This window comes from Budorcas taxicolor, chromosome 25 (assembly GCF_023091745.1).
Source record: "Budorcas taxicolor isolate Tak-1 chromosome 25, Takin1.1, whole genome shotgun sequence".
Classification (NCBI taxonomy): domain Eukaryota; kingdom Metazoa; phylum Chordata; class Mammalia; order Artiodactyla; family Bovidae; genus Budorcas; species Budorcas taxicolor.
The window spans coordinates 29585998-29730176 of NC_068934.1; the positions used below are offsets into that span (position 1 = coordinate 29585998).

Below are 144179 nucleotides of genomic sequence, written 5' to 3' on the forward strand. Positions count from 1 at the left end.
TCCAGCAACAAAGACCCTGAACAGCCAATAAGTAAATAAATAAAAGTTATTAAAAATATAGCTAGTTTGACATGCTGGTTATATTTTTCTGCTGCTGCTGCTAAGTCGCTTCAGTCGTGTCCGACTCTGTGCGACCCCATAGACGAGAGCCCACCAGGCTCCGCCATCCCTGGGATTCTCCAGGCAAGAACACTGGAGTGGGTTGCCATTTCCTTCTCTAACACGCATTAAAGTACGAATGACTTTAAGCCAATGATCATCATCCATCCATCACCTTACAAGCAGCTCCGAGTGCTCCCATGGGCCCAGAGCCGTGGTTCTCAGTGCAGTCCCCAGGTTGGCAGCATCAGCACCGCCTGAGAACTTCTTAGAAATCTTAATTCTCAGGTCCTACCACAGACCTCCTGCATCACAGGCTCGTGGGTGGGGCTCAGTAAGGTCTTTTTTCACACCCTCCAGGTGATTCTGATGCTGCTAAAGTTCAGGAACTGTTGCAGGAAGGGGGACCCCTTCCAGGGCCCGAAACCGGGCTCTTGTCTAACACTCAGAAATGAATTGTCCAAGGAGACACGTGTGCTGACAAAGCAAGAGATTTTATTGGGAAAAGGCACCTGGGTGGAGAGCAGTAGGGTAAGGGAACCCAGGAGAACTACTCTGTCAAATGGCTTGCAGTCTCGGGTTTTATGGTGATGGGATTAGTTTCCGGGTTGTCCTTAGCCAATCATTCTGACTCACAGTCCTTCCTGGCGGTGCACACCTTGTTCAGCCAAGATGAATTCCAGAGAGGATTCTGGGAGGTGGTCAGACAGGTAGTGTCTCCTTTTGACCTTTCCTGAACTCTTCTGGTTGGTGGAGGCTTATCAGTTCCCAATTCCTTTCCAGGACCTCCTGTCATAAAACAACTCATGCAAATGGTTACTATGGTGCCTGGCCAGGGTGGGCGGTTTCAATCAGTGTGCTTCCCCTAACAGAACCATTGCACTGGAGTGTGGGACCCCTCAGGAACGTCCTGGTTGAGTCCCCTTTGCCCCCGTATCCTGGATCCTCATGGTGTCCCCAGGACCGCAGAGCCTAGGAAATCCCTGGTTGAAGCACCATGTACATATTAACTCATTAGTTAGAAAAGACCGGAAGTGTGGTATGAAAGAACAGCTGCGTCAAGGAAAACACCTTACCTTGAAACTTATACATTAGGATACAAAGAGCCAATGCTAGCTCAGAACTCAGAAGTGATCGGGGATTCCCAGCAAAGCAGGTACCTCCGCGTTGCTTAGAGCAGCTCTGTCCAACAGAACTCTCGGCAGTGATGGAAATGTTCACCACCCACTGTAGGCTGGGAGACAGTTCTCCATGGGTCTTGCATTTCTGCACATTTGAAAGCAGAGGCACTGAATGCCTTTTTTTTCTGGACGCTTTTCAAGGGCATTTATATAGCCAACAGCTTTGGAAGGAAAAGGTAGTGTCTTCCTCCAGAGCAAAGGACTTCGTGCTTCCTGCCTGTTAGAAAAGATCCAGGTCTCCTGAACTCAGAGTTCTAGTCCTATGTGGTGACCCACTGCTTGTCCATATAAGCATGTATCTCCGGCTCTCTTCACATTGCCCTGTGGGAACTGGAACTCGGGAAACCAGAGAAAGAAAATGCTGATACTCTGACTGCTGATACTGCTATAAATAATTAAGTCCTTATCTCAAATCCTGAATTCTCATGTCTTCTGCTGGCATCCACGGAACTGGCAGATTAACTTCTTAGCTTGCAACTAGGGCAAGAGGTGAGATTTCTTGAATTTCTTGACACATTGAATGACATGTGGCTATTAAAAGCTGGAAATGTTTCTAGTGTGACTAAGAAACTAAATTTTTAGTTTTAAATTTTTCCTAGTTTTATTAGATATAATTGAAAAATATAATTGTATATATATAAAGCATAGAAGAATTAATGCTTTTGAACTGTGGTGTTGGAGAAGACTCTTGAGAGTCCCTTGGACTGTAAGGAGATCCAACCAGTCCATCCTAAAGGAGATCAGCCCTAGGATTTCTTTGGAAGGAATGACGCTAAAGCTGAAACTCCAGTACTTTGGCCACCTCATGCAAAGAGTTGACTCATTGGAAAAGACTCTGATGCTGGGAGGGATTGGGGGCAGGAGGAGAAGGGGATGACTGAGGATGACATGGCTGGATGGCATCACTGACTCGATGGACATGAGTCTGAGTGAACTCCGGGAGATGGAGATGAACAGGGAGGCCTGGCGTGCTGCAATTCATGGGGTCGCAAAGAGTTGGACATGATTGAGCAACTGAACTGATCTGAACTGAAAGCATAGAAAGTGATGATTTGATCCATTGTGAAATGATTGCCACAATCAAGCTAATTAACATATATTTATTTAGCTCACATAGTCGGGGCTTCCCAGGTGGCACTAGTGGTAAAGAATTCACCTGCCAATACAGGAGAAGAAGGAGACTCGGGTTCAATCTGTGGCGCAATGAGATCCCCTGGAGAAGGAAACGGCAGCCTACTTTAGTAGTCTTGCCTTGGAAAAGTCCATGGGGTTGTAAAGAGTTGGACACAACTGAACAACTGAACACAGAGTCACATGAGGCTAGGGACTACCTTACTGGGCCATCTTGCTTAGAATGTTCAAGCATCAACTGGCGTGGCCATTGGTCAAGGATACTATTGAGAGAGTTTCTACACTGAGAGTAAGTTAGTTGAAACTTAGGTGATCTCTAAGTTAAACTCAACATTTAAAACACTAAGATCATGGCATCTGGTCCCATCATTTCATGGCAAATAGATGGGGAACCAGTGGAAACAGTGACAGACTTTATTTTCTTGAGTTCCAAAATGACTGCAGATGGTGACTGCAGCCATGAAATTAAAAGTTGCTCGCTCCTTGGAAGAAAAGCTATGACCAACCTAGACAGCATGTTAAAAAGCAGAGACATTACTTTGCCAACAAAGGTCCATCTAGCCAAAGCTATAGTTTTTCCAGTAGTCATATATGGATGTGAGAGTTGGACCATAAAGAAAGCTGAGTGCCAAAGAATTGATGATTTTGAACTGTGGTGTTAGAAAAGACTCTTGAGAGTCCCTTGGACTGCAAGGAGATCCAACCAGTCTATGGTAAAGGAAATTAGTCTTAAATTTTCATTGGAAGAACTGTTGTTGAAACTGAAACTCCAATACTTTGGAAGAGGCTTGGAGGCTAGAGGGAACGTCCCTGGTGGCTCAGATGGTAAAGAATTTGCCTGCAATGCAGGAGACCCGGATTTGATCCCTGGGTCAGGAAGATCCCCTGGAGAAGGAAATGGCAATCCATTACAGTACTCTTGCCTAGGAAATTCTGTGGACAGAAGAGCCTGGCAGGCTACAGTTCATGGGGTTACAAGAGTGGGACACGACTTAGCAACTAAACTTATCACCATGACACCTTAAACTTGGAGGCTAGAGAGACAGAAAATATGGCCGGAGAAGACGAGCAGACCAGGGGCCCTTAAAGAATTTTCTCAGCTCAGATTCCCCTTTCCCTGAGCCTGAGAACACCTACATCTGCTGCAGGCTGGCTGAAGACTCCTCAGGGCCCTTCTCAGCTCCCCAGGTTCCCGCCCCTCTCACCTCCCAGCTCAGAACAATTTCCCCTTTCACTGGGGCTCAGGCCCTGCTGACAGGTCAGGTCATATGTACCTAATCAGGAGGAGCTGGGGCCTGAAGGGTGATAAACGGGGCTTCTCCTTCAGTAAAGTTTGTGCAGAATATTGGAAACAGCTGTGCCAGGTAGAGCCAGAGCCTGTGGGGACCTGAAGGGGGAGGGTTGAGATGGGGGAGCTCCAGGGCAAAAGTCTAAAGGGTGCTTTGCCGCTGAAAGGCTGACAGAGTTAGTGAGCTTAATCCAATGCTAGTCTAGAATCCTGGACTTTGAGGAGAAGAGAGAATGCCCTGGAATCAGAGGACATGGGTCATGGCCAAGCAGATCTTGACTACCTGACAGACATTTATTTGCAATCATTGCTATTTATTTCATAAATATCACACCAACTTCTCTGCAAGTTGCTATTCTCACCTAACCTCATGACAGAAAGAGAGAAAGAAAGTGAAGTCACTCAGTCGTGTCCGACTCTTTGGGACCCCATGGACTGTAGCCTACCAGTCTCCTCAATCCATGGAATTTTCCAGGCAAGAGTACTGGAGTGGGTTGCCATTTCCTTCTCCAGGGGATTTTCCCAACCAAGGGATTGAACCCAGGTCTCCCACACTGCAGGAAGACTTTTTACTGTCTGAGACACCAGGGAAGCCTAATGAAAATCCTTCTGATTTATTTTTTCTTATATTATGGTAAAATAGCTTCCCAGGTGGCTCAGTGGTAAAGAGCCCGCCTGCCAATGCAGGAGGTGCATGTGGGATTCCTGTGTCTGGAAGGTGCCCTGGAGAAGGAGGTGGCAACTCACTCCGGTATCCTTGCCTGGAGAATCCCAAGGACAGAGGAGCCTGGTGGGCTACAGTCCATGGGGTCGCAGAGAGTCGGGCATGACAGAACACACACACACACACACACACACAACACAACATTTATCATCTCTACCATTTTTAAGTGTAACTTTCAGTAATGTTAAAGTATTCACATTGCTGTACATCCAACCTCTAGAACTTTTTCATCTTGCAAAACTGAACTTCCATACCCCTTAAACAATTCCCCATCTCACCTCTACCCCAGCCATGGACAACCACCATCCTTTCTGCTTCTATAAGTTTGACCATTAGAGATGCATCTAAAGTGGAATCATATAGCATTTGTCTTTATGCAATTTATTATTTTGAATAGCTGCATAATGTTATAGTATTGGTGTGGTGGGAAAACCTACCACAAAAAAATGTTATAAAGAATTTTTTGTATCCATAACCTTGTGTCCTGGAGTTTGTCAGGGTTTTTTCCTACTCCCCTGTAGGATAAACTCCAGAAATGACAGGACTGTGTTAAAAAGATGCATATTTTTAATTTTTATACATGTTACCAGATCACTTTCTCCAAAGTCCAAGGTAATTCACATACCTGCCAGCTGTATTTGAGGTTGTGTCTCTCCCATGTCTTCACCAGCTGTAGCTATCATCATTCTTTTCAAGTTTTGCTATTCTAATAAAAGAAAAGTGATGTCACATCTTAAAATTTGCATATCCTTGACTATTAGTGAGATTGAGCATCTTCCCATAAATGTACTGACCATTTGTTTTGTCCGTTTTCAACTAGGTCTTTTCTCTTTCTTATTGTGTATAAGAGCTCTTTGTGTATTATAGATGTTAACTCTTTACTGGTGGTAATTGAAATATTTGCTCCAGTATATAATTTGTCTTTTGATTTTGTATATGTTACCTTTTATTCTTCCAAAATTTAAACATTTAAAATTTTCCTCTATAGCTTCTGGACTTTCTGCTTTGTTTAGAAAAATCTCCTCAAACCCTAGATTGTATAAATATTCTCCTAATTTTTTCCTCATTAAATTGTTTTAAATATTTAAATTGTTTTAAATATTTCCTTGAGAAATTGTTTAAATATAAAAACCAATATTTAAATTGTTTTCAATGTTTAAATTTAAATACATTTAAATCTTTCATCTATTTGAAACTTGGTTTTAATAACTCGTGGGGTAGAGAGCTTAACCTTGTTTTGTTTTTTCAGCCAGCCAGCCAGTTGTGTCTATACAATTTATTAAATAAACTACCCTTTTTCCCCACTGGTTTGAAATACCACCTTTATTCTTATACTATAGTCCACATGTTCTGGGTTATATTTCCTGACTGGTTTCCATTTCCATCCCCTGGATCTATTTATCTTGTCCTTTACCTTTAATGTATGATTTGATCACAGTGATTTATAGTTTGCTTTCTTAAGGCCACTTTTACCTAAATACTTCTTCACCGATGTTGTTTTCATCTCTAACATTATACAAATTCCTTCCAGCTGTCAGAGACTGTGAATGTCAGTAACTCTTCAAGACAAGCCAGAGTCCATCCAGGGAAGGCTGGCCCATGTGCCCTTTCAGGAACCAACCAAGAGAGAGGCCAGACAGTGATATTAGATGCTGCTGCTGCTGCTAAGTCACTTCAGTCGTGTCTGACTCTGTGCGACCCGATAGATGGCAGCCCACCAGTCTCCCCCGTCCCTGGGATTCTCCAGGCAAGAACACTGGAGTGGGTTGCCATTTCCTTCTCCAATGCATGAAAGTGAAAGTGAAGTTGCTCAGTCATGTCCGACTCTTAGTGACCCCATGGACTGCCGACTACCAGGCTCCTCCGTCCATGGGATTTGCCAGGCAAGAGTACTGGAGTGGGTTGCCATTGCCTTCTCCAGATATTAGATTAGTACCGACTATATGCTCAGTATTGCTTAGCACTCTGCCTGGCCTTATTAAAAGTGCTTAGTAAAAGCTAGGCATAATTACCAATTTAACATTTATTGAGTGCCAATTATAAGGCTGGGCCCTGCACTTTGTATAAGAGATTCAAAGAAGTAAAGATCTGGACGCTGCTCTTTTTCTTCTCTTGTTTTTTTATTTATTTGGCTGTGCTGGGTCTTCTTTGCAGCACTGGGATCTTCAGTCTGCATTGAGACATTTGGATTTTTAGTTGCAGCATGTGAGTTCAGTTGTGGTCTGTGGGATCCAGTCCCGTGACCAGGGATCAAATCCCAGGCCCCTGCATTGGGAGTGTGGAGTCTTAGCCACTGGACCACCAAGGAAGTCCCGACTCTAAGGGTTTCACGTCTTAGGTCCAGACCCATCCTCTGTCCACTGCTTTGCGATGCTGACCTTGGGCCCTGTGAACCCCATTTCTGCTTTGCTAGCTGTTTCTTCGCGGATTTCCCAGTAGGAGCCGCTAAAGGGAAGCTACAGGATGGACAAAGAAGGGTGGGCATCTCCTTGCGCCTGTGTGTTCCCCATACGCCTCACTCATACTTCTCCACCCCAGCAGCAGCAGGCCCACCCTGAAGCAGAGGCTGAATGCAGTTTGCAGTTTTTCCAACACTGACAGCTTCATCATCCACCACCCACTCCCACACGCCTGCCCCAGAGCACCCAGCACCAGCTGGCAGGTGCCCCTTCCTGAGGTCTGGGCACAAGCCCGGGGGTCTTCGCTTCCTGCTCAGAGCCTCCTCCTCAGGGGTCTGAGTCCCAGGCTGTGGGTCCCCCTCCTTGCCATGTTGAAGGTTTGGTGATTCCAGCCTCTTCCGTTGTTTTCCCAGCCCCTGCCGTTGCCAGCTCCGTGACACCCAAGCATGCTCTTGTGTTACCTAATTAGCAACTTTATACCCAGTTACCAATTCTTTATAGTCAATTCTCTTTTCAACTGACTGATGTGGTTTCTGTCTCCCTCCTGGACCCCGACTGACACAGGTAATGAAGAATTAAAGTTTTCAGAAGGCTGGGGATCTGCTTCTCTTGGCCGCCCTGCAGAGCACTACCCCCTCCTCCATTCCCAGAATTATTTGGCTGCCAGTTGCCAAGGAGACGGCTGACAATCTCCAGTTGCCAAGCCTCCCCCTGGAGCTCTACAGAGACATTCTGGAAACTCCCTTCTTCTTCCAGCTCCCCAGCCAGGGAACTTGGAGAATCGAGCCAGGTTGGGGAGTAGGGGATTGGGAGGGGGCGGCGGGGAGCAGCCTAGGCCTGATGATGAAGAGAGAGGCAAGAGCTTTCCTTGAGCCCTGACTTTCTCTGCTGACCTTGGTGCCTGGCTCCTCAACAGCCCTGTCCAGACAGATGCTCACTGGGTCCAGCCAAGGCTAAGTTCTCCAACCAGGCCCTCAATCACGGAAAGCTGTCTTAGCACCGTCACTCCAGGCATGATAGAAGCACCAGCACCAGCTGGGGCAAGGAAGGACCTGGAACCTCTCTCAGAGAGGACCCTCTACTGGAGCAGCATTCAATATGCTCTCAAATCTGGTGTCCGGGCCCAGGCTCCAGGCTATTTCATAATAGCAATAACAGCAACACTGATGATAACAATAGCGGGCAGGGTGTGAATCTCACTCCACAAACTGACATGTGCAAAAGTGTCTGTTCCTTTATTTCACTAAAATCAGATAAAGTGGATTCCATACTAGAGTCCTTGCCCCTCCCAGGGGTTCCTGAGTTACCAAAAGCAGAGACGCTTCGAGCCTCGGGTTCCTTGGGGCTGCTCCTGACCTTGTAGCCTGAGCCTCTGGGGGCCTCTCCACTTCTCTGCCCCCAGCGGTCATGGCCCTGAACTTGGTCCTTTTCCAGGGACCCAGGGACCTGTGACCTCTCCTCAACTCAGGAAAATCTCTCCCTCTCCACTCTGCCTCCAAATGCTTTTTCCTTTTTCCTACTCATCACTTCCACTGAGAATACCTAACATGACTTTTCAATGAATTTGAGCTTCACAAAAATAGGGAAATGCTAATTTTGGTGTCAGGCTTCCTTGGTGGCTCAAATGGTAAAGAATCTGCCTGCCGATGCAGGAGATGCAGGTTCTATCCCTGGGTTGGGAAGATCCCCTGGAGCAGAAAATGGCAACTCACTCTTGGGCAATCCCATGGACAGAGGAGCCTGGTGGGTTACAGTCCATGGGGTTACAGAAAGTTGGATTCGACTTCGTGACTAAACAACAACTTTGGTGTTAAGAAGGTTTTGCATCTGCCCTGTAAAAACCCCTGAAGTGATGTGGAACTAAAGACTTGGCTGAACATGCTTCATTGATTTTATTTTCATGTAGGTTTTTTTTTTCCTTTCAATAGCGCGTGCACGCTCAGTTGTTAAGTCTTGTCCGACTCTTTGCAACCCCAAGGACTGTAGCCCCCCAGGCTCCCTTGTCCATGGGATTTTCCAGGTAAGAATACTGGAGTGGGTTGCCGTTTCCTTCTCTAGGATTCTTAATAGTAGTTGTATTTAACACTTAATTTTTTATTGGGGTATAATTGCAATGTTGGGTTAGTGTCTTCTGTAAAAAAAGTGAATCAGCTGTATGTATACATATATCTGGGGCTTCCTCGGTGGCTCAGTGGTCAAGAACCTGCAATGCAGGAGATGCAGGAGACATGGGTTCGATCCCTGGGTCAGGAAGATCCCTTGGAGGAGGGCATGCAACCCACCCCAGTATTTTTACCTGGAGAATCTCGTGGATAGAGGAGCCTGGAGGGCTATAGTCCATAGGGTCGCAAAGAGTCGGACACAACTGAAGCAACTTAGCACTCACACGTGCATATAACACCTTCTTCTTGAGCTTCCTTCCCATCCCTCATCCAACCCCTCTAGGTTCACTGAGGTATTTTAGAGATACCATTACATCTCATCCCTGAATGTCTTAGTATTCACTAAAAGACGAACAGAAACATTGTCTTATATAAACACACAACTGTTATCACACATAACAAAACCAACAATTTTTCTAAGAGCAGCCTCCTTTTGTAGGGGAAAGACAGGCTTGGAGTAAGTGACTTCTTGCTGTCGCCCAGCTAGTGGATGATGGAGCCAGGATCTGAACGCTGATCTGACTCCAAAGTCTGCCCTGGTCGCACGCCCCCGTCTGTACAGTGGTTGTTATGCTTTTTACAGTCCTCTCCTCCTTCACTACACTCTTACAACAACCCCCAGAAGCAGCTGGTGGGCATGACAACCACATTGTTAATCCATCAGGAAATGGAGGCCAGGAGAAACGGGCTGTCCTGCGCACAGCAGCCCAGGAAGGGACCACAGAGTGGTTGAGCAGAAGGAAGGAGGGCTTGTTCCCAGGCAGAGCCGGCAGAGACCCCAGGCCCCGAGGAGCCACTGCCTTCAGGGTCACACCTCGGCCTCTGCCTCCCCTCCCTTCCTCCCTAGCTCTGTGATTCTCCTTCTCTTCACCCCTCCACCTAGGCCTTGTTCATTTCCTCTCTGGCCCCCAAGGAGCAGTTTACAAAGTGACTAAGTGGTGACCCCTGCTGGACCCTCTGTCCCTCTGGCCTGCCACCCCCCCACCAGCCCCTCCTCTCAGCCGTGAACTCAGCAGGAGCCGTATGGACCGCAAAGCCTCTGGCCCATTTCCTCTCCAGCCCTCGGCTCATCTCCTGCAGGGGTCCCCAGGGCCTACAGTTGGCCTCCAACAAAGCCCACGTGGACACACATGGAAAAGCCATTTATTTCTAGGAGCATCTGCTTTCTCTGCTCCAGCCCAGCTGTCCCCATCCTTCCACACTCTGCTCCTTCCGAGCGAGGCCTGGAGCTCCAGCATCAGATTCAAGATGGTCGTGACAGGCTGGTGAGCTGGCTTAAAACCATAGCACAGAATGAGGGGCCTACAGGTTGGCTCAGAGAAGCAGAGATGTGAGGGAAAGACGGGAAGAGACTGGCATGAGAGTCCCTTGGCCCCGAAGCTGAACAAGTGTCACAGTCTGGTGTGATGCTGCCCACAGCAATGCAGAGGTTCCTGGAAAGTGAGGCAGTGGCCAGAAACCTGGATAGTGACTACAGCCACACCGCTCCCTCCTCCAGAGCTTGGGGAGCGCCATGGAGCTGCTGTGTCCTCTCAGCATGCTGAGTTCCATCCAGCCTTGCTCATGAGCCTGGGTGTGGGCCCCGCAAAGCAGTGGAATCAACACACCCTGGTACATGGTGGCCAGGAAGTCAATGTTTATTAGATGGATAAACAGTGGCAGATTTTATTTTCTTGGGCTCCAGAATCACTGCTGATGGTGACTTGTAGCCATCAAATTAAAAGATGCTTGCTCCTTGAAAAAAAAGCTTTGATAAACCTAGACAGTGTATTAAAAAGCAGAGACATCATTTTGCTGACAAAGCTATGGTTTTCCTAGTAGTCATGTATGGATGTGAGAGGTGGACCATAAACAAGGCTGAGCACAGAAGAACTGATGCTTTTGAACTGTGGTCCTGGAGAAGACTCTTGAGAGTGCCTTGGACTGCAAGATCAAACCAGTCAGTTCTAAAAGGAAATCAACCCTGAACATTCACTGGAAGAACTGATGCTGAAGCTCTAATACTTTGGCCACCTGATGCAAAGAGCCAACGCGTTGGAAAAGAACCTGATGCTGGGAAAGGCTGAGGGCAGGAGGAGAAGGGAGTAACAGGATAAGATGGTTGGATAGCATCACCAACTCAATGCACTTGAGTTTGAACAAACTCTGGGAGATAGCAAAGGACAGGGAAGCCTGGCGTGCTGTAGTCCATAGGATCACGAAGAGTCAGACATGGCTGAGCAACTGAATAACAACAGATGGATAAGCAAAACCCTAACAGTACATCACTGAGAGAGATATTGATCTTCTTGCTAGGGAGAAGAAACTTAGCAGTTCCATGGACCCCTAGCCAGCCGAGAGGGGACGGAGCCCTGGGTGGGTGGGGACAAACTGAAGAAGGCCCAAGGGTAGGGAGCCAGGTGGGAAATGAAGGCATTGGAGGTGGGGGAAATGGAGAGAATTCAAGCTCATTGGTGAAATGCAGGCAGCAATGCTGTTTCCTGGTGGGCTGAGAACACCCGGCACACCCAGCACAGGCCTGTCAATGGACGGGAACTCTGATTACCACTCAGGCGGAGAAGAGGAGGGCTGGATATGCTGCTGCAAATATTGAATGCCTTTCATCTGAAAGTGGAGAAGGAAATGGCAACCCACTCCAGTGTTCTTGCCTGGGGAATCCTGTGGACAGAGGGGCCTGGTGGGCTGCCGTCTATGGGGTCACACAGAGTGGGACACAAGTGAAGCGACTTAGCAGGATCAGCAGCATTTGAAAGAGGGATTCGAATAGTTTTGCAAAGTTTCATTGGAAGAACTCAACCCCAAGGACAGATGTGTCAGAAAAGCAGATTCCAGTTCAACCCAAACACAAAGAAGGCGAGAAAGAGACATTGACTGGACATGCACTGTGGGACGGGGCTTTACCAGATGCTGAATGTGCGTGCGTGTGCGTGTATATGTGCGTGCGTGTGCGTGTATGTGTGTGTGTGTGTGTGTTGGGGGGGTGGTTTGGGGAAGATTCAAGTGCATTGTGTATACTGGGCGCTTCATTTCTGTTAGTTTTACATCAGCTCCACTTCAGATCCTCAGGCATTAGATCCCGGAGGTTGGGGACACCTACGTTAAGGGTTTCTGATTCACCCTGTCTGGATCCTCATGTTTTCTCTGGATACAGGGGGTGCCAGCCACCTGGGGTGGATGGCAAGCCCAGATCCCTATTCTCTGCTCCCCCCAAAATGGCTAATGGACATTCTAACGCTCCCCCAGTTAGGATGGGGGCATCAGAATGGAAGGGCCATAGAGCCAACGGGGAGGGCAAACAGGGGGCGGTACCCTATTTGCCCCACCTATCCCCACTACATGTGACCCCAATCCCCAGGAACCATTTGCCATTCTACTCAAAGTTCAGTTAGGAACAAATGAAGGCTAAAGACCCTGTGGAAGACAGGGAAGAACGTTGGCTATGGGTTGAGTGAAGGACAGGGGTCTTTTCACTGTCCTACAGCCACTGAGAGGCCGAGAGTACCACAGCCAACATCTCTGGGCCTAGCGATGCCCTGCCTGGCATCAGCTCTGACATCCCCTGTCCCGGCTGAGCCCCAAGGAACCTAATACCCGACGTCAAAGCTCATCTCACTGGGGTCCAGGAATCTCACCCTCCCCCTAGCCCTGCCATCAGATAATGGAAAACTCTGACCTTATGTCAGCTTGTCATAAGAGACAGATACAGCAGCAGGACACGCTGAGGACGAGAGAGGGGAGAGAGAGCGCTGGGCTTCAGAGAGGCCAGCCCAGCAAGCTGGTGTTCATTCCACCTCCAGGGCCCTGACTTTGCAGGCCAGATCTAGCCAGGAGCTTGAATGTTGGTGCACCGACTATGTGCACCATTCACACGTGTGTGTGTGTTGTGTGTGTAAATTGTATCAAGCATGTATACAAAATGAATATACAGCTTGATGAACTGTAACTCCTACCCGAGTCAAGAAACAGGACATTACAAGCACCCAAGAAGCCCCCCAGACGCTAGTGAAAGTTTTTCGTTTATAGTCACAATAATCTTTACAAGAAAGGAGGTGTTATTATCCCCGTTCATCTGCCAGGAAACTAACACTCAGAGAGGCTCAGAAATGTCCTAAAATTTTTTGGTTCATCAGTCAAACCTGAACTCCGGAGTGTGTTTGACTCCAGGGCTCCTGCCAACCCTCCACCAGCGTCTCCCCCCGAAACGTGAGGAAAACACGAGAGCGCACAGACGCCGTGAACCTCCTGATCCCCGCGGTCTGGAGGGCTGCACGCGGGGGTCCCGCACCGGACGGGTGGTTGGACCTGGCGAAGTTGGGGCCTTTGCCACGTCCATGCTCACACTCTCTGATTTCATATTACTGAAATCAAGTTTCAGGGAGTGCAGGTCCTCCCCCGGCCTGGTCTCTCCTCCCCAACTCTGCATTATGGATGGAGTGAATCATCTGGTAAATAATTCACCTGTAATCAGGACGGTGAGGGTAACGGGAGATCGGGGTGGATGTGTCAGGAGGGCCCCCAGTTGGCAACCTGAGCCAGACTGCCCCCCAAACTTCCAGGGCTGGGCTTTGCTCTGGAGAGAGGGAGCCTGAGAGGCGGGCAGGAACCTCAGCGGGGCGGCCACGCAGGGAGATGGGGCCATGGCGGGTCAGGGGGCCCTGCTCAGCCCCCTCGGCCTCCTGCTGCTGGCACCCCTCTGCCTTCTGCATCCAGGGGCCTCGGGTGAGTGATGCTCAGTCCGCCCTCCACAGGAGCCCACCCCTACTCACATCCCATTATTTCTTCCCGTTTCTTCCTCCGGATCCTCTTTTTGCCCTTGTGTAGCCGTTCAGTGAAGTCCATTAACTTCATCCACCTGCCAGACACCAGCCCGTGTGTGCTGAGTGACCTCTCGTGCCAGGTCGGGAGGCAGGGCCAGAGCACCGAGAGTGCTCTGCTCTTCTGAACTTTGAGAAGTCATAACAGCTTGTGCTGAGGGCCACTGTCGGGGTGTGAGCTTAGTGTGACACGGTCAGACCTGGGCTTCAGGACGTTCCCTCCAAAGCTGACAGCTTTCAGGGAGCTGGAGGCAGTGGGAGATCTTTGCAATAGTCCAGGTGGGAGATGCTCATAGCGTCCAAAGTAAGGTCCATGGGGTTGGAAAGAACCAGTTTCTGGATTAAATGCCTTTCTCCTTGACCAGCTGAACATCAGAATCTTGATTCTGATCCCGTCCCTCTAACTCCACGCCCGTCTCCTCCTCTTCTCTCTCTGGGGAAGCTGACAGCAGTGGGTAGAATCTGAGGTCAGGGATTAGGCAGGGCTCCAACCCCAGCTCCTCCATGTACCGCGTGGTTTTAGACGAAGTGATTTCATGTTTCTGAGTCTGGGGAGGGTATGCCATGGTTGTTATGGTGAAGATCAGTAGGTGATCAGCAGGGGAAGAGTTCAGGGCAGGCACGGTATGGGGGGCACTCAGTCAGCAGAAGCTTGTGTGAGGGAGCCCTGGAGATCAGTCGTCCCCCGAGGCATTTATCTTTCCTAAGTTTGCTGAGGCTCCCTGCAGCATGCTGACCACAAGCGACAGAAGAACAGGGTGCCCAGGCAGGCGTGAGGTTGCCTGCTGGATCTGCCCTCCCCATCGCTGCTGTCTGCTGCCGGGTGGACCGGAAGCTCCATGAGGGCAGAGACGGAGGGCTCATTTGTCACGGTAGCCCATGCCTGGCCCCATGCAGGCGCTCCAGATTAACAGCTGATGAATGAATGGGTGCTGGGTGGGCTGACAGCAGGCTGGGATCATCTCACCTTTGCTGCAGTGAGTCTGGAATCCCCTGGAGTCCTTATGCAGATATCTCCAGAGCCTGAGTTACCAGTGGTCACATACACGTCCTGAGCCTCGGGGGTCATTGTCTGGCTGGTCATCAGATTGACTTCCAGATGGTTGTTAATATACAGATTCCTGGGCACTGACACCCCTCTCCCCACTCGGGGATTCTGACTCAGTCTTCCGAGATGAGGCCCAGGAATCTACATTTTTATCAAGCTTTCCGAAAGGCCTAATGGGAACCTCTGCTCCCTAACCCCACCCACTCATACAGCACAGCCCAACAGGAAGCTCTGTGGGCCCCTCAGAAACCGTCTCTTGTCCACCAAGTCCAGAAGGGCTTATGCCTCGCTATCAAACCCTGCCGGGCCGGCCCGCCCTGCAGACCACCGATAACAGAGATTGTGGGTGAGGACCGGGAGCAGACCTCAGACCGGCCCGGACACTCTGCGTTGTCTCTCTGTCTCCAGGGCAGCCCCATCCGACCCGAGGAGCCCCCAGGGAGACCTCCTCCATCCAGGGAGTGCGAGGCGGCTCAGTGGAGCTGGCCTGTGGTGCCCAGTCTGCCCCCCTGGTGGTCTTCTGGAGCTTCACTCCCCTGGGCTCGCTGATGCCCCAGCCCGTGGCTGTCGCCAGTGGAGGGGAGTTCAAGGTGGAGGCCAGCGCCTCAGCTCTGGGAGCCGTGAGTCTGCGAAACAGCAGCCTGGTGCTGTGGGAGCTGCAGGAGGGGGCCCGCGGCCACTTCCTGTGCCAGGCCCTGCATGCGGCCAGCGGCCAGCTCCACGCCACCTCCTCTTCCCTCGCTCTGGCCGTGCTGGGTGAGGGGCCTGGCCGGGCACCCCGGTGGGCTTGAGCCGCTGTGCGTGCTGCTTGGAGTCTATCTGCATGTGCTGCCCGTCGTGTTCTGCTGGGCTCGGGTTCTATGGGGCCCTCCTCCTGGGAGCAGGGACACCTGGGATCATGGGGAGGGACGCTCAGGGGCCTGCCAGCAAGTGCTGGGCCACTGGGCATGGCCTGGGTCTGCGATAACAAACACAGGGCCTCTCCTTCCTCTGGCCAGTGCCCGTATCGAAGCCTCAGGTGCGGCTGAGTGACCCGTCCCCAGTGGAGGGGGCCTCCTTGGTGGCTACGTGTATAGTGCGGGAGGGCACAGAGCCCGTGACCTTTGCCTGGCAGCATCAGGCACCCCGGGGCCCTGCAGAGGCTCTCATGGGTGTCACAAAGCATCTGATCCAGCTGGACCCCGTCAACCGGACACACCTGGGCTGGTACACGTGCACTGCCCACAACGCCGTCAACCAGCTGAGCAGTGACGGAGCCTTCCTGGATGTCATCTGTGAGTCACAATGGCCGAGGGGAAGGGGTCAGGGCTGGCACCCACCTACCCACCTGGGCTTGGCCTCCTGACACATCTCGGGACCCGCAGGAGTACCCTAGCCCTCCAAGAGGCTCCAGTTGGCGGGAGTCAAGGCATTGTACACACTGGTGTCAAAGATGGCTCTAGTACAAGGCATTTTCACCTTTTCAAGGTCGAGGGCCTCTGTTCCCAGGAAAATGTTCATACATTCATAGTCAGTTTACCCTAATTTCAGGGGTGGCTCAGAAATTCTGCTTTTGACCAACTGAACCCTGAAGAAACAGGGAGGGAGTTTCAGTGAAAAGAGAGGGTGGCAATTTGATCCCAAGTCTGAGGCTGAGAGGTTGCAATTAGAAATCAGAAACTTGTCTTGAAAGCACCAATAGCAAACAAAGGATTAGAAAGATCTCCAAAACAAGTGAGGAAAGAAGCAGCAATCTGTACAAAAGTGGACCGAAGACAAAAACAGTTATTTCAGTAAAGAGAACACATGTAGCAAATTAACTTCTAAAATTTTTTTTCAAAAGATTTTTTTAAATTTAAAAATGAAATCAGTGGTTTGTGTGAAAGATGAAGACTAGGGTAATCTAGCGCTATACTGTCCAATAGGGTGGCCGCTGCGTGACTTTGATCTCTCGGGATGTGGCTGAACCTGAGATGCGCTCTGAGTGTAAAATGCACGCTAGACTTTGAAGATTTAATCTAAAAATAAGTATGTATATCTGTGCATATATATGGGCTTCCCCAGTGGCTCAGACAGTGAAAAATCTGCCTGCAATGGAGGAGACCTGGGTTTGATCCCTGGGTCGGGAAGATCCCCTGGAGAAGGGAATGGCAACCCACTCCAGTATTCTTGCCTGAGAAATCCCATAGAGAGAGGAGCCTAGTGGGCTACAATCCATAGGGTTGCAGAGAGTCAGACATGACTGAGTGATTAACACACACAGACATCCATATATATACTTATATATACCTATATTATATATTCATCAATACTTTTTAAAAATGATTTTTTACTAATTGTACATTATTTATTGATTTATTTTTCAAAAATTTTGGCCATGCCACATGACATGCAGGATCTTAGTTCCCCAACTGGGGATCAAGCCCATGTCCCCTGCAGTGGACGCACACAGTCTTAACCACTGGGCAGCCAGGGAAGTCCCAATACTTTTTATGTTGATTGTGCATTGGAACTATATTCTACATGGATGTGGTTCAACAAAATATTATTAAAATTGGTGTGTTTTTTTCACTTGGTTGGGTTTGGTTATTTTTCCTTTCTAAGACTTGGAAAATTTAACACGTGTGGCTCACATATGCCTATTGGACAGTGCTGGTCTAGTACATTTAAGGAGCTAGGACTCTGCCTAAGGATGTCCACTAATGATGGTGGCCTGTGGAAATCGTCAGCAGAGGAGCATGGGGGAGACAGGTGAGAAGTTCTTGGGAAAGAATTAGGAGCAGAACGAATCAGGCAGAGAATTCAGTCCTTTCTGGGAATCAGGGAGAGAAAGGACCCAGGAGACAGGGGCAGTGAGGAGGGCTGGCTGCTAGGGTTATGCTCAGGGCATCTTCTCACCCTGTTTTCATCCCTTTCCAGTCTAAAAGGATCAACTGCCCCAGTTCCAAGAAACCCCTCAATCCCAGGCAGAAGGGAAGGACTGGGCACCCTGCTTCTTTTCTGCCCAGCTGGGTCTTGCCCATCCCCCCATCCCAATTCAACCAGCAGTCCCTCAGGGAAGCCACACAACAGTCACAGCTGCCTTCCTGAGCTCCCCCAGCCCAGGGTGCTCACCTGCACCAACCCTGGTCACCTACACTGGACTGTGCCAAAGGCCCCTGCTCCTTGAGTTCCTGGGGGCCTAGCACAGTAGTTGACACAGCTGGTACATCATAGATACCCACTGGGTAGGGAGTGAATTCAGCGATGACTATACGAGTGACTGAAGGAATGAAGGCTGGAAGGTATGACAAGCTTTCCTTGCCCTCCAGATGGTCCAGACAATCCTGTGATCACCGTGGAGCCACTGGGGTTCACTGAGGAGGGGTTTGGGGCCAGTGAGAGGGAAGAGGTGACCCTGAGCTGCCTGGCTGCATCCAACCCCCCCAGCCTCTACGTGTGGCTTCATGAACACACTCAGGTGCATGCCGGGCCCACCTACGTTATCGCCAGTGCCGGCCGTGCCCACACAGGCCTGTACACCTGCCTGGCCCGCAACAGCCGCCTGGACACCCACACGCAGACCAGTGTCCAGCTCACCATCTACTGTGAGTGTGTGGGGAGGGGCCCCTTGCAACAGGAGCCGCCCGGACCACTGCTCGGGCAGAGTGCAGAGGCCCTGGTGTGGACGTGGATTGGGAGGGAACACTTGGGAAACCAGATGGAGTTGCTAGATGGTCAGAGTGGGTCTATAAAAGCCCTCCAAAGTGGGAAGGGGCGGGAAGATGGGACGACCATATGTAGACCCCTCCCCAGGGAACAGTTCTTTCACCCTGGGGACTGAACTGAGGCACAGAGAAGGGTAAAGAGAGTGGGGGAAAGCAGAGAAAGGGAGACTTCCCAGGTGGGGGACTAGGGGGGCTCTGGGATTCCTCACGGACTCTGAATACCTACCCCTTTCCCAGCCTCTGCCCTTGGCCTGAGAACTATGCCTTTCCCTTATCAGCCCCTCACTCTTTCCCAGCTCACCAACTTCTCCTTACTTCCTCCACCCTTGACACCTCAGGCCTCCAGGCTCCCAGGTTGGTGGGGGGTGGCGGGGGTGGTGGGCTGTGGCGCACTGCTCCAGCCCTGCCCTCACACGCTTCTCCACCCAGATCCCCCCAAGGGGCGGCCCTCCTGCACTGTTCTCCCTGCCCCTGGGGCACTGACTTTGGTCTGCACCTGGCCTGGGGGGCTTCCAGCTGCCCAGCTGCAGTGGGCCGGACCCCAGGGAGCTGGCCCCACTGCACTCAGCAATGTCACCTGGAGTTATGCAGCCACCCAGCTTGCCAACAGCAGCTCCTTCACCTGCACCGGCAGGCACCCAGCTCTGGCTCTGCCCATGCTCTGTCGGATCACGCTGTGTGAGTGGATATGGTAGATGGCAGGGCATGCCAGTGCAGGCAGAGGAGTGGGCAGGGGGCCAGGGCCCAGACCACTGGGGCCATGGGGTCGGAGAAGGGGCTGCAGACCATGGTCTCCCAGACCGGCCGCTTAATGGGGAGGTGGCAGCACGGCTCACTCCCCACCTCCAGCTTTTCTCTCCTCTCCAGCCCCAGTCTCCACCCACACGGTGGCTTAAGTCTGGCTTAGAGCCCTGGGACACCCTCGTTACCATCTCCCAGCCCCCAGGGAGGACCTTGTTTTTACTGGTCTATTCTTGCACACTTGCATTGTCCACAGGGTCTTAAAGAGTTAGTTGGACACGACTTAGTGACTGAACAGCGAACAATTATTGCATGTTGGCCTTGAGACTTGCCTTTAGTTTTCTTTCTACCTTGGAAACTCCTACCCATCTACCAAGGCCGAGTTCATATGTCATCCTGTCTTCAGTCCTCCCCCCTGAAGGCCCAGAGACTTTGTCTTTCTACCTATGCTCTAGCACACATCAGATTATATTGCACTCTGTTCCCACTATTTCCCAGGCACATGGTCAGCCCTCAATAAACGTCAAATGAATGAATGAATGAGTGAGTGTGTGAGTGACTATGTACGCAGAGGCATGAGTGAGTGAAGCAATTAACGAAGAGTGAAGGGATGGGTAGGCCTGCCAGCCCTTTCTCCTCCTGTAGCGCCGTGCTGAGCCATGATTCCCTACCCAGGGGAACCGCTCCGGAGCCCCACTTGCTGGACCGTGGCCACAATCAGAGACCAGTTCATCATGCTGAGCTGCGAGTGGCCCGGAGGCGAGCCCCCTGCTGTGCTGAGCTGGCTTGATGAGCAGGAGCAGCCTCTGGGCAGCAGCAGCTCCTCCCCGGCCGTCTACCTCCTGCAGGCCCAGGAAGACCTGGCTGGCAGAGAGTTCACCTGCCGGGGCACTCACCCACTCAGGGCCCCTGACCCCCTCTGCCGGCTCCGGCTAGGTGAGTCAGAGCTAGAGGCTTGTTTCTGGGGCGGGATGGGAGGAGCGGCTCTCTGGAATCAGGGTGAGGGGCTCTGGGGGTTGGCAGCTGAGGAGAAATGCAAAGTGAGTCAAGACCCTGTGTCACCTTCCCTCCCAGGGATTCAAGTTTTTTGATGCATAAATTTAGGGGGTTTGGTCTAGGTCTGTGTTGTCCAATAAAAATATAATGTGAGCCATAGATAGAATTTAACATTTTCTAGTAACCACGTTTTAAAAAAGTAAAAAAGAAACAGTGAAACATTTTATTTAGCTTGATATACCCAACACACTGGGCTTCCCTGGTGGCTCAGACGGTAAAGAATCTGCCTGCATTGTGGGAGACCTGGGTTTGATGCCTGGGTCAGGAAGATCACCTTGAGAAGGGAATGGCAACCCACTCCAGTATTCTTGCCTGGAGAATTCCATGGACAGAGGAGCCTGGCAGGCTACAGTCCATTGGGTCACAAAGAGTTGGCACGACTGAGTGGTTAACACAACACACTGATATACTAATTCCAACATGCAATAATAAAATTATCAGTGATATTTACATTCTTTTTTCTTTTCATGCTGCCTTCAAAATCTAATGTGTGTGTTTCTAGCGGCAGAACATTTCCATGTGGACTGGCTGCATTTCAAGTGCTAAATTGTCACATGTGGCCGGGCAGTGAGGGAGGGGGACTGTTATTGGACAGCAAGGTCTAGACTTGGAGGGATTCTGTCGCTCTCATTTTCATCAGTTTGCACGAGGTGCCAGACTGTCTTCTTGATCTGCATGAACGAATCAGGCACCAGAAGTCCTCTTCTGCTTCTGCCACTCCCTCTGTTCTTGGTCTGATTTCTTTCTCTGTCTTCATCTGGCCATGCCAGTCTTGCTTATCGCCAACTCATGAACAAAGAATTAAACACTGGAGTAAAAATTTGAGAAAAGCGAACGGCATAGCCGTCACCTAGAACGGTTCTCACAAAATGCTTCACGTCTTGGTCTGCACAGGCCGAGTGACTAGCATGGTTTTCAGGGAGGTCCGCCACTCAACATATTTCTTTCCCTTATTACTCAGCCTCAGGACTGGAAATTCCATCATAGAAGATTCATGAACACCTGAAACCCTGGGTCTTTAGGAGTTAGTCCATAAAAACAGCACCTGCTGTGGGCCGGGCCCACTGTGCCCAGCGTGGAGGCATTGTGGGCCTTTGGGGGGTGGGGATAGGGGGCCCTGGGCCAGGTGCTGGGAGGAGGTGGTTAATGCAGAGGTAAGTAGGGCGGGGGCCCACCTGTAGGAGCTGCTCTGGGGTCAGGAGGGAGAGGAGCATCATGAAATACAACTACTGTCTGTAAAACTTGGAGCAGGTGGTGCTGGGAATGTGGCATAGAATGAGAGCCTGAAAGAGGGGGCAGACCCGGCCAAGGCAGGCTTCACTCTCAACTCTACAGCCCTCCCATCTCGTTTCTCCCCTCCCCACTCCCTCCACCACTGGTCAGCACCTCCCCTCTGAGCATCCCCACCAGCACAGGGGGCACCTTCTCACCTTATCCTCTCTGTCCCTGCAGAAGCCCCTCAACTGGCAGTGGCTGAGCCCCGGGTGTCAGTGCTGGAGGGGGAAGAGGCCTGGCTGGGATGTGCCCTCCTGGCGGGCTTGCCACCCGCCCAGCTCCTCTGGCTGGGCCCTCAGCGACGGCAGGTGGAGCCAGGCACTTTGGGATTCACGCTGCACTCTGAGGGGACCCAACTGCGCCTGAGTGTCCAAGGTGCTGACCCAGCCCGCCATGGGGGCACCTACCAGTGCATGGCCCGAAATGCCTTGGGCAACAGCAGTCGGAGCGTCCTGCTGGAGGTCCTGAGTGAGTGAGGGGTGGTGTGCACGTGTGTGTGTGCACGCAGAGGGGATGGAGAACCTCCAGCCACTGCTCTTTAGCTGGAAAGGCACATGGACTCCCTGTTTCAAACCTTGGATGTGTTATCTTTCTCAGGCACAGATGGACCCTCAAAAAACACAAATCCCACCTGAACGTGAATCGGATACCCTCAAGTTCAGGCAAACAGTGTTCCACGTAGTCAGAATAACCTCCTTTTCCTCCATTTATAAGGGGCTTCCCTGGTGGCTCAGACGGTAAAGAATCTGCCTGCAAAGCAGGAGACCCGGGTTTGATCCCTGGGTTGGGAAGATTCCCTTGGAGAAGGGAATGGCCACCCACTCCAGTATTCTTGCCTGGAGAATCCCATGAACAGACCATGGAGCTGCAGAGTCAGACACAACTGAGTGATTAACGCACACCTCCATTCACAGAGGAGGAAACTGAGGCCAGTGTGTAAGTCTAGGGTAACAAAGACTGAAACTACACAGAAGTGGTCGAGGCTACACCCCCATCTCCGCATCCCCACACCACCAGTTGTATCTCAACAAAACTCTAAGAAGCCCTCGAGCACACACATGCATGCACACACACGCCTGTATGTGTCCCCGCCTTCACCCCAGGATACCCGGCTCCCCCCAACGTCACCATCAGCCGCCTGACCTACGGGAGACGCCGGAGCGAGGTGCAGCTGCAATGGGCCGTCCGAGGCCCCGGCAATCTGACGGGCTTCCTCGTGCAGCGAAGGGCCAGCGTCCCAGGCCTGGGAGCAGGGGCTTGGGAGACCGTGGCTGGTGACATCAAGCCAGAGAGCAGGGGCCGGCGGCTGGGGGGCTTGGACCCGGGGGTCCGCTATGGCTTCCGAGTCCTGGCTCTGAATCATCGCACGGCTGGCCATCCCTCTGAGGTGAAGACACCAGGTGCCTGGGCGTGCGCCGTGGAGAGACTTGCTTTTCTCCACTGAACCCAACCCGGGTCATTTTCTTCTCTGCAGGGCATGCATTCCTTTGTTCCTTCCTCCTGAGCCCCTCCACCCCCAGTCTCTGTCCTCTCCTCTGCCCTCCCCGTCTCAAGTAACCCCACTGCTGTCTTTCTGTCCCTCCCAGAGTCTCTGGAGGCCTGGGCCTAGCGGCGGGAACCATAGTCCAGTTCAGATCAGAAGAAATAGTGAACAGGAGGTGTAGTTGCCGGTAGTTGAATTAGGGTGAGGGCCCAGCTCTGCGCCTCAGTCTCACCTCCTGGGGCACAGGTGGGCTCTTGGCTTCCTGCTGTTCATTCTCCCCCCTGGGTATTCCTTCCCTCCCGCACCAGGCTGCCGAGATAACCAGACTACTGCCTGCTCTGCCAGATAGAGGGGCCTTGGCTGGGGACTCAACACCCCAGGAGCCCAGGCAGGCTGAGCACCCTCTCCTGGGGAGAGACCTGGTCTCCCGATCCTCTAGGTCGAGGCCTGCTCTTGATCCCATTCCCCAACCCCCAGGTGGAGGGCCAACCGGAAGAGCAGGGCATGGCCTGCATGATGCCCCAGAGCCACTGTTGCCGAGTTCAGCAGTGGCTCTAAACCTGCCCTGTACGCCCTCTCCCAGCGGACCCTCCCTTCAGCGCCTACGCGGCAGTGCTGGGTGCGGCAGGCGCAGGAATGGTGGTGGCGACAGTGGCCTCCCTGCTGGTGTTCCAGTGTGCTGCCCGGCACCCGGACACCTTCCCCTGTGAGTGCGAAGCTCAAGGACTGGGCTGTTGACCCCAAGAGGCAGCCCCATATTAGACAGGCTCCCCTGCTGGCTCAGATGGTAAAGAACCCACTTGCCAGTGCAGGAGATGCTAGAAACTTGGGTTTGATCCCTGGGTGGGGAAGATCCGCTGGAGGAGGAAATGGCAACCCACTCCAGTATTCTTGCCTGGAGAATCCCATGGACAGAGGAGCCTGGTGGGCTATGGTCCACAGGGTTGCAAAGAGTTGGACACAACTGAGCAACTTAGCACACAATTCGTAGACTCCCCTGGGCAAAGAATCTAGGCTCTTCCTTAGTTGTGACCTCTTCCCAAAGCTAGAAGTCATCAGGGCTCCAACCTTGAACCTTGGGCATCTCGGGCCACCCCCTTCCAGGTTCCTGACCCTGGGGAGAGGAGGGTTATTCTCCCGGGACCTAGGCTGTTTGCTCAAGAAACACATCTCTTCCTTTTCTTCCTTCAGGCCTTGGGCGCTTGCTCATTCCCAGGTGGGTGTGGAAGCCCAATCATTCTGGAGGTCAGGATTTTCTTCTAACTGGACAGGAAGGCTGGGAAAGTATAACTTTACTCTTCACCCTCAGGGAGCAAAGTCACCAATATCAGGGCTCAAGGGGTGGCCCTGAGACAACGCCAGGTAAGCCCAATTTTACCCCCAAACTCGGGAGCATAGTCATGAGTTACCCATAAAGCTCAGTCTCCCTCGTCCGCTGGGAACAACCTGGGATGCCCCCAGGCATCTCTCTTTCCTTTGCTTGTGTCCATTCTCTGTAGGCACCGAACCATCCCCCACCACCCCAGGTTCAGATCCTGCACAAGAATCCATGGAGCCCCCAGTAAATGTCACCATCACAGTAACGGCCACACCATGAGGCCCCAAGTGGAAGGTGCCAACAGGCTTAGGGGAGACGGTGGGGGGATGGGACATTCCCTCGTCACATTGAATCTTAAAGACAAGGTAGCTAAGACCCTAACTACCCCTTCCCGCTGGATAAGCAGCTTTTTACAGCCAGCGGAAGGCTCAGCTGCAGGGCCTCTAATGACTTGGGTATGAAACCAGTCCTGGCCCAGCTCATGGCAGACAGAGGTGGAAAAACCAGGAAGACACACGACTGTGGAGAAGATCACTGGCTGTCCGAGGGCAAGTGAGAACCACGGTGTGGGAACGGTGTCTGGAGCCATCTGACCTAGCTTCCTGCCTCCAGCCTGAGTTTGCACACTGAATAATCTCTCAATAAATCACACGTGATGCTCTCACTGGTGGAGGGTTATTCCATTTGCAGCTCCCATGGGGAGAAGCTGACCGGCTTCAGTCGGGACCCAGTTTGCCTACTGGGAAGAAGCTAGGAGATGGGAAATGAGATAGGCAGGTGTGTGTGTGTGTTCCCTTCATGCAACTGTGGCAAGAAATGCGCTCTTCTCCCATCTAAGTACTAACCAGGCCTGACCCTGCTTAGCTTCCAAGCAAATAAAATCTAGTGCCTTCAGGATGGTAGGGCCATAGAGACGCAATCTTCTGGCTCTCTCCCAATTTCCAGCTCCTTCCCCGTCAAACACAAGCTGCACCAGGGCTGGTAGCAGAGCCAGGTGCCCAGAGCCCTTGTCTCCCTTTCACCTCTCGTGCAGGCACAGCACAGAGCCCGCCGTGCTCAAAGGGCTCACAGTCGCCGGACTCGAGAGTCTGTGCCAACAAGACGGGACAGGGGTTCCTGCCACCAGGCTGGGGGAGCTGGCTGCCAGCGGCCCGGGGCTGGCCAGAGTCACACTCTGTCAGCCGCCGGCATGACTCACTGGCTCCGAGCGTGTGTCTGACATCTGGGTGAAACACAAATGCGTGCTTGTTCCACTGCCTGCGCGAGTCGGCAGGCCTGCCTCCGCGGGGGACGCAGAAGAGAACAAACAGCCAGACGGCCAAGGGATGGTCCTGCCAGGAATCGGGAAAGCGGCGCCTGAAAGGAAACGGACGCTGACAGGAACGGCGCTCTCCTAAGTTTCTCACGGACTCAGTCTCTCTCCACGAGAAGAGGGCTTCGGGTTCCCTCAGAGCTCTCAGGGCTGGGGCTGAGGTGCAGGCAGGCCCGTTTCAATCTGGGGATCGCTGCACGACAGGGCCCACGCCAGGCAAAAGTCCCTGGTGGCTTTCTGGGAGAAGCAGCCCAGACACTGGGTTTGTTTTTGGCTGTGCTGGATCTTGTTGTTTAGTTGCTAAGTTGTGTCCGACTCTTTGCGACCCCATAGACTGTAGCCCCCCAGGCTCCTCTGTCCGTGGGATTTCCCAAGCAAAAATACTGGAGTGGGTTGCCATTTCCTTCTCCAGGGGCTCTTCCTGACCCAGGGATCGAACCCGTGTCTCCTGCATTGGCAGGCAGGTTCTTTACTCTCTGAGCCACCAGAAAAGCCACTTGGGAAGTGCCAGACCATAGTTGTGGCCTGCAGGATCTAGTTCCCTGACCAGGGATTGAACTTGGGCCCCCGGAGCGTGGAGTCTTAACCACTGGACACCAGGGAAGTCCCACCGCAGACACTTTTTTTTCAGGGCAGTAAAGCTAAGCTGCTTCTTAAGACTAAATTTCTGGGGTTCACATGGACATGGCTCTAGATTAACGGTAAAAATAGACAAGGTCTGAGAAGGGATCCCTCTTTCTCACTCTCCTCTGCCCCCATTTCCTTCCGAAGAAATGCTAAGCCTCCTAAGGGGATGTATCTGCTTTGACAGAGCTCCTTGCTGCAGATATTTTCCCAGCCACACATAATGTATTTGTCCCGGATCCTTTTCCTTCAGGGCCTAGATCTCTGTAGTCAGATTAGAAGGGATTAATTCACTTGACTCTAAGTTGCGCAGAGGAGGTTTTTAAGGAAGGACAGGTCCAAACCTTTTCAAAGACATGCACCCATCTCCACCACAAGCTATAAGCAGCTTCACACAGGCAGGGAGCATCAGAGACCTGCATCTTCACGAGCTACTCTACATGAAAGCAGCATTCTCTTTTAATAGAAAATCATATCGACCAAATAAAACCTGTCAAAGCTACATCATTTAAAATATATACAATTTCAAACATAATATTACAACTTCAAAGAAAATAAAACATACTTTTCCATATGATACAAAAACATGCATCTGAAAATCACTGCTTTAAGAGAGAGCAACACAGGTGAAATTCAGTTAGAAGGCTGACTTCTTGGCAGTCCTGTAGCTGGAATGAGACTTGTGTCACGATCAGCTTAGTAATCTGTATCTGTCTTCACAGACTCATTTGACAAAAACAAAACTCAGAAAGAAATGCCTTTTGTTTTTAAAGACCACTTCAAAAGGTTTAAAACATTGCCACTTCACTTACATTCTGTACAGCGCCCATCATCAGAGGATCAGTGCATAACCAAAAGAAGGGGAAAAAAAAGGAGCTGGAGAAATGATATAGCAGAAGGGGCAGTTTGATGCTAAAACAAAGACTCACAGAGTTCTAAGAGGAGAAGGGATGTGAAGAGGTCTGATGGATTACAGGATCACTATCACGCTGAGAGAAGGTCAAATTTCCGGGGAAGGGGTGGTAGCAAGGGGGGTCACAAGGAGAAAGAACGGCTCCGGGGAGACCAGGTAATAAGCTCAGAGCTCTGCCCGTGGGGCACAGGGGCAGCCTCTCTAGTTGTGGAGCTAGAGCATTGGAGGAATTCTGTGCTGGGGAGGACCAAGCGCTTACAGAACGGGTTCCATCAGCAGAGTGAACTGCAATGGTTTTGGAAAGCAGTCTGGAAAAACAGGAGCTCAGATTCCTGCTCCAGATAAGTTCAGATTCAGGCTCTGTGGCTCATGCATGTGATCTGGGGACTTTTTCACCTACTTAGTAGATGTGTCTTAGCAGGAAGATTTGAGATAGTAGTAGCAAGCACCAGCAGTCTGGTACATAACAGTAACTCCACTAATGTTAGAGCCGTTGCCCGTGCTCTCCTGTCCTCTGACTTCCTGGCAAACACGTTCGGTAGGATTGTTTTGGGTAAATGTGCAGAGCATAAAAGTTCAGAACAACTCATAGTTAGAGAGCACTCATAACTCCTAAACATGAAGGCAATTATATATATATATATTTATATTTCTCAATATATAAAAGCATTTTTTATAAATAAAATACAATTAAAGGGATAACACTTAAAACAGCGTTACTATTAATATAAATAAAGCAGTCCACAACGAGATCGCCCTACAGTTAAAGTCATTTTTCTCTTCCTAGTGGACAAATCCCATATTCAAACTCAATCTTTAAAAGCAGTTTATGACCTAAGGCTCACGCTAATACACCTCTGTTTCCTGAATCAAAATGACTGCTTACAGACACTTACTCCCCAGTTTTCTAAAACTCCCTTTGTGAGCGTAGCACTATAACCTGACTGGCAGACACAGGGTATGTTTTCATATTCCGTGTGCTAGGACTTTGTCCTTTGCTGGCCACAGAAGAAAAGGATACAGCTAACTCCCTCCAAAGCTAACTACATCTAGGCAACAATGAAGAATAAATCCAGTACACTATAGGTGTGGATGTCTGAAATGGAGAATTTGACTCTGGAGCATCTGTGATACCTGACTATGAAATTGTATCCACTACATTCCACTCCAAGTAATCCTTGCATAGTGACCCAGCTCACATGGCACATTCCACTAGCAGTTCTATTTCTAAAATATATAGACATATGTAAGGGAATATGGATGCATTTACATAGAAAGTCGATTAATACAGTATTCTACTCTATTTCACTGCAATTGTTGGGAAACTGTAAAAATATTTTCACTTATGCTAGAATCGCTTGACTCTCCATAAAGAGAACTGTTGTTTTTTTTTTCCCCCCAAAGGGATGCACAATCCAAAAAAGAGCAGTGATTCATAAAGCTTGAGTCAAGCTATCAAATACACTCAGAGTGCTGTGTTTTGTTTCAGACGTGGAGAAGAAAAGCCTTTCAACGGCAGCTGCAAACGTCCCTGTCATTCAGAGGCAGCAATAACTGTGATTTACGAGCTCTGCCAATCAAAGCTATAGGTGCCTGTTGCAATGACAACATTCAGGAAAAACGTCAGGAAACTTCAAACCTCCAGATTCTTTTCTGACACTCACATCTTTCAGGTATTGCCCAAGCTGGAACTTAGAAAATACGGATTTTTCGGGGGTGTTGCACCACGATACTTCCTATACTAACGGGAGAGCTTCCGCCAAGATGATCCACCTGGAACCTTCCCTTTCTTCTTAAAATATGATCTTTCTTTTCTAGTCACTATTTGAAAGTCTTATTTTTCTCTTAGAAACAGTCAAAAAGAGCCCCATGGTAACCAGGTTATAAATAAATGTGATTTTAAACGATACTGGATTTGAGGGAATTCTTTTTCTCTCTGGTCCTGGTTCCCTTTCTGCCTTCTGCAACAACCCAACCAGACTGGCTTAACCTCCGTCATGTCCACAACACTGTGATTACTGCCTAGAAAACTGGACGTAACCTGTGCCCACATGCAGACAGCCTACAGGTCAACCATCACTTCCGTGGAAGGCACTCGTCAAATTCACAAGACATCTATTATAAACATCAGGTGTGAAATCAACTGTGGTTGATTTCAAATGTTCTCAGACAGTCTGACAATGCAATAGTGAAAGACAAGCTTTCCATCTGAAAACTCCCAAATGGCCTGTGCAATTCCCTCTTAGCTGAATCAGCCAATAGGCAGGATCCTTGCAGGAGGGGCTCTGACTGTCGCTGAGGCTCTTGGACAACATGGTCTCAGGTGATTGAAACTGTGCCAAACGAGGTTATTTACTGACGAGGGGGAGGAAGGAAGAGGGAGGGAAACTTTTAAGGCATAAATAACATAAAGGGGCACACATTTTAAGATACATTCATATGACATCACTACAACAAAAAATAAATAACGATCTTTCTCTGAACTGAGTTAATGTCCTTCACACAGCCCACTCCCAGGGCCGTTTCGTGCAGTTGCTGGCTTGCAGTGGGAACATGACGGGGCTGACGCATCCTCAGGTCTCCTGGGGTTGCTGAAGGACCCCAGGAGGACTGTCTACAGGAGTGCCGGGAGGAGACCATGGTGTCTTTTCAGTAGAGTCCTTTGCGACAGGTGGAAAAATCAGAGGATTCCAACTTAAAATGTTGTTCTCAGCTTCTGAAGGCACACAGCTGTCTCCTGAAAAGCAAAGGTTTGGAAGCATCATGAAATGAGAAAGCCTGATTTTTATCAAAGCAGTCTAAAAACACTATCTTCAGCAATAAAGAAAGAACCATGAGGAAAATTAGAGCCCAGTTATGTTTATGTTTGAATATGAGGGAGGCAGAGGTTTACGATAAAGTTGAGCTCTCATGGACAGTTACACGATTCATCTAAGGGTTACAGCAAACCCCTTAAAAGCCCCCAAATAACCATGTTCAAGAACCACTACAACTCCAGAATCAACTCAGATGAGAAAAGAAGCCTAGGATTACAAAACGCATCCTTCCAGCAAGTCTACTGTTCGGGTACAAACTGAATCAAAGCCTATTTGGATTTATTTTCCAGAATGGAATAGAATGAACAATCAGAGATGAAGGATGTGTGTCACAGAATTTCAGGGGCTTCCCTGGCAATCCAGTGATTAAGATTCCGTACATTGGGAGTACAGGTTCGATCCCTGGCTGGGGAACTAAGATCCTACATGCTGTGCGGTGCAGCCAGAAACTTAAAAAACACCAACAAAAGAATATCCCCAAACACCCAAGAATTTCAAAGAATCCTTTACAGAGTCAACTTTTATTGACATATCCAATACCCCTACCCAATAATCTGAGAAATATGAGTTGATCACAGAGAGAACGTTCCGAAAGCATCATCTCTCCTGATATATAGTTCTTAGCTAACTGAAGACTGTTTAGAAGCTTGAGATTTACAATGTCTTGCTGTACCTCTGTGGAACTCTGCTGTATCTTCCACACAATCGCAACTGGCCGCATCTCTACTGTCTTGACAGCAAACCGGCTGAGCAGGCGTTGGTGTCTCATCCTCTTCGATGCCCTCCTCAGGTGGCTGAACGCTGTCGGGGACCGTGGAAGCGAGACACACAGGCATCTTCATGTGAGTGAAGGGCTTCATTTCCAAACCATCTTGAGGATAAGGTGCTATCACTGGGACCACAGGAAGGGGGCTGCTGCTGAAAGTGCTGCTGGTTTTGGTGAAACACCTACAAAGGGTAAACCAAACGAGACAGACTTGGGTCTAGAGGGATCAAGAATTAAAATTCACTTATTTTGAAATACTATTTGGTATTTTGTATCCACAGATTCTTAAGGAAGACTGGTGCCTAAAAATAACTAAATGATTCACTATGATTTGAATTAGCAAGATCTCAAAAATTATAGTTAAAGTGAAATACAAAGGAGAATGCATCAAAATGCAAACCAATGAATTATGGAACGGTACACGATGACTCATCACATGCATCTTTTGCCTCAGTCCACTGTTAGAAGTTGTCTTTCATAATAAACTAGCTCCTGAATACAGCACACAGAAGGGAAAGGCCATTCATGCTGGAAGGAACGAAACAGAAAAAGAGGAAAAGGACAGAACGCTAGGAAACTTATGGCCACGTGAGAGAAATGACCTTATGAAAGCCAACAAAAACACAGTTTTGAAACCAGCTATGTTCCCTTTCACTCTTGGAAGAAACACTATAAGAACTAGGCATTCAAAATCCAAGTTTTGTTTACTTTCCAATTTTTTTTTCTTTGCAGAATTAATTGCTAGAATTTATTAGTACTAAACATTCACTTCAATTCTGCCCTACTTTTATTTCCTGTCTTCATCCAAAATATGTGTTTTCTCTAATTTTTCCTTCCTGTTCTTCAGATTGGATAATCTCTATTGATCTTTTAGTTTATTGACTCTTTCTTCTGTTGTCTTCAATCTGATATTAAGCCCAAACAGTAAATTCTCCATTCCAGTTATTTATGCTTTTCAGCTTTGGAACTCCCATTTGATCTTTATAGGTTCTATTTCTAAGATGAAATTCCCCACGTGAAGGCATTGTGTGCTGTTCATTAAGTCCTTGAGCATATTTGTAACAGGGTCTGTTTCTATTGACAATTTTTTTCCCTTGAGTAAGTATCACTTTTTCCTATTTTTTACATGGATAGTAACTTTCTTTTTTTAAACTGGATTTTTCCCTCTGATTTTCTGGTTGTGCTGTTGACTTCAAATTCCATCTTTCAATACCTTCAGTTTGTGTTCTTAATCCTAGATTGAAGAATGTCCTCAGGCAAAAACCCATAGACAAATGTTACCCACTGTCTTTCAAGGTTAGATTTATTCAGTTTCTGCCTGTTTCTTGTTACTCTGCAGTGTTTTCAGATTGCCCAGATTCCATCATTATTACCTGTGGATGATAAGCTATTCCATCATTAACAGAAACTGGAGACTGGAGACCCAGGAGTAGTTACATATAAAATAAAAATATTTTTTATTTATAAAAGTAGGAGTGAGAAAAGTGAAGACATTTCATGTGACTTTGGTCGGGAAGGTTAGGTAGGAAACACACAAGTATGCTCGAGTTAAGCATGTTAGGGAATAAAGGTAAGAGTTCTTTGGACTTCCAGCCTTTTAACACGGGGTAGTATGTTTCTGGAACATAAAATCAGTAAAGGAAATCCACACAACTGTCACCAGCATCTCTGTTGGTTCTAGTTACTAGAGATAACAAATGCTAAGCCTGAAGCCTTGGAACCTGAAAGAGAATAAGATATCTGTCAGTAAACCAAATCCTTAATTTAAATAAGTTCAACTGTAATTTCCAAGAGAGAAACACATCGACTATACACTTAGTAGAATTCAGATATCAGTCATCTGGCATGAAAGCAAAGTATGTCTGTTAGGAATTCATCTGCACAGAGAAACACGGCTGCAGCCTAATCTAATCCGACTGTAATCCTAACCTTTAACACTATCAGAAAAAAACACATCCCTGATTCAAAGAAAATCTGTATTCTGATGCAAGTGTTAAGGCAATAAAAAGCAGACGAAGCACTGGTGTGGAAGAAAGTTTGTTGGAGTCAGGATCAAAGCACTGGGCTAGCGGACCATGACTCCAGGAGAGCAGGGCATGCCTCATGGGTCTGCTGGACATTTCACTCAACTCGGAACTTTTTTCTGGGATGCCGGGATGCCAACAAAGGTAAACACAGATCTCTTGACATCCATTTAAAAGTGTCCATGTTACCAGTCTCTTTTCATGAGTCTCTTCCGCTGTCTCAATACCCAGGGAATCTGAAAACTCTTGAATGTATTCAATTCATGAGAAACTAGAGTCTAAGCAGGGTATTCACCTAAAATGTGTGGCAAGGTCAGGGGGAAAATTTTTTGTTTTTCTGGCCCTGCCATGTGGCTTACAGGATCTTAGGTCCCTGACCAGGGAATGAATCCAGGACCACAACAGTGAAAAGTGCTGAGTCCTAACCACTGGGTCTCCAGGGAACTCCTGGAAAAATCTTTCTGTATTCAAATTACTTCTAGTGAGAATTTACTGAATATTATATATCTATATAAAAAAACGTAGAAGAACCCTTTATTCCAAAAGCACGTGACATGTGAATACCTTCTAAATGTCAGACACTGTGGTAGACACTGAAAATATAAAGACAAATACAGCAGGTTCCAGCTCCCAGTCTAGCAGAGGAGAGTGAATAAACAAATGGTTATTCTATAGAGTAGTGAGTATGACGTAGAAGATATAAGACACTGGGAGCTCTCAGCTTTGAGATGCGTTAGGGCTGTATGGCTGATGAGAGTAGGGTACTTTCTGCATTCCAACTAGAGACTAGTGTATATCCTTTCATGCTCTTTCAGACTCAAGAGTCTTATAATTGAGGAAATTAAATTAGATGACAATTAGAGAGTAAGAAAGATTCTGATTTCCAAAAACCAGAAATATCTCTGGTCAAGGGAATCTATATGACTACCATGATTTGTTGAAAATAATTCTTAAAAATTACGTTCCTGGCTTCTGGCTATGACTGATTAGTTTATATCAGAACAACTCTTCTGCCAAGAACAACTAAAAAAAAAAGATGGAGACACTGGAGTTTAAATCTGTTGGAGCCATCAGAGAGCTACCCAGCACGTAAGCGGCTAAGATTCCAGAAAGAAGGTAAAAGTGAGTTTCAGCACCGCTTGTCCTCACAAGGCATCTGCCCAGCTCAGTGCAGGATGGAACACTGAGGCATCAAGCGCGCAGTGGCAGCTGAGGAGAACTTCTGGCACTTTCACGGGGCTGGGAAGACAGAAATTAAGAGTTCAGAGTCTGCCAAAGAGACAAGGCCCAGTAAACACCCCAGGCTTTTAACTGGGACCCTTGAAGGTGAAGCAGGAAGAGACAAGGCTTTTAAAAAGACTTGAAACTCAGCATTAAATCAGCTCAGTCTCTAAGTGGGTTAAAATGATCTGGTCCTTGCCTAACTGCCTGCCAAAAGCAAACGCAAATACTTTCTGGGGGAAGAAAACATCTTCCAGAGCCTCTAGGAGTTTTTATACGCAATGTCCAGAATTCAGTAAAAAAATTACCAGGCATTTCTGAAGACAGAAATAAAAGAAAAATAAGTGATGCTTATATTGAGTTAGGAGACAATGACTTTAAAAGAACTGGATGATTATATTCAAGAAAAAAGCTGACAAGATGGAGAATTTTAACAGAGACTGAGCATCTAATAATAATTATTATTTGGAATTTCTAAACTGAACGGTAGAATAACCTAAATGAAGAACTCCGTTCATGGAGTTACGTGGAAATGGAGCACAGAAAACCAGAGGTTTACTGAACGTGAAGTGTGTTCAGACTGAAGACACAAACGGATGGAGAATATATAAAGAAGCTTAAGAGACATAAGAGGCATACAGAAAAGCTCATATACAGAATGAACTATTACTCAACCATAAAAAGAAACAAAATAATGTCACTTGCAGCAACATAGACGGACAGAGATTGTCACACGGAGTGAAGTAAGTCAGAGAGAGACAAATATCACATGATATCACTTATATGCGGAATCAAAAAAAAAAAAAGGTACTAGTGAACTTATATGCAAAACACAAACTGACTCACAGATGTAGAAAACAAACTTATGGTTACCAAAGGGGAAAGCAACAGGGAGGGAGGGCTAAACTGGGAGACTGGGATTGACTTACACACACTATTATATATAACACAGATAACTGATAAGGACCTGCTGTATAGCACAGGGAACTCTACTCAGTACTCTGTAGTGACCTATAGGGGAAAAGGACTGGGATTGACTTATACACACTATTATATATAACACAGATAACTGATAAGGACCTGCTGTATAGCACAGGGAACTCTACTCAGTACTCTGTAGTGACCTATAGGGGAAAAGGACTGGGATTGACTTATACACACTATTATATATAACACAGATAACTGATAAGGACCTGCTGTATAGCACAGGGAACTCTACTCAGTACTCTGTAGTGACCTATAGGGGAAAAGGACTGGGATTGACTTATACACACTATTATATATAACACAGATAACTGATAAGGGCCTGCTGTATAGCACAGGGAACTCTACTCAGCACTCTGTAGTGACCTATAGGGGAAAAGGACTGGGATTGACTTATACACACTATTATATATAACACAGATAACTGATAAGGACCTGCTGTGTAGCACAGGGAACTCTACTCAGCACTCTGTAGTGACCTATAGGGGAAAAGGACTGGGATTGACTTATACACACTATTATATATAACACAGATAACTGATAAGGACCTGCTGTATAGCACAGGGAACTCTACTCAGTACTCTGTAGTGACCTATAGGGGAAAAGGACTGGGATTGACTTATACACACTATTATATATAACACAGATAACTGATAAGGACCTGCTGTATAGCACAGGGAACTCTACTCAGTACTCTGTAGTGACCTATAGGGGAAAAGGACTGGGATTGACTTATACACACTATTATATATAACACAGATAACTGATAAGGACCTGCTGTATAGCACAGGGAACTCTACTCAGTACTCTGTAGTGACCTATAGGGGAAAAGGACTGGGATTGACTTATACACACTATTATATATAACACAGATAACTGATAAGGACCTGCTGTGTAGCACAGGGAACTCTACTCAGTACTCTGTAGTGACCTATAGGGGAAAAGGACTGGGATTGACTTACACACACTATTATATATAACACAGATAACTGATAAGGACCTGCTGTGTAGCACAGGGAACTCTACTCAGTACTCTGTAGTGACCTATAGGGGAAAAGGACTGGGATTGACTTACACACACTATTATATATAACACAGATAACTGATAAGGACCTGCTGTATAGCACAGGGAACTCTACTCAGTACTCTGTAGTGACCTATAGGGGAAAAGGACTGGGATTGACTTACACACACTATTATATATAACACAGATAACTGATAAGGACCTGCTGTATAGCACAGGGAACTCTACTCAGCACTCTGTAGTGACCTATAGGGGAAAAGGACTGGGATTGACTTACACACACTATTATATATAACACAGATAACTGATAAGGACCTGCTGTGTAGCACAGGGAACTCTACTCAGTACTCTGTAGTGACCTATAGGGGAAAAGGACTGGGATTGACTTACACACACTATTATATATAACACAGATAACTGATAAGGACCTGCTGTATAGCACAGGGAACTCTACTCAGCACTCTGTAGTGACCTATAGGGGAAAAGGACTGGGATTGACTTACACACACTATTATATATAACACAGATAACTGATAAGGACCTGCTGTATAGCACAGGGAACTCTACTCAGCACTCTGTAGTGACCTATAGGGGAAAAGGACTGGGATTGACTTACACACACTATTATATATAACACAGATAACTGATAAGGACCTGCTGTATAGCACAGGGAACTCTACTCAGCACTCTGTAGTGACCTATAGGGGAAAAGGACTGGGATTGACTTACACACACTATTATATATAACACAGATAACTGATAAGGACCTGCTGTGTAGCACAGGGAACTCTACTCAGTACTCTGTAGTGACCTATAGGGGAAAAGGACTGGGATTGACTTACACACACTATTATATATAACACAGATAACTGATAAGGACCTGCTGTATAGCACAGGGAACTCTACTCAGTACTCTGTAGTGACCTATAGGGGAAAAGGACTGGGATTGACTTACACACACTATTATATATAACACAGATAACTGATAAGGACCTGCTGTGTAGCACAGGGAACTCTACTCAGCACTCTGTAGTGACCTATAGGGGAAAAGGACTGGGATTGACTTACACACACTATTATATATAACACAGATAACTGATAAGGACCTGCTGTGTAGCACAGGGAACTCTACTCAGCACTCTGTAGTGACCTATAGGGGAAAAGGACTGGGATTGACTTACACACACTATTATATATAACACAGATAACTGATAAGGACCTGCTGTATAGCACAGGGAACTCTACTCAGCACTCTGTAGTGACCTATAGGGGAAAAGGACTGGGATTGACTTACACACACTATTATATATAACACAGATAACTGATAAGGACCTGCTGTGTAGCACAGGGAACTCTACTCAGTACTCTGTAGTGACCTATAGGGGAAAAGGACTGGGATTGACTTACACACACTATTATATATAACACAGATAACTGATAAGGACCTGCTGTATAGCACAGGGAACTCTACTCAGCACTCTGTAGTGACCTATAGGGGAAAAGGACTGGGATTGACTTACACACACTATTATATATAACACAGATAACTGATAAGGACCTGCTGTGTAGCACAGGGAACTCTACTCAGTACTCTGTAGTGACCTATAGGGGAAAAGGACTGGGATTGACTTACACACACTATTATATATAACACAGATAACTGATAAGGACCTGCTGTGTAGCACAGGGAACTCTACTCAGTACTCTGTAGTGACCTATAGGGGAAAAGGACTGGGATTGACTTACACACACTATTATATATAACACAGATAACTGATAAGGACCTGCTGTGTAGCACAGGGAACTCTACTCAGCACTCTGTAGTGACCTATAGGGGAAAAGGACTGGGATTGACTTACACACACTATTATATATAACACAGATAACTGATAAGGACCTGCTGTGTAGCACAGGGAACTCTACTCAGCACTCTGTAGTGACCTATAGGGGAAAAGGACTGGGATTGACTTACACACACTATTATATATAACACAGATAACTGATAAGGACCTGCTGTGTAGCACAGGGAACTCTACTCAGCACTCTGTAGTGACCTATAGGGGAAAAGGACTGGGATTGACTTACACACACTATTATATATAACACAGATAGCTGATAAGGACCTGCTGTGTAGCACAGGGAACTCTACTCAGCACTCTGTAGTGACCTATCGGGGAAAAGGACTGGGATTGACTTACACACACTATTATATATAACACAGATAACTGATAAGCACCTGCTGTGTAGCACAGGGAACTCTACTCAGCACTCTGTAGTGACCTATAGGGGAAAAGGACTGGGATTGACTTACACACACTATTATATATAACACAGATAACTGATAAGGACCTGCTGTGTAGCACAGGGAACTCTACTCAGCACTCTGTAGTGACCTATAGGGGAAAAGGACTGGGATTGACTTACACACACTATTATATATAACACAGATAACTGATAAGGACCTGCTGTGTAGCACAGGGAACTCTACTCAGCACTCTGTAGTGACCTATAGGGGAAAAGGACTGGGATTGACTTACACACACTATTATATATAACACAGATAACTGATAAGCACCTGCTGTGTAGCACAGGGAACTCTACTCAGCACTCTGTAGTGACCTATAGGGGAAAAGGACTGGGATTGACTTACACACACTATTATATATAACACAGATAACTGATAAGCACCTGCTGTGTAGCACAGGGAACTCTACTCAGCACTCTGTAGTGACCTATAGGGGAAAAGGACTGGGATTGACTTACACACACTATTATATATAACACAGATAACTGATAAGGACCTGCTGTGTAGCACAGGGAACTCTACTCAGCACTCTGTAGTGACCTATAGGGGAAAAGGACTGGGATTGACTTACACACACTATTATATATAACACAGATAACTGATAAGGACCTGCTGTGTAGCACAGGGAACTCTACTCAGCACTCTGTAGTGACCTATAGGGGAAAAGGACTGGGATTGACTTACACACACTATTATATATAACACAGATAACTGATAAGGACCTGCTGTGTAGCACAGGGAACTCTACTCAGCACTCTGTAGTGACCTATAGGGGAAAAGGACTGGGATTGACTTACACACACTATTATATATTACACAGATAACTGATAGGCACCTGCTGTGTAGCACAGGGAACTCTACTCAGCACTCTGTAGTGACCTATAGGGGAAAAGGACTGGGATTGACTTACACACACTATTATATATAACACAGATAACTGATAAGCACCTGCTGTGTAGCACAGGGAACTCTACTCAGCACTCTGTAGTGACCTATAGGGGAAAAGGACTGGGATTGACTTACACACACTATTATATATAACACAGATAACTGATAGGCACCTGCTGTGTAGCACAGGGAACTCTACTCAGCACTCTGTAGTGACCTATAGGGGAAAAGGACTGGGATTGACTTACACACACTATTATATATAACACAGATAGCTGATGAGCACCTGCTGTGTAGCACAGGGAACTCTACTCAGCACTCTGTAGTGACCTATAGGGGAAAAGGACTGGGATTGACTTACACACACTATTATATATAACACAGATAACTGATAGGCACCTGCTGTGTAGCACAGGGAACTCTACTCAGCACTCTGTAGTGACCTATAGGGGAAAAGGACTGGGATTGACTTACACACACTATTATATATAACACAGATAACTGATAGGCACCTGCTGTGTAGCACAGGGAACTCTACTCAGCACTCTGTAGTGACCTATAGGGGAAAAGGACTGGGATTGACTTACACACACTATTATATATAACACAGATAGCTGATAGGCACCTGCTGTGTAGCACAGGGAACTCTACTCAGCACTCTGTAGTGACCTATAGGGGAAAAGGACTGGGATTGACTTACACACACTATTATATATAACACAGATAACTGATAAGGACCTGCTGTGTAGCACAGGGAACTCTACTCAGCACTCTGTAGTGACCTATAGGGGAAAAGGACTGGGATTGACTTACACACACTATTATATATAACACAGATAACTGATAAGCACCTGCTGTGTAGCACAGGGAACTCTACTCAGCACTCTGTAGTGACCTATAGGGGAAAAGGACTGGGATTGACTTACACACACTATTATATATAACACAGATAACTGATAAGCACCTGCTGTGTAGCACAGGGAACTCTACTCAGCACTCTGTAGTGACCTATAGGGGAAAAGGACTGGGATTGACTTACACACACTATTATATATAACACAGATAACTGATAAGGACCTGCTGTGTAGCACAGGGAACTCTACTCAGCACTCTGTAGTGACCTATAGGGGAAAAGGACTGGGATTGACTTACACACACTATTATATATAACACAGATAACTGATAGGCACCTGCTGTGTAGCACAGGGAACTCTACTCAGCACTCTGTAGTGACCTATAGGGGAAAAGGACTGGGATTGACTTACACACACTATTATATATAACACAGATAACTGATAAGCACCTGCTGTGTAGCACAGGGAACTCTACTCAGCACTCTGTAGTGACCTATAGGGGAAAAGGACTGGGATTGACTTACACACACTATTATATATAACACAGATAACTGATAAGCACCTGCTGTGTAGCACAGGGAACTCTACTCAGCACTCTGTAGTGACCTATAGGGGAAAAGGACTGGGATTGACTTACACACACTATTATATATAACACAGATAACTGATAAGCACCTGCTGTGTAGCACAGGGAACTCTACTCAGCACTCTGTAGTGACCTATAGGGGAAAAGGACTGGGATTGACTTACACACACTATTATATATAACACAGATAGCTGATAGGCACCTGCTGTGTAGCACAGGGAACTCTACTCAGCACTCTGTAGTGACCTATAGGGGAAAAGGACTGGGATTGACTTGCACACACTATTATATATAACACAGATAACTGATAAGGACCTGCTGTGTAGCACAGGGAACTCTACTCAGCACTCTGTAGTGACCTATAGGGGAAAAGGACTGGGATTGACTTACACACACTATTATATATAACACAGATAACTGATAAGGACCTGCTGTGTAGCACAGGGAACTCTACTCAGCACTCTGTAGTGACCTATAGGGGAAAAGGACTGGGATTGACTTGCACACACTATTATATATAACACAGATAACTGATAAGGACCTGCTGTGTAGCACAGGGAACTCTACTCAGCACTCTGTAGTGACCTATAGGGGAAAAGGACTGGGATTGACTTGCACACACTATTATATATAACATAGATAACTGATAAGGACCTGCTGTGTAGCACAGGGAACTCTACTCAGCACTCTGTAGTGACCTATAGGGGAAAAGGACTGGGATTGACTTACACACACTATTATATATAACACAGATAACTGATAAGCACCTGCTGTGTAGCACAGGGAACTCTACTCAGCACTCTGTAGTGACCTATAGGGGAAAAGGACTGGGATTGACTTACACACACTATTATATATAACACAGATAGCTGATAGGCACCTGCTGTGTAGCACAGGGAACTCTACTCAGCACTCTGTAGTGACCTATAGGGGAAAAGGACTGGGATTGACTTGCACACACTATTATATATAACACAGATAACTGATAAGGACCTGCTGTGTAGCACAGGGAACTCTACTCAGCACTCTGTAGTGACCTATAGGGGAAAAGGACTGGGATTGACTTGCACACACTATTATATATAACACAGATAACTGATAAGGACCTGCTGTGTAGCACAGGGAACTCTACTCAGCACTCTGTAGTGACCTATAGGGGAAAAGGACTGGGATTGACTTGCACACACTATTATATATAACACAGATAACTGATAAGGACCTGCTGTGTAGCACAGGGAACTCTACTCAGCACTCTGTAGTGACCTATAGGGGAAAAGGACTGGGATTGACTTACACACACTATTATATATAACACAGATAACTGATAGGCACCTGCTGTGTAGCACAGGGAACTCTACTCAGCACTCTGTAGTGACCTATAGGGGAAAAGGACTGGGATTGACTTACACACACTATTATATATAACACAGATAGCTGATGAGCACCTGCTGTGTAGCACAGGGAACTCTACTCAGCACTCTGTAGTGACCTATAGGGGAAAAGGACTGGGATTGACTTACACACACTATTATATATAACACAGATAACTGATAAGGACCTGCTGTGTAGCACAGGGAACTGTACTCAGCACTCTGTAGTGACCTATAGGGGAAAAGGACCTGAAAAAGAGCAGATGTGTGTGTGTGTGACCGACTCACTTTGCTGTGCAGCTAAAGCTGACACAACATTGTAAGTCAACTACCCTCCAATACAAATTAACTGGAAAAACAGAAAGGAGAGAATAGCAACAAAGATAATGTTGGGAATTGTGAATAGACATTGCAGAAAAACAGAAACTGTGTTGCCTTAAAAGATTTTAAATATTTATAGCATTAAACTATATGACAAAAAATAACAAAGCACTGGAGAAGAAACTAGAGTTAAAACGCTCTAAAATATTTTGCTGTTTTAGTGCTAATAAAAGTGCTAATGCATGTTAGACTCCAATTAAGGTCCCATCACTTCATGGGAAATAGATGGGGAAACAGTGGAAACAGTGTCAGACTTTATTTTCTGGGGGCTCCAAAAATCACTGCAGATGGTGACTGCAGCCATGAAATTAAAAGACGCTTACTCCTTGGAAGAAAAGTTATGACCAACCTAGATAGCATATTCAGAAGCAGAGACATTACTTTGCCGACTAAGGTCCGTCTAGTCAAGGCTATGGTTTTTCCTGTGGTCATGTATGGATGTGAGAGGTGGACTGTGAAGAAGGCTGAGCGCTGAAGAATTGATGCTTTTGAACTGTGGTGTTGGAGAAGACTCTTGAGAGTCCCTTGGACTGCAAGGAGATCCAACCAGTCCATTCTGAAGGAGATCAGCTCTGGGATTTCTTTGGAGAGAATGATGCTAAAGCTGAAACTCCAGTACTTTGGCCACCTCATGTGAAGAGTTGACTGACTGGAAAAGACTCTGATGCTGAGAGGGATTGGGGGCAGGAGGAGAAGGGGGCGACAGAGGATGAGATGGCTGGATGGCATCACGGACTCGATGGACGTGAGTCTGAGTGAACTCCGGGAGTTGGTGATGGACAGGGAGGCCTGGCGTGCTGTGATTCATGGGGTCGCAAAGAGTAGGACATGACTGAGCGACTGAACTGAACTGAACTGAACTGAAGGTCATAACGTCCAGTGCCAAGCACATAGTAAATAGCATATAGTAGGACCTCAGCAAAAATGGTGAATGGATACATAATAAACATCGAACATCAAACTTTTTAAATAAGCTTTTCTGTAAGCAAGCAAAATTATTATCAAAGAGCAACAACTAAACTAATGGGTCAAGATATCTCATAATAGATCACACCCAAAACTGAGACACATAGATTAAAAGTGAGAACAAATCATGTACTTACCCCTGAAGATTTTTGTACCACAATAGAAATTATCTCTGTCCTCGTTCATACTGGCTCTGTTGTTCAGCTTTCTTTCTATCTGTTGGCTTCAAAGTTATCTGACTTAAATGTCAGTCTTCTGGAGGATGGGCAATGTCTGTCCTTGGTGTCAGAGAAAGCTCTTAGATCAGTGAGACGCAGAGCACAGTCAGGCACTTAATGAAATCCCCAATCATGACGTAAAACAAACAAAATAAGCTTCTGCAGGAATCTGGAAGTAAGACAAAGGTACCTGAGACCTGAAAGACAAAAAGAAGGATCAGGTCAGAAAGAGATATTTTCATTTAAAGAAGTAAAGTTAAGGTGAAGGAAAAAAATATACCTGCCAGACTTTGAAACACCAGGGCAGTTCCCTAAAAAACAAGATATTGTAAGTTAATAACTGGCTTTCACAGAGCTAACAGGAATGAAATTTCATAATGTGAACACAAAATAATGAAGACTCACCAGATAAGATGCCTTCAGTTCTTCTGTTGTCTTTTATCCCCTTTCGTTTCTCTTCTGTCCTGCTCATTTCTTTAATTTAAAGCAACGGATGAGATTTTTAAAGGACCTCTAAGGGCAGTCTAACAGTTTGAGTGTAGAGCACTTTTGCGAACATTTTATTTCACAGATGTTTGATCACTACACTGGCTACCAGCCTGAGAGCTGTTACAATATGGCAGATGTGGTTCTGATGCCACCTTCACTGATGAAAACAAGTGGCAAGGCTTCACATTTTCCAAATGAATAAACTAGTTTCTTTCATAGTGGGGAAAAAAAAATACAGCACTCTTGTGATAATGAAGGTGAACAACACGGATGGGACAGGACCAAAGGATGGTGAAGACAGAGGCGCCAGGGCCAATTACAGTGAATAGTATCTAGAGGGCTGATACTGTCATCTGGTTTTATGAGCTGGGAGTTAACAAGTAAATACGTATGTTTTAAGAGAAATTACAGATATTTAGCAGGAGAAAAGTGCAATTTCCTATTGGATATTCTTTAGCATCTATCTTTCAGGTAAGTGATATAGAAAACCATTGCAGTGCATACTTTTATTCCAAACTTTGAGTCTCAGTTAACAGGGTGGTGCTCACAGTAAAATCACCATGTGAGTTAGACTGGTAAAGTGATGATCACCCAAATTTCAACCCGATAAACCAAACTCGTTTAAATGTTCTAGTACAGTGAACTCTGACTCATAATTGTCAGTAATTAACCACGTAGAGCAGGGCCTCCAACCACCACGTTCTAATGCCTGATAATCTGCAGTGGAGCTGACGTAACAGCAAGAGAAACAGAGTGCACAATGACTGTCACGCACTTGACTCATCCCCAAACCATCTCCCACCTGGGTCCATGGAAAACTGTCTTCCGTGAAACCAGTCCTTGGTGCTAAAATCGCTGGGGACCACTGATGTAGAAAACCAAATATAAGTAATTGAGTCACATTACTTCTCGCTCATTTTTGGATGTCTGCATGGGTCAGCATAAAGATGGCTTTAACCTGGGGGTTACATGCTAAGATATAAACACAGAGGACATAGTCTACAGAAAAGAAACATGATACCTGTTCTGAATGTAATTAAGCCTGTAACAAGTGAAACAATTCTTTTACTGATGCTTTAATTAAAATTTCTAAAGCAACCAGGTAACTACAAAAATAGTACCTGTATATATGTAAGAGACCCAAATCTACAGGTAGTGAGAGAGAAAAGGGCAAATGTCTGCATATTTATAACATTATTAACACGCTCTTACAATGCACATCTCACAGTTTATACGATACACATAGTTTGTAATTTCTTATCTATCTCAGGCTTCTCAAATAATCTTTCAGTTGCAGTTATTATTGGCTTAAGGTGGAATGACAGTTTTCAATGGGTTGTCTCTAGCTCAATGAAATGACTTTGCCTAACTTTGAAAACACTGAGTAAACAGAACTCCGTGCATCTTGCCACATACAGATTTGTGCTGCTTTGCAAGAATTCAGGTGCTCTGGGACCGGTTAGTTTATTACTAAGGTATCTTTCAGGAAACGGGAGAGGGCTGTCTGACCAAAGCAGAAGATAGGAGAATGACTATTATAGTATCATAAAAAATAAAATATTCTTGAAGCAGCCATCTGAATAGCACACACTAAGAAATAAGAAACTGCAATAGTAGCGCAGCATCGTGTTTGGAAGAATATGTTGCATTAGTATTTGACTAAGGCAATGGCACCCCACTCCAGTAATCTTGCCTGGAAAATCCCAAGGATGGAGAATCCTGGTGGGCTACAGTCCATGAGGTCGCAAAAAGTCGGACACAACTGAGCCACTTTACTTACTTAAGCGTATTTTGGACATTCCAGCAAAACTTCATAGCACCTCTGAAATGTTTTGCAGAGAAGTATCCAATTTCTGATTACATAGCTGAATATTTGTTAAGCATGATTATGTACAGAATTTCTGTGATTAGATAATTGTATACATTTTGCCTTAAGTTTCCTCTTCTGATTATCCCTGGAGGGCAGGGACTAACTACTCACGAACCTCTTGGATGTGTGATACTTATTTTCATCAATGTGTTCCACGAATATCTCCTGAAACCGTCTCATCTCGGTGGCGGTTTGCTCTAATGTTCTCCTCACCCTTGCTCTTTCCTCTTGCCACTGTGTCTGTCACTTTGCTGACCTGGCCCTTACCTTGAGGAGGTCATCAGTTACCCTGCAACAGAACCCTGATGACATTCCTCTGGGGCCACGGAGGTCCCCTGTTCTCACCATACACTCTTTGCTACAGGCTGCAGTGACCCGAGCCACGCAGGGGAAGTTTCCTTTTGGGAACTAGTTTATTCGTGGCCGTCACAGAACAGCCAACAATACATGTTGGTGTCAGTCACTCAGCCGTCTCCGGCTTCCCTGGTGGCTCAGACGGTAAAGAATCTGCCTGCAATGCAGGAGCTGCAGGTTTGATCCCTGAGTTGGGAAGTTCCCCTACAGAAAGAAATGGCAACCCACTCCAGTATTCTTGCCTGGAGAATTCCATGGACGGAGGAGCCTGGTGGGCTATGGTCCATGGGACTGCAAAGAATCGAACACAACTGAGCGTAACACTCCCTTTAAATATATGTTGGGTGACTATAAATGACGGAATGCATTACTGAATGTGGCAAGCTCATTCTCTCTCTCACACACACACAATCTTACAAATAAAAGACCAAAAGCATGCTGTATACTAACCACGTTACTCTTGACAACAGGATCAGGTCTCCATATCAAAAGTAAAATATAAGTAACTTCCCCCCAAAAGGAAGGTACCGATCAATTAAAGAAATTAGACCCAGTTTTTTTAATGTTTTTCTCAGAGAATCAGGGAGATTACCATAGATGGAAGAGATTCCAAATCTTGGGCTCTGTGTATTTCCTTCCTTTGGTTTTATGGCTAGTTTTGAAGTAGCTGAGTGGTCAGGGATAGGAGATGGGTCGAATCATAACCAATTAACCTGCTGGTAAGGTGAAGTCGCTCAGTCGTGACCGACTCTTTGCGACCCCATGGACTGTAGCCTACCACGCTCTTCCATCCATGGGATTTTCCAGGCAAGCGTACTGGAGTGGGTTGCCGTTTCCTTCTCCAGAGGATCTTCCTGACCCAGGGATTGAACCCAGGTCTCCCACATTGTACGCAGACGCTTTACTGTCTGAGCCACCAGGGAAATGTTGGTGGAGCAGAGTCTAATTGTCTTTAGATTAAGCAGTTGTTTTCATATTTCACAAACCAATTGGGTAAACGAAACCCTCCACCTAAAAGATCTACTATTATAATAGAATGTTTTCATATTCATCTCTACACACTTATGTTTATCTGAGTATATCTGACTCAGTGGAAGGTTTCAAGTCGGTGAAGCAGTACCTTCAAACCCAACAATACTCAGACTTTTGAGGTGATCACTACATAAAAACTTGGAGGTCATTTATAATATCTATGTTTTCTAAAGCACTATTCCCCATAGTTTTATTTCTCCTCTTGACCACCAGCCATGTATAGCTCATACTTTTTTCCCCAGATGGATTATATACATTTTTCCAAGTTGATTTTTACTTGGCAACTTCCTGCCCATTTCCAATCTCTCTAGGACACTTAAACTTAATTTTTGTTCCTTCCTGATGGGACCGCTCAGTTCATTCATCTGTGAATTTCATCAGTGTCCTCTCTTACAAATTATCAAGACTGATGGTAAACAGAGCAGGTTTAACGTCAATCCCTTCCCATTAAACTAGCCAAGCAACTGAAAAACCCCATTTAATGACATATCCAGAACGGCACTACTGTGTTCTGAATTGAAGAGAGAAGGGTAGAAAGCTATTGATTTATTTGATTAAAATCGGTTTAACTCTTGCAACGCACAAGGATTTCTCAACTGAGTCGTTCATGCAGGGGGCTGGGTCCCCCAAAGCTACATTAAATATGTTTCTTTCCAGCTGTTCGTAGTGAGTCATTACATGCAGCTCTTAAACCTGAAAAGCGTTCAAATGGACTGAACGCAGTGAGGCAGGCAGTCCTCTACAAATGCTACCAAAGCCCTAGACACAAATAAAACTCTCGATTGCTAGAGTGTGCACTCCCCTTTTGTTGTTGTTCGGTTGCCACGTTGTGTCCAACTCTTTGTGACCCCATGGACTGCAACATGCCAGGCTTCCCAGTCCTTCACTATCTCCCAGAGTTTGCTCAAACGCATATCTGTTGCGTCCACTCCCCTTTGACCTGTTCTCAAATTTTCACATCAATATGCCAGTTTGGACAAGAAAGGCAAAGTTTTCTATTACTGAAATAGAAAGATGATAAAAGGACCTTAAGGATGGCAATGACTTGCTTTTTATAAGGCCACTCCAAGAAATACGTTCTAGTATAAATCTAAAAAGGCAGGGGAGAAAAAAAAAAAAAAGCTAGGGCGGCAAGATACAGGGCGGGTAGATTCCAAGGGGAAAGGCCTTCACCAATTCTTCACTCATCAGTAACCTGCAGTGTAAGAGACCTGCCCTGGGTCAAGGTGAGTTTGATGAGGCACCACGAGGGTTGAAGGGGATGACTCCCAGGTGTGTGAGGGGTGGATGGGCATAAGTGCATTCCCGCAGTGTTTCCTCGTTCAGTGAGTACATCCAATTACCTGGACACCATCCTTGACATCTTCCCCTCTGTGGGCTCATATCTTTTTAAAAAAAGATGTAAGTTACTCATATCTTTCAAAAAAAAATTGCACCTTCTAAATCTCTCCAAAGCACCTACCTCTCCCTGCATCTACTACAGCTATCTTAGTGCATTATTTCTCATCTGGACCGCTGCCACAGCCATCCAACTGATCCCCTGTATCCTTTCTTGTGCCATCCAACGGAGTCTCCAAACTCAATCCTCCAGAGTGCTCTATCACGCTAGCTTTCACTGACTCACTGTGGCTCCATATGGTCTTAATTCACTCATCTACCTCTGACCCTTTCCCTTACTATGTTCCTGCCACATTAGTCTTTGATTCTGTAAGAATTCCAGCGTTCTTTTTATAGCTTGTAGTATCTATTACCAATGACTTTAAGATTTTTTTTTTGATGTGGATCATTTTTAAAGTCTTTATTGAATTTGTTGCAATATTGCTTCTGTCTTATGTTTTGGTTTTTTGGCCACGAGGCATGTGGGATCCTAGCTACCCAATCAGGGATCAAACCCACGCCCCTCACTCCCTGCGTTGGAAGATAAAGTCTTAACCATTGGTTCACCAGGGAAGTCCCTTTTTATTTACTTATTTATTTATTTTTAGAAATATTTATTTATTTGACTGTGCTGGGTCTCAGTTGGGGCACACAGATCTTTTAGTATGGCACGTGGGATCTAGTTCCTTGACCAGGGATTGAACCGGGGCCCCCTGCATTGGGAGTGTAGTCTTAACCACTAGACCACCAGGAAAGTCCCAGGATTTCAGTATTCTGCTTTAAAGGTTTTGCATAAATAGTACCTTGCCTTTGCCTGGAAAGCTTTAAACCTATCCCCATTCTCTTTGACCTAATTTTACAAATTCTTCATGTAAGGTGCCACTTGCTTAGTGAAGTCTTGCCTTTCTAACGCATTCTTTACATTGTCTTTAAAGCACCCAGTTTGAATTATTTATTCATTTTTATGATTTATTTATGCCATTTTGAAAAAAGATGTGTCTCCCCATCAAATTATAAGCTCAGTGAAGGCAAGGACAATGCCCGTTTTGTTCATAACTGTAGACTTGGGACCTAGCTTGGCACCTGGTCCACAAAAGACTTTCAAAAAAATGTCTGTTGAATGAATGATGAATGATTGAATCCTCTTTAATTTTTGCTCTCCTGATTTTATCACTCCCTTTGCCTCATCCCTTTGAAAATATATCAAGGCAGTAAGCAAAAAAATAATAATATGAGAGGATTATGAAAAGAATGTCTAATTACGTCAAATATGTAAGAAATAAAAGCCTTTAAAAATTAAATATATAAAAATAATCAGCCAAGGTTACTGTCTCCATTAGTATTCCCACTTATTTTTAAACTTGTTTTTCTTTCAAACTTTGTTTTATTAGGCAATATGGAATTGGTGGTATTCAAACACTTTTATCCTACAAAAATAGCAATTTCTGTATATATCTGTGTATACATATACACATATTTATGCATTTCCAAATAAATGTCTTATTAATAAAACAAAAATCCTCCCCCCGCCGCCCCACCACCAGATATCTTTAAAATGGTCGACTTTTATATGCAGGTAGAGAACTTCAAAATGTCCAACCCATCTTTAAGTTCTATTACTTTGATACAAATGACTTGTAAATATAAAGATCACTAATCCAATCTACTCCCTGAACCCAAGACCAGCATTTTCATCTGTCTGCTTGACTTAGACATTTAACTGGCACTTGAAACTCTAAAAACATCCAACCAATATCATCACCTTCCCTCAATATATCATTTCATTAAGTTTCTTGTTTCTATGACTATCACCATGGCAACTACCAGGCCATTCACATTTGAAACTCTCTATTCATTTGAACCTTTTCCTAGATTCCTATCAGTGCATTCCAGTCAATGGCTAATCCCCAAAATTCTAACTCTAGAATCTAACTCAGCTCTCCTTTTCTAGCCTCATTCCTCTCATGAAGCTAAGGCCTTCGTTACACAAGTCGTCACACTGGTCTCCTCCCTCCAATCCCACCACCATTAACCAGCCTAAACACATCTCTGCATAGCTGGCTCCTTTTCTCAAACATCTTCAAAAGAATCGCGATGCCACTAAGCCCAGTGTGTCTCAACATTTAACCCATGTCCCCCCTTTTTGATTAAGGCAAAAACCTCATATCTCTCCTATATTTTATATTACAGAAACAAGGGGACTTTTCCTATTCCTTAAATATAAAACGATGAGATTCAACGTGCTTCTTCAAACTCTACTCACCATACTTCAAGTTCTGTCTGTGAATCCCTCTTATTAACTGTCAGCTCTCTGGAGGGAGGCCTACTACATGGTGGGCACTCAATAAATGTTGATTAAATGAACTACTAAACCCTGACAGTAAGGATCGTCCATGATATAAATTCAGTCTGTTTTTTCAGTTTTATGGCCTGCTATGGGCTTCCCAGGTGGCTTAATGGCAAAAGAATCTGCCTGCTAATTCAGGAGACGCAGGTTTGATCCCTGGAGGAGGAAACGGCAACCCACTCCAGCCTGAAAAATTCCATGGACAGAGGGATCTGGCTGGCTACAGTCCATGGGGTCGCAAAGGGTCGGACATGACTGAGCACGAGGACTGTACTTTATTGAGGGGCTGAATTTCAGCCCCTGATGTGCAGCATGTGCTTAGTTGCTCAGTCGTATCTGACTCTTTGTGACCTCATGGACTGTAGCCCACCAGGCTCCTTTGTCCATGGGGATTCTCCAGGCAAGAATACAGCAGTGGGTTGCCATACCCTCCTCCAGGGGATCTTCCCAACCCAGAGATTGAACCCAGGTCTCCTGCAATGCAGGGGGATTCTTTAGAGGCTCATAAAATGAGTTAGGGGTTCACGAGTACTCATTACTTGGCTACTCCAGCCAAATTATGCCAGTGGTTCTCAAAGCATGATCCCACAAACAGAGATATCAGCACCCCTGGAATGCACTAGAAAAGCAGATTCTCAGTCCCCACCTTAGATCTACTGAGTCAGAAACTCTAGAAATAGAGCTTCATAATTTTGTTTTTACAAGTGCTCCAAGCAAGTTTAGAGCATGCAAAAGCTGGATAACCACTGAACTAGACCATTTACCCTCATGTAAGTGTTATCTTTCCTCCTTCCATGACTTGATTCCTTCTGCCTGGAAACTCCAGTGCCTGGCTAGAACTCAATAAATGTTCATTTTGCCTGAACAGCCAAAAACTCCAAAATGCCCTCCTGATACCCTCATATAGCTGAACTGACATTATGCCTCTTTTTGTGTACATACTCTTTTCAGTCGGCATGAGGAAATGCAAGTTTATTCTTAGCAATAATGTCAATATTTCAGAAGTGTAAACTGTCTAAAATTGTGCATATTTTGGGGAATAAATGATATATCATCTACTTCTCAGTATTTGAAGCTTATTACAAATTTTGCCATCTTGAGGATCTTGAGAGGAGATGCCTGTTTTCAATTACAATCTTAAAAAGAGTCAGAAACCTTTAGATTTAATGATTCCAATTTTGCAGAGTTGAAGACAGGTACTTATTGATGTTAATCTGTATCAGAATCACATAAGTGTTCCAAGAAGCCAGGTGAGCCACTTGGCTAACCTCGGAGCCCAGGCAGGAAACTGAAGGTTTGCCCTAAATAGGGAGATTCTGAGACAGGAAGAATATTTGGGCCAGGGAGAAACTGAAGCTGGCTTTCTAAGGCTGCAGAGAACTCATCTGTGTTTCCAGATAAAAGTAAAACCCCAAACATGAAATACAAGAGGTCGCTAACTTGAAAATCAATAGAAATATTGACTGGCTTAAAGGAGAAAACCATGTATAATAAAACCCCAAAGACCACACAGACACACACAAGCTCACACAAACAAAAATGGCAGTGAACACAAGACGGCAGAAGTCTTTCAAATTCTTTTAAGGAATGGGATATATTTCTGGTACTAGGATATGATACCTCATTATAAAGATGATTAGCAGCAAATTACCAAAAGCTATAATCAGAGTACACTGCGAGCAATTTTACACCATCTGGGACAATTCACCATTTTTCAGATAAGGAACAGCCTCAGAAAGATTACATAACTTTCCCAAGAGCATAGATTTAATCAGCGGCAAAGCCTATGTTGATTTCTTCTTGGACTTGAGGTCTTCTTGCTGCATCATTCTAATGTCTGGGTTGAATCATATTTGCTGCTGGCCACAGGAGCCACAGAGGATATGTTTTAATTAAATCCATCTGATTACTTACTGGGCATATGAAGTATCTTTACTGATTCTTTAGCATGTTCCTAACAAGTTGTGATAAAGCCTTTAACAAACTCAGGACAAAAATGTGGCTTTACTGGTACAAGCATCTTAAAATTTAGTTAAGGTCATACAGCATTTTAAAATATAACAAGCAAATCTTGGTACACAAAACAGGCAGATGGCTTTTGCTAATACAGAAACCCTAAAATGGGTTAAGCAAATGGTAAAAAAAAAAAATCTCTAGGAAGCTTTATTGCTTTTGCTCGGCAACTCTCAAAACACAAGATGAAACAATGTAATTTTAATTCAATGACTGACTGGATCCTTCTTTAAGTTCTGGCTTTGATAGCTCCCAGATGCAACTTTTAATTTCATAATTCATTTTTAAAATATGGGCCAAATCCTACTTCAATAATGAAATATCCAAACTCTAGTCCAATACTCCAGGTATTTTATGTACTAACTGTAATATGATTTCTAAATGGCAGAGTTTTAGAGCAGAGAAGGACTTTTGAGACCATGTAATCAAACACCATCATCATGAAAAAGAAAGAACTGAGGTTTCCGACAGTCGTAACTTTAATACAACAAAATATCTGATAATCCTTCAGGATTAATATACAAAGAAGAAGCATGAAAGCTTTCTGACTATTCTATCAAAAATTAAATGTATATGTCACTCTGCATATTCCTATCTTGTTTGAAATATTATGAGCACATATAATTCTTAATTTAAAAAAAAACAGAAATTAAAAGAAAGCAAGCTTGTGCTACTTAATTATTAATTATCTTAAGGTTTTAAGATTATTTTTAAAAAATTGAACAACCTGATAAGAAAATTTCAGTAATGTTACCATGAAAAAACATTACCATACACACAGGGGTTTTCCCCCCTAACATTCAAACAGGCTGTCATCTACAATAAGGAGTAGAAAAGTCTACACAGCACAGAAAAGTCTACTGAAAATAGAATATGTGAGAAAAGATAAAGTCTATCTAAAGAGAAAGACACTGATTTAAAGGTTTCAAAAAGATCAAACCTTCTAACACTATCTCAGTGAGAAATAAAGCCTTTATATCGTCAATATATCAAAAGAAACCAAAGCACGAAGCTTTAAAAATTGTAAAGCTGGGGCAACAACTGAGTAACAACATTAAACTTAAGACTCCATACTCTGAGATTTATACATAACTTAGGTAAAACTGCAAGAGCTTTCGCTGCTGAACACAGGATAACAAACGGAGTCACACACCCCTACTCATAACTCGCAGACGCACACCAACATACCTATTGTTGTTCCGACAGTTCCGACAGTTAATGCACTCCATCGGGTCAGTCGGAGGTACTGCTGTGTACAGGCCACCACCCTTGTCAGGAAGGAAGCAGAGGGAAAAAGAAAAAAAGAGAGTGCTGAAGGTATCACAGACTAGTAATCAGATCATCTCTAAAGTTAAGTAAAGCCACACCAACAATAAATGGTTACGTGGGATATTTTAACCATCTCCTTGAGCTGTGTTATGTTTATCACTATTTACCTATATTCACACAGGAGTTGTGCACAATACTAAAACTGTTCTCCCCAAACTCAACTACCATGGGTTTTTGCATGTATGTTTGTACTGGAAAGAGGGAAATAAATGAAGGGAGAAGGTTAGTCATTTCCCTTCAGTGTTTCAAATCTAATGGGCCCAAAATACACTATACGTTATAACCTCCTATTCATTTTTACTTTCCTAGCAGTCATGGAATAAATTTTTATGGGATGCTAGCTGGAGAAACAGGGTGGAAATCTGTTTGAATGATGTCACAAGATAAACCCATCTTCATTTTCCTGTAATTATTTCGATTAGGTTTGTTCACTTGACTCCATGAAGTCTTAAAACATGTTATATTTTTCCAGATGGAGTAGATTCTCAGCCAGCGATGACTTGGAGGGGAGTATTAATATTGTGCTGTTGCTTTTGGCGGAAACTGCCCAGCAATTAAGAAAAATGCCCAGATTAACACATACCTCACTGTAAAATGTTCACTTCACATATACAATGGTGAGAGTTCTTCAAAATGGGTTAAGACTTGAGTCAACCTTATGGTCTGAGTCAAAATTCTGCTTTCAGAAGCAAAACAGCAGAGCTGAATTTGATAAGGGTGGAGGAGGCTGTTACACTGCTCCCCAAGCCCAGAACAGGCCCTCAAGGTTAGGAAAAGTTCAGGCAATTGTTTTTCCCAGAATACTTTCCATTTCCATTCATCTCATAACAACAGCCAGAATCTAAGCAAACCCAAAGTACTGAAAATTTCTTGCAACATTCCTGATCCAACTAGCAACAGGAGCTTTTGAGAAAACATTGAGAGAAAGAATATCCCTATGCTATATTCAGTCCAGGAGGATAAACTCCAAAGCTTTAGAAAAACCTGAAGTTAAGAACCTACAGGATAGTGTATTTATTGGACTCACCAAACATATTAAAGTTAATTCAATCATTTTATGATCAAAACCATTTTAAAAATGCCCTTATTTCCACATATCCAGAAGAGTAAGAAAATGAATGAGCTAATATCACAGAGGATAACATCTAAAACTGCACACTTATTGGGGCAGCTATTATTTAAATAGCAACTCATTGTTCAAAAAACGCAAAGTACTGTGTTCAAATACTAAAGCAAAGATCAGACTTATTTTTTTTTTCTTATGGAAACAGCATGTGCTATTCAAACGGTAATGCTCTCTCCTTCAATTTCTTAGACAATGTTAGTAGTTTGGACTAGGAATGGTGACAAAAAAAAAAAGTTTAGAAAGTCTGAATATAAGCCATGTCTTTCCATACAAAATAATCAAATCATTACTCACTTTTGGTAATGATGTACTGAAGCAAATTAAATATTTTTTCTACAACATACTAAAGTCACTAGGTCACAGGCAAGCCATTAGATTTCTAGCTTTAAGATACAAATATATATCATAGTTTTGGTCTCCAAAGGTAAGATTTTAATAAATCTTTACTACTGTTTAAGATTTTTTAAAAAATCTCTATAAACTTCTTCATTTCTAGCACATTGTAGGTTATGGCAAATTTATCTGTAATTGAAATAATGATAAAAATGTAAATGAGTGTTTAATTTGATCAACTAAACATTTTATTTATGTGGTTGAAAATAAAGTGGCTGACTATCCAAACAATGTAATAAATCAAGCTTCCTGGTGCAGAGAATCTCTTCAACAAGTACAAATCTAAAACACATCAGTCATTCTATTCCCACTTCAAAAATGAAAGTGTATCAGCTGGTTGAAAGTGAAAGTGTTAGTCACTCAGTCGTGTCAGACTCTTTGTGACCCCATGGACTGTAGCCCGCCAGGCTCCTCTATCCATGGGATTCTCCAGGCAAGAATACTGGAGTGGGTTGCCCTTCCCTTCTCCAAGGGATCTTCCCAACCCAGGGATCGAGTCTGGGTCTCTTACACTGTACTGAAATAAAGCAGTACTAAAGGTTTATCACTCCTTGTGGCAAGAGGGCACTAATCTTATAAAATATAAAAATCCTACAGGCAACCACAAAACACACATGGGGCAAAACAAGTCAAGAAAACCTCACAGGAGGTCAGAAGTGACAATCTGGTGGTACACAGCCATGCTGTGTATGGCCCATACAAGCCTTTTTTCTAAAAGCGTAATTAGTTGCCAACATGTAAAAAAATCTAGATTTCACCTGGATTTACAGATGTGAAAATTCAGAAGACCTGGCCACACAGGGTGTGTGGACAACAGGCCGCTGAACCTGGGCCACTTCTTGTTTTTTTAAATTTTATCTATTCATTTTTTGGCTGTGCTGGGTCTTCATTGCTACAATTGCTACAAGAGCTTTCCTCTAGTTGCAGCGAATGAGCGGGGGCCACTCTCTAGTTGTGATGTGTGGGCTTTCACTGCGGTGACGTCTCTTGTTGCACAGCACGGGCCCTAGGCCGTGTGGGTTCAGTAGTTGCGGCTCCCAGGCTCTGGAGCACAGGCTCAACAGTTGTGGCCCAGAGGCTTAGCCGCATGTGGATCTTCCCAGATCAGGGATCAAACCTGTGTCTCCTGCATTGGCAGGGCGATTCTTTACCACTGAGCCACCAGGGAAGCCCCCCAGGGCTGCTTCTACATGGCTCTCCCATACCTCCACTACTTCCGTCTCATCTCCAACTCGTTTCACTCAATTTCCCGATCTGCCTGACTCCTCTAAGTGTATGAGCTTTTAGACTTCAAATAAATCAAATTTAAACTATGTGGCTTGGTCCATGGCCAACAGTATTTCTGCTTCATCTCAAGAACAACTTCCAGTCTGTTTATAATTGGCCCTGCACTTTCGGTGCTAAATAACTCTAGATATAATTCAGACTGATGAATACAACTACTGCTTGATAACAGAAAGCTTCCAAAGATGACTGGATCAAGGGGCTACCGGTGACACAAGGTGCACCAGTGAGCCTGTGAGGCTTCTTTACTGGGGAAAGCACGTGGGCTGACCATGTTCTTGCACCCTACATTGTGGGGCACAGGGAGGCTTTTATTTATGAGTAGGTCTCTTACATTCACTAGATGACGAGGATGTTCAAAATCCACACGTGTTCTGGTTAGAGAGCTCACGTGCCCGGAGTAGAGCCCTCCGTTTAAGCTCCCGCTGACTCCATTGGGGACTTTATGGTGCAGATGCGAGCAGCCATTGCTGAAGCTTCCATGAACACTTCCATTTATCCGGTTTGTGCCGGGCAGAGTGGTGTATTCCACCATCTGCCCATTGACATCTGACCCTTGGTAGAGATAGCCTGGTGGGTCGTATTCTGTTGAGAGAGAACAAAAAGAGCAAACAAACAAACAGACAGGGTAAGGGACTGAAAGAGACAATTCTTCTTGTTTGGGAACTTTTATTAATTAAATCCCTAATAAACTACAGCTGTACTAAAATACACTCTTAAAAAGTGTTCACTTACAGCTTCTTTGTGAGATTTGCTTTAATCAAGTTATTACTGTTATTTCCTTAACGGTGTAGAGGCAGCCAGGAACTATGAGTTAGTTACGACTCTTTTAATGGGAAGAGAAATCAACCAGAGAGAAATTGCTCAAAAGAGAATGAATAAATTGTTCAAGTTGCAACTATCAAAGCACCGGCAACACTAAGAAAATGTGTTTAAATTCCCCGATGCTTCAGAGTGCTGAAAGAAACTGTATGAAACGCCAGCAAAAGGCTAACTTTAGGTAGAATATTTCAAAAAGCAATAAACACCACTTAAGTAAAAGGATGGGATTGGGGAAACATTCACTATTCATACAGGTCCTTGGTTATTACAGCCAAGTTGGAAATTGCAGGGCATGAAAGGCTAATTATTCCCTTTCCTTACATTAAAAGTATTTCCATAGCTGCCTCAAATATCTGACTTCCAGAAGCACACCTACCAGATACATTTGGAAAACGTGAACTGTTCTTTAGAATGTATATTATCTAAACTGCACCGGATTTGTTGTCAGAGTTTTGATCAGTTCTTCAAAGGTACTGGGGGAGAGTGCCAAGGCTGGAGTGGCCGTCCCTCCTCCTGTGACAGGTGTGTTAACAGCACAGGTGTGTCCTGACAGTGCTTCTCTTCTCCACTAAACCACATGAAGAAGGCATGAAGCCTGCACTGTCCACCAGTGTGGGGCACAGAGCTGACAGCCACAAGGACTGTCTTCTGAATCAATGACTCAATGGTCATTTCCATCAATGAACATTACCATTCCCCACCTTTCAACGTATCATCAAGTCACAAAGGAAAGTAACTTTAGCCAGATTAATTTTGCTCAGACATCAGTACTCTTAGTGATTTAGCACACTCTCACACAACCAAAGTCAATGACATCGGAAACAGTTAGAAAAAGGCCCAAAAGGTAGCCAGCTCTTCCAGCCTGGCACCACCATCAGCATCTCCACCACTTCTCACCTTACCTATCTCTTGGCAACAAGGTGATAAAAATAAATCACTTCTCCCCCATGAGCTGTTCACTAAAAAGGGACCAGAGGCAGGAACCAGCTAAGAGCTGCTGAGAGCTTATCACTGCTGGCGTCTTTGCTGTTGTTTCATCTCTTTACTCTGGGGCCAAAGAGGAAACAGAAATACTTCCTCCCAGCAGAGACTGAAGCCTCTGATTGATCTGACTGTCCTCTTTTATAATAGCTGGGGGAAGAGGAATGGTAAGAAGGTGAGGGGATGAAAAAAGAGGAAAGAAAAGGGAAGAGGGTTCTAGGTTACATGTTTTACTACAGCGCCATCACTGACAGCTCCAGTGTGCCTGGACACGTCTGGAGGGCTGGGACACCACTCTGGAGCTGTTTTGGTACATGAAGCGCCAAATTGGGGGCATGGTGTTTTCATCTGTGTCATCCCAGGACAGTGACTTAGAACAGTCTTCACTAGCTTCCTTTCCATCATGCCTTTTTCATTCCTTGTTGACAAGATCTGGAGCAGTACAGAGGGATTCCTGAAGCAATTTCAAAGCTCCACGCTTCGACTCCTCAGCCTCTTTGGTGGTCCAACACCACCAGAGTTTCCCAGCACTGAGTCAGCTATTTACTTAGAGACCTGCTTAGTTTGGGCTTTGCTGTTTATTTCTCCTGGGCAATTTAATTGGATGCTCCACTTATTTTGGCTGACAGCTAGCACCATCTTAAAGTCATCTCCACTGAATGAAGAGCATCTGATGTGTTCTATCCCGTAACACTCATGCACAAACGTGTTAGAAATCAATATTTATTCTGACAATATTTTTCTACCCATCTTTAGAAAAAAGAGAAGGAGATGCCGGTGAATGGCTTACTCTGTATGGTGTTCTGCTGGCGGTTCTTCCACAGGCACATGGCAATGAAGGCCATGAGGATGAGCACCATCACACCCAGCACACAGCCGACAATCAGGTACAGCATGTCACTGCTCCTGGTGGGGCTGGCAGCAGGGCCCACGTTCCCTCCACTCCCCGAGGAATTCGGAGGGGTGCTCAAGTCTTTGATGGGATACTCAGAAGCTCCAGGGACCCGTTTTACTAGTTGAAAAACAGAAAGGAAAACATGATGTCAGGGTGAAGACAGTCTCTATGAAATGGTTTACTCTCCGAAGGAGGTCTGCTTAGGAACGCAAGCCAGTCTGTTTACACTTGTGACTGAGATGATCTGACCAGCAATGAGTCACAAAGAGGGATCCAAAGTTTAAAAGTCTAATGTGCCAAGGTTTTAGGCCACAAATTCCAGAGAAATCATCAGATCAGAGACACAGATGCACTTGGTCTAACCCAAGCTGCCATACGGTGATCTGCTTAGCTGCACTGGCAGAAGACTCCCAAAGAGCTGAAATAAAAATATTTTAACCTACAGATGGAACAAAAACTCCTTTCTGTCTGATACACTTTGAGCTGAATGAGACTCACGATTACATATTTTATGCCTTTTGCCTGTAAATCATATTAGAAGACATGACTCTGAACTACTAGAACAATTATATACAATTCCAAAAACTTCACACAGAATACTAAACATTCCAAAACCAAGAACTCTTGAGGTCTACGTAAACACAGTCCTTTTACCTAATTCACTAGTATTCTGGATAACGGCAAGAGCAAAAGCTAAAAACAGGCGGCACATAAACCCCACTTTCTCTGTCCCCAGAAAACATGCTCTTAATGCTCTACGTGTTACAGAACCAGCAGACAGCATAGTGGTTGATGGCCTGGTCTCTAGAACCAGACTGTCTGGGTTTCTATCCTGTTCCACCATTCACCCTTTAGCCATATGACTGGACTTCCATAAACCAGTTTCTGCAGGTGGAAAATAGACATAATAATGCCAGCTTCATCATAAGGTTGTAATGAAGAGTAAATGAGGGAACTTCCCTGGTGGCCCATTGGTTAAGAATCTAATTTCCAATTAGAGGACGTCGGTTTGATCTCTGGTGAGAGCTGGACCATAAAAAAGGTCACGTGCCAAAGAACTGATGCTTTGAAATTGCGGTGCTGGAGAAGACTCTTGAGAGCACCTTGGACAACAAGAAGATCAAACCAGTCAATTCTAAAGGATATCAACCCTGAATATTCATTGGAAGGACTGATGCTGAAACTCCAATACTTCAGCCACCTGATGCAAAGAGCTGACTCATTGGAAAAGACCCTGATGCTGGGAAAGACTGAGGGCAGGTGGAGAAGGGGGCAACAGAGGATGAAATGGTTGGATGGCATCACCAACTCAATGGATATGAACCTGAGCAAACACCGGGAGATAGCGGAGGCCTGGGAAGCCTGCTGTGCTGCCATCCGTGGGGTCACAAAGAGTTGGACACAACTCAGCAACTGAACAACTGAGAACTTAGATCCCACATGCCACAGGGCAACTAAGCCTGCAGGCCACAACTAGAGAGAGCGCTCGAGTTGCAACTAGATAAGTCCACATGCTATAGGGCCTATGGCACAAGCAGAGAGCCCATGCACCACAACTACTGAGACTGTGTGCTCCAGAGCCTGCGAACCACAAGAGAGAGAAGCCGTGCACCACAGTGGGAGGCCCGCGTGCCACAACAAGAGACGCCCTCGCGCACAACTAGAGAAAGACTTCCCACCACAAGGAAGACCCAGAGCAGCCAACACTTCTTAAAAAATTAAAATAAATACATAAAATCATAAAAGCATAAATGAGTTAATCCGTGTAAAAAAGCTCTCGGCTTACAGCCTGGCACGTGGTAGTGTTCAATCACTTTTGTTACTGTCATTAATTATTATTCTACATTTTTTGTTATGGTTCCTAACTACTTACAGGAGCAGAGTGATCTTTAAAAACAAACCTACTTCAACAAATATTATACTGGGGTTCCATTTTCTAGCAACTTCAACTCTACAGAACAGGGCTGGAAATCAGTCAAGGAGAGGCTGCCTTTCCAAGGAAAGAGCTCTGCATCACTGAAAGCTAGAAGAATACCTGGCAAAGACTCTAAAGGAAATTTCTACTTTGGGTGGTATGTTGGATTATACAATTCTAAGGTCCCTGCCAATTCCTAAGACAACAAACAAGTTTCTGAGGCAAAATGGATGTTACAGATTGTACATGAAAGACCACAATTACTCATAGGGAAGTGCTTCAGGTTTATTCACTCTTCATTTACTCTGAATTTATTCATAATTCCACCAAGCTTGATGAGCGGTTGCCAACCTCTCGCTGAACTTAAAAACTTTTGCAGTGGGTGAGATGGTCGGTCCCACGGATGTGAATGAGAAGAGAGAGCCAAGAGCGTGACATGAGCAAGGTAAGGGGCAAAACAGAAAGAGGAAGCAGAGAACTAAATAAAAATCACGATGGTCTACATCTTTAACAGTGGGGGGAAGTGGCTGGCCCCCAGCACTGTGTCACTCCCGAGAAAACTGTACTGAAGGCCCCCAGCACTGTGTCACTCCCGAGAAAACTGTACTGAAGGCCTCCAGCACTGTGTCACTCCCGAGAAAACTGTACTGAAGGCCCCCAGCACTGTGTCACTCCCGAGAAAACTGTACTGAAGGCCCCCAGCACTGTGTCACTCCCGAGAAAACTGTACTGAAGGCCTCCAGCACTGTGTCACTCCCGAGAAAACTGTACTGAAGGCCTCCAGCACTGTGTCACTCCCGAGAAAACTGTACTGAAGGCCTCCAGCACTGTGTCACTCCCGAGAAAACTGTACTGAAGGCCCCCGGCACTGTGTCACTCCCGAGAAAACTGTACTGAAGGCCTCCGGCACTGTGTCACTCCCGAGAAAACTGTACTGAATTGCTAAGATAAGATAATCGCCGTTCACAACAAGAACCTTGAGTCATTTCTTTAAAAAGGTGAACTCATGCATCCAACGTTCTGCTTAAACAGGCTGAGGATTGTGTAATACATTTTAGAAACTCATTCAGCGTGAACAGTTAAAATTTTATTTTTTTAGATTTTTCGTTTTTTTATGTGAACCTTTTTTTAAAGTCCTTATTGAATTTGTTACAGTATTGCTTCTGTTTTATATTGCTTCAGTTTTTTTGGCCACGAGGCATGTGGGATGTGAGCTCCCTGACCAGGGATCAAACCTGTACGCCCTGCACTGTAAGGCAAAGTCTTAAACTCTGGACCACCAGGGAAGTGCCAATTAACATTTTAAAGAAGGTTTTTGTTTTTCTCTGATCTGAAAGTCTATAGCTGGAACCTTTGATTCCCCAGCAGAGTCAATTAATGATGTATACTATAAGACTATTAAAAACAATACAGTTATTACATTGTTGTCTGTGTTTTATGTTCTGCCTGGCTAGATTCTTAAAAGTCTTGGGAGCAGCGACAAGAAATTTCATTTTTATGTAACTGTGTTCTGAGTTTCACAGCATCTGGAGGCAAGTAAGAAATGTTCATTAATATGTTAGTGTCCAGTACAAAAAGGTACTCAAATATATTGCTAAACAAATGAAATTCAAGGTTAGTCTACAGGTCTGTGTGTATAAACGTTTAAACGTGAATTTAACATGTGGGTTTTGAAGCAGAAAGACATGATTCAGAATTAAACGATGAAGCTGAGTCTTGGCATATGAATTCAACCTTTCTGAGCCTCAGTTTCCACTTCAGCTGCTTCTGTTACTCAAGTGTGGTATCTTCTGTTTTCAACACTTGCAGTATTTTACAGCTAATCTATGTCTGCAAGCAGTTGAAATCTTATTTTAGAATTATCAACTAATTCTGAACTTAATTACCACACTTAACTGAACAGGTAGGTAGTATACATATCTGTCATTCAAAAACCACTTTAAACATAAGCAGCGCCTTCTCTTGGGAAGCATTCTAACTCTCTCAGCAATCTCAGAAATTAGTCAGCAAATATTTCTATTCCTTCATGGAGGACCAAAAAGAAAAAGGGAAGTGACCTACCCAGAGGCATGTAGAAATTTACAATGTATACTTATCTAAACTACTTTTAAGGCAAGTTTGCTAGCCCAGGGGTCCTCAACCTCCAGGATCTAATGCCTGATGATCTGAGGTGGAGCAGATGTAATAATAATAAAAATAAAGTGCACAATAGATGTAATGCACTTGAATCATTCCAAACCACCTGCTCACCTCCCTGGTCCATGGGAAACTGTCTTCCATAAAACCAGCACTTGGTGTCAATGAAGTTGGGGATTGCTGCTCCAGCTGACATAAGGCTAGACTGTTGAGACAGTCTAAGTGGACGTACTTAGAAAACAGTCCAAAGTATCTTTGGAAACACATCGATAGTCAGAAGGAATCCAGAGTTCAAAATCCTAGCTCTGTGCAGGGAAGAACTACTAATTCTCACCCCTTCCTACCTTTCGTTTCACAGATCATCACGTTACTGAACTCGCTCTCTCCTCCTTCGTTGAAGCACTGCATTTTAATATCATAGGAGGTTTCTGGCTGCAGGTGGCCGATCATGTGCCACTGCTTTGAACCTAGAAAGGAAAAATAGAAGACAAGCTTTAAATACCCCACAACCTAAACAACAGAGTCAATAAAATTATTTAGTAATTTCAAAACGAAGTTGGAGCAGGAGCCATCACCATACAGTCAGTTTGAGCAATAAAAATGTCCTTATATTTTTAGCAATACGTGACAGATGAATAGCATTTCCATTGCATGGTATGAAAAGAAATGGTAAAGAGAAGAGAGAAATTGAATTAAAGCTAAACCTGTCTATGGGGATTTAGACTTTGTTTCATTACAAGTAATTAGCAGGAAGTCTTTCATAAAATACATATTAATTTTATGCATAAGTTAAAAGAAAACCCTCAAGTCCTTTGATCCCATACCTCAGCGAGCAAGTCAACCCACTCTGTTCATCCACCAGAAAGCAATGCCATGTATGAGGTCAGAAAACAATGTCTTACCCAGAACAAGTGACCATTATAAGACAGACCTCAGCAAAACTCTCAGTTCCACTCTAATGGGACACAATGCGTGTGTGCGCATGTGTGCGCTCAGTCGTGTCTGACTTTCTGTGACCCCGTGGCCTGTAGCCTGCCAGGCTCCTGGGGCCATGGACTTCTCCTAGCAAGAATACTGGAATGGGTTGTCATTGCTTTCTCCAGGGCATCTCTCTGACCCAGGCATGGAACCCGTGTCTCTATGTCTCCTGCATTGCAGGCAGATTCTTTACCCCTGAGCCATCAGGGAAGCCCTCCAACATATAAATGAATGCTCAGAAAGCAAAATCTACTCTGGGAAACTCTTGGCTACTGCTCCTGCCATTTCTTTCCTTTTGAATCCGGGTCTCCAAACCACACAAGCAAAGAATGAGGCTGTGATCCGTGGCACACAGCCAGCATTTCATTTAGAAACACTTCTAAAGTGAGCAACTTCAATATAAATCACTCTCTGTTTTTACTTCCGTGGACCTGTGACAAACTTTAATAAACAGGGACACGTCTGCCAGACTCAATGAACTCTTCAAGCACCTTTAATCCTTCTTAGAAAATACCTCTTCAAACTGTTTTCACTGTTTCTTAGAAACTCAACTATACCACCAACTGATTTAAGAGTCAATTAAAGAGAGAGAAGAAAAAAAATAAATGAAACAAAACCATCCACACAAGTCAAATCGACTTGGCTGACAGAACCAATGGCTCCGGGATTCTTCCTGATTCAACACAGACAAAAAACATCTCAACCCGGAAACATACCCCTTTCCAGGCCACCAACACAAAGCCCCTCATTCATATTTTACAAGTTCCATATTTTACAAGGAAGAGAATCTGCTTACTTTAGGATCGAAGGACTAGGAAAAACTCACAAGCGGGGAATTCTTGTGAGTTCCCCACTTGTGAGTAGGCCCCCATTTATAAGTGTAAAAAAGATCCTAAAAGAAACTTGACTCAAAATCTACTTGAGATAGGAACAGATCTATTTTTAAATTCCAAAAACTTTGCTAAAAGACTTCCACTTTTTTCTCTATCTTTAGTTCTTTCCTGGCCCAGCTCCCCACTCACTTATCAACATTCACTTGAATAATTATTGCACTAGATTTGAAGTTTTCCTTTCATAGCACTAGTAAAAATGGAATTAAACTAAGCTTCTGATAAGTTACTAGTAAGAGAAAATGAACTAACACATATCCTATTAGAATAATATGCCATTGTTACTGAAATTATTCCAATTATAGGAAGTATCACCGGAAAGGTTTTATAGGTCACTGACAAATAAGACACCTAAGTGTATTATTAGGTTTATAATCAACCAACCAGGATGCTGTTTGCTCAGCAAGCAGTTTTTTTTTTCACCAAGAATGTTTTAGAAAAGGTAAAAAATGAAAGCACAGGCTTAAAGATCAGGGTGACATACTCTGATTTTCTTGGAACTCAATTAATGTACAAGATTAAAATAATCATCACAAAAACACTGGTATGTTCAAAACGTTTACAGCTTATCTAAATGTGGAACTTAATTCAAAAGGTAGGGTACCAGTATAATTGCTCTTCTCTTACTGTATTCTTTAACAATGTAATTGCATTTCAAAGCTTAAAACAATTTTGAGTTGATACACGTTAAGTAATCTAACTTTAAAGAAAACTTTACATATAAAGGATAAATACTTGTGCTTCTCAGCTTGGGAGAGCAAGCCAATAGTTTGCAACTGCCACACAAAGAATTTGAAGTGCATAAACTTGAAAATAAGGGATAAGCAAGTTACACAGCACAGTGAAGCCCACTTAAGCAGCTAACTGCTCCATTACGTCCACAAGCAAGTTCCCTGTGAACCACAAGGCAGAGCTCACATGTACAGATGCTAGTAATACAAACAAAAGCTCCTTTAGAGGAATCTCCCTGCTCCACACTCCACAGGCGCAACAGTCAAGTCTGCAAATGTTCAAAGATTTAGCTAGAGAAGTGTTTCTCAGTGGATTTCTAGAGTTGAACCGGGAAGGGGAGGGGAGGGAGTGATGCTGATGGAGACAGAGAGGGACATTTGTTTTATTTATATTTGCCTTGTTTAGAACGACCTCCTAACGAAAGTGTAACCTCTCTCAAAAGAGTTTAAAACTAAAAACCAGACAGCTCCACCTGCCTAACCCAGACAGAACGAAAATGAAGAGTGAGCCAGGACTACAGTGTGGATCGGTCACTAACGATGCTATTTGCTTTCATGAACATGCATGTGAAAAAGCATCCATCACTGTAGAGATGAATGTTCACACACAGACCGCAGTTGTGGGACCAGCACCCAGGTGAAGCAAGTGTTCCTGGCCCCCCACGGTCCCCTCATGCTCCCTCCAGCCACTGCCACCTCCAGGAAGCTACCATCCTGACTTCCCTGAACCTTTTTTGCCACTAACAATGATCTTTCCACACTTCCCCAACTCCTTATGAAGAAGGCAGGTTTGGGGAACTCATTTCTTTCCTACTTTTCCAGATTAAGAAAAGAGAAACAATCACTCGTCCATTCAAAAAATATTTAGGGAGCACCTTCTCTGTGCCAGGAATGAAAACTTAGATAACAAATTTTTCATCACATCACAAAAGTAATGGATGAACAGTAAAAAGAAAACCACAATATTTAAAGAAACATGGTACCACCTATTAAAAGTAACTTATTATAAGATTACTTACAACAAAAAACTATTGGATGTGGAAAAGTCAGAAGAAAGTCACCTTGGCTAGGGACAATTTTGTGAGATGATTCATTAGGAGATTAATACTTCGAAAAAAAAAAAAAGACCTCAGAAGAAGCCTTCCTCCCAAAGCAAGAATCTGTTGCAACTTACCACTGAGAAACAGGTATGCAGCTTCTACTGAACGCTCCTAAATTACGGAGTTTTTTGTTTTGTGAGGGAACCCATGTTAGAGAAATATGGTATGAAAGGGTTCTTCCTCACACGATTTCCTTCTAGCTGCCCTCCCCCAACAGACTGAGTACCTCTTCCACATTCTAGTCCTTAAATAATTGAAGACAGGACTTTCCTGGTGGTTTAGTGGTTAGGAATCTGCCTGCCAATGCAGTAGACACGGGATTGATCCCTCACCCAAGAAGATTCCACATGCTGTGAAGCAACTAAGCACAGCACCGCAACTACCATAAGCACCGAGGGCCTGTGCCCTGCAAGAGGAGAAGCCACCGTAGCGAGAGGCCCGCCCGGCACAACTGGAGAGCAGCCCCGGCTCGCGGCAACCGGAGGAAGCCCAAGCCCAGCAATGAGGGCCCAGAGCGGCCAAGATGATAAATTTAAAAAAACAGAACCTTGAAGACGGCTGTTCCGCTGCTGGCTACCATAGATGCCTTTCTCCAACCTGATCACCCTAGACACTCGACTATTCTTTCCTGGACTCTGAGCATTCACCCATTCATTCACTCAATAAATACCGAACAACTCAACAGTGTAGGGCTTAGGATACAGCCATGGGAAAGAAGGCCCTCTGCCACGAGGAGAGTAACATTTAGTGGGAAAAGCAAATGTTAAGCAAATAATGTCATATACACACACACACGCAAAACTGAACTAGGATGCATACTTGCAAAATCTTGTCAGTTGGGCCTGACTCTTTGTGATCCTATGGACTGTAGCCTGCCAGGCTCCTCTGTGCATAGCATTTTCTCGGCAAGAATACTGGAATGGGCTGCCATGCCTTCTTCCGGGGGAATCTTCCTAACCCAAGGATCAAACCCGTCTCCTGCAGCTCCTGCATTGCAGGCGGATTCTTTACATACTGAGCCACCAACCCCTCACTCTTCAAGGGTCCACTGTATTAAATTGGACAAATTAAACTTTCTTTGGAAAAAATTCAAAGTAGGGGTCTATACACCATTTCATTTTTTACTCTATTTTACCCTGGGATGGTTTTCATAATATTTATAAACCCTCTCCTCCAAAACTCTCTTATTAAGACTCTAGCTTGTCCACAACACTTACCTTCTACAATATCCCTCTTGTAATCACTGTCATTGTCACTATCCGTTGGCCGGTAATAGATATAAAATCCCTGGATGGGAGTGTTATTGTTACTCGATGGGATGTACTAGAAAAGAGAAGCAAAGACTTGTCAAAGACAAAATAAATGTAACTTTTCCATCCATTAAGATTCATTTGTGTGGCAGTATTTTTTGAGCTTCATTTTATAGAAATCCTTGACAGCCATTTAAAGTTTAATTTAAAGGTATTCAAAGGTGTTGAGAGCATTTTAGCTTACTGCAGGGCTAAACAAAAATAAAGCCCTATGTCTCACTAGGCTCAAAGACAAAAAAGTACATTGGGCTCAAAACCAAGAACACATGAAATGGTGATTATGTTAATACTTGGATGAGAGCTGAAGAGACAATCATTTTATTTTTAGCCCTGCCCCCTGAGCCTGGATGGGAGGGGAATTGGGGGGAAGAATGGATATGTGTGTATGTACAGCTGAGTCCCTCTGCTATGCATCTGAAACTATCACACTGTTGATCAGCTATGAGTGTGTGTGTGCTAAGGCGCTTCAGTTCAGTTGTGTCTGACTCTGTTCAACCCCATGGACTGTAACCCATCAGGCTCCTCTGTCCATGGGATTCTCCAGGCAAGAATACTGGAGTGAGTTGCCATACTCTCCTCCAGGGGATCTTCCCAACCCAGGGATTGAACCCACGTCTCTTATGTCTCCTGCTTTGGCAGGTGGGCTCTTTACCACTAGAGCGCCACCTGGGAAGCTCTAATCAGTTATACTCCATTATAAATAAAAACTAAAACAAAACAAAACAAAACCTACCCCTCTTATAATATATGCTCTTACACAAATTTGTGTCCCTCAATTTCCTCTTACTTAAAAGTTCAAAAATTTCCCATTCATAGTATCATGTCCTGATATTAAATTAACATGGCTACATCAGAAACTTTTGTCATTAGAGAAGATGTTTTACTTACTGTCCACTTTAGCATGATCTGAGTATCACTGACAGCTTCTGTGTATGCGATGTGAGGTCCAGTTATTGGACGGTTAGAAAAGCGATTGGGGAACCCAGCCACCTGATATGGACGAGAAGCTGAACTCCGAAAACTCTCACCATAATGGTTGATAGCAATTACCCTAAATTTGTATGTTGAACCTTTCAAGGGAGGGAAAAGAAAAACAGAATTTAAGGGACAATATTCAAAATACAACAATCATACTTAAGCATCTCTGCAATAACAATGACACGCTCTAAAGCCTAGATAGTGAATATATTTCAACCCACTTGCCACTCCACTGGTATTACATGTGTTCATTACATGTGTTCAAGATTCCAGTACCTTACTGGGGGTCCCTAGGAGAGACAGATGCTGTTCCTCATGGAAGAAAGCAAGGAGAGAAGAGGAAAGAGCACATTTGTCTTTCAACATCCTGTTCTAAAGTCAGACCCATCAAATACAGGACTAGCTGGTGGTGATGATGGTGGTGTTTAGTCACTAAGTTGTGTCCCAGTCTTTGCAGCCCCATGGACTGCAGCCTGCCAGGCTCCTCTGTCCATAGGATTTCCCAGGCAAGAATACTGGAGTGGGTTGCTGAAACTATTGAGTTGGCCAGAATATTTGTTTGGGTTTTTCTGTAAGAACATAGGAAAAATCCAAATGAACTTTGTGGCCATCCCAATAGGGTTTTTTTTCACTTTGAAAGAAACAAGTGAAGCGAAGTTTAACACAGGGAATACAGCTATGAAGAGGCACTGTGTGGCTGATCACAGATGTCACTATGCTCCCTCTAATAAGAGGATAAGAAAGATCAGATTTAAGCTACAACAGAAGGTATTTGTTTGGCTTAGATATTAAGAACTTAAAAAAAAAAACAAAACTCTAAGGATTGTGAGTTTCTGAAAATCCGAATGTAAAGAATAAATTAGACCCCTAAAGCAAGTTTCCCAAAAGCTCAAAAATAACCCCTGAGCTTCTGAGAACAGTCTTTTCTATCTAGAAAATGTTACTTAGTCTTGCCCGTATTTAAAACAGCCACCTTCTCCCAACTGTACCTACATATTCCTGAGCTCCTCCTGTCACCTGTCAGACAAACACGGGTTTTTGCTGCTAAAGTACATTTTAAAAGTCCATCAACAAAAACGGTCATGAAACCCAAACAAACAGAAGTAAAGAAAGTTGATTTGTGATTAGTGCTTTTCTCTTTTATGGGTTGTTTCATATATTAGGGGGCCTGGATGGGCTTCCCTGGTGGTTCAGGCGGTAAAGAATCTGCCTGCAATGCAGGAGACCTGTGTTTGATCCCTGGGTTGGGAAGATGCCCTGGAGGAGGGCACGGCAACCCACTCCAGTGTTCTAGCCTGGAGAATCCCCATGGACAAAGCAGCCTGGTGGGCTACAGTCCATGGGATCACAAACAGTCAGGCACAACTGAGCAACTAAGCACAGAGGGGGTCTGGAGAAGCTCCCCTGCTGCTGAAACAAAACTGAACAGAACAAAGAGGTGCTGAATATTGTCTCATATTCTTAAAATAAAGCAGTGGGTTTAACCACGCTAAGAGGCATCATCAGATCAATTGTAGTCAAATAACAAGCAATCTTCCTCTTAAAACATTCATACATAGCAGAATACATACACATAACCACACACAAAGATGTCACCACAACCCTACTTCCATTCATTTGCTGTTAGAAATAGTCTAAAGCCCAGAAATACAGACTAGGTTAAGTCAATCATGGTATACTTCCACCGTACATACACAGTTATTAAACACTGAGTTCTGAAGAATTGTTAATTATGCTATAACATGGGAAAAGGGGGGGTCACAAGACAATATTTATGGCGTGATTCCAGTTTACATTAGAAAGGAAAAAAGACTAGAAAGAAATACAACATAATATAAACAATGGTTATGTCTAGATGCGCGGGTTTGGGGTGACTATTCTCTTCTTATATTTTGCTTTCAAATACAATGTTGCTTTTTATACAATAAGCTCACATTACTTTAACAATTAGAAGAATATATGATTATTACAAATATGTATTTAGGGACTTCCCTGGTGGTCCAATGGTTAAGACTTCCCAATGCAGGGGACACAGATTGGATCCCTGGTCAGGAAACTAATATCCTGCATGCAGTAGGCATGGTTAAAAAAACAGACGAATATGCATCTAAAGTCAGCATTGCTGGCCTAAAACAAAATGTTTGAATATTACTACCTGGCTCTAAACTACGAACTTCCACAGAAAGCTTAGAAGGAGGGATGTCTTCAGCTGCCACCAGCCAATCACTAGTCCTCATCCGTTTATATTCGACCTTGAAGGCAGTGATTGGAGAGCCCCCGTTCGCCCGAGGAATCCATGTGACATAGACAGACGTCTCTGACGCAGTGGAGATAGTAGGCCGATCAGGCGCCTCTGGGACTGAAAACGGAAACATTCATTTCGATAACCCTCAGCATCAGAGACAAGAATTACTCAAATGAACTGAAAGGGATAAATCCCAAACATCACTTTATTAAAGGCTCTTCACCAAAACTCTTCCCAGAGTTAATAACATTATGACTTTCTTTCTGTCCTCTGAAAAGTTAATGTGCAATGAAATAGAGGAAGTAGCAGGAAAAGTGAGATAATTCATAAACTTGTTAAGTATCTCTGAAAGTCTGAAAGTTAATGAGTATGATCACTGAGGCATGCTAAAACAATATAAGTAATTATTATTTGGTGCTTCAAGTCTGACTGTGGTAATAATTTACAATAAATTTTCAAAATGATGTGTTATTTAAATGGTTTTCTTTATCCAACCGAGCTATAGAAAACATTCAGCCAACAGTCTACAGATTGTTCTGTTTATTACCTATTATGATCACAGCCTGTCAATAATCAGCAATGTAGCTATTACTATTATGTTAAGTATCTTAACACACTTCAAGGCTACAGGAATGCTAGTCCAAAAAACAGACTGCAAGCAGTAAATAGAGATAAACTGAAACAGTAAAATCAATACTGATAAAAATGGGAAGGGAGAAACACTGCTCAGGATGAAAGCGGGAAGACAGATTCACAGTTAAATAAAGACAAGTGTTATCAGGAAACGGATGATCCACGTGATCATCCACGTGAACCCAACACCTGGCAGCTCTCGGTTAGCATGGCCAAGAAGAGGGATGCCCCAGCCCACAGACGAGACGGTCTCGATTCTATGGCAGGAGGAAACCTCAGGAGTAAGTTCATCAGCCACTCAAACTGTGTAGCCAACACGTGTCCCTAACTGCTGGCCAAGCAATCCGGTGGTTATAACTGGCTTCCCATCTGGTCCCTACAGAGAAGGGTGCTGACAGAAACAACCTGGGCTGTACGACAGTTCGGAAGTCGTGAACTGCCACCCACTTTACAGCAATCACCTGTGAGCTTTTCCAGAATGAGCTGGTTATCAAGACCGACTGCCCTTCCACACGCTAACTGTCATGTTTCTAGAGCTAGAACAAGGAAGACCAGCTCTGGACCAGGGTTCCATTGTTGTTGTTTTAGTTGCTAAGTCATGTCTGAGTCTCTGCAACCCCATGGACTATAGCCTGCCAGGCTCCTCTGTGCGTGAGATTTCCCAGGCAAGGATACTGGAATGGGTTGCCATTTCCTTCTTCAGGGGATCTTCCCAACCCAGAGATCAAACCCATATCTCCTGCACAGCAGGTGGATTCTTTTTTTGCTGAGCCACCAGGGAAGCCCCCATGGTTATATTACTTCAGTGAATTACTCAGGAAGCCCTGTCTCTGTCTAGCCTGGGTCTGGCCTCCGCCAACACCCCTCTGTCTCAACATCTCTTCAATCTGAATACAAACACATAACAAAATAACGTTGCATATGGTGCCTGTATGAAGGAATTTGTGGCATTTTGAAAACAAATTGTTTAATGGATGAAAAGATGAACACATTCAAAGCAGGCAACTTGGCGTGATACTTACTGTATTCCTTTCAAGTTAGAAAGCAATGGAAACAGAATGAATAGAAGTTAGTGAATTTCTCTTTTAATACGAAGATAACAACTTCCTCTGTTGATTCACATGAGGTTAAAACTCAAAGAATACCACAGACCAAGCAGAAAAAGGACATTATTAGGGGAAAGTCCCTAAAGAGAAGAATACCATCAATACCTAAAAGAAACAGCATGTGAAAGGAGATAAAGAGTACTGCTCTTGGAGTCTAAGTATCTGACTGTGGACAGCAGTTCCACCACTCTCTGGGTGATCTTAGGCAAGTTCCATAACCCCCTTGAGTCCCAGTTTCCTGATTTGTAATACGCTGATGCTCCCTTCCTCACAGGGTTATTGTGAAGATTAAATAAATCCTTTCTTTATGGTTATCTCTGCTTGGATAACACCAAACTCATGACTGCCAGCACAGAATCCATAACCTTCAGCAACAAATTCTTATCACCTATCTTGGTAAATGGTTCAAGTTGCCCAAGTCACCATATTTCTCACTTTCACTCAGTGAGGATTCAGTTCCCTTCGTCTCTTGTCTGTGTCCTTCTCCATCCACACTGTCACTGTCTGTATTTCCAAGCCTCATCTGATGCCACTCCCCTGTCCCACCTCTAAAATCCTTCAGGCTTCTTCACAGCTTTTAGGGAAGACTGAATCTTTAAGGACATCAAACAAGGCAACTGCTTTCCTACCCCACTGTAGCATGATTCCCCACAGCACTAAATAAAATCTCTGAATCTCTAAATGAAATAGAACATGTCCTTCATCTGTCTCTGCATGAGAGGTCTCTGCCCAGAACTGTTTCTCCTGCTTCTTCATTCAGCTATAACATTCTTGCCTTCGAAGCTTAGCTTAGGGAACATCTCTTATTGCCAGCCACTGGGCCTCATTCCTATCAAGTAAGTGATTTAGATAAATCTCTTGTGAAATGTTTGATTCCAAAGTAGAATCAAAACCATCGTTGCTGTCTATCTTCCCTGCTATATTGGTATTGGCTTAGTTGTCTGCATCATCTCCTATACTGTAAGCCTCTCCAAGGGCAAGATTCATTTGATCTCTGCTGCTCCAGCATTTAGTACTGCGTGCCAGTTCATGAGGTTTTTGTTCTTCTGATCTCAGAGGCGAAAGGACTCAAGAAAAAGCAGCTCATGATACTGAAGATACAGAGGCATTCCACAGAGGCATTCAAATGTTATGACTTGCTTCTGTCTGAGACCAACTCATGGAAGACTATAAAAATAGGCAAGAGAAGCTTGAAAATTCTTAGAGCTCAGAAATAAAATGTTAAGCCTTCCCTAGATCACAAAAAGCACATTATGTTGTAACGGGAGAATTCATGTATGATTAAATACTAAAAAGAAGTCTTTTAAAAATCTTATTGCTATGACATCTAAACACTCTAAGATCAACATGACACAACAATAAAGCTGAGAATGACATGTAATCATTCAATAAAAAACTAAGTCATACTATAGGTACCGTGACATATTTTGACAAATCATTAAAAAAAAAAAAAAAAAAAAGTCAGATGTTCAGGGTTCCAATGTAAATTTGGTTCCCACGCCAGAGAGGAGACAGAAAAATCCTTTTTGTGAGTTATAAAAACTTAGTATCATAACATTTGAAATCTGAGTTTATTCCTTTGAATATCAATCATGGTACTGGGTATTCAAGATTTCAAATTCAAGACATTTTAAAATGGTTGAAATAAAACCGAAAAGAGTTATATGGTAGGATATAATTTGAATAATAAATATCCTGTCCCACTCCACCCCCTAATAACCTGAAACAGGTTACATTTGGAAACAAATAGAATGAATAAGTGAAGAATCTTCTCTTTACCTCCACTATGCCTAGAGGCATCTGTGAGTACCACTCCGAAGTTGTCTGCAGCCTCTGAAACAACAGGGCGCTTAGGGATGCCCACAGGTGGAGAGGAGGCCTGGGTATTTTTGGATGATGCTGTTTTCTCTAGAAAGGTATAATATAACATAATACAATACAAGTAAGCTTCTCTGCGTAAGTTAGAAAAGATACTATGAAACTCAACTGGCATGTAAATATATGAACTTATCTGTTACAGTGTCTAAATTTAAAATCTACACTGTAATTACTTAGCTAATATAAGGAATTAACTTGAAAAGGTACTTTGTCTTTTCCTAGTACCTATAACAAAAATGTGTCTCTCTTCACCAGGATAGCTTTAATCTACACACATAAAAAGTGACACAAATGAAAAGGCCAAATGACTAAAGGTTTTCAAACTATTCACCCACTTTTATTTTTACTGTACATATTTCTTAATTCTGATGCAGAAAATTCATTATTTAAGAGCTTCGGTTAAGTTTCTTCATGTGAAAGCTGTCATGCTGTTTTAAAATTTCAAGGGGCAAAAAATGAAATTGAGTGATTATTTTAGAACTGAAATACATGCTCATTATTCAGTATTTGCAGGTCAGACAGTATAAACAACTAAGGACTAATTATGGGTAATAACTCAAAATACATTTCAAATAAGAAATACTCACTATTTTTCTGTCCAGACATAGTCATTAAATAAAAGGATCTTTTTCAAAAGTCAATAGACAATTTCTTTCCAATCATCAGAACTCCTTGCCAACACTGTGCCACACCAAAAACTCTTGTATCCAATTCCTGTCTCTGCTCATAGAAGTCTTTTTGTTCACTTATGGCCAACCTGCGATGGCGTCTTTTTGAAACTGCTTATTTTATTAATTTCTTTATGGCAGTGCTGGGTCTTTGCTGCTGTGCAGGCTTCTCTCTAGTGTGGCGAGTAGGGGCTACTCTGTAGGTGTGGTGACTTGACTTCTCTTGTTCATGGCTCCAGGGCACACAGGCCTCAGGAGCTGCGGTGCATGGCCTCAGTAATTGCAGCTCCCGGGCTCTGGAGCACAGGTTCACCAGTTGCGGTGCATGGGTTTAGTTGCTCCGAAGCATGTGGGATCTTCCCAATCGGGGACTGAACTCATGTCTCTTGCACTGGCAGATGGATTCTTTACACTGAGCCACCAGTGACACCCTGAAATGGCATCTTTCCAATCAAGCTACCCTCACAAACTGGGTGGGCTCCCCCTGTAGCTCAGTTGGTCAAGATTCTGCCTGCAATGCAGGAGACCCGGGTTCGATTACTGGGTCGGGAAGATCCCCTGGAGGGAGGGCATGGCAACCCAATCCAGTATTCTTGCCTGGAGAATCCCATGAACAGAGGAGCCTGGCAGGCTTACAGTCCATGGGGGTCTCAAGAATTGGACATGACTGAGCGACTAAACCACCAGCACCACCCTCACAAGCTGCCCCACAGAAGACTGTCCTCTGCATCTTGTCTTGCCTAGACCATGTCAGATCTGGTCCCTCCCTATCCCTTTGCCCTCCTCCAATCTATCCTTACCCTACAGTCAGCATGGCCCTATAGCCAGCATTGAAACACACAAGAGGCAGCGTCACAACTCTGCTCAAAACTCTCCAATGCTCCCAGTTCACTCAGGGTCGAAGTGGGTATCCCTGCAGGTTGGACAATGTGCTGATGATCATCCATCTCCCTGAGCATTCTCCCTCCCCACTTACTTTACTCCCATCACTGTGGCCCCTCGGTGCTCCTTGGAAACACCAAGCACACCCGCTTGCTATCCTCTCTACTGGGATATTCTAGCCCCTATACTCACATGGGTTTCCACACAGCTCCTTAAAGTTCTGCCCTGCTGTCAGCTGCTCAGTTTTCTGGCCACCTGTTCAAGCTGTGACAACCGCTACTACCCCACGTGCTTGCCTGCTAAGTCGTTTCAGTCGTGTCCGACTCTTTGTGACCCTATGGACTGTAGCCCACCAGGCTCCTCTGTCCATGAGATTCTCCAAGCAAGAACACTGGAGTGGGCTGCCACTTCCTCTTCCAGGGGGTCCTCCCGACCCAGGGATCAAACCCACGGCTCTTAGGTCTCCTGCATTAGCAGGTGGATTTCTTACCACTAGCACCACCTGAGAAGCCCACGCTACACCCATCCTTAACTTATTTCTCTTGTTAACACTCAACACCTACTAATGTCCTGATAACTTATGTGTAAACTTCTCCCAACTAGAATGGAAGCTCCATGACAGCAAAGGAGCATTATCTATTTTGTTTACAGCCTGCCACTGAGAAATCATTAAGTAAATACTAGCTGAACTGAAATTTTGCCTTGAGTTGGCATTTATGTATATGTCTTACCTTTTTTAGCAAAGTAGAAGCTCTATCAGGATGGATCTTGTCTTGATTATCCTTGTTTTCCCTGTGTCCCTTACCCTAATGCCTTACCTATCATAAGCTCTCAAAAATACCTGTGAAATGCTAGATGGACTAGAAGAATGAAAGTGAAAGTGAAGTCGCTCAGTCGTGTCCGACTCTTTGCGACCCGTGGACTGTAGCCCACCAAGCTCCTCTGTCCATGGGATTCTCCAGGCAAGAATGCTGGAGTGGATTGCCATTTCCTTCTCCAGGGGATCTTCCCAACCCAGAGATCGAACCCGACTAGAAGAATACAACCATCTAAACGTGGCCCCAAGAGGTACTATAATAGGTTTCTTTACTAAATTTATATATAAGAAACTTTGCTACCCTAAAATGACACTGATTATTAAAAAGTGACATCAATACAGCCAACTCCCTCCTCTTAAGGAAGATTATACACACCTTTGCTGGTTCGGAAGGTGAGCATGGCAGGCTGTCCTTCCCCGGCGGCACTCCTCGCCACCATCAAAACTTCGTAGAGACTCGATGGCTCCAGTTCCGTTAAATGGAGCTCATTCTCACTTCCTGGGACTCGAACTGTATGCCAGCTTCCCATGACACCAACACCATCCTCCAGCTACCCAAGCGAAAACAAGGCATTTTTCAAAAATGGAGACATAGGGCAGAAAAACCTTTCCATTTCAATTGGATAAAAACTACAAGTCCTTCAATTCCAAAATGAATCTGGGGAAGCGATGCACCATCAAAAGTGAAAGAGACACAGTGCCTCTTCCAATTAAGAACTATAAGGTGACCTGTAGTGAGAAGTTTGGGATTCTCACAGTTTTTTAAAAAGTCTACTGCTCATCAGCTGCCACTAACTTTTGGCCTCAAGGAAGTTACTTGATTACCCAGTCATTTCCTTTCCTGGTAATGGAAACGTTGCTCCTTTCCTACTGGATTAATGGGAGAATTAAATAAATAAACAATAATATGTATTAATGATAATATATAATATACACAATACCTGGTAAATCACAGTTCATGTTCACATCTGTATAAATTATGCAATTATGCATTATATATTTCTAACAGTCTTGCTTCGTTTTTTCATACTGTTTATTGAGTTGAAGGAAAGAAAAAGAGATCCAATCTGTTATGCCTTCATTAATAAAACCAAGAGCCAACATTCATGGAAGTTTCCATGTGGACAGGATTACCAGTGAAACTTCCTTCATCTAGAATCATCAAGTTAAAAACAGTGAATAAACTTCCAAGTATCATTATGTCAATTTTTCCAGATATTAAAAATATTACTGTAGGGGGAGAAATGGAGTGGGAGGCTGTAACAGCAGATGTAAGCTTTTATACATAGAATGGAAAAACAACAAGGTCTTACTATACAGTACAGAGAACTAGATATTCACTATCCAACGATAAACTATAATGGAAAGGAATATTTTTTAAAAATGTATATATAGGAATAACTGAATCCCTATGCCGTACAGCAGTAATTAACATTGTGAATACTATACTTCAATTAAAAAAATACCTAAAGGATAAAAAAATATTCCTATTAAATGATGGATACCAAAACATCCTGAATATAGACAATTATTTCAAATACGAGTACATCTCCTCCCATTTCATTTACTAATCTCATTAAACAAAGAGGGGAGGATTTTCATTTTGTTTGAATATAAGCCTGTGGATAAAAAATATCATCTGAAAAATCAATTGAGACAGACCAACGTTTACCATAACAAATAACCAAACAATGAAAAATATTAATACAATTAGGAAGACAACTGGAAATGAAAATATTAATCAGAGAGGATAATGGACAACTTTGTTCAAACAGTGGTTTCTAATAAGAAATTGCTTCTTTGCTAAATAAACTGTCTTCTGCCACTTCACAGAGGGAAGGAATTACTTTTTAAAAAGCGGTTTATAAAGCTTTACACCCAAGGGGTTAAAATGTTTGATTAAAAAGGTCAGGAAGCAGGGAATCCCTGGCAGCCCAGTGGTTAGGACTTGGGGCTTTCACTGCCAGGGCCAGGGTTCCAAGCCTGGTCGGGGAAATAAGATTCCTCAAACCCCAAGGAACGGTCAACAAAACAACTGTCAAGTCACTCAGTTCTTAAAATCCCAATCTGGGGGAGGTTATCTGTACTTTATTCTTACTGTCTTTATAAGACTGGTGAACCCAGCATGACTGCTGACTCTCTCCCAAACCCATTGCCCTGGCATACTCCTGCTCTGCTTCCTGCCACTTCACAAGTGTGAAAGATGGTAAGCACGTGTTACACACAGGATGCGGGGATGTGAGGAGAGAAAGGTCATAAACGGCAAGACATTACCTTTCGATACTTCACGAAATAGGCATTGATGGGCAGCCCGCCGTCCTTCCCTGCCCTCCAGACCAGGTTGTAGGTATCTGGCATGTGTGTCTGAGGGGGGCTCAGAATGATGGGGGCATCAGGGACAGAGGTGCCACTAGCGTTTTTCTCTGATGATGATTCCTTGGCACTGGAATGTTCTTCCACCGGAAATGAGCTCAATAACCCAGTTTCTGAATCATCACCTTTATCATTCTGAGTGGGATCAGAAGATGTGACTATTTCTGCTTTGGTGTCTGTCTCAAAAGGAACTGCAGAGAAAGAAAGAGGAGATTGAAGAAATTCATCATTTCAGGGTCTCTCACACATTGTGCTGTCATCTAACACAATGTTAGCACAATTTGAGCCCTAGTAGTTAAAACAGGTAACATTTCAACTTATAACTCGTGGAGACATCTCATCTCCAGTTGCTATTGCTGTCATTCAGTCACTAAGTCATGTCTGACTCTTTGCAACCCCATGGACGGCAGCACACCAGGCTTCCCTTTCCTTCACTGTCTCCTGGAGTTTGCTCAAGGTCATGTCCATTGAGTCGGTGATACTATCTAACCATCTCATCCTGTGTCATCCCCTTCTCCTCCTGCCCTCAATCTTTCCCAGCACCAGAGTCTTTTCCAAGGAGTCAGCTCTTCACATCAGGTGGCCAACATATTGGAGCTTCAGCATCAGTCCTTCCAGTGAATATTCAGGGTTGATTTCTTTTAGGATTGACTGGTTTGATCTCCAGTAGCTATCTACTACTCACGAAGGAGCAAATTAATTTTCTGAAAAAGCAGTTCTACAATGCAATAGTTTAGTAGCTAGTACTAGCGCTAAGTTGCTTTAGTTGTTTCTGACTCTTTGAGACGCTGTGGACCACAGTCCACCGGATTCTGTTCAAGGGGTTCTTCAAGCAACAATACTGGAGTGGGTTGCCATTCCCTCCTCCTGGGGATCTTCCCAACATAGGGATCGAACCCAGGTCTCTGATGTGAAAGGATGCTATTTTCCCCTTCTCTACGCTAGCAGTCCCTCTTTTACAACAACAACTTGCTAGTACAACCTCTGAAGATTTTAAGTTGGCAAACAATGAACTTTTACTCTAATTGGTAAATGAAACACAATGAGTAATGCATTCCCTTGGGGACAAAATAACGTAAGTAGCAAAGAAAAGATCAAGAGTTAGACCATTACCTACTGGGTAGCTAGTCCCCAAAGGTCCCTTAGTATCAGCACCCTTGGGCAGTCCCCTCCTATGCTGAATCGGGCTACCCGTGAGTGGCTGTAACCAATGCCTAGCCCAGGAGAGACTGTGGTCTTCAGGCTTAAGCCTTAAGAAGGTCTGGCACACCTACCAGAGCTCTACCACATACAGACGTCCCAGCTAGCCATGGAGAGAAGTGACCAGGGAAGGGACAGAGGGAGGAAGGGAGAGAAATGGAGGGGGCGGGAGGGAGAGGAGGGCATGCGGGTGGAGTCCAGCCCTCACAAAGATGCCACACGTGTGAGTGGAGCCACTTCAGCTGTTCCAGCCCCAGGTGCTCTCTGATTACAAAGGTCTAAGAGACCCCAAGCAAGGCCCACAGAATGGCCCACTTTATCCAGTTAACCCACTGAGCTGTAAGATAATAAAGGACCTGTTAAGTTGTTCATCAGATATAACTACCCCCAAAGATGGTTTTTCCAGTAGTCATGTATGGATGTGAAAGTTGGACCATAAAGAAGGCTGAATGCTGAAGAAGTGATGCTTTTGAACTGTGGCGCTGGAGAAGACTCTCGAGAGTCCCTCGGACAGCAAGAAGATCAAACCAGTCAATCCTAAAGGAAATCGATCCTGAATATTCATTGGAAGGACCGATGTTGAAGCTGAAGCTCCAATACTCTGGCCACCTGACGCAAAGAACCGACTCATTAGAAAAGACCCTGATGCTGGGAAAGACTGAAGGCAGGAGAAGAAGGCGAGAACAGAGGATGAGATAGTTGGGTGGCATCACCGACTCAATGTACATGAGTTTTCGAAAACTCCAGGAGACGGGGAAGGACAGGGAAGCCTGGCATGCTGCAGTCCATGGGGTCGCAAAGAGTCAGACATGACTGAGCAACTGAACAACAGCAACAGCTGAACAACTTAACACCTGGGCTTCCCTGGTGGCTCAGATGGCAAAGAATCTGCCTGCAACGCAGGAGACTTGAGTTCGATCCCTGAGTCGGGAAGATTCCCTGGAGAAGGGAATGGCCACCCACTCCAGTATTCTTGCCTGGAGAGTTTCAGGACAGAGGAGCCTGGTGGGCTACCATCCACGGGGTGGCAAAGAGTCAGACAAGACTGACTGCATGCAACATACAGATAACTAACTGCCTCGACTATACTCGGAAGACAAGTCCTAGACAAGAGGGAGGAAATGAAGCAAGGCGAGCAGAGGTAAAGGAAGAATTTACTTGTTTCCTTTCTTTTTTTTCTGGATACAATGGAAGGCTGGCTTAAGAAATTGCCAGTCTATATCACGGTAAGCCCAATAAGAAAAAGGCAAATTCCATAGGATATCACTTACATGCAGAATCTAAAATATGACACAAATGAACTTATCTGCAGACACAGAGAACAGGCTTGCAGTTGCCACAGGGAAAGTGGGGTGGAGGAGGGACTGACTAGTCGCTTGGTGTTAGCCGAGGTGCAAAGTATTATATATATAATAGATAAACAAGGTCCTACTGTATAGCACAGGGAACTATGTTCAACATACTGTAATAAACCAGAATGGAAAAGAATATGAAAAATGTATTATATGGATAACTAAATCACTTTGCTATACAGCAAAAATTAACAAGGCTCTGTAAATCAACTATCCTTCAAAAATTTTTTAAAAACTGCCAATCTAAAAACCGCCTTAATATTCACTACTAAGAGTGTACAGAATACATAGAGGAAGGTAAAAATAATTCATTTGTGCTGAAAAAAATAAATAGGTCGCCTACACCCAAAAAGAATTACAGAGCACATATTACGTGCTCAGCACGGAGCCAGACGCTCAATAACCATCATCTCACTTAACTCTCAAAACAACATTCTTAGGAAGATCGTAATACTTCCATTTTACAGATGAAGAAATTTGGGTTCTGAGAGATGAAGCGACAACAGCTGGCAGAAGAATGTTAGTGGTGCTGCCGTGAAAAAACGAGAGAGCAATTTATGAAAACAAATAAACTGCCAACACAATAAAACCCAAGCACTGACAGCCTGGTCCCTCTAAAGTGCTATTAATACAGACAACGAAAGGTCTCCTACTTCTGCGGAGGAAGGGAGCCTAGGAAACAACAGCAGAGTCTCTTTTCCACAATGAAGTCAGATTCCTGGTAAAAGGTGGGAGTATTTTTAGAATGACTGCAGCTTCATAGAGAACCAACCAGAAAACAGGGCTAACAGTGGGAGGTCAGTTCTCTGTTTGTTTAAAAGAGAGAAAAGGTGTCCCAGAAGCTTTCTCCATCAAAGAAAACAAGAAGCTAGTGGAAAAATAAGATAGAAGAAAATTAATTAAGTTCACTGAGACAACTTCCAAATATTGCTCCTGGAACAGGCGTGTTTACTTAGTGAGTCAGAATGAGGGCTGGATGTGAAGGGTGTGGCTGGGAGCCTGCTCATGCAGAGATGGATTCTAGCAAGTGGAGGCAATTAGTTGTGGCTTAGGGTAGTGGAGAAGGACCTTTTTATCATTAGTGTTTCATGCATCCTCTGGGCAGGTCACCACTGGGAAGTGGTATTTGGCTGTAGAAGAGTTTGAATACCACATGCCACAGTTTATACAGAGGCATGAGAAGAATGCAATGTTACAGCTTGTGTCTGCTGCAGGAGTATCAAAATTCCACTTGTGTTATTCGGGCTGCAATGAGACTTTTCCGTAACTTTTATTGAAAAGGAGATTCAATTAATTTTCTTCTACTGTTCCCAACAGCACAGTTAGAGTGCTCACAAGATGCCAGATACAATGCATAAAGCCTTCACAGTACTTTCCAAAGGTTCTTCACATCCATGATCTCAATTTACCTTCAAAGCAGCTCTTTTTGGAAAAGGTCCTGATGCCGGGAAAAGACTGAGGGCAAGAAAAGAAGGGGGCCACAGAGCATGAGATGGTCGGATGGCATCACTGACTCAATGGACACGAGTTTGCAAAAACTCCAGGAGACAATGAAAGACAGGGAAGCCTGGTGTTCATGGAGTCGCAAAGAGCTGGACATAGCAACTAAACAACAACTCTTTTTATCTTCAAAACAACTCTGAAATGGTCATCTAAAAGAGACATGCAGCATTTTTTATGGTAGAATGTTTTTTGAATTGGAAAAGAGATTGATAAAACCCTGGCTTTCTGAGTACTATGACAGTGGCCATGTTTATGAGTAAATGACTCTGAGTTGAAACCAACTCAACAGGGAACAGAACCAAATCTGCCTAAGTGGTTCCCACTGTGACCACTCAAACCAGCAACCCCACCGCAAACTATTTAGGACCCTAGGCCAATTCTCACTATAGTTTTTAAAGAGTTACAACTCACTCTACAAATATTTGTACATCCAGAACCTCAAAAACCCAAGGTCTCTGGGAAGAAAAAAAGGTGAGGGAGTGATTCATCTTGCTTACTGCTCTCTTCACAATAAACAAAGTAAAGGCTGTTAGCACACTAGAATTTAATAATAGGCTCAGACTTCCAGGGAAAGAATTGGGTTGTTATGTGCTGTTTTGAGCTTTAATAGACTCAGCTAGACTTTGATAATTATTGTAGAGCATGTAAAAGGGACAATGGAGGACCACTCGGGCAGGATGTGGTTCATGGGGTTACTATACATTAAAAAATGATATTTATCAAGATATAAAATCCTGGGGGTGAGGGGGATCTTCAAAATCTAAAAATATCTTATCTAAACAAATTATGTATCTTCAAAGTACTTCAGATTTCTCATATTTAAAGTGAGGCAATTAGGGGGACTTCCTGATGGTGCAGAGGTTAAGACTGCACTTCCAATGCAGAGGACTTGAGTTCAATCCCTGCGTGGGGGAAGTAAGATCCCCCAAGACACAGTATGGCCAAAAAAATTGAAAAGTAAATAAATGAGTGAGTAACGTGAGGCACTCAGACAACTAGCCACTTACTTGTCCCTACAGCTATGACTGGGATGTCTATAGCTCCATCTTCCCCTTATTTACATAAAATAACCACTTCAGCCAAATGCTCTACCCTAGCAGTACCTGCATTATACATCTTGCAGCTAACAATTTTGAGCAGAGCCACTCCTATTTTTGCTTGGCAGACTGATACATAAACACACACAGGTATATATACATATATACATCCATTAAGTGTGTATAAATTTATGTAACACTTAACTACTTTTCTATACTTATGGATTTTTTAAGGTTTACTAAAATCAGAAACTATTTCTTCATTCCTTAAACACTACCACCAAGTGTTAGTTGCTCAGTTGTGTCTGACTCTTTGCAGCCCCATGGACTATAGCCCTCCAGGCTCCTCTGTCCGTGGAATTCTCCAGGGAAGAACACTGGAGTGGGTTGCCATGCCCTCCTCCAGGGGATCTTTCCAACCCAGGGATCTAACCTGGGTCTCCTGCTTTGCAAGCAAATTCTTTACCATCTGAGCCACCAGGGAAGCACAAGGGATAATTATAATTTAAAAATAATCAGATGGCAATAATTATAACCCAATACTTAGTATTTATTGAAGGCTTTCTATTAATACTTCCAGACACTGTTCTAAGCACTCTACAGATATAATCTCCTTGAATTCTCACACCAGCCCTATGAGTAGGGCACCTTCTCTAATGCCCACTGATATTAGATTTGATTGTGAATTAAGTCAAATCTGAATTAATTTGAATAATATTGATATTCTAAATACCAGTACTCCAAATTAAGTCATTATCATCCAACATCAGTAAAAATAAAAAGAATAGTATACATCTTGTTAGAAAAATAACTTTGAAGAAGGATGAGGCAAATATATAGATGGGGACTTTCCTGGGGGGCTCAGCTGGTAAAGAATCTCCCTGCCAATGCAGGAGATGCAAGAGACTTGGGTTTGAAGTATATCTCAGTAAGTCTGGGCTTCCCTGGTGCCTCTCAGCTGGTAAAGAATCTGCCTGCAATGGAGAAGACCCCGATTCGATCCCTGGGTTGGGAAGATGCCCTGCAGAAGGGATAGGGTACCCACTACAGTATTCTTTCTTGGAGAATTCGATGGACAGAGGAGCCTGGCAGGCTCTAGTCCATGGGTTTGCAAAGAGTTGGACATGACTGAGCGACTTTCACTTAATAAGTTCAACAATCTCTAAAAAATGTATATTTTATTTTATCCCCTACTATCAAAGAAACCCATTCACCTGGGAAAAGATACTAATGACAACTCACCAACCGTAAGGACGGCTTCCGACCGTGTGGTGCCATGCGCGTTTGCGGCTTCACAGGTGTACTTCCCGGCGTGTTCCCGAGTAACAGCCTGAATGTACAGAGAGCTTGAGCCTGGCCGGGATGTGAAAGGCTCCGGGTCAGAACTCCCAGGTCTTAGTAAGTGGGGTTTTCGGGATTTAGATTTAAGAGCTTGAGACAGATGGCTGGTTATCAGCCCGTGCTTGTCGTACCAATGGATGGCGGGCACTGGTACCCCAGTGGCATTGCAGGACAAAGTCAGAGAGCCACCAACGGCCACCTCTACACTTGCTGGCGCTCTGATTATAATGGGCTTGAGTCCACTGCCTATTAAAGAAAAATGATTCACATGTAAAAATTAAGCACATTATATACAGTATCTACAATGCAAAATAATTTCATCCTATTGCATAAATGTAAATACAGAACTGTGAAGAGAGCTTGCCACTGTAAATACAGAACATCTGAAGAGAGCTTGCCCACAGGTATCTTCAGCACATCACTGCAAACACAGAACATGTGAGGCCAAAGCCTCAGACTTTACCATGAAAAAGGTGTAAAGAAGTATAAGACTAAGCAATAGGCCTTCAAAAAAGAAAAGTTGGTTCCAGGAGGCATAAATCTGATCACAGAAATTCTGGGAGAAAAACCTATTCTGAATTATAGTTGATAAATGTATTTCTGACCATATATATGAATAAATTTTTGTTTCTAAACTAAGGTGGCACCACCTCCTTTCTTTTGGTCCCAGATATTTTGGAGGCATATATTTCATAACCTCACAATAGAATATTGACACTTGACATTTTCTCCAGCACATCTTTCTCCTTTTCTAGTCCTACTTTCTGCGTTTGACAAAGTCATTCAACAATTACCAGATTTCTGAATTTTTGTCCACCTAGCAATGGCACCCCACTCCATTACTCTTGCCTGGAAAATCCCATGGATGGAGGAGCCTGGAAGGCTGCAGTCCATGGGGTCGCTAAGAGTTGGACATGACCGAGCAACATCATTTTCACTTTTCCCTTTCATGCACTGGAGAAGGACATGGCAACCCACTCCAGTGTTCTTGCCAGGAGAATCCCAGGGACGGGGGAGCCTGGTGGGCTGCCGTCTACGGGGGTCGCACAGAGTGGGATATGACTGAAGTGACTTGGCAGCAGAACATGTAAAATGCTCTCAGGGGTCATAACCTGCCTTTCCCTCAGTACCAGTGAGGTTGCACATATTTTCATGTGTTTATCTGCTACTCATGTTTTCTTCCTCTGTCAAATACCTTTTGTCCTTTTTTCTACTGGGTCCTGTATCTTTTTCATAATGGTTCTGGATTCTTTGTAACTACATACTGTTGTTTTGTGAGTTACATTTGTTACTAGTATTTTCTGTTTTTCTTTTCATTTTAATGGTATCTTTTAATAATAAGAATGCTTTAATTTTAATGTGGTCACACCAATCTTTTCTTAAAAAATTAGGCTAAAATTTCTCGTTAAAAAGTTTTACCTAGATCATATATTCTTCTATATTTTCTTGAAAAACTTCACCATTTTGCCTTTCATATATAGGTCTTTAACCCACTGGAAATTAGCCTTTGTGCATCAGAGATTTAATTTCTTCTCCATTTGGATAACCAGTTATCCCACGTGGAAACCTGGAAAGGATATCCTTCCCTTGGTGATCTGCAGTGCCACCTAGGTCCAATCCTTACTTGCATATCCTTCATGACGGTCTCTGTCTTCTTCCAAGAGTATACTTGTCTTTTCCTGCACCAATAATACATCGCTGTCTTTTTAAAAAATAATAATTTTATTTATTTGTTCACTTATTTTTGGCTGTGCTGAATCCTCACCGCTGCTCAGGCTTTTCTCTCATTGCGGGGAGTGGGGACTACCCTCTAGTTGAGGTGTGCAGGCTTCTCATTGTGGTGGCTTCTCTTATTGCAGAGCACCAGCTCTAGGGGGCCTGGGCTTCAGCAGTTGAGGCTCCCAGGCCTAGAGCACAGGCTCAAGAGTTGTGGCACACGGGTTTAGCTGTGGAATCCTTCCAGGCCGGGGATCAAACTCCAGTCTCCCGCATTGGCAGGTGGATTTGCCACCACTGAGCCACCAGGGAAGACCTATCTTAATTACTATACATTTTTGTATATGTTCTAACATCTGCTAAAGCAAGGCCCCCCCACATTCTTGTTCTTCTTTTAGAGTGTCTTAGCTATTCTTGGGCTTTTGATCATCCACATGATTTAGAATTAGTTTGTCTAAGTCCTCAAACTAGCGGTAGGATTTAGATGAAATTGCATGAGTCTGTAGAAAGCCTTTGGAAAGCCCTGAGGAGTATGTTGATACTGAATTTTGGCATCCATGAACTGTTATATATTTGTGTACTTGGAACTTTTTGATGTTTCTAATATAAAAAGGTGACTTTTAAATGACATTTTCTGTTGTTAGTAATAATGGTTAGTTTTATGTGTCAACTTGACTGGGTTAAAGGATGCCCAGATAACTCGGTGTGTCTGTGAGGTGCAGAAGAAATTTGCACCTGAATTGGTAAACTGAGGATAGCAGATGGCCCTCCCCAGTGTGGGTGGGCACCATCCAATCCGATGAGGACCTCAGTAGAACAAAAATGCAGAAGAAGAGCGAAGTCATCCTTCTCCTGCCCTAAGGACACTGGACTTCAGTGCTCCTGGACCTCTGGCTACGGGGCTTAGGTTGAGACTTATATCATCACTTCTCCCACAACTGAACGGCTTCACCAGCTTACCTCCTTCCCCAGTTTGCAGATGACAGACTTGACCACCTTAACTGTGTGAGCCAGTTTCTACAGTAAATCTCCTCTGATGTGTATCTTATATATCCTGTTGTGTTTCGTTTCTCTAGAGAAACTTGCTAACACACGGGTACATAGAAAGGCAACGGATTCCTGTTTATTGGTCTTCATCAGCCACCGTGCTAAAGCGTTTATTATTTTTAATAATTTGCCAACAAACTATAGAGGATTCTCTCCAATGACAACCATAGGAGCTGTGAATTAAGAACATTAATAACAGCTGGGTTTCTTTCTCTCTTATCTTTACTGCTGTTCAGTCACTAAGTCCTGTCCAACTCTTTACGACTCCATGACTGCAGCGTGCCAGGATTTCATGTTCTTCACTGTCTCCAGGAGTTTGCGAAAACTCAAGTCCATGGACTTAGTGACGTCATCCAACCATCTCTTCCTCTGTCGCCCCCTTCTTCTCCTGCCTTCTTATATCCTAATATCTTTATTTCTTTTTCTTATCATTCTGTGCTGGTTAGAATCTGCACTATGATGACAACTAAAAGATATTTTAAAGGGAATGCTTTAACATTTTGCCACTAAAAGTAGTTTCCTATAAGTTTTTTATTGGATATTCTTTATCAAGTTAAGAAAGTTCCCTCCTATTTCTATTTTTCCAAGAGTGTCTAACATGGATACTGAATTATATCAAATGGTTTTTCTGCTTCTATTGAGATCATCATATTATTTTTCTCCTTTATTCATTAAATTGGATGAAGAAGTGAAGTGAAGTGAAGTTGCTCAGTCGTGTCTGACTCTTTGTGACCTCATGGACTGTAGCCTACCAGGCTCCATCCATGGGATTTTCCAGGCAAGAATACTGGAGTGGGTTGCCATTTCCTTCTCCAGGGGATATTCCCGACCCAGGGATCAAACCCAGGTCTCCCAAATTGCAGGCAGACGCTTTACCGTCTGAACGATCAAACAATACTTTAAATTCTCTGACTGATTACGGGGCTAACTCCTTGGTTAATCTTTATCCCTACTGATCCTATCTATTTTATCTTAATTTTCCATTTAACTGATTTCTGTCCTTATCTTTATTATCCCTTTTCTTTAAATCTATTCTGTTATTTTACTTAGTCCACTAATTTTTAGTTTTACAAGCTTTTTTTTTTAATAAGCATTTAAGGGTATAAATCCTTTTATATTCCGCTCTCCCATATCCCACACAATTTGATTTTGACATTTATTATCATTTTGAATTTTAAATTTCCATTACGATTTTTTCACCCATTCATTGAGAACTATAATTCTAAATTTCCAAATACATGCCATTTAACAATTCTTTTTTATTATTAACATCTGAAGTAATTCATCAAAGTAGCAAGTTCAGAGTCTAAAGTAACTGCAAATTCAGAGAGTTGGTCTCTGTCATACTGATTCTTTGAAATATTTCTAACTCTCAGCAAAAGCTTAATTTCTATAATATATAAAGAATTCCTATAAATAATAAAAAAGATGAACCACCTAATATAAAATGGACAAAAGACAACGAGCAGTCAATACACAGGAAAGCAAATTCAATGGCTCAGAAACACATGATGAGATGCTCAACGTCACTCATAATAATAAAAAATACAGGGATCAAAAGGTAGTTTTGAAAAACCTATCAGATAGGCAAACATTAATTCTGACAAACCACTGCCTTGGTGAGGATATAAGGAAACATTGCTGGTAGAAGTGTAAAATGATAACAAGAGAGAGAGAGCAAGGTATCTGTCAAAATTACCAAGGCATATATGCTTTTATTTAGCAAGTTTATTTCTAAGAATTTACTTTAAAGATGTTCACGTTTGTGCAAAATAATCTATGTAGAAGGACATTCATCATAGACTGCTTGTAATAGCAAAGGATTAGAAACAGGCATCCATGAGGTATCAGTCAGACCTTCACAGCTATGCAACAGAAGAATAAGCAGGCATTTTTTAAGGGAAATGCAAATATTCTTTAATGTACCATATGTGAAGATGGCCAAGATACAAGTTAAGTGAAAAAAATCAAGGTAATTTTAAGGTAAAATCCAAGGAAATTTTTAAAGGAGAAATTCAACATCATTTGTGTAAAAAAAACTGATATTGCTATTAAATGCACACAAACTCATATGTTATATGTAACTAACCATATACATGCATACAAGAATAGTCAAGAAAATTATAAAACTTGTTAGTTCTAAGAGACACCTGACTGGCTAGGGAACACAAATGAGATTTTTACCACATACTTTTAAAATTATACCTTTTTAAAGCAACGATGTATCTGTTAAAAAATATTGAACAAAAATTTTTTTATGAGCCTGATTAAATAAGGTTGCTTCTTCATGGAAACGTCCACCAGCAAGCAGAAAGCAACATGGAAAATGAACACAGTTCTCAGTTATGGTGATAGGATTACTTTCTTTTAGTAAAGATGATTTAATTTTTAATCAAAACAAAGTCCCATCTATAAAGTGAAATTTCCTAGGATGACATGACCTAAAAGCCTACCTTTTTCAATTTCAAGTCTTCCAGTAGACTGTGTAAATCCAATCCCATTATCTGCAACACACTGATACAGCCCGGAATCTTCCATGGTCACACCACTGATTTTCAATCCATTTCCCACAGTTAGATGTCGTGGGGAAGGGCGAACAGGCTGGGCGTTGTGAAACCAGGTACGGTTGGGCGCTGGGCTCCCATGGACCTCACACGTGAATTGCACTGTCGCACCCAGGGGCACTGTCTGGTCCTGCAGTCCTTTAGAAATTGAAGCGTGTTCTAAAAATAAAGCATGATAACTTAGAAGGACCTACTGTATAACACAGGGACCTCTACTCAATCCTCTGTAATGACCTATATGGGAAAAGAATCTAAAAAAGAGTGGAGATATGTATATGTGTATAATTGATTCACTTTGCTATATACCTGAAACTATCACAACGTTGTAAATCATCTAATACTCCAATAAAAATTAATAAAAAATGAAAATAAAAATATAAAGTTAGCCCTCACACAAGTCATACAAACTCTCCCTACCGATAACTAGTTGAAACCAAAATGTATTGTTTCCTCATATTCTCCCATCCACTGTGATCATCAACAAAAAATTAGAAATGTATTGACTTTCCTCCAATAGGACAAACCATATGTTACTAATACGTTGCAGTCCCTTTTTAAGTAATAGATCTCTCCACCCAATTAACCAGCCCCCAAGCCAACATATGTGCACACACACATGCACATATGCAGAGTTTCAGATGATCTGTTTTGAAATAATAATTTCCTTTACTATACAAGAGCCAAAATAGAAGAATGCTAATTTGGAAGTGAAAAAAAATTTTTTTTTTCCTGGTGAATTCTGCTTTGAGGTTAGGAGTACTCTGGGCAAAAATCTTCTTTTAGCATCCATCAGGCCACGTTTTACTTGGACAAAGTAAATCATGTATCGGCATTTGTAACATATGCCAATATTAAATGATTATGTATATTAATCTAGTCCTCATTTATCATTAAATTTTAAAGCCTGCTTGCCATACACTTACACTAATGACAAGGTAACCTGCGTCAGGCCATTGTTGCACATAAACAGGTACAGAAAGTTGACAAAAACTATATTTAGTATGAAACTTTTTTCTGGTTTTCATGAAAATTTGTTTTGATAAAACATTTTTGCTGCTACACACGACAGTGAGACAGGTAGCTGGAAGAAAGGAACGTCAATGAAATAAATAACACACACAGAACGTGAGTGAAAATGACACAAATCTTATGAGTCGGCGATCGTGAAACCATTCCAAAAGGGAAAATAAAATGAAACCCACTTCCTTTTGAGATGACATTTTCTAGTCAGTACTCTGTCTTAGTTGGGCTTCCCAGTGGCTCAATAGTAGAGAATCCACCTGCCGATGCAGGAGATGTAGGAGACGTGAGTTCGACTCCTGGGTGGAGAAGATAGCCTGGAGGAGGAAATGGCAGCCCACTCCGGTATTCTTGCTTGGGCAGTGCCATGGACAGAGGAGCCTGGTGGGCTACAGTCCAGGGCTCGAAAAAGAGTCAGACACAACTGAGCGTGCATGCACTCTGTCTTACTGTTGCTGGACACTACACACCGATACAGCCCAGAATCCTCATCCTGTTGAGCTCCACTCTCTTCCCTCCATGTCACTGAGAAGGAAGAACCAGCTCCATTTTGTGTAACCGGGTTAGGGGTGAGGTTCCAAGAACATCCCAGGCTCTGTGCCACACAGAAATACTGCCCAACTCAGCAGTCCTCTTTCTTCCGCGGCTGCACCACACAGTATGTGGTGGGATCTTAGTTCCCGAACCAGAGCCTGAACCCCACCTCCTGCATTGGGAATGCCAAGTCTCAAACCAAGGGACCCCCGTGGAAGTCCCAGTGGTGCTTTAGAGAAATGAAGCTTGTTCTGGCTACTGGGGGCGCAATTTCTAGATAGTCTTTATTCCATTCAGTGTTCACAAATAGATTTTCCATTCAAACATCAGTTAGATCAGAAAAATAGCCTGACTTGAAAACACACTTAACAAGTAACGTCTTACCAAGTACATTCACCACGTAAGTCACACGTTTGGCATCTCCAGACTTGTTTCCCACCACACAGGAGTAGTTGCCGGAGTCCGCTGGGTCGATGCTGTCCGTGGCAAGATGCGTATACAGCCTTCTCCAAGTGCTTCCCACCACAGCATCCTGACCATCCTTCAGCCAGTGCACGTGAGAAGCCGGGACCCCACTCACCACACACTCCAGGGTCACAGGACTACGAGAAAGAACGGCTAATGCCTGTGAAAAGGTGGGGTGAAGAATGTGAAAGTCATCTGAAGAAGGACCTGGAGAAAGAAGCAAAGCAAAAAAATCATTAAGTATCCACTTCCACTTTCTTCCTTAGCAAAGCTGTGAGCGTCCTCATCTTCCCATTTACTCTTTTTAACACTACAAGGTCCTATTTGGTAACGAAGCCATTTTCAGTTGAGAATTAAATTTAAAAGACTTGGGGATCCTTTAGTGCTACTTCTGAATTAATAGTTCTGAAATGTCAAATTCACACCAAGCACATGGACCACTCCTCCACTGTGCTTTGACTACTGATCTACTCACAACTTGACTACCCTAAGCTAAAAATCAGCTATGACTTACCATATCTCAAAGAGAACTGAGAAATATTTTTTCATAATTCACAGTCAGCCACCAATTTGATTACCACTGATACACAGCGATACTTGCTCTCCAATTTCTTTTTTTTCTCTTTTTAAAGATTGTTTTTGTCGTGGACCATTTTTAAAGTCTTTATTGAATTTGTTACAATAAATTTCTGTTGTTTATGGTCTGGTTTTTTGGTTCTGAGACACATGGGATCTTAGCCCCCCCACCTGCATTGGAAGGCAAGGTCTTAACCACTAGACCACCAGGGAAGTCTCTCTAATTTCTTTTTCTCTGAGCAAAAGGCAGAGTCCCCCGCATGAATTCTACTCTGTCAATTCAACCAAACTTCTCTCCTGGAAAGCCATTATATTTGTATTAATAAAACATGTATAGAATTATGCTATTTAGGCATGTAATTTTTTATAAGACTTTCTCATGATAAACAAACAGGATGTGAAAGAAAAATGAAGTCCCATTTCCCAACTCTTCACGTGGAATGCTTCCAAGGACTCTCCCCAGTGACCATGATTCCCCCAAATACTTACGACTCACAAGGAGCTTTTGGCCAATGGGTTCAACTTTTAACTCGTGTGTGACAGGATTAAAAGCTGCACATTTGTAAGATCCCTTGTCCTCTAAGGATACATTCAAAATCTGAAGATTTCCTGATGGAAGGATTAGATAATTCTCTGAGGAAGGAAGGGGAATGCAGTTAGGCTTCTCTCTTTATGAAGGACACCAGTTAAAATTTACAAAGGTTGATAGTTACGCTTTAAATGTAGACATGACACAAGCAGCCGATAAGCAATCAGGGGAAGAACATTAAATGAAGGAAAAGGAAAGCCAAGACAGGAAAAAAAAAAGTCAACAGCACTTGAGTAACAAAATCAAGCCCATGACTACAGACCAGTCATTGCAAAAATCAAAAGCACAAGAAACATATTTGGACAAAGACACAATGACCGCAGCTATCACCTTGGGCAAACCTCTGCCTACGGCACTGACCACCCAGTATTCATTCACATCTTCATTCCTTTCGTCTCAACAGCATGTACCGAGAGCCTACTTTCTGCCAACAACCGCCTGGGCCCAAGTGATACAACAATGAAGGAGGCAGATAGAGCAAGCCCTGCGCTCCCACGGCCAGCATTCCAGTGCAGGGATGGGGTAGCCAAGAAAGGGGCAAATAAAAAGCAAGCAATCGCTGACATAATATAGCGTCACAGAAAAGAGGAAGCTGAATCAAGGGGGACAGAGAAAACACGGCTTATCACTTTAGACAGAGCCGTAAGAGTGACCATGAGGAAGTATTATCTGAGTAGATTCCCGAACAGGTTGAAGGAGTGAGCCTTGGAGGTGCGGGGTTGCAATTATTTCTTTTTAATTTTTACTTTTTGGCTGCACCTCTGAGCATACAGGATCTTAGTTCCCTGACCAGCGACTGAATCCTCGCCCCCTGCGTTGGAAGCCCAGAGTCTTAACCCCTGGACCACCCGGGAATTCCCTATAATCATTTCTATCCTGTACTCTATATTATGTTCTGTCTTATACTGTAACCATTTGATCTAGTCTCCTCCACTTGACTCTTGAGAGGAGAGACAATATATCTCAAGTATTTTTGTGTCCACAGCCCCCAGCACACAGAGCTTAAAGGAAGCTGGTGAATGACATTTGTTCCGTGGGTGCCACTGGCTTTTCATCAGAGTTCTCACCTGTGGACTGCTTCAGCCACTTTCCCCGGATTTTATAGCGCACTTCAGCTTTGGGGTTACTATCTGGTACCTTGCAGCCAATGAAACCAGTACTCTTTTCTTCTGCTGTAATAACATGTTTTCTGGATGCACCAAAATCACCAAGAACTGAAATAAATAAGTAAATAAGTAGACAGATCAATAGATAAATGCGAATTTGAACTCTCTTCCCCAAAGGACATTTTAAAACCAGAAACAACATTGGCACCACAGTTGTGTGTGGCAGCTAATCCCAGTTCCCAGAGTAGCAGAATCTTTTTATCTCAGTAAGCAGCTGGGATAGAGGTGCATGGTTGAGGGCTGAAGCTTAGTCATGGCACCCTTTTCAAGAAGTCAGTGCTTCCAGGAGACTACAAGACAAGCAAACTGTTCCTAAAACATTAGGGAGGACTACAAAGCATAACTGTTCCCCATTCTATCAAGACGAATCCTTTTTAATCCAGTCTCTCATCACAGCTCACTTTTCCTATGCGTCTTTATTCTGTTTGTAGCTACTCACATAGCAATAAAATGGTTTACAAGAATGAACCTAGGACATAGGGGGAAAAAAAAAAAAGCAGTGTATCATTTGAATTTCCAGGGAGAGAATCCAGTCTCCTGCATTGCAGGCAGATTCTTTACTGTCTGAGCCACCAGGGAAGTCCCCAATATACTATTAATTCTTTTTTTTTTTCCTAACTTTTGTGTGTATGTGTGGGATTTTAGTTTCCCAGACCAGGGATGGAACTCAGGCCCCTTGCGGAGGAAGCACTGAGTCTTAACCACTGCCAAAGAAGTCCCCTAACTAGGTCTCAATTTCTCCCTGTTTAAGCTTACTGCAGATGGAGCCAGCATGGAAGTGCTCTTTATTATGGCCAGTGATGAAAGCACTTGCAGCCTGCCCCTAGGAATTCAGCCCTCCAGCGAGTGACTTGGAGCTGTCCATGGGTCACAGCTCTACAAAAACATTTACTCTTCTCAGTTATGACAAACTCACTACTCCTGGGGAATCCAGATTTGTTCTGTAAATAGGGGTGCCCTCACAAAGACGTTTTCCATTACTGGAAGCCATCACCATTTGAAAGGCAGATGGCTCAAACGTACTAAGAAAACCACGCAGTCTAGATTTTCCATAGGTTCAATACTCAACATTCCTTTCTTTGCCGTTATTTTCCCCCCTCCCCACTCCTTTAACTTGGTTTCAATTAAATAAACGAAAACCACTCTGCAATCAAAGTAAATAAAACAATTAGATTTGAGAAAAAGATAAAGGACTGCATGAAATAACTGCATCAAAGCAGACAACAGCTGTTGCTGCTGATATTAAGAGTTTTAAAATACAAGGAAATTCAGTTTCACGTTAGAAAATTGTCCTAAATCTGCACAAAATAATTTTCACATCCCTCATTACAATGGAAGACACCAAGCTAGGCTCACAGAGGTTCAAGTATCATTCCCTGATGAGAATTCATATGTATCTTACTCCAAAGCCCATGCTCCTTCCACGACTCAAACAACGCAGGTACCAAGAGTAATTTCAGGAAAAAGCATCTATCACAGAGACAATAATTAAACTCACCTGCAGTGGATATGGTTGCAGGCCCACTCAGGATGGCACCGATGCTGTTGTTGGCAACGCACTGGTAATAACCCGAAAGTGAGGGGTTAAAAGAAAGGATAGTCAATGTGCCCTGATGAACCTTAATCTGTTCCACGTTTCTGTCCAATCTTTTTCCATTATGCAACCATGAGATACGAGCAGTCACAGGTTTAGCAGAGCAATGCAGTACTACAGGTCCACCAAGTTTCTGGACAGCAGACAATGGCTCAGAAACAAAATACGGTGCCAAGTCTGCAAGGGAACACTCCCCGTATACAAAGGGGTGGAGGTGGGGAGGGAATGGGAGAGAAGAGGAGATAAGGGGAGAGAGAAACAGGGCACAGTTAATATACTTATCGGCATATACACAACAAAAGGCAATCCCTTACTGTATCTATATGCTATGGTCCTTAAGAGCTTGTGTAAGTTCTAGGAAGAGGTTTACATTTGTAAAGAAACAAGGCAATGTCCTGATATAGAACCTAACAATTAGGTCCGTACAGATAACAATCCTTATGATCTAAATAAACAAAATACCAATTCTGCAAATGAGAAATGGTGAGCTGCTCTTTGAATGAAGCAGTTTTAAAAAACTGGAAATTAGGCATCTGAAAAAGAGAAGATGACTTTCAAAATAAAGAGAATTTTCTTCCATATTACCAACAGGATTTGACTTTTAAGAGCAAATTATTTTATCAATAAAGATTATGGTACTTCTTGATTGGGCTTCCCTGGTGGCTCAGTGGTGAAGAACCTGACTGCCAATGCAGGGGGCAGGGGTTCGATTCCTGGGTTGGAAAGATCTCCTGGAGAAGGAAAGGGCAACCCATTCCAATATTCTTGCTTGGTAAATCTCATGGACAGAGGAGCCTGGTGGGCTATAGTCCATGGAGTTGCGAAAGAGTCAGACACAACTCAGCGACTAAACAATAACAACAGCTTCTTGACTAATTCTCTTTAATATACATCATGTTCAACTTCTAAGAAAGCAGAAGTAGAAAGTCAAGAAGCCACACTGAAATACAAAGCCTATCCTTTCTGGGATGTAAGGATAAACGGGGTATCATTCTGAACATTTTTATTTGGTGTTTGGAATAGTTTCATTTGTTATGTCTGTTCTTCCAGGAATTTGGGAGAGAGAGGTTCTTGTACTCAAGTATCAAAACAGATCCCTCTCCTCCACCCATAAAAGAGGATGGGGGAGGAATCCTGTTAATCTGGTATAATAAAATACTTAAAAGAAAAAACACAATAAATTGCTGAATCTACTTTTATAGGGTATTTTACCAGAAATAAAGATTAAGGGAAATGCCTCAACTGAATCTGAGGTTGCTATTTAGCCCAACAAAAACCAGAAATAAAACCACTAAATCAATTTTCCCTTACTAAATCAAACACAATTATACAGTATTTTTAACAAAGATAATAAATAGACATTAATAAATAAACATCACTGTATTTGTATATACTTCTATATAAATCTTCACACAAATTTAAAATAAAAAGAAATGCATATAGGCCATGTATCAGCCTTGGGCTTATATGTACATTTAACAATAAACACATTAAAGCTTTTCAGTAATGCAAAGAGATAATAAATTAGGCGAGGTCATGAGACCTGGGATTCAAACCAAGTTCTCTCATTTCAAGTTGAGTATTATTACATACTGATTCTAAAACTCCTCTGTGGTGGTATGTAGTCAGCACTTTATTCCTATTATAATTTCCAAATTCAGAAATCTGTAACATATCCTCATTGGAAAAAAAGCACGATCAGAAAATATTTATTTTCAAGGCAACAAAAGGAATAAATTACAAGGACAATGATGGGAAGGGCTGTGAGTGCCTAGAAGTACTACTAAGAAATCCTTAAATTGTTTAATTAAAGTTTTAAAAATTATTCCGCTGGTGAAACAAATCTTAGAAATGTCTTTATAAACCATTACTACTGGCAAAGCATTAAAGTTGAAGTTTTTCATAGGATTAAGATGAGGACAAGCTTCAGCCCAAGCTTCAGAAAGTTACCATTCTCTCTTCTTACCTGGACTCACAGAAGCGCACAGCATCAGGAGGGTAACGTACAGCAGCGTCTGTAAGGGTCTAGAATCTGGATGCATAGCGCCAGATTACAGAAGCGGCCAGGGCAGACTTCCAAGGCAAAACCCAGGCTTTGGCTCACTAAGAGACATAGGGGGGAATAAAGAGAAGAAGGAAATTCTAAAGTACAAAGACAGTCGAAATCTATTCTCTGAAGAGCCAGAGTCCTGCACGTGATAGCTGCCTTCAATTTCGCAAGCTTTATACGCTGCTGCTGCTGCTAAGTCGCTTCAGTCGTGTCCGACTCCGTGCGACCCCATAGACGGCAGCCTACCAGGCTCCCCCGTCCCTGGGATTCTCCAGGCAAGAACACTGGAGTGGGTTGCCATGTCCTTCTCCGATGCATGAAAGTGAAAAGTGAAAGTGAAGTCACTGAGTTGTGTCCGACTCTTAGCGACCCCACGGACTGCAGCCTACCAGGCTTCTCCACCCATAGGATTTTCCAGGCAAGAGTACTAGAGTGGGTCGCCATTGCCTTTTCCAAGCTTTATATAGACTGAATCAAATACAAGGCATTTGATGATCCACATCTTCCCAGTTCAGAAAATAATCTGTAGGCATTAAAGTTAGAAGTTCCGCTTATTCTTCCAAGATACTAAGATACTTATTTTACACAGACCCAATCATTCCAAATGAATCCATTATGGCCTTTCGCCCATTTCTGTTTGTACAACTCACAACCATCTAAAACTCAACCAAAACGCATTCCTTCTCTACATTCCTTACAATACAAACAATAACAAAAACAACAACATTTTAACTAACGTTTATACAGTGTTTTGCACGGGCCAGACACCATCTCAGTGGTTTTCATATATTAACTGAACCTTCGCAACAACACTCTGAGTTAGGGACTCCTGGTTTTCATCCTTTTTTCCGATGGGGACTCATGGATTGCACAGAGAAAACTAAGGGCAGACTTGGGTGGGGACTGAGCCTCCTGCAGAACATCCAAAGATCACTGTGGTGAGAGTGGGATGAGCCAGAAAAAGAGCACAGAGGAAAGCCAGGCTAGAACCCACCCAGTTTCAAAAGCCACGGTGAAGATGCTGGCATTTATTCTCAAGGCAACGGCGGGCCCTTGGAGGACTTAGAGAAGGGAGTAATGGGGTCTCATTATGCTTTAAGATCACTGACTGGAGGATGGGCTAGACTGAAGTGGGGCAGGAACGGAAGAGTGTGGACGAGCTGGTGGAAGCACTATGTTAGTAGCTGCCTGTCTTGTATCGGGGGCACTCTATATAAAGCTTGCAAAATGGTGGGCAGCCACTGAATCCAGTGATTCACGGGATTAAGATGAAGAAAAGCTTCAGCCCCCAAATTGCCATTCTCTCTTCTTACCTGGACTCACAGAAGAGCACAGAGTTGGGAGAGGAACATACAGCAGTGTCTGTAAGGGTTCAGAACTGGGATCTGAATAACTGAATTTTCAACTGACCAAGCTGCTTCATTCAAAGAGCTGTTTCCCATTTCTCATTTATAGAATTAGTATTTTGTCTCATTTATATCATAAGCATTCTCTCATCTATACTGCCCTAATTGTTAAGCTCTATATCAGGACATTGCCTTATTTCTTTCAAAATATAAGACTTTCTAGAACTTTTACAAGCTCCAAGGACCAAAACATATAGATGTAATGAGGGCCTACTGCCTTTCACTGGTCTATAGGGTGCATCAGATACAATAGAGGCAGTCACTGAACCACTAGATTCAAAGCAGACTCTAAAGGTAAGCCAACAGAATCTGCTAAGGGCTTGGGTGGAAAAGGCGAGATAAAGAGATGTCAAGGACAACTCTTAGTCTTTGATGTAACAGAATAAAGTTCTGTTTCCTGAAATGCGGAGGACTAGAGAGGGGGATGAAGAAGAGGCTGCTCAACAGCTATGCTTTGGCCATCTGGATTTTCCCGACCCAAGGGATCAGACCTGGGCTTCCTACATTGCTGGCAGATTCTTTTACCGTCTGAGCCACCAGGGAAGCCCACTGCTATAAATGGCAGCAGAAAAACTGAACTGCTAAGGATAGATGGATGACAGCCATGGAAATATTGGGTTTTGTGGGTTTTTTTTTTTAATATAGAAATTCTATAACACATTAACAAAGCTAAAAAAGGAGTTTCACATAACCCAGCACTGGTAAAGATGTGGGTAAAAATCACTATAATATCTCATTGGCGGAAATAAAATCGGTAAACTCCTTTCAAAAGGAAAATTATTCATTCATTCAGCAAGTATTTATTGAATTTTTTTACAGTTTTTTAAATTTATTTTTTAAATTGAAGGACAATTGCTTTATAGAATTTTGTTGTTTTCTGTCAAACCTCAACATGAATCAGCCATGGGTATATACATATATATCCCCTCCCTTTTGAACCTCCCTTTGAATGTTTACTATATGCTGGGTACTATTCTAGGAACTTGGGTCAGAGTACCTTAAATACATATATAAGTAAAAAATGACAGACAAAAATGTATACCTTACATCTGTGTAAGAGATGAACACTAAACCAAACAAATAAATTAGGAATATTCACAAGGCCCATGCTATTCTCCAGATACGTTTTATTCCTTCTCCTCTGTGCTAACTCTATACCCTGCCCACTGCCTACCACTGCACTCACGGCTCTGCTCTGCAGTTTATCTGCTCACATAGCTGTTACCTCTTTAAAGGCAAGAATGATGTCATACTCAACTTTGCAAACTCTAATCCCTAGCAGAAAAGAGGCACTTGATGTTTCTGAAAATGAAAGGAATACCTTCATAGAATGTAATTCCCAGAAGTACCTTCAGTTCAGTTCAGTCGCTCAGTCATGTCTGACTCTTTGCGACCCCATGAATCACAGCATGCCAGGCCTCCCTGTCCATCACCAACTCCCAGAGTTTACTCAAACTCATGTCCATTGAGTCGGTGATGCCATCCAGCCATCTCATCCTCTGTCGTCCCCTTCTTCTCCTGCCCCCAATCCCTCCCAGCATCAGGGTCTTTTCCAATGAGTCGACTCTTCGCATGAGGTGGCCAAAGTACTGGAGCTTCAGCTTTAGCATCAGTCCTTCCAAAGAAATCCCAGGGCTGATCTCCTTTAGGATGCACTGGTTGGATCTCCTTGCAGTCCAAGGGACTCTCAAGAGTCTTCTCTACAGTTCAAAAGCATCAATTCTTCGGCGCTCAGCCTTCTTCACAGTCCAACTCTCACATCCATACATGACTACTGGAAAAACCATAGCCTTGACTAGACGAACCTTTGTTGGCAAAGTAATATCTCTGCTTTTCAATATGCTATCTAGGTTGGTCATAACTCTCCTTCCAAGGATTAAGCGTCTTTTAATTTCATGGCTGCAGTCACCACCTGCAGTGATTTTGGAGCCCCAAAAAATAAAGTCTGACACTGTTTCCACTGTTTCCCCATCTACTTCCCATGAAGTGATGGGACCAGATGCCAAGATCTTAGTTTTCTGAATGTTGAGCTTTAAGCCAACTTTTTCACTCTCCTCTTTCACTTTCATCAAGAGGCTTTTTTAGTGAGAACTGTTATATCAATTGAATTCCATGTGATCTAGCTATATTTTTATTCTTTCATTCGACCATTCATAGATATGATTTCAAAAATCAGCAAACATACAGTAAGTACCTACTGTATACCAGGTACTATTGCTAGGCTAGAGATTCGAAGAGTGGTTATTTTGATGACAAATTCCACTTCCCATATTCCTGCTTGGCCAGGACACAGAATTTGTAACTACAAAACACAACAAAATGTAAGGCCAAAGCTACATTAATGACATTTCAGTAGTGAGAATTCTACATGCATACTTATTTGTGAAAAGAAAGGTTAAGTCTAACCATCAATAAAACTGGGTATAGCAATACAAGGCATCTTAAGAATGTCTCTGAATAAATCAAGTACTTCTCAGGATCTGCTTGCTTCTTCTCTATACCACGGACTCCAAAATCTCCAAGTTGCAAACTTAAGTTCATCTACTATCAGTTCAAGAACTGCCTTTTATTTTTTTTTTTAAGGACTGCCTTTTAAATGTTTCCTTGATGAGCTCTTTTAAAAGTGGGAGAAAATACTACAGTACCACTCATTGGCAGAAAGGGCCAGCTGTGTGAAAGCCTTTTTTGGTTTATTTGAATTCTCCCCTGTTTCAAGGGCAAGAACTGACACACCGCTGCTAAGCAGTCAAGGCAAAGTAAACATTCAAACAACTTGTTAACAGCAGACACTTTTCTGAGACGATGAGGACAGGGAGGAGAGTTTCTTCCTTTTGCCAAATCTTTCCTCAACTATTTATTTATTGAAAAGCAGTGAAACAAACTCCAGAGTCAACTTTAACCCCAGCATGGGATCTAGTGAGTTACTTTGCAGCTGTCCTTTAAAACGTCACAGCTCATTATTGCTACCTAAACACTATCACACAGGAATACGCCCATGTTTCTATGAGACTAACACTCTGTCAGTTAATTTGGGTGGTTGGAAAGGAATTACAACCCTAACAGTCACTAAGTATTTGTTGACTTGGTTTATATTTATCCCTGGCAGGCCTGCTCAGCTTGTTAGAGAATTGCGATATTCAGAACAAGGACCTAGATTCTGTTGCCCTACTCATCAGGTAGCTTGAAATTATATTCAACAGCCACCAAGGGCAACCTAGGTCCAACCTCACAAACAAACATCCCTGACCACAAGAAGAGTAACCGACAGCCCAGTGCTGCTCCTTGAGTCCTGACCTAAAGATTAGCTGGTACCTTCTGAGTTTCAGGGCTTTCTCTAAGCCCTTCCCGCATGCCTACAGAGAAGGCGATTTGTCTTGCATTACAAACTGTACTTTTAAGCCATCCCAGGCTTAAGAGAATTTCTGTGGGCAAGGGAAAACTAAAGGTATGCCTCATCTCAGAATAAGAAAGGAAATAGTTCCCTAACATTTATTTAACTTATTGTTCAGGTTGTGAACTTGTTGCTTTTATAACCCCTTCTCAACACACTGCCAGAATAATCCTCTGGGAAAAGTCTTTCCTGAATTTCTAGATTTGATTCCTCTGTTTTTGAAGGAACGCCTCTGCTTTTCTAAGGATGATCAAAGCAGCCTCTCTGCATTATCCCCTCCCTAGACTCCTATATCAGATGTTCTTAGAGTTTTCTTTGAGGCTTAGGGAATAACTGTGATTAATTTGTGAACAAAAAATTCGGCTTTGGGATCAGTACTGTTCTTCAAAACATAATATTCTTAGTTTTCTTTTTTAAAGGCATCTTCTTCTTCATAAAATAATAATTTCCTTCTTTTTAAAAAAAGATAGATTCTTATTTTCAAACTATTTCAAAGCATCCTATTTCTGAACTGTGGAGAAAAAAAATGATATTTTGGCAATAACTAAACAAAAGAAAAAATAAAGCATGTCTACTTAAAATTTTTTTATTAGATACTGCTTAATTCTGCACAATTTCGGTTATGGAAGTCAAAAACCTTTTCTTAAACCCATTGAACCACCTTGACCTTAATCACAAGCAACTGTAAATCTCCTCTCCAAGTTTTCTTCATTCTGAATATCTGAGTAATTTAGCTAAGCAAACAACATTTCCTGCACAGACTTCTCAGAGAATCTTACTTTTTCCAAGAAATATTCATTCAATCAATTAATTCCATATGGAGGGTATTTACTTGGGGCAAGATTCTGTCAGAGGTACAAAGATGAGGAAGGCAAAATTTCTGAGCTATAGGATACTGCAGCCTAATTTGGAAAAGAGGGCTTGAATTAATTAACTCTGAAATAAAGAAAAATATAATAAGTAAATGAGAATGTAAAAGGTATTAAAAGAGTTCCAAGCAGAGGAATCCACCCTTCATTGGACAGACACTAAGTGCCTCCCTTCTCCACGTCAGGCACTGTGCTGTCCTGCGAACTCAGCCGGGGGCGAAACCGGCAGGACAACTGCCTTCCAGATGCTTCAAATCAGGTAAGGACAGGTGACAACTCAAGAAGCCCTCCAATACTGATTCGCCCAACAGAACAATAAACTTGCTGCTTCAAGGTTACTGCATATTCTGGATGGCTTCTTGTTTTCTCGTTCTTTTTTAAATTATGAAAGTATGGTAACACATTTACGGAAGACTTGGAAAATATGAAACAAAGTTACATACAGTTTCACTATATATTCTGATTAATTTGAAGTATTAAGATTTTTCATCGGAGTTTCAATATCAAACTCTCAAAAATTAACAGAATGAATATACAGAAAAGGAGAAGGATACAGCAGACCTGAAAAGCACCATGAACCAATTCAACAGAATTAAGATTTATTCCATTTTCACACAACAGCAGGATACAAATTCTACTCAAGTTTCCAAAGACTGTAAACTAGGAGACACTGGAACATATCCAAGGATGTGAAACAAGATCCAAAAATTCCATGGTCTAAATACTGAAATCATACTGAGTCTGTTCTCTTATCACTGTGGAATTACGTTAGAAGTCAGTATTAAAAGATATCTGAAAATACCCGACCTAGTTTCAAGTGCGATGTGACATTTACCTAGAGGGATCTTTGACTTGACCGTTGAAATCCTCAATAAAGTTAGAAGACTGAGAAAACACAGGGTGATTGCAGAGAAGGAAGCATTTAAATGAGAAATTAATACCAAAGACACTTTAAAACCCCCATGTGTTTGGAAATTAAATGTCCAGTTTTAAATGATGGCTGTATCTAAGAAGTGGATGGCTTCTTTTTATTTGGTATAAACTTTTATATCACTTTTACAATCAGAAACTAAATAAGGGGGCTTGGGCAGCTGTGGGCAAAGATAGACCCACCAGTTTATATGATGCCACAGTTTTATCAGAGAATATCTAGAGGATTTGAATGGTCTGCTATATTTATTTGGATGTTTTGTGAACAGACACCAAGAAAGGACGGTGAAGGTTTACTCTTCTGCCTGGGCAGGAGTATATCATCTTCACGACTGTGGAACACGCTTAGCCTTTATTCTCCCATCAGGTGGTTTTGTGTGCTCTGACTTTTAAAGTGCCATGTGAACGGAAGGTAACTACATGCTTTAAAGGACTTCTTGTTTCCAAGTCCACTTCCCGACGGCCCCACCTTGGCAGAACTGCCTCACCAGCCCTCCTTCACCAGCCAGCACCCTCAAGTCTTCTCTCTCTCCTTTGCTAAGTGAAATGAACTCATTGCAACATATTTAGGAAGACACTACCTGTTTGCTTTCAAAATATTGTTTATCACCTGCACAAACTGGTTTTCACTGGTAAGTTGATTTACTTTTCTATCCGTGAAAATAGTTTAAGGGCCTCCCTGGTGGTGCAGAGGTTAAAGCGTCTGCCTGCAATGTGGGAGACCTGGGTTCGATCCCTGGGTCGGGAAGATCCCCTGGCGAAGGAAATGGCAACCCACTCCAGTATTCTTGCCTGGAGAATCCCATAGATGGAGGAGCTTGGTGGGCTACACTCCACGGGTCACAAAGAAAATAGTTTAGCTCTCCTGGTTTGGGATGGAACATGTCATGACTTTTTTCTCCAACAAAATCAATGGAAATGGTTTTCAGCAAGAAGCAAGGCTTTCAGTGGAATTATCTGGCAGTCCATGGTAAGGATTAGGTGCTTTCACTGCTGGGGCCCGTGGTTCAATCCTTGGTCAGGGAACTAAGATCCTGTAAGCTGCAGGGTGTGGCCAAAAACAAAGAGAAGGAGATAAAGGAGTAAGGCTTTTAGGATATTAAAGTAGGTAAGGAGGGATTAGATGAGTCACAAAATAAAGCAAGCACAGGTGCTACTGGAAAAACAGAAGGGTCACCCAATCAAGACTCAGAGGCTGAGAAGACATCCCAGAGGAGACAATGATTAGGTGAGTCAGATGGAGAAGTTTGGGGCAAGGGAGAAAAAGCAAGGGGAGGGGCATATTCCAAGCAGAAGGAAGAGTGTGTGCACAGAATTAGACACACAGAGTTCGGAAGAATAGACTAGAGTGGACAGTAAGGACAGGGAGACAAGGAGGCCACATAGTTGAGTAGATGCCAGAGTATCAAAAACAAAGTAAATCAGGTTATAGCATTTGGCTTTTTTCCTCCGAGTCGAGTATTAACAGCTTTTAGGCAGCAAGAGTCAAGATCAGACTTGTGCCTTTGACAAACCATTGACCCTGCCATGGGGAGTAAGGCTGAAGAGGGTTTAGGAGGCTGTTGTGAAAAAGAAAGGGGACCTGCACTAGAGAAATAACAGGGGATACATGTGAAAGATTTTTTTTTTAATGTTAAGACATGGACAAGTTCAAAAGCTATTTAGGAGGTGGGACTGATGGAACTTGGGTAGTGAACGATGTGACCTGGGAAGGAATACATCTCTTAGACATCTTTGGAATCCATCGTCCGCTCACTTCTGTTTCCCTTTGGCTTCGGCCATAAATAAAGGCACTGAGGCTGCTGTCCAGATTTCGGACCTGGAAGAGTGAGTATATGGATGTCTGCCTTCACTAAGACAGGAATCGCATGAGAAACCACAGGGCTTTCCGTGGTTTTTTGTTGCTGTTTGGAATTAGCAGGGAACGAAAAGGATGCATCTTAAGGTGTGGAACTAATAAGCTGAGTTGGAGCTAACAGAAACTCTAGGAAAGACCTAGCAGGCAAGCTGAAAAGCTTAAGTGAGGGAGGCAAGGACAGACAGAGAAACTGTGATTCCCTAACGAGGAAGGAGTCTCAGGCTAAAGCCTAAAAATGAAATAAAATCAACTTTAAAGGGGTACCCATTCCTCTCTCAAAAATAACGCTCATGATCAATGCTACTAATTAAAAGGTTTTTGTCTTAACAAAAGAGGAAAAGACAGAAAATTATATTCCAGGGATGGAATCAGACACTCAAGACTTCTTAAAAATGAGTTTCCAAATATCCCTGGACTTTCACGCCCCCGTATACCTTTCAAAGGTACCAACCACGGTTTAGGGTAACCAGACACATTCCTTCCCTGGAGCCTTTGATCAGTGACAGTCTTCAGGCTGCCCACATGGGGTCCCAAGAAATGAGAGTAACAGCTGGCAGGCATCCTTCAGTGGTCTGACTGGAGGCGTGGGTAGGGGCAGGAGGAGGGGGAGGGAAAGAGAAGGGAAAAAAGAGCTCTCCTAAGTCCAGTGGCAGCAAACGCAGCCTGTGAGAGTCAGCATGTTCCTCTCTGGGGGCTAAATCAGTGCTTTTAGAAACCAGAGCATCCTTTTCAGCAGTCATGTGCAGTTGACAAGGATGCATTCTGCGACCTGCTGCAAAGTTCGAGGGCAGAATGAGTGTATAAATTTTGTGCAAGCAGAGATGCAGGATGTCCAGCATGTAGGCCAGGTCAACAATGGGCAGATCTCTCTTTTCACCAGAACTCAGCACAACCTCCCCCCTCTCTTTCCCACTCCCCTACCTCCATTGCTGTTGGAAACGCAGCTCTTGGTGGTATCTGCTTCCATGAGCTTGGAAGGATCACGCAGTCATGAGCTTCTAGTTTTTTAAACCACTGACACCTACAGACCCCACAGCCCTTCCCCCACTTCTCCAGAGCCTCAGTCAAGTCAGCCGAGCAGACACACTCAACCTGCTGCCTCCACAAGCATTTCCTTTCACTGTGGACCATCAAAAGTCAAGGAAGCAAATGGAAGTGACTTGGAGTTATGGCACCAAAAAGGCCAAATGAGCAAAGAAATAATCAACTGCACATGAGCCCCTTCAGCTCCGACACAATGAAAAGGGCCTAGGACTAACTCCAGGAAAGGTCACTGAGATCAAAGGTCATGAGCAGAAAAAGGCACCAGTGAGGGGCTGCCAGCTGCAATGGGGGCCAATGTGGTCTTAATTACTCACCGAAAGAGAAGGAGTCTGAGCCGGGGCCAAGTTGGGTTCTAGTCACATATTTGTGTGTGTGTGTTTTGTTTTTTTTTTTAAAGTCAAGTGTTCCTGTTCCACTCTCTTTCAAAGAGGCTATTTCTTCCTGCTTCTAGAGCACAGGAAACCAAGAATTGTGGAGATAAGATAATTCTGGCATCCACAGTAAGCTGTACAGGAGTGTTCCAAATATTTAAAAGCATAGCTGCATACAGACAAGTGAAATTCTAAAGCGTGACTTAGGAGGGATCATTAAAAACACAAAATACAGCAAGTTTCAAGGAGATTATTCTTGAATCCCTTGCAAGCATCACAAAATCAACACTTGCCACAAATCCAACTCTCAGTCGATTTTCGGGTTTGTCATTGGAATTGGCTTCGTGGGAAAACGTAACACTGTAATGGTAACCACAAAACAAATGCCAAAAGCAAAATTTTAAGTTTGCAAAGAACTAGCTGAACTTGAACAGGCTGATGTTAAAAAGATCCAGACAGACACTGGGCTAATGTTCTTTGACGGAGAATGAGAAGGAGGAATGTGAAGCCATTTTAAAAAGCGCTCTGGATGATAAGTGTTAACAACAATTAACATAGTTGTTAATTAGGACAACGCCTTGCTCAGACCTTACCAAATGGAATGAAATTTTCCTTGGCCATGATGAAAGACACCCTCATGGGGTTTTGGTTTAGATTTCGTTTTCATAATGAGGAAAAAAGGACTGTAGGAGAGACTCATTTCCCTGTAATATATTCTAATGTACACAGTAAAATACTGAGGAAAAAGCAAAAAAAATATATTAGAGATCTAAGAAAAAGTATCTTGGCTGCAAACAAACTTGAATCAGTGATGGTTGGGCACTGGACCTCCACCAGGATGATTTTTATATTATATGACCTGCTGAATTATGAGTTTCCTAGAGACCTGGAACTTAGTGATACTAGTCTCCAAGTACCTTCTTCCACCTTTAAACTTGGCTGAGTAAAATACAGGGAGCTCAGCTTGGTGCTCAGTGATGACCTAGAAGGGTGGGATGAAAGAGGGTAGAAGGGAGACTCAAGAGGAAGGGAATATATGCATACATGCTGATTCACGTTGTTGTACAGCAGAAACTATAACACAACATGGTAACACAACTATATTCCAATTAAAAAAAAAAAAATAGGGACTTCCCTGGTGGTCCAGTGGCTAAGACTTCATACTCCCAAAGCAGGGAGTCTGGGTTTGATCCCTGGTCATGGAACTAGACCCCACATGCTGCAACTAAGACCCAGCATGGCCAAATAAAGAATTTTAAAAGAGCAAAATAAACGTAACCAAAAATAAATAAACCTAGCTGAATAAAATAACAGAAGGAGTCTACATTTCTTAGGAGGCCCAGTTTGTTCAAGCTGGTGACGGGAATTAGGTCAGACATGGCTTTGCTGCTCTCGCAGCATCACGTCTGTGCATAGGCGTTGAGAATGGGGCCCTTCGAGCACTTCCATAGGCTGGCATACATGTCAATCACAGGTTCCTGTGCACTTAGCACAGTCACCACAAATGGACTGATAAATACAGAGATAAGTAAAAATGCACAAAGGCCTGTAGGAAAAACCTTGCATTCCTAGAAGCTTTGACAGACAGACAAATTCAAAGAAATGATCAAGTTACAACGTCCTGATGAAGTGAACATAGAAAAATGGATCAATTAAGATTGGGATATCTTTCTAAACACAACACAATACTGCATGAAGTTTTAGCCCAACTGGGAGAGCCTGAGACACCGTTTTAGCAGTGGGTCCATCTTGCCCACCAGAAATGAAACAAAGCTTGTTGGAACAACTCCACTGGGCTGCACGCATGTATACCAAAGAGGCGCAGCTGCTTTGTGACATCATGTTGGACAATGGGAAACAGGAAGGTCCAAAGAAAGAATTCAAGAACACACTGATAGAGGAGATACACACAGACATCCACAGTCCACACGGACATCAGCGGAAATCCAGAACAGCGGACAGACCCGACCAGGAAGACAGATAAACTTATTCCAGTGACGCTCCTCCGTGTAAAACTTTTCTGAAAATCCCTTGTTTATTATTTTTGGTGTCCATGTATAAACAAGGCACAAAAATAATCTCATTAGATTATGATTACACTTGATTTTTAACCCCATATAGTTTTAACTCCATCAACATCACTCAATTAATTTATTAATGGTTAGTTCCAAAATACTCAAGAATATAAAAATAAATTTTTAAAGTGCCATAAACAGTAAAGGCAATTCCAAAAGAACACCAAATTTCTTGGTACAATAACAGCAATGCGATATTAAATATACATATACAGCTTCCCAAGGTAACAGACTTCTTTAAAGACATAGTTTTGATTTAGATATTTTAAGTTCTGGTATAGTTCTGATATATACATTTTTCATATCACACTATACTCACATCATAGCTGACATCTGTAGAACATACATGCTGATACAGGCATATACCTTGTAGCTGAACTCTTAAGGACTTATTATTGGCCTCCAGAACAACCTGAGGAGTTTTTGGTTTTCTTTTTTGGTGAGATGAAGAAGAGAATTATTAACTTGATTGTTCATATAATGACAGCTGATTAATTTAGATCTTTTAAGTATAAGAATGCTGTGGGTCAGATCCTTTGCTTAATTTTCTAAAATCTCTTCCTTCAACCCATTTTCTAAGACATTATGAGCAGAGTTGAAAGTTGTAGCCTAAAAACACACAAAGCAGTTTCTCAATTCATTTATGCAACAAAAATGTATTGAGCGTCCATATTCGAAGCAGTTGGGGAAAAAAATGATTAGAGATGACACAGAAGTAGAGTAAGATAACAGGGACTGTGATCTCATTTCTTAAATCTCTGACATCTTTAACTCCTGGATTACATATGAACAGCAGCATTTAAAACTTTTTTAATGTAAAAAAAAGCTTCCAAAAGTGACAAGAGTCTGAATTTTTTAATAACATATTTTTTAAGTATTTAATAAGACTATTCAAAATGCATTTTTAAAAAATTAACAGTTGGTAGTCTACAGTGACGTATTTCTTTTTCCTAGAGGATTCAGTCAGGTAGAACATTTAATAAATTAGTGTGGCTTAGGTTCTGTCTGCAAATAGAGGGGAAAAAAAACCCCACAATTTTCTCTCAGTTTTAGAATTCTATGACAAACATTTTACAAGTGCGATGTTTAAATGAAAAAGCACTTAAAAGCCTGTGTGCACCTCTTACACTGGTTTTGCCTCATCTTTGGCAGACTCCAAACAGGACTGCACTAATGAAAGAGGAAAGGGGGAAAAAAAACAGCAAAGGTATCCAAAATCAATAAAATTTCAGCTCTAAAAATTAAGTCAAAAGCATATAGTTCAGCCCTCCAGTTTGCAAGCAAAAAAGAGACTGCTTGTGTTCACTCTTATTTAAAAAGAAAAAAAACAAAAACAGGTTGAAAAAAATCAGGAGACAAGTTTATGATTTCATTGTAAGAACTTGAAGAGGCTGACCCTTTACTTTGTATTCGGGTAAAGAAACTGAGGTTCCCTGGTGGCCCAGGGGTAGAGAATTCGCCTGCCAATGCAGGAGACAGGGCTTCGATCTCTGGGTCAGGAAAATCCCCTGGAGAAGGAAAAATCCACTCCAGTTTTCTTGCCTGGAAAATTCCACAGACAGAGAAGCCTGGCAGGCTGCAGTCCATAGGGTCCCAAAAGAGTCAGACACAGCTTAGCAACTGAACAATAATAATGAAGAAACTGAAGAAATTTCCCTAGCAAATTTTCCCTGCTTTGTGAAAGTGTCATCCACTATTTTACAGTCAAATTATCTGTGAGGTTTTCACAGAATTCTGGGAACACTGGTAGAAACATATACTCAATGGAAAAGACAGACCTTCATGCGAAAACTCAGGGTTGTCTTACAAAAGAAAGACTCGTCGTGAAGCACACAGCACCGCTGATTTGAAAACTACTAAGTTATCAAGCTTTCCAAGAGCTTACACTGAAGAAAACATTTCGTAACTCTACATAATCACCTCCTTTTTCTCTGCCCAGCTTCCATGCCAACCTGAGGAAGAACTTAAGAGGAAAGGCCCAGCTGGCAGGTGTGGGTGTTCCAAAAATCAGATATTATTTTGTTTATTTGAATTACATTCTTTGCTTTAACAGCCTCAGGGTACAAATAAAACATACAAGTAATTAAAATAACCAACAGCGGGACTAATAAAACATCTAAAAGCAACCTTTATATAGAGAGAGACTCTCTAAGTGTTTGCCTCCTGACCTCAGTACGTGGAACAATGAAGGTACATGGAAACTAAGTGAGGCACTGCCATTTCTGCTGGAGAAGGATGAAAGCCAGCTCAAGTCTGTGGTCAGAGGGAGAATCCTACTTGATGCTAATGCATCATAAACACATGGCCGTAAACACTACGGATGGAGAAACATTCGGCATGAGACACAGCAAAGACGCCACAGATTCAATTTGGAAAACTGCACACTGATAGTTTACCAAATTTAATCTAGAACAATGGTTCCCAGAGTTTTGGATTTCAATAACCAGAGACACCTAAAAATAAAACAGAACACCAGTATGTCTCATGTAAGAATACCAACCATTTACCAAGTTAAAAAAAAAAAAAGAACTGCCATCTACAATCATTGTTCATTGGAACAGAACAAAACCTGAGCCAAAAAGCAATTTTAGAATAAATTTGGCTTTAGGAAGTAATCACTCCATGTCTTTCAGTAGGTTGTTTCTCATTTCACTCCAGATGAATATAAAATCCGCATTATAAATCAAGCTGGTTTAAAGATCAATGTTGAGAAACAGTAATCTCAAGACTTTAAAGTCTTCAGTCTTATAAATCAGTAGATTATGTTATAACAGCTCATCACCAACACTGGGTTATAAAATAGGTTAAATCATGTGTCTCTAAATGGAGCATTAAGCACACACACCCCTCAGATTTTCATCTTGAATGTCAACCAACAAATCTCCCGAAAGCAGCACTTTCACTTAGTACTGACAGGTTTCTGCCACTCAAAAAGACCCCACTGGTCCCAGTACCACCTGTACTTTTCATTATTAACATTCCTCTCCAAAACAGGCCAAACTTCTAGACCTTATTGGGAAGCATAATTCCTGTTATCCCCTTACTTTCTCTGGAGACTATTTTTAAACTTTGTTTTAAAATTTTACAAAAAAGAAAGAAAAAAAATTTTTAAAGAAATTACTGAGATAAAACATAAGGAATTTCACTCTAATACTATGTTATAGAAGCCCTATTATCTCCTTGACTTCCCTAAGACTTCCCTGGTGGCTCAGACAGTAAAGCATCTGCCTACAATGTGGGAGACCTGGCTTCGATCCCTGGGTCGGGAAGATCCTCTGGAGAAGGAAATGGCAACCCACTCCAGTACTCTTGCCTGGAAAATCCCATGGATGGAAGAGCCTGGTAGGCTACGGTCCACGGAGTTGCGAAGAGTCAGACACGACTGAGCGACTTCACCTTACCTTACATCTCCTTGAATGCACATTAAATTTAATCAATGAACAAGTACATACCTGAATCTGTAGCATTTCCATAATAAATTATTGTAATCTTCTATAAATTAAAGCAATTTTCTCTATGTACCATCATGTTACATCAAATAAAGATGGTCCTGTCTATAAGATCTTTAAAAAAGATAAAATAAAACTTCTTCCCTTCTTCAGCAATGGCTTTGATTTTCATTTGTATCTGATTTCCTGAGAAAAAATGGTAACCAAGAAACAATATTGAAGGGAATGCACAGAAGCTGGTTTTACCTGACTCATTACACTGTGAAAATAAAGAACTAGGCTAGATATCTATAGGGCATATAAATGTAAAAAATTTCCACCAGAACTGGATTAAATATTAGGTCCATGAGGGAAGGGAACCACATCTAGTTTGGGCATCTCTGTATGTCTAACACCTGCGAAGTAACCTGCACAAAATGAGTGCTCAGATAATTTCCCCAAGATTGCATAGCTAATAAACGATGGGGGTGAGATTGAACCCAGGGTGAGCCCAGGCCTCCACTTCACCCTTTCTACACACAGCTTCTTAAATAAAAGGAGAGCCTTGAGTATAGGTCTCTTTTTTATGCCCGTTGAATTCACTGTGAAGCCGCAGCCACCTCTCATTCTGGAAGGATGCTTAAATCTACCAGGTTTTAGTTTTCTTTCTCTATTTTAGTTTTAATCCGAAGATGAATTTCTGAAGGCATGAAAATCTTTTTTTTTTTTTTTTAATTTCATTGTGTTTCTGCACTGCTGAAACTTAAATTATTGTTATCTTATTCCAGGTCATCAGTCAAACGATTAAGACATGACATGAGATTTCCATGCCCGGTTTACATTTGTGTTCTGGGATCACATCCGTGACATGTGAAGGTCAAATGATGTTACCTAATACCATTCAAAGAAAGTTCTGAAACAGGTGAAAAGAAAAGTAGGAACCGTAAATCATCTTCCAGCTCATGGCAGCATAAGTGCGCCAAACTTGAAAAGCAGATGACATCGCAGATGGTATAACATTAGAAACACGTGTACTACAAAGATCCCACCTTATGATGGCTCATCAACAATAAGTAAATAAGAATGCATACATACACTTCATCAAATGAATTCTAATTTTTTTTTTCCAGTATTATGTATCAGAGTGTACTTTTAAAGTGGCCCACAAAATACTGGACCAATAGTTAAAAACAAGTTCATTATTAAACAGAAAAAATAAGGACTTCCCTGGCATTCCAGAGGTTAACGATCCAGGCTTCCAATGCAGGGGGTGTGGGTGTGATTCGTGGTTAGGGGACTAGATCCCACAAGCTTCGAGGTGCTGCTGCTGCTGCTAAGTCACTTCAGTCATGTCCAACTCTGTGCGACCCCATAGACGGCAGCCCACCAGGCTCCTCCGTCCATGGGATTCTCCAGGCAAGAACACTGGAGTGGGCTGCCATGTCCTTCTCCAATGCATGAAAGTGAAAAGTGAAAGTGAAGTTGCTCAGTCGTGTCCGACTCTTAGTGACCCCATGGACTGCAGCCCACCAGGCTCCTCCATCCATGGGATTTTCCAGGCAAGAGTACTGGAGTCGGGTGTCATTGCCTTCTCCGTTCAAGGTGCAGCCAAAAATTAATAAAACAATTAATTAATTAAAATAAAAATGACAGGTTTAAAAAAAGAAAAGAAAAATACTGTTAAACATGCTTAAAATCAAAGAATCAAATCAAAGGCCAAGTCTTCCTATTAGGGATTCCCAGGTGACTCTAGTGATTAAGAACCCACTGGCCAATGCAGGAGATGTAAGAGACACAGCTTCAATCCCTTGGTTGGAAAGATCCCTGGAGGAGGGCATGGCAACCCACTCCAGCATTCTTGCCTGGGAAATCCCAGGGGAGCCTGGCGGGCTACAGGGGTTGCAGAGAGTGACACAACTGAAGCAACTTAGCACACGTGCATCTTCCTATTATTCAACTCAATAGTGACAACATAACGAAACAGTCTTTCAGATTTAACACTTTTGAATTACCTTGGTTTTGTGATTTTGTCACAATGTGCAAATTTAGTTTTATAAGAAGTTTGCATCTAGTTTCTTTTGTACATAATTAAATGGGGTTAATAATAACATTTTTTAAACAATATTGAGGTTTATAAAAATTTTTCCCTTTGATAAGTGGCACATTATTCAAGTTTAAGTGTCCACTCCTTTTTAGCAAAACACAGGACATTATCACCTCTGTTAAGACGTTAACTAATCACACACAAAGCTTATTCCTTGATCATATACATCTTTGCAAATCTCAACTGAGAATGGGGGTGACAAGACAAGAATTATAGTTTCAAATACTAGATTCACATTCCCCCAAATCAAAAAGGTTAAAAGAATCTTGTAAATGCTACCCACCTCCATAGCCACCAACACTACTACCTTAAGAAAATTCTATAAATGCAATTCAACCAAGCTTTATCCTACCTGTGCATTTTAGGGTTATGGTACAATGTTTTTTTCTGCAAACAGGCTCATTATTGCTGCAAAATTTACTGTGCTTCCCTGAAAACCCGGATTCCAGTGATATAATAAAAATACAATAATGCGGCCAACCTGTAAGGTAGAAGAAACAGATGAATTCTCAAACCTTAACTAAAAAGAGTATTTAAAACAACAACAAAAAAGTAAGACAGAAAAGTATGTCCTTCCTGAAGCATTAGTACTGTCACTGCTGATGACAGAAAAGAACTCCAGGACAGACAGGCCACAATCAGGTAGAAAGTGACGCCTGCAGCCCCCCACCTTTCCATGTTCTGATTCCACAACTTCTGGCTCCAATTCTTTGGATTCCCCTCTACTGCTAAATCTCAGTCTTCAACAGTCACTTGAGGGCTTATCCCGGCCAGGGAGAAACACCCAAGGGCATGGCTAGGGTGGGGCTGACTGTGCATCACTGGCCTCCCTCCAAATCAAACATTTGCATCAGATGATCGCATGTCTATTCTATTTCTTTTTTAGAAACAACTTGGGAATGATACTTTATTGGTGGTCTTCAAAGCTATCAAGCCCAGTTAAGTGTTTATCTGCTCTGACCATATCTAAGCCCAAGAGAAAAAAAGTAATTTGAAAGAGAAGTAAGAGCCAAACTCATTATTAAGTACGTATACATCAAAATCCTAGAAAGCACTGGGATTTCCCACAGATAAGAACATTTGTACCTTTGGTGGGGGAAATTATCAAGAAGAATTAACAAAGGGTTTCAACCATAGATACTCTTGCTTTTAAGAACGTGTCAATAAGACTAGGTAAGAAGTTCATCTCATACCTAAAATTTTATTTTCCTGGTACTAAAGTATGTTTCTATTGAGTCTGGGGAGATGAGGAGAAAGTGGAGATCGCAAAGAAACAAAATTGAAATTTAGGGTAAGAAAGTTAAGATGCGTTCAACTATTTGGGGATGTGGGAAAATCACCGCCAGCTATTATATTATTCACCTAATCTCTGCGATGGAAGTCAAGTCCTAACCAACTCAATAACAGCAACATATAATCAATTCTAGTTTCTTTCCACATTTACAGTCCCAAAGTTTAATCCCAACTCATTTTATTTTGACATGACCGTCTCGAATTCAGCAACATCACAATAATATTTTGTCACTATTAGACCAGAGCTCACAGATAATATAATAGCAGCAACAGCTCACATGCAAGAAACACCTATCAAGCACCTATCACTCTGTGAGGATTAACTGAGGTGATCCCATTATACAGACAGGGAAAAGAAGGCATATAGAGGCCTTGTCAAGAGAAGATGGTGGGGTCAGGCTTTGATCCCACTCACAGTGACTCCAGAGTTTACTGTAGTCTAAACCTGTATGATCAACAGCCTGAAAGCTCCCAGGCTATGAAAATTCCATTTACAGAAAATGAATTCATTCTCAACTCAATTGTTTCACTCATCTGGAAATTCCTTATGGTCAATTTACTTAAAATAAGGTGGAGAGAGTTCTTCTGGTCCTATACTCATTTCTACTAAGCAACATATGAAGGATTAAAACACAAGAAATCTTCTTGGTTGGACACAGAACTATAGGTAGACTAATGATTTAAAGTGTTGCCAAGACCCTGGATGGGAGGGGAGTTTGGGGGAGAATGGATACATGTATACTTATGACTGAATCCCTTTGCTGTTCACCTGAAACTATGACAACATTGTTTGTTAATACAAAATAAAAAGTTAAAAAATTTTAAAACAGTAATTAAAAAGAACATCTGGCACATTTCAGTCATACAGAGAACCTGTTGGTAATGAGAATAAGGAACAAATAACGTAGCAAAGGTTAGCAGAGACACCCAGTGACACTCTTACAAATTTCTAAATCATGGTTGTATGGTAAGACAGCAAGAGGGTAAAAATGCCTTAGGTTAAAGCCAAAAATTGGCAAAGAACTCAAATTTCACTAGAAAATAAATAAGAAAATTCCTTACAGGTTAAAAAATTCCACTAGACAAAAGAATATATATATATATATATATATATATATAACATCAAAGAAAGTCATAAGAAAAATGTTAAGGTGTGAAGCAAGATCTCCAAAATTTCAAGAATTTAATCATGTAGAAGTCAAATTAACCTACTGACCTAAAAATATTCTTTTAAAGCCATTTAATTATACCATTAAAAATAACATATAAATTAATACCTATTAACCCCGATAGATAAAACTACAATACATTATAGACTTGGCTGATACTGGGCAGTTGGAGATCTGAACAAGTATTCATTCTTGCTCTGTTTTTGTCCTTTCAAGAAAAAAAAAAAAACTTACAGACAAGCTTCATCAATCATTACGAGGGCCTGGTTCTGATATTATATGAGCTCTGTCAACCTTAATCAAATCGCTTGCCAGATCGTAGATAAGTAATGACTTGCTTAGGTTAAGCAAGGCCAGAGTCTTCCTTCTGTAGTATATACAGCTCCAGAGTGAAAATAAACAGCCTCACACCTCAAACTAGGAGCTGGACTCCGCGCTCTTATAACTCAGCTTCTCTCCAGCCCGGGGGAGGGGCAAGATTTGCCTTTAAGTTACCTATTTTTCTTTCTTTCCTTCTCCATCTGGTCATCAAAACTTTTAAACTATCTCATTACACTTGTTTGATCTACAACGAAAGAACACAAGTAAGCTATCCTTAAATGCTATAGCATCAACATTTGTTTTAGCCAATATTATACAATGATATGGGGCTTCCCTGGTGGCTCAGATGGCAGAGAATCCACCTGCAGTGCAGGAGACCTGGGTTTGATCCCTGGGTGGGGAAGATCTCCTGGAGAAGGGAATAGCTACTCACTCCACTATTCTTGCCTGGAGAATTCCAAGGACAGAGGAGCCTGGTGGGCTACAGTCCATGAGGTTGCAAAAGAGTCTGACAAGGCTGAGTGACTAACACTTTCACTTTCTTTCATACAATGATATAAAACAGAAAAGAAATAGCTAATAATTGGGAAGCAGGCTCAAGAGGGAGGGGATATATATATATATTTATGACTGATTCAAATTATTGTACAGCAGAAACCAATATGATATGGTAAAGCAATTAACCTCCAATTTTAAATAAATTAAAAAAGAAAAGAAATAGTTAATGACTGGCAAAAGAAATATGAGAAGAATCACTTAAAGTTACAAAGTTTGTATTCATTTTCTAACATATCCAAGAAACAGAAAATAAGATTAAGCATTGACCTCATCTGTCATGCTCAGAACACAGGGGTACCGTGAAACAATGCTAAGAAAAAGAGCATTCAATTTGGTTTGATATTTATTCCACAACCAAAAATGTATACATAAAATGAGATTTATTTCCAAAAGCCCCCTTTGCTATTCTCCTTACTGAGTATGTAACTGGAAAGGGCTTTTAAACTTCATTTTCAGCTGTAATATACCATTAAAGAATTTCTAAGAATCCAGGTACCTGCTCTAAAAAAATGTGTTGGAAAGTAAGGATCCTTGTTGCTAGGAGGGAAAAATAAAAATTAAAAGACCTCTTTAAAAAGGAAAGAGCTTAAAAAAATACAAAACACCTGGGAGTCAATTTTACCTTGGGCAAAATTTACTTCACTATCTCAGTATCTTCCATTAGGTCAATAGAGTCTAGGATGCAGTTTGTGGTTTACAAATGTCAAAGACAAAAACAAAACAAGAAACTTTCTGGCAGTCAATTTCACTGCAGGGCACCAGGGTTCGATCCTTGGTGGGGAAACTGAGATTCCATGAGTTGCATGGTACAACCAAAAAATAAAAAAACAAACCCTTAAAATTTAACTATTTCATTCTATTCCTAATCAGACAAACGTGCACTTATAATCTAAATTAAGCTTAAAAACAAAGACCGCAGTTTCAAATAATCTCCTCTTCCAACATTAGAGATATTTTAACCCAACTTTGAACTACATTAAAAACTCCTGTGTATGAAACCAATGCTCAATCTTTATTTCCTCATGACTTTCCTTTTTATGAAAATTTTATTATTTCATACATTATTGCAAACAGGAAAAAAAAAAAGATTTTAAAACACTCTGCAAAGTACAAAGGACTCTACAGAATTATTTAAGAAATAACGACCATTAGAAATAGAGGGCAGGAGACAAATATTCTGTAAATAGAATAAAAAGAACCACAGGACAGGCATCTAACTGAACTAGCAATTCCTCAGCACGGAGCTGAGTGAGCCCAGGGGGGTCCTGGTTCCACCCAACCTGTCTGTACGTGCAGTGTCAAGACCGTCTTTCACCCCCCAATCCTCTGGAAGCATCACTCTGATAAGTCTGCAGGGCACGCACTCAATCAAGGCCCCTGGCTTAACCAAAGCAATACTTTGCTCCTTTGTCCCCACACTGTTTACTATTAAATTGCCCAAGTATTCCTGTAGTACAAATCCTTCACGATGATTCAGGCACCAAAGATGCTAGTATTTCTCAGTGAATTAGAAAGAACTTTTAAAGCAACTGGGGACTGTTTGTCTAGGAAATGGCAAGTGAATGGGTTCTTTCTCCAGAAAACTCACATTTCAACATGAAGGGGGAAAAAAAATCTTAATTGCACAAATGAAAAACTCAGAACTCCGTCTCTCATTCTTGATCGTTGAAGGCCTCCGGAGTTTAGTGTGTGGTGTCTGTTAATTTGATTCCATGCCCAGCTGACATCTACAGTCACAACTCATTAAGTATTCAGTATATGTGTACAACACCGAGCTGAGAAAACATGGATCTGGTCAAGGGTTGTCTTTGTTCTACAGGGTCAATTGTTTCCTTATATTTTTCCTAATAATCTGCGTACCTGGAAGAGAAAATCTCCGAATAAGTAAAACCTTGACAATTTTTCTTTCAAATAATTTCTACTGTTACTTTCCTGTGGGGTAGGGTACAACCTGGACTTACTAAGCTCATATTTAGAAACTCACTTTGGGAGTTAGCTATAAGACCTTATTAACATTAACAAGATGTACTGAGTCAAATCCTTGAGCTAAAATTTATTTGATGCTGCAAAAAAAAGATTATCAAATCTCTGCACAAGCTGTATTGTTTACAATTAAAAATCCCACCGCAGCTGCAGTCACAGTGACAAACATAAAATTATTTTAAGGCCTAACCATGGTGACAACAGCTCTTTTAAAATGCATCCTCGAACATAAAAGAATAACAAATAATGACAATTTCATTGGCTAACCTAATAGGAGACCACAGTTAACAACCCATCTTAGAATGATTCAAAGTTGGCTTTAGCCATGAGGCTAAAACAACTTTGGCTCTAAAATGTATGAAGAAAATTCTATGAAAGGCATTTATATGGATCTACAGTCAAAACATGAATCACTTAATAACTAGAGCTTGGAATTAGGGATTCAGAGTAGAAGTTTGATCTGTTTTTGTTTTACTTTCAAAAAGGACTTGACCATAGTAAAGGAAGTATGCCTAATATTCAACAAATAGAATCAAAAGAACTGATTTAGAGGTCAGGACCAATTCTAATCAGATTATAACATGACTTGAAAATATGTTCTTCAGGAGGAGTGAAAATGCAGAATTAGGTCTAAAATCTAACCCATCCATACTATAATCCTTCTTATTGTAAAACAAAGTGTATAATTTCATTTTGGAAGACCCTCCAAGACTTAATGGAAGAAACAATAAAATGACCTGGTTTAAAAAGTGATCAGAATAGGAGAACCCACACGGTAATTTATGGACACAACACATGGTAAGACCAGTGTGGTTCTACTTGGGCGTTTAATAATCTATTAAGGAACATAAAACTATTTTCCCAGGATTCAGCAGTCCCAAGATCTACTGGAACATGTTCAGATGCATGGGAACCAATTTGAAATCCTGGTGCATCAGTTGTCATTAAATCATGGCGATATCTAAAAGCCTAATTAGCCTGATTTCAAGAATGAACAGGCAGGAGGAAACACTAGATTCAATGTCACTTTACTGGTGTTTACTGGAGTAAACAGCACTTGTCTGGCACAATCCCACTCATAATCACATTTAGACATTCCCCCTCATATGACCATTTCAACAGCTAATTATCAAACTTTTTCAATTTAATGAAGCTTAACTTCACTTCATAGAGGAGGATTCTTCATACTTACTCTCATGACTTAAAACTCACCAATCTAGGCGGAAGTTTAAACCACTGAAACAGAGGTGAGTGAAGAACAGAATATCCGTTCCAGCTGAAGCTATGTTCACTGCTTCTTATTGCCTGTTATTCACTGTGCTATTTTGTTGCACACATGCCCTGAGGCTAAAACTATGAAAATAATCCAAAATAAATGGGCAAGAAAAATCTTATCCCTAGCTTATGATGCTATTTTTCTTTTTATTGGAATACAAGAGGCTGCCAAGTTCTGATGTCACTACAGTAATTTCATGGCCTGATAAAAGTAGTATTTTATCCATTAGACATTCGTCCCCTTTGCCAGTTTCACCTCCAACCAGGCAGTGTATGCAATTACTCACTGAACAGATTTCAAATGATAGTAAAAGAGAAAATACTAATTATTGTTATTCTGATACCTAAAAAGCCAATAACTGTTATAAATTTTCCTGGCAAGAGACAGAAGGCAGAATGTACTTTTCAGTGCCAGAAATCCGGGAAAACTCCTCTAATACTACATATTTAAAACACAGACAATATCTGACATCAGCTCTCTGGGCACAAAATAACAGCACAGAACAAAATTAAACATCTTAAATGTTTGACAAGCATTCCAGTGATAATGTGATGATAGAAGTCCTAATATCTCTAACTTTAAACTTTTCTTTTTTATCCAAAGCTTTCTTTCAATCTTAATTACACACTTCTGCCCTTAAAAATCCAGTGAGATCAGTGACTCTGCATGTCCCTGGGATTTCCCAGACAAGAATACTGGAGTGGGTTGATATTTCCTTCTCTAGGGGATCTTCCCGACACAGGTATCGAATCCTCTTGTGTTTCCTGCATTGGCAGGCAGGTTCTTTACCACTGAACCATCTGGGAAGCCTGGTAATTCTCTGTAGGAATGAGAATTAACTTGGCCAGTGGTGGAGCTTCAAGTAAACTCAGGTGTGTACCTACCTAAAAAGGTAGTAGATACTTGTAAAGTGTTCTCATTTCTGCTAATGATACTTAGAATACTGAAAAGGGCCCCGTTTTCTCTTTAAGTAAAAAAGAATATTTGACATTTACTTGTTACTGATAAACTAAATTACATTTAAAGTGAAAGGGTCAACAAGAAGAGGCAGTCCTCAACTTTAAACTAGGGCTGGTTTGAGAAATTTTATTTATCCAATGGTTGTTTGGAACTTTACACAATTTTTCCCTCCAAAATTATGTACAGTTGCCCTCCCCCCCACCCCTGCTTATCCACAGGGGATACATTCCAAGGCCCCTAGTGAATGTCTGAAGCTGTGGATAGTACTGAACCCTATTTATACTGTTTTTTCCTATACATACATATCTATGATAAAGCTGAATGTATAAATTAGACACAGTTAAGAGATTAACAATAAAATAGAGCAATTTTAACAATATGCTATAATAAAAGTTACATGAATGTGGGCTCTCTCTCTCAAAATATCGCACTATTGTAAATACTGCTCTTATGATGACGACGGTAGGAGGTGACCAAGTGCCCACCCGGATGTGATGAAGTGAGGCGAGTAACAGGCATTGTGATGTAGAATTAGCTAGTACTGACCTTCCGATGATATGTCAGAAGGACGATCACCAGCTCCTGATAAGCCTGGATCACCCAGGCGTGATGAAGTGAATGGCTGGATGTCAGTGGCAGGACAACACTGCAGGTCTGGGGACCTTGGGTGGCAGCGGTGGGGGGAAAGGATTTCATTCCACTACTGAGAACAGCATACAACTTACAACTTGTGAATCATTTATTTCTGGAACTTTCCATGTAATATTTTTGCACTGTGATTGATCCCAGGGAAATGAAACTGCAGCAAGTGATCCCTGGGGTAAGGGGGGACTAATGAATGTGGTGGTTAAGTAGCACAGTCCCCTCAGGAAAGCCTGTCTCATGGGCTCACACCGAAAAGGCCTTTGGGGGTCATGAGGTCCCAACTCTCAGGAGAGATTTCTTCTGCAGCATCTTTTGCAAACACCACTACAACATGTCTAGCAACAAGGAGCTCACGCCCTTTAAAAGAGCATTTTCTATCCTGAGGCAGCTTTATTTGTCAATAGTTCTTTTGAAACAAAATCTGCATCTTTCGAGTGCCCCTCTGGGACAAAAGATGAATCATATGTCACTATTTCAACTCTCCCCACCCCCAGTGAAATCTTGGCTGCTGGGGTTCTGATTTAAGAGAAAAGGGGACCACTTGCCCCCTGTAGTCCAAAGGAACCCATCCTGTACACGGCTGTATGTGAAGATGGACCTGGTGTCAAGGAGCTATGAAAAAGAAGATTTAATAAAATTATAAATGTTGAAAAAGACAATGTCTCCAGAGAGAGAAGTGGCTTGTATCCCAGCAGAACACCCAGAAAATGCTTCATCAACATTTCCATGAACAGAAACACATACAATTAACCTCAGCTGCAGCCCCTTCCAAAATTTAAAAACAAAAAACACACTTCTGATTCATCCATATCATTTGGTATTCTTATTTCACTGTTTGCTGAAATCAATTTTACTTATTTTGTAATAGGGAATTCCAACAATACCAATAGAAATGCCAAACATATAGGCAGAGACTGACAGCAACTGTTCAGAACGTTAGTGACTAAAAGTCTTCCTGAATCAACTGTGGGGTCCCATTCTTCAAAAATTTCCTGCAGTATAACAATATCCTTGCTCCATTTTCTTTCACTATGGGTGGATTTTTTTCCCCCAAGAATCCACTGTGTTGTTTCACTTTCTCCTAAGAGAACATAACACTAATGCTGAGCTCGTTATTGCTTTCCTTGAATGCACCATGCTAAGTATTGACTTTGACATTAAATCCTAAGCATGAACATTATTAGCTACCTTAGATGGTCCTTATTTTGAGCCTCCCTCTCTCCTTTTCTAAACACATATACAAATGAAGGCAGTTATCAAAGGATTTGGTTCATGGAACTGTCACTGGAGGTGACGGAACCTTCAACCCAACTTCATGTACAAATGTAAGTTCTTTCTAAGATAGTGACTAGGATCTCATTTTCTAATGACTGAGGAAGAGATGTTGGTTATTTTCTTGTTTTCCCAATAACCACATACCTAATGTGCCAATAAAATGAACTACTATGAAGTTCAAAACAGGCAAAAGATGCTAAAACAATTTAAAAGCATGAATTCCTACCATACACAGTAACAGAGATGGCTCTCAGACATAAGGAACAGTGCAAGAAACCCGATATAAAGGATATTTATCATGCGAGTCTATTTTTATAAAGTTCAGGAACAGGCAAAACTCACGTATGGTTGAGACTAGTCAAAATAGCTGTCCTCGGCTGGGGGCAGCAGACAAGCCCGTGAAGGGGCACCAGGGTGCCTTCCAAGATGAAGAAATGTTCTACATCTTGATCTGGGTAACGGTTACCACACATGTGCATATATAAAACTTCATCTGGCTGTTCACTCAGTATACATTAACTGTACACTTGTGTACATTTTTCTATTATACCTCAACGGCGGGGGGTGGGGGGATGCAACATTGTTTCCAAGTGCCTTTTAAGTCTCAACTGCAAAATGAAGAGAAGTATAGCATACTGAAACTAGAGCAGCTCCATGTGCCCCCACTATTACTAATGTCAGAGAATTCCTCATTATTTAATCTTCAAAAGAAATCACTTCTGGATCAAAGTAACAGACTAATGCGTACAGGAGGAGTTACCTAAAATAGCAGCTAACATTCATAGAGGTCTTACTATATGCCAAGTGCTTTACTTTCAGTATCTCATGTAATCCAAAAAACAACGCTAACAGTTACTACTGTTATTAGCCCCATTTTAGGGATGAGGAAATTAAGGCTTCGATCAAAATCACTTTCCCAACTCACACAAATCAAAAGAGATGAGCTAATCTAAGAATAGCTGAAAAGCAAGCTGTATGTCAGTTTCTTAATTCTGTTTACACAAGAGCAATATAAAAATATTGTAACCAAACGTAAGCAGAATATGTCTCAGTTCAGAAACATAACCTGTGTATTTTCACCCCCTCTCAAGTAGTAAGGAACTTGACAATTTCCTAACTTCATGGTTAAAAGCACAGCACTGGTTCTCAAGAACTGAAGTCCTGACTCACATTCCAACTGACAGGCAGCAAAACAAAATCTGCTTTGGGATAGTTTTTATTATCTCTGGCCATCAAAATACACCACACAGCAAAGTTCCTGAACAACTGCGCACAGAGAGGGGCCCAATGCTAACTTTAGCGTTTACTCCCATTCATTCCAGAGTCTTCAATCTGGCCATACTAGTAGAATGCAAGCCCAGGAAGAAGGGAGAGAAAAAAGTTAAACATATTCTCTAAAAGACTTCTTTATTTTTTAAACACTTAGTGTTAAACATTCAGGAGACTCTAGCAGAGGACTACACAGGAATCGGATGGAGAGATCTGTGACACACAACAAGATTTTAATCAGAAACAAAATCTATCAAATTAACCATCAAATAGGCTACTGCTCTCTGCTCTAGTTGAAAGCTACAAACACTGGAATTCACACTCATTTTTAACTATTCTTGGAAGATGAAAATTAATTAAGTAGAACGTCCAAGATTCAGAACTGCTCTTCCTTGAAAAACACACAAGAAACAAACTGGGCTCATAGTCTGAAAGAGCGTGTGTATTCAAAAATCATTCAGGGGCAGGGGAAGAAGGGTGGGGTGAGGGCTGGGGCGGGGGTGGAATGGAGAGACATGCTGTTGTTTCTCAAAAATTTTGCTCCAAAGATTTTACAGAACATTTCTGATAGATATATTTTCATTTATTTGTGGCCGCTGGCAAGTGTGCAAAGCGATGTCTTAAAAAATCCTAGCAATCAGAGAGAATTTTTCAAAAAACAACAGAAGAGACAGACATACCCTGCACGAAGGTAAATTCTGTGATAATGTTACAAAAACACAATAAAAGTCATATAAAAACAAGACAGCAAACTCAAATATGCCTATTCAAACAAGCATTTCATCTCTGCAAAACACTCCGCTTCACAGAAAAGTCTGATTCTGCTCTTGGCTGAAAAAGTTACTAAAACAATAAAGCGGCCCTTACAGGCGAGACCGAACTGTACCATGATTTTACATAGTTATCAAAAGATCATTCAGAGAAAACTTACCAGGTCTGCAACGTGTATATGCTTGTGCTTCAGAGGGAAAGCAGAAAAGTGACTTTCTGTACTTACAGTGGCGTGCACTTCAGGGTAAAGACGCATCACCACAGTCGTGCTGGTAAGAAAGTCCTGGCCAGCAATCTGCCTATGGGTTGGGCTCTTCTCTTACAAGATAAGCTGTTAAGTCCTGCCTTGATGTTAGATCCGCTAACATATGGAGTCTTCTAACGTAGCCTCTCTCCAACCCCACGCCCACTACCACCCCACCCGCCCCCCTCCCCCATCACCACTCGGCTCCCCTCCCTCTCCACACACACACATACACACATACAAAAAAGGCACTGCAGGGCAGAAATTCCTCAGGTGCTCGCTAATGGAATTCCCAGGGTCTTGGAGCCGCTTCGGGGATCAAGAGATCTCATCGCCCCTGCTGGGGTAAGGAGCAGCAAGTCTGTTCCATTTAATCAAATACAGAATGAATTTTCAGCTCTATTCACTAGCTTGTCTCCAGGGCTCTCAAAAGGCACCAGGCAGCTAGAATCACACACATGTGGCTCTTTTAGGCAAGTATAATTAGTTTGATTTTAAAAAGCCACATTAATAATATCACCTCAGGACCATTATTCAGGGGACAGATGACAATGATACTGTATGTTTTAAGCCTGACAATGGGGGAAAGAGCACAGACAAGAAGGGAGAACTTGAGGGATTAAAAAAAACCAACAAACCAGTTTTTCATTTAATTGTAATCCAATATATTTAAAGTAAAATTAAATATATCCCATATACTATCTCTTCATTGTAACTGAAGATAGTCAAGCTCTACTTTCTGTTCTCCTGAAAAATGAGTCAGTACCATACATACAACATTTATAAATGGAGTGCTCATAAATCAATGAAATGTTTATGTATAATGTAAAATTTAAAATACAAACAATAAAACATTCTCTAATTCAAGTTAATAAAATTTCTTGAAAAAAAGCACCCATCAAAACCCACATTAAATCAAGTCCTTCAGAGCAATCTATTTACCAACCAGACTCCAAATTTCCTTTCTAATCTAATTAGTTTCTATTAAGTAGTAAGATCATATGTCTATAGAAAGACTATCTGTAGACGTCAAGGCTTCTCTTCTGATGTGTTGCCTTAGCTACACTCTTACACAGTAGAAATGCTAACTACAAGGCAATAGCTAATGTAACAAATGTATTAAAAAATAACAAATTTTTCACTTAATCGTTTTAAATTTCTGATCTCCAGCCTGATTTTGCTACAATAAGGCTTAATTCTTGAGATCATTTCTCTAGTATTTTACTTAAAAACAGTACCGATCCACTTACAAACAGTACCTAAATATCTTACAAACAGATTTTTAGTCCAAACGTCTGCATAAGAAACATTTCTGAAAGCAATATTATACTTCAACTTCCATTTTGACAAAACCATTAATGAAATCATCTAGAAAGTCGCAAAAGCATAAGGGCAAAAGTGGAGAAAGAAAAAGAAAGCATGAGAACTAGTCAACAAGTTTTACCTGAAATTCTTGGAGCCCAGCCCTATGGCAGAAGTTCTTACTCCAACATAAAGACTTCCTCTTTACATATACCTTACAGATGGGACGGTGGGGGGGTGTCCTTTCTTAAAATGAACTTAATTCCTTCCATGCACAGTCAAGCCACCTGCAAAGAAGACAAGTAACACTGATTTAGAAGCCGACCTACACAAGGTAGATCTGTATGCTCCAAGTCCTAAGGGTTCTCTGTGCTTCCTGGCTGGAAGGTCAGAGCTGTTTAAGTACTTTCCACAGAAGAGGAGGCTGATGAGAACCATGGCAATCAATCAAGGCGTCCCAAGTGAGTTACTACACAAACAATAGCACAGTACCTCCAGTAACTGATTTTCCTGGTTGACTAAACTATTCAAACAAAGACAGATTTCCCAAATACTATATCCGAGTTTTTGCATGAAAGTTAAACAATATACATATGTGTGTGTGTGTGTGCGTGCATGCGTGCGTGCGTTTTACAGAAATATAAATGTTTCTGCTCCACATGCTGCCAAACACACACCCAGGGCACGTCTTTACGAAATGAAACAGGTTTTCTCCATCCTTCTCATATAACTTAGAGTATGAGGCAGTTTATTTCCACATGTGCAAAACAGAAACTACAGTATTTGGTGCCTCTCTGGGTTCCTAAGAATGCTTTCTAGTTACGCACTCATTTAAATTTTCCAGAAATTTTCTAGAGGTCGCTTTCATCTTGTCCTAAAAGTTGAACTACTCCCATATTCTCAGCTAAAATAGACTACCCCCCCCAAAAAATGAGCTATAAAATGTAATAGACTGTTTAGAATTATACTGAGAATAAACCCATTTCATGCTCCAGTCCCCTCCCACCCTCTCCTACCAGACACTGTCCACTACGTATGCCAAGAGTCAGCTGGAAAGTCTGTGGCTCGGGGCATCAGTGAGGCCAGGAAGGAAAATTGGCCTCGTTCACCTTTACTGGCCACTGGCCTGAGACTCTATCTCATGTTTCCTTTTAGTCCAGTCTTCTATTTCTCAAGGTGTCTGATTTAAGGACACAGAGGTTAATGAGGTTCCCTCAATTTTAGATGCCAACTTGGAAGGCAGCCTGCCCTTCAGGCACCTGCCACCCTCTGGAGTCTGAACTGGGAAAAACAGGCATTCTGGAGAAATCTCTTTTTGGAGAGCCTTCCACCTGATTTGGTGGGCTGGGGAGAACAATGAAAGGAAGGGCGAGAGAGGCTCTCTAGCCCCTCGGTGATTTATTACTGAAATTCCTAGATGTGGAGAGAATGCAACAAAGGTCTGGAAGCTGCAGAGTGAAATAAATAGCGGGCTGTAATGTATTTAGCAAATGATAATGCAATCCACAGAATGCTTTACAGAGGAGAAGGAAAAAATACGCTCCCTGGGGCTGGGAAGTCACTGGGTCTGTGAAGGCAGAGAAAGATACATTGTGCAGGAAATTTCTCTTGATTCTCCCTACACATAAATCACTGTCTCTCTCGGGCGCTCCGCGGGGATGGAGGTTGAGAGAGGCGAGAGATCCGGCTCCCTTGGGAAAACATGCCCGGCGCCCTTGCACCCCGCTATGCTTCATCTCACCTGCCCCAGCGGATCATTGTCAAAGAGATTGCATCGTGTCACTGACACCTCACTCCGCCTCCTCCACGAGGTGGCTCAGAGTCCCCAGGACCGGGAACCTAGGAGCTCCCCGCTGCGCATCCTTCAGTTACCCTTTCCAGACCCCGCACGCAGCCTGGACCCCAGCCCTCCCGGGCAGCCCGCTCCCCCGGACCTCCAGCTCCCAAGCCTCGTGGCGCCCAAGCCCAGTGTCCCCAGGCCAGCCCTCCCGCCCACCCTTAGGTGCGACCCCACCCCCGCACCTCTCAGCGAGGCTGGCTAAGCCCCCAGACCTCCTGCGCGGCAGCCGGCTCCGAAAGCCACCCCCAGGTCATCCCCCGCGCGCTGGCGGCGGCTACGGCGGCGGCGGCGGCTGCGATCCGAACGGACCCCTCCATGCACCGGGCAGGGCAGCGGGAGGGCGCGGCGCCTCGCACGCCGGGGCGGGGGGCGCGGGGGCGGGCGGCGCGGGGTCCCGATCTCCTCGCACCAAGCCGCGCGAGCCGGGCACCCGGGACTCAGGGGAGGGGAGGCGGGGGTAGGTGGGCGGAGTCACCGGGGCGCGCCCCCGCGGCCGCGCTCCTCCCCGCCAAGGCGCGCGGGCGCGTCACCCGGCGGGCGCAGCGCCAGCGAACAGCACGCGAGGAGCGGGAGGAGGGAACCGGGCCGCGGAGGCCGCAGCTCCCCGCCGGCCCGCGCCCCGCCGGAGGGTGCGCGCGCAGCCTGCCAGATCAGCGGCGGGGGGACGGGCCGTACCAACGAGCGGGGGGGCGGGGGAGTGCGCTCCGGGCAGGCCCTTCTCCCTGTCCCCCTCTTGCTTGCGCCACAAGGGAGCGCGCCCAGGAAAGGAGAGGACAGTCTGTGCTTTGGTTAGGATGGGGAAGGATGAGCTGCCTTAGCAATTCTCGGAATTTCCCATAATGCCTGCACGCCCTTTCCCCTCACCTTTACTTCCCCGGGAGAGGCGGCCTTTGGGACGGTCCACTACTGGGCTCGAGCACGAGCACTACTGGGTTACACGGTCCCCGGTTTCCCCGCCCAGGCCCCGCCCCTCATCCCTCCACCTAAGCTGTCCGCGGAGCCAGGCGGTCCATCCCTTCTCTTGGCTCGTACCTAGAGTCTGCCTTATGGCTCCGGCTTCCCGCCGCTTTTGGTTCCTTCGCCTTTGCCCCACGTTTAGTATTTAGATTCTTAGGCGATGAATCTTCCTCGGATTCATCGCTTCTCCCGCTCTTGCCTTCACATATACGCAGGCAGGTAACATAACTTCCCAGAGACTAGGAGAGGCTCAGCGTCGCCTCGTGCAACCACCTCGGCCTTTGGCCCCCAGAGTCTTCCCAACTTGTCCTTTGGACGTGCTCCAAGTGATCTGATTTCGCTGAACTTCAGTTGTTAAAACAGTAAAGGGGGAAATAATTTCTACTGTATTTAAAAGGTTGTTGTGAAGCATAAGTATGATACTTAGTGGAAAGCACCTGCCACAGCATGGGCATTCGAGGATTGTAACCTCTATATAGTAATAATAATAATAGCAGTTAATTTTTTTACCATCACCGTCACTTACTATTTAACTACAAAAAAAGGCTCTAATGATAATTGAAGTTCAAAAACACTCAGTTCTGAACATCAGGAGAAATATGACATTCCTAACTTTCCATGGGATCACAAAGAGTCAGACGTGACTGAGCAACTTTCACTTCACTGCCTTCTTAATTGAATTTCACAAGCAAAGGCTATGAAAGTGTGGTGGTGTTCAGACAGTTTAGTTTTTTTCTTTCGCGGCATTCAGGGTCTTTATGAAAGCATCGGGTCCTAAGAAAGTCAGTATGCTGTTGCTGCTGCTAAGTCGCTTCAGTCGTGTCTGACTCTGTGCGACCCCGTAGACAGCAGCCCACCAGGCTTTGCCGTCCCTGGAATTCTCCAGGCAAGAACACTGGAGTGGATCGCCATTTCCTTCTCCAGTGCATGAAAGTGAAAAGTGAAAGTGAAGTCGCTCGGTCATGTCCAACTCTTCGCGACCCCATGGACTGCATCGCACCAGGAAAGTCAAGTATAGGAGAGGGAAAAAGAACCCTACTTCTTTGTTCTCTATTGTTGCATTTTTTACTTATTCAAACCGAGTCTGTACGTTATTAACTTAAGGTATATGACGTGATTTTTTCAATCAGTAAATAAGATGTCCTGTAAACAGTGAAGGTTTATTTGAACTGAGAGTTTTGTATGAATGAGATGGAAATCCTGCAGGTTTCTTGCAGCACTCTAAGAATCCCGTAGCAGTTCCTCTACAGGTTCTTGAGGGTTCTCTCCTGGAGCCTCATTGATTCTGGGCTTTCCCAAGACTCATAGTGACCTTTGAATATTACTATGCCTGTTTGTGGCACTAGTGGTAAAGAACCTGCCTGCCAATGCAGGAGATGTAAGAGAGGCAGGCTCAGTTCACAGCAGCTTCAGTTCTTGGGTTGGGAAGATCCTCTAGAGGAAGACATGGCAACTCACTCCAGTATTCTTGCCTGGAGAATCTCATGGACAGTGGGCTACAGTCCATAGGGTTGTGGAGAGTCAGACATGACTGAAGCGACTCAGCACACACGCATGGTATTGTTACTCTTAATCAGGCCTGAGAAATAATCATGATGTTTCTGGATGCTGATTACTCCCTTGCTACCTTAGCTGTAAAGTGGAGAATTCATTTCAGGGGCAAATTTCTTTCCCATTAATGAATTATTCACTTCTTTGTTCACTTACAAATGTAATATTTTACAAGTATTATCATTGAGCGCCTACTCTATGCCACTCCTAGGCAAAGAGATACATGGAGAAATAGGACCCAACACAAGCTTCCAAGAGTACACAATCTAATTGTGATACTGATCCATCAGTGGATAAGTATGTTGAAACATCTTCAGTGCAAAGAACAAGCAAGGTGTGGGAGCACAGGGTCAGTGTAGCTAACCCAGTTTAGACTTTGGGGAGAGTGGAGAATGGCTTGTCAAGAAAGGCTTCCCAAAAGAAGTGATCCATGAACTAAGCCTTAAAGGACAGTAGGGTTGGCCAGGTGCAGGTGAAGGAATTGGGAGGGTGGTCTAGCAGAGGGGATGTTATGAATAAAGGCAAGAAAGGGTGCCGCTCAAAGGAACTGCAAATACTCATTTGCGATTGAAGTGTGAGAGGTCAGGTAGAGACTGGTAAGGAAAGGAATTGCAGGAGGAAGCTAAAGCCAGATCACAGATGGCCATGCATGTCATGCCAAGCAGCTGAGACTCGATTCTGTAGACTGTGGGAGTCAGTGCAGTGGGGAGTGTGATATGGGCAGATTCATGTTTAGAAAGATCACCAAGCAGCAGCTATAAGGACAGATTTAAGGGATCCAAGCCTGAGATCAGACAATTTGGAAGCTTCCAAAGCAATCCAGCCTGTCCAGTTGGATCAACTGTAGAAAAGTGAAGAGAAAGGAAATTCCAGAAACAAGAGGAAATCTTGGCAGGATTTGGAACCTGATGACATGTGGAAGGTAAAAAAGAGAGAGGACTTGAGGATGATATCAGCCTTCTAGCTTGAGAAGTTGGTGACCCTCTCTCTACACCCATGGTACTCGGGAAGAGAGCCATGCCCTGCGCGAGAGGTGGATTTTAGAAGAACAATAGTGTTTGATTTGGATACTTTTGAGTTTGAGGTGTCCATGGACCTTCCAAGTAAAAGTGTCTATTAGACAGAAGAGTCCAAGCTGCAGGTTCTAGATTTGAAAGTTATCAACAAAGAGTAGTTTCTACACTATGAAAGTAGAGGTGAAGCCTCAGGAAGCATATGGAATCCTAGAAAAATGTAGCCAAGGATAGATCTCTAAAATTCTGATATCTAAAGCCTTCAATTATCCCGATGAATTTGGAGGGTGGGTTGCTTAGAGAGCTCAAGGTGTAAGACTTGAAAAGGATGCTTGGGGAAGGTGATGGGGGTTTGGAATAGTCAGAAAAATGGGAGTTGAAAATTGAAAGTTGAAAAGCATTTATGGGATTGATGAGGGATAGTGACGGCCTGGCTTAGATTGGAGATGGTGAATTTGTAGTGATGGAATCTGCATGATTTTATCAAAATTTAACTGCTCAGGCATGAGGGGAAAGACAGCACTAGACTGATCCAAATTTGGAGCTGTGCTGGAGGATGTGCACAAGGAGATTAATGTGCAATATTCGTAAGAAAATAATTTAAATCATCAGTCACAAAATCTGGGCTGAGAGCTGGAAAGAAATGACCAAACCCGAAAGTGCAGGTATGTTATCTTCCCTATGACCATGAGAAGGGTATGGCAGGAACACCACAGATAGATTCCTTGTCTATCCATGCCCTGTTCCAAGGGTTGGTTTTTCAGTTTATCCCCCTGGAGGCAACTCTCACTGCCAAGCTGGAGCACCTGGTAAGGGACCAGCTATGTCTCTTGTGATGTATCAGAAAGCAGTGGCCAGGGGGGTAACATGTTCCCCCTCACTTGTCTCCAAATTTGCCTGTTTTATATACAAGGAAATGGAGGTACAGAAAATGCAAGACCACCAAGTTGATGATATTCAAGCTGGGCTGAAAACTTGTGCTTGGCGGCATCCTGCTCATTTGGTATTAACCAAATAGTTATTTGTATTGTAACTTAAGATTGAAGGCAGGAGGAGAAAGGGATGACAGAGGATGAGATGGTTGGATGGCACCACTGCCTCGATGGACATGAGTTTCAGCAAGCTCTGGGAGTTGGTGATGGACAGGGAAGCCTGGTATACTTCCACACATTGATGGTAAGAATTAAAAATGGCACAACCACCAGGGTAGAAAATCGGAAGATGTTTATAAAAATTCAGCATGCTATCACCCTTTGATCCAGCAGTCCCAGCCTCTAAATCTATCCTCCAGACTCTCCTACACGCACGTGCAAGGCTGATGTGAAAGTCATTCACTGCGGCCTTGGTCGTGACAGATTAAGAACAACTCAGGTGTTCATCATTAGACAAAACCCCCATATTTGATATGAAAACAATACCGCCTTTTCCAGACTTGAATGAGATCACCCGCGTCAAATTCCTAGCACAGCACCTGATGCATGCTAGGATCTCAGAACATGGTGAGTACAGAAACAGCACCCAATTGCAGGGGAGGTAGAAAGGCTTTAAGAAGGAAGGAGAACGTGACCTCAGCCTGGAGGCTGGGGAAGACTCCGAGAGAAGTAGAGAAATGGGGAGGGTTCCCTACGTTGAGTGAGGGGCACAGGGAACAAAGCTGTGAGGGCAGAATGGAAAGAGGAAGGAAGGTTCTGGACAGCGAGTGGCCCAGGGGATGAGAGCAGAGTGGTACTTAGGAGCGGTGGGAGGTGGAGTTATTGAGAGGAATCGGGGCCACAGGGGAAGGATTGAACTGTATCATGAACTTGAGACTTTCTTCTTTGGGTCATAAGAGTAATTAACTTATATTTGTATTGTATCTTATGGTAGAAAATCAGACCTTACTGGTTGGATTTGGTACCAACCAAAATGAATGTTATGAGCCTCTCAAATATTCTTGGGCTGGAAATGACCTAATAAGGGACATCCCGGGTGGTCAAGTGGCTAAGACTCTGTACTCCCAACGCAGGGGGCCTGGATTCAATCCCCAGTTAGGGAACTAGATCCCGTATGCCGCAACTAAGATCTGGTGCAGCCAAATAAATAAGTAAATACATGAATATTTTTTAAAAAAGAAGAAATGACTGATAGACGTGGCAAATGTCAAAGTGTCCCTCTTAAGCAAGAGTGGTCAGAGTTTGTCATCACCAAGCTGGCTCTGTCTGTTAAAGGTTTTCAAACCAAACAGTGATTTCACATGTTTTGATGTTGGTCATGGCTTTGGATTTTATTGGATCTTATTTACATAAGAAAAAAATTAACCGATTTAAAACTGAAAGAGGGAAGGGAAAATGACCATCTAAAAGTCAATTGGTTTAGGGCCTTTCTCTCTGCTAAAGGTTCCAAAGTTCAAAATAACAACTAAATCCCACAAGAAGTTGGGCCCAGAGGGCTAAACAATAACAAAAGTCGCTTGTCTCCCTTTGGACGGTTTCCAAATTTATACAACAAAGTTCCCGTTAAATATGCAGGAAGTTCTGATTATTTATGATGTAATTTAATATTGACATGTTATTAAGGGAGCTGACCCTCCTCCAAGCCTTTGGAATTTCACATCGAATGACTGCAGGAAAACTTCCCTACCAAGGCTCAGAGGGGGGTCATCAACAGTTTTCCTCTGGAAGATATTTTTTTTTTTCTTCAAAAAGAAATTCCAATAGGTTGACTGTACCCTCACTGTCTTGTACATTTCCTGAATGTGTGCAAGAGGATTTCACGGAGAGAGAGATTTCTATGGCCTTTTTAATGCTGAGCAGGCTAAGCTCCGGAGGCTCACGGCCTAAACCCATTACACACAGATCACCTAACGCTGTGACTGGGTTTGTGACGCCAGATTAATTTACCCACACACCAGGTCGGGAGAAAATGACTTTACACATCTCCTTTGCACCAGCAAAGAATGTGGAGATCATTTTACAGGAAAGAGAAAGACAGGTCTGTAATGAAAGCTGGTGCAACGTGTTTGCTCTTTATATGCACCAGCTTGCTTTAGACAGCCACGGTTCCTCATCGATGATTTTATTTCTTAAATCAGCAGCAAAGAATGTTACAAAAACTGACTTGCCTCTCAGACAAATTATTTAGGCTTTGTGCAGCAGTTTTCTCATCTGCGAAATGGTAATAATGGTACCTGTTTCCTATGACTGTGGTGAGGATTAAATGAAATAATGCATACAAAGCAATGGGCTTTGAGACAATAAAAACATTATCAGTAACTTAAAATAGCTACTATTATTACCTTTATCATCATGGTAAAAATCACTGTGAATTCTCCTCCCCCAGACTAAAGTTTTCTCTCTCTGCTTTATGTTTTTTTCCTCTCTCTCTCTGCTTTCATTGTGAACAACTACCATGTTACATGAGCAGTGGAAGAGTGAGCACATGTGAATTAATGATCTGTGTCCTGGAGGTTCACGTTTTAGTAACAAGGATTATACTTGCTCTTCATATGAATAGCTATCCATAAATGACATCAATTTAGAAGCCTGTTATGAGGATGAGATAAGCTTGGCACACGGCAAACCTTCTACGGTGCTTGTTAACCAGATTATCACATACCTACATAAAAAGACAAGCGAGCTCATGACTCCTCATCCTTAGTCTTGCTTGCACTCTACCTAACCAAGTATTTTCTCTAGCTTGGTTCAAAGTATTTCCAGAGAGCCTCAGTGCTAACATGCCACTCCTAACAGAGCTCCCTGAGTCCCTGTGCCTCCCTCTTCCTCATGCCTTGTACTAGCCACCATGCTTTCCCGTGTCCCCTCTTCTGCGTCCTGCCCTCTCCCTTGACCACATGTTGACCAGGTCATTTACCAGCTGCCTGCTCCCCGATACTGTCTGTCCCATCCTGGGAGTTCTGGGTACCACATTTTCCAGGAGGGATGGAAACTCTTTATGAGTTTGGACAAATGTAAAATGACATATATCCACCACTATAATATCACATAGAATAGTTTCACTGCCCCCTCAAAATTCTCTGTGAAAAAAAAAAAAAGAAAGAAACTCTTTGTTTCTGACTCCACATCACCTTCTCAGCCTTACCACTTCCGTAAGGGCTACAGAGACCAGGCTCCGGGGCCCAGATAGGAAGAAGACATCAGGGGAGGAGAGCTGGGGACTCCAGCCACTTGGGACAGAGATAGGAGCCTGGCGAAGCCCCCTTGAGTTTTGGATTCAGCCTTTACATTCACACTTATACCCAAAAGGGAGGGAAGCAAGTAGGAGAGAGCCACTGGGAGCTAGCTACCAGTGAAGGAGGTTTACGAGTGGTGGTGGGGATGGAGAACAATTTACACTGTGTTCTTGCTCACTGTCCCTCGCCTCCCTGCACCAGGGACCCTTAGTTAACGAGGGAGTGGGATGGAGACAGACACAGATTTTCTCCACGTTTCTCCAAGCTGCCAGTGTAAACTGGCCATGAGCTTCTCCGCGTGTTTTCAGGCTAATTCAATCTAAGGGGTCAATAACTGAAACCAGCTTTGTAATTGGTTCTCCTGGGATCTCAGGCCATCACTCTATAGGAGCAGACTTCCAAGTGCTACAGCAGACACCCCTGCAGATATTTTGGCTTTGGGGTCTTCTGCCTCCTCCACCGCCATTCAGATCACAGCACATGTTTGGCTCTGTGCTGCCTACATTTAAAGCCAAACAGAGGAGCCTGGCGGGCTACAGTCCATGGGGTTGCAAAGAGTCAGACACGACTGAGGAACTAAGCGTGTGCGTGTGCACACACACATACACACACACATACATACACACACCCTTTCTCGGGGGGCTTCCCAGGTGGTGCTAGTGGTAAAGAACCCACCTGCCAATACAAGAGATGTAAGAGGCATGGGTTCGATCTCTGGGTCAGGAAGATCCCCTGGAGGAGGGTATGGTAACCTACTCCAATATTCCTGCCTAGAGAATCCCATGGACAAAATAGCCTGGCAGGCGACAATCCAAAGGGTCTCAAAAAAATCAGGACTAAAGTGATTTAACACACACACACACACACACACACACACACACACACACACACACACACACACACACCCTTTCTCTGCTTGCCCTATGGCCACTAATCTCCTGACCAGCAATGTGTTAGGAACTGAAATTAGCAACCTCCACCCCCTATGTGGTCCCAGACTAGGTGTGGGCATGAGAAGACCTTTGGAAGAACCCATTCACAGGCCCTCTTGATGTCTCAGACTTCACCTGCATTCAGAAACACCTCTTGGCCCATTCTCTTTGTATTCATTTCACGGGATTTGTCAAAAGGCTCAACACTGAGCCAATTAGCCCCTCCTGCAGCCCAGCTTCTCTTGGGCCCCTTCACAAAGGGCTTCCACCTTGATTAAAGGACTGTGCCTGGGGAGATCTGTGCTTAGCATTTTTCGAAATGCTGGAAGAGGAGGACTGTGGGGCCTTTCGCAAAAGGAAGGGAGGAATGGCCATGGGGGCATTGAGACTTAAGTCCCAAAATAAGCCAGAGCGATGCAGAATGTCAGGACTCTGGGACTTTTTTCCGCAGTGAGATCATTTCCTTTTCAACCATCAGAACCAAGCCTCTGGGGGCTATACATGCCCATCAGGTCCAATCCACTGCCTCCATGCATGAGGCTGGCTCAGAGATGGCTCACTTCTCTCATAGGCCCTCTTTACACTTCTCTCCCCATGTCAACATCTTGCAGCCTAGTCCCCTTCGAGGCCCAGAGGTTAGCTTCACCATTCTCCTACACAGGAAACATTTCAGAATGTCTTTGGGATGTTCAGCCCGGCTGGATTCCTGTTGGTGAGCCCTGCGACCATCTGGAGTCACCAGGAAGGTGGCCATTCTCCAAATTCTCTTTCTACCAAGATCAGCAGCCCCAGTCTGGGGAGTCAGCCCTGTGTTTCCTCTCGAGCCCGGGTCAGTGCACACTTCCACCCCATGGCTGTCTCAGAGGTGGCTCAGAAGGTGCTGAGCTTAACAAACACTCGGAAAAAACAAGGCAAAGGCTAGAAGGAGATGAATTGATCATTATCCTTCTACTGTCCTCTTTTCCTCTATTTCTTTCTCTTCCTGTAAACACTGAAACTGCCGTAGTTCTCCATACTGCTGATTAAGTGTAATGAAATTATTCAGTGACATTTACTAAGTGCCTACAAGATATTATCAAGATTCTACCCTTCTTTGTGCATGCTTCCTACTCTGCTGCTTTCCTGGGTGGAGTCCCAGGAAGACACATGTATCTTCTCACCATTTCTTTGAGCAGCCAAAGACCCACACAAACGCTTATCAAGCTTTCTCTATTTGTTTATCACTAGCTTAGCACTCATAGAAAGACACAATAGCATCTCTGCCCTTGAGACATTTAGTCTTTTTAAGTGAGATAACATCACACTTAGCTAGTACCTATTATGTGCCAGCACAGTTTGAGAGCACTCACTCAATATTCCTCTGAAACAGGTATATTATTCTCATTTTATAAAGGAGGAAGCCAAGGCTCAGAGACATTGAGTAACTTACCCAAGGTGACACAGCTAGAGATACAGAACTGGATTCAAACCCAAGCAGGTGAACTTCAGAATAAACACACACTTAACTCTCATGCTTCATAGCTTTTTAAACGTGGTCTGCACAATGAGAAAACCAGGCAAAGCGGCACAGAAGCAAGCACTCGGCGGTTGTGGTGAAGACTGAGGTTATAGGTTTAAAGATCAAGAAAGAAATGGTCCTTGAGGAGAAAACCACTGAAAGAACTGGGTTGGACTGTTTCAGGGCTTCCCAAGTGGTACTAGTGATGAAGAACCCACCCGACTGACAGGTTAGATCCCAGGGTCGGGAAGATCCCCTGGAAGAGAAAATGGCAACCCACTCCAGTACTCTTGCCTGGAGATTTCCCACGGACAGAGGAGCCTGCTGGGCTATAGTCCATGGGGGTCTTAAAAGAGTCAGGTAGCACTGAAATGATTTAGCGCACAAATGGACTGTTTCAAAGCTAACAGAAGACCTTGGTCACATTCAAAATGAAGGAGATAATCTGGAGATCTGAAGAGAAGCTATGGGGGAGGGAGGGATACTGGCCTGACTTAAGAATAAGGAAGATAGGAGAACTCCACTTTCAAATATGATGGTGCTAGGAATGCCTGCCTCCTGGTTTTGTAAGGATTAGAACAATGCCTCGAACGTAGTAAGTGTAAGTTTGGGCTATACCATTACTATTATTGTTCTTGGATGAACTTTCACTTTGGGACTTGCTCGAGGTGAGGACTGGGGAGCCTGGCTTATATTATGGTGTCCTAGGCTAGTGACTGAAACAGTGAAAACCTTTGTTCCTGGCAAGGCAGAACTATGCTCTCATTTCAAACCCACTTATAAATCCTGCAATGGAAAAAACAGGGCTGGCCCATAGGGAACTCACTAAAGAGGTCTGACACTTGGGCCACACTCTCACGAAATCCACTGGCAGAAGGGCCTTCAGGCCACCCAGCCCCATGTGTAGGTGGGAGGCGATTAAATAGGCGATCTCACTGGGTCCCTCCTGACTGAAGAGAGGGCCCAAGTCCTCAGTCCTGTAAACAGACTCCTATCCACTGCAAACCATAGGGGTTTTTGTGGATTGTTCTTTGTTCAGAAAAAGCCAGAGCAGTTCCAAGGAGCCTGCAGAATGTTAGAGCTGTCACTCCCAAAGTAACAGAACTCTGTTACCCAGAGGACCAGCAAAGCAAGGCAAGGTATCCGTCTCCATGAGTCAGGGTTTACTTAATATTCACAACCCTGGCAGTTTTTTGACTGATGAAAATGTTTTGCAAACAGAACCTGGTCCTGTTTTTCTCCTCGCTCCTTCCCCTGCCAAACGTCAAGTGAGAGGTTGGCAGAGGCGGTGCTAAACCAGTAGGGCTGATGAGAT

At 43.2% G+C, this 144179-nt stretch overlaps 2 protein-coding genes across 2 annotated transcripts; one reads left to right on the top strand and one right to left on the bottom strand.

Annotated features, from left to right (window-relative positions):
• The first annotated feature begins 13621 nt into the window (after window positions 1-13621).
• Window positions 13622-24684, top strand: VSIG10L2 (V-set and immunoglobulin domain containing 10 like 2). Its single transcript, XM_052662416.1, has 11 exons — window positions 13622-13703; window positions 15255-15602; window positions 15845-16120; window positions 18137-18412; window positions 18962-19210; window positions 19949-20209; window positions 21782-22072; window positions 22708-23004; window positions 23671-23793; window positions 24279-24332; window positions 24587-24684. The coding sequence occupies exons 1-11, from the start codon at window positions 13622-13624 to the stop codon at window positions 24682-24684; spliced, it is 2355 nt and encodes a 784-aa protein (XP_052518376.1).
• Window positions 24685-29820: 5136 nt separating this feature from the next.
• CDON (cell adhesion associated, oncogene regulated) lies at window positions 29821-100418 on the bottom strand. Its single transcript, XM_052662063.1, has 19 exons — window positions 100280-100418; window positions 98218-98490; window positions 96621-96767; window positions 95454-95597; window positions 94308-94595; window positions 92259-92528; window positions 86944-87288; window positions 80511-80800; window positions 78613-78787; window positions 75771-75899; window positions 72163-72366; window positions 69918-70099; window positions 68937-69042; window positions 64365-64487; window positions 59865-60086; window positions 57606-57856; window positions 54328-54407; window positions 30744-31018; window positions 29821-29991 (listed from the first exon to the last, which is right to left on the bottom strand). The coding sequence occupies exons 1-19, from the start codon at window positions 100353-100355 to the stop codon at window positions 29828-29830; spliced, it is 3744 nt and encodes a 1247-aa protein (XP_052518023.1). The 5' UTR covers window positions 100356-100418; the 3' UTR covers window positions 29821-29827.
• Between the last annotated feature and the right edge of the window lie 43761 nt (window positions 100419-144179).

Coding starts and splice junctions, on each gene's coding strand:
- VSIG10L2 (XM_052662416.1), top strand. CDS start 13,622: ATGGCGGGTCAGGGGGCCCTGCTCAGCCCCCTCGGCCTCCTGCTGCTG. Junction 16,121..18,136: donor AGCCTTCCTGGATGTCATCT/GTGAGTCACAAT, acceptor CTTGCCCTCCAG/ATGGTCCAGACAATCCTGTG. Junction 23,794..24,278: donor GCACCCGGACACCTTCCCCT/GTGAGTGCGAAG, acceptor TTCTTCCTTCAG/GCCTTGGGCGCTTGCTCATT.
- CDON (XM_052662063.1), bottom strand. CDS start 100,355: ATGCATCCAGATTCTAGACCCTTACAGACGCTGCTGTACGTTACCCTC. Junction 69,043..69,917: donor AGATCATGCTAAAGTGGACA/GTAAGTAAAACA, acceptor TCTCTTTTCTAG/TACATCCCATCGAGTAACAA. Junction 31,019..54,327: donor AACTGTCGGAACAACAATAG/GTATGTTGGTGT, acceptor TACCCTTTGTAG/GTGTTTCACCAAAACCAGCA.